This window comes from Grampus griseus (assembly GCF_964374135.1).
Source record: "Grampus griseus genome assembly, chromosome: 3".
Lineage (NCBI taxonomy): Eukaryota > Metazoa > Chordata > Mammalia > Artiodactyla > Delphinidae > Grampus > Grampus griseus.
In genome coordinates, this window is record NC_139019.1 from 150,208,402 (window position 1) to 150,352,580 (window position 144,179).

Genomic DNA, 144,179 nt, shown 5'->3' on the forward strand with positions numbered 1-144,179 from the left:
TATTTTGGGAGTTGATGCCTTAGGCCTTTCTCTAAGGTGCCTACTTTTCTCCTAATCCTCAAATTTTTCTCAATCCTAGCCCTTAAGGCTCTCTTGCTCCCTGCTTCTCTCCTTCTTCTGACTCAGCTCATTATTATGAGCTCACCTTTGGCTTCTTTAGCAATGTGGTGGTTATGAATGTACGTTTAGGAGTCTAATCCAGTTGCATCACTTAGTTGCTGTGTGATCTTGGATAAGTTACTTAACCTTTCTGTTTCTCCATCAGCAAAGTGGAATCATAATAGAATCAATCTTACTTTTGAACAGTAAGTGAGATAATGCATGTGAAGTGCCCAGCACTGTGACTGACCCCACAGTAAGCATGTATATTAGCCAAGGTAGGCTAGTTGTGTTATTGTAACAATCAACACAGGATTTAAGTATCTTTGAAACATACACATTTATTTTTCATTCACCTAATGTTGGCTGTGGGTCTGGGAGACTCTTCCAAGTGTTGGCTCAATGGTAAAGGCTGCTTCGACCTCGTGGGCCCTCCATCTCAACACATACTTCTGTGATCGATGATGTACATGGAGGCGAGTAGAGGGTCTCACTGTCAAGTGCTTTGGCCCAGAAATGACACATATCACTGCCCCTTAGAACCAGTTGGCCAGAACTAGTCACGGGACCCAAAGGTAAAAGAAGCAAGGATGTAATCTTCCCATGTGTCCAGAAGGGGATGAGCCCCACACTCGATGTCGCCATAGATGAAGAAAATGTCACAGTACACAGTGCAGACGTATACCAGGCAAATGTCCTCCGGGAAGTCGGCAGATGTTGGAGCCACAGAAGTTTGAAGTTTTACATTAGGCCTTAGGGAGACCTTATGTTTTTCATTTGTCTTCAGAATTGAGGGTTCCGTATGGCCTGGGTAGTCTCAAATAATGGCCTAAATTTAGAATAAGACTGATATTTCATAGAAAATACATGAAGGATAAAATGAGATGATTTGTAATGGTTCTGAGAGATTTGGTGCTGGTAATGAGGGTGCGGGTGTGACGATTATTTATCCAAATCCCACGTGGCATGGTTCACTAAGGACATGGATCTGGTATTTTGATCTATTAGCGTTATTTTCCCAAGGGAGGGCTTGGCACTGCTATTGATGGAGAGGTTGGAAAGACAGCCCAGTGCATCTTCGGGCCTGTGAACTGGGAGAAGTCCCTGCGCCCCGATGGTTGGATCAATCCTCTGTGACACCAGCACTGACAGTTAACAAAGTACAAACTAACCCATGGACATAGAGTCAGGTTTCCCATTCCAACAGCACTGGCCCTAGCAGTCAGCAGTTAGCCTTGCGCTACTAATGGGGGCTGGCCGGAGAACCCCATTCACTGTGTGTCACTAATAATCCTGTTCATCAGGGCTGGGTCCACTAGACTGCTTTTGGGGTGACACGAAAGGAACTGGCATTTCTTGGAAATGTTGAACCTTTTTGGTGCCGAGTGGAGAAGTCCCTTTGTCAGCGCTGATTTTGTTTGGAACAAAGGTGTCAAGAGTGTGATTATTCCTTATCAGCTCAGGGAAAGGAATCACTGAACATGGAGAACTGGAACAGAATTGCCATAGAAACCGAGATTCCTTGATTTTTAACATCAACTCCTATAATAACTTGCTGTGAGAACTTGGGCATGTCATGCAATTTTGTTGGACCTATTTCTTTTATTAAAAAAAGAATAGATGCTACACTACCTACTTTGGAAGTTTAATGGGAAAAGCAGATGAGAAAAATGCAGCCCCTTAAAAAGCATGAAGGTAGTGGAATGGATATTTTTCTTGTTACAAAGAAAAATATTTTATTATAAAATTTTGGAAAATATGAATATGGGTAAGTAAAACTTCAACATGAAAATCTTAAAACCAAACAAAATGCCACCACATAGAGATAATGGCTGTTAATGAATGGGTGTATGTCTTTCCAAGAGTTTTATAATCTACTCTTTCTATATAAAGTATATTTTCAACATCTTTTTGTTTTGTTATGTGCTTTAAATGGATGTGTGGTATTCCACTGAATGAAGATAAATGGTAAAACCAGTGTCCAGTTTACAGATATTTTAGGTTATCTTCAGTTTGCCTGGCTCTAGTGGCTATTTAGAACTTCCCCTTGTCTGCTGCCTGTCAGCTGCACGGTCAGGGTAGGATTTCCCTTCTCCCTCCCCGCCCCAAATCAGCCCTGCTTGGTGTAAACTAACCCAAGGTGGCCCCATGCCCTCTTGCCACAGGGACTGCTTGGGAGCAAGCACGGAACCACAGTTAATTCCGCTGGAATGAAGCTCAGTACTATGGTCTATGTGTTCTGTGGCTAGGAAAAGGGGAAAAAAAATTCCTCTCCTCTAACAGCTGCAGCCATTAAAAAAAAAGGCACGTGGAAGCCAAGTTAAGAACAAAGTCTGCACATGGAGGAAGGCAGAGCTGGGAGAACTGGCAGAGAAGCCCAGGTAGAACCATGGTGGAAACTCGAACTACGACTGAACCTATCAGTGGGTGAACCAGCAGACTCCCTGTTTTACTGAGCCCAGTTTGAGTTGAGGTTCCTCTTTCCTGAAACCAAAAGCATCCTAATTGACACATTCATTTAAAACAGCACTGCAACAAACATACCCAGTTAAATCTTTGTGCCCACTCATGAATTTTTCCTTTGCCTATATTTTAGTAGAATTGTGCAATTAGGGTGTGTGTGTTTGGCCAGATTCCCTTGAATTCCTTTTTACAGTTTTTATGTTCCCACTGGCTTTGATGTGCTTTCACTGCCACAGTAGGTACCTGGGACTCTTTTTGGGAAAACTGCGCTTGGGCTACTGGAGTTTGTCTGAACACCTGGAGAAACAGAAGTGCCTGAAGGTTGACTGTGGTGCCTGGAAATCACTCTGGTGTAGCCCTTAGCCAGTGATGGGTAGATGAGGGGGTAGGAAAGCCCAGCTCCTTGGCCTCAGCTCTGAGGCACCATTTGCACTTCAGAGTGGTGAAACTACCCTCTGCAGGACCTGCTGGGTGTGTGTCTTTGCGTGGCTTCATCTCGTCTCTGTTCTGCTTCCCCCCTCCGTTTGCCAGTCTCCCTGGAAACATGTGTATGAATCCTCGTCTCAGGGTCTGCTTCTGGGGAGTGCAATCAAAGCCAGCTTGTGAACGATCTTCAGGTTTCTGATGGCACAAACATTTAATGGAAATGATTAAGGGCTAGCACGACTGCTAGTCAGATGGGACGTTACGATGGTCTGGCCGGTGACATTGGATCTCAGGTACCTTGGGAGGTAGATGAAAAAGGGAAGAGGCTTCACAGCTTCTGACAGTGGTTTGCCGAACACACTTGAGTGCAATTTTGAAACTGGTTTTGGATCGCTGAATGAATGTGTCAGCTCTTCCTTTGGGAAGCTGAATATTATCCTGTCTAACAGAGTTCAATATTACGGTCTTTTTTTTTTTTTTTTTTTTTTTTTTTGCTGAAGTCTAAATCCCCTTCATTTAATGCCATCCCATTTTCCTTAGTTATAGTCTATTGCACCATCCTAAAAACTCTTTATACTTGGTCCTAACGATTCTCGTTTGATAAAAGACAGGCTGCTCTTACATTGGAAAATGCATGAGTCACCCTGCAGGAGAGAGTGATGGGGAGGAGGGTAATGGCATATAAAGCCCTGCGAGGGGCTCTTCCGGAAGGCGTCTCCAGCTCCCGTGTGCTTGGGTTGGTAACATTAGTGCTGTCTTTGAGTCCTCTCTACCCTTCACAAATAACTCCTCTTTGTCCTTCCAAAGTCCCTCTTGTCCTGCCCTTGCATTTCCATTGTGATCACATGCTTCGGTCCCAGTTCACACAGTTTATTGGGAACTGAATTGTAATCCCCCCGCCCCCGCCAATTCCTGAGTTAAAGCCCTCACCTCTAATGTGACTGTATTAGGAAATAGGGTCTTTAAGGAGGTAATTAAGGTTAAATAAAGTCATACTGGTGAAGCCCTAATCAGACTGGACTCGTGTCCTTATAAGAAGATAGAGACATCAGCTGCCTCTCTCTGTCCATGCACACACACAGGTAAGACCATGTGAGGACTCAGTGAGAAGGCAGCTGTCTGCAAGCCAGGAAGAGAGGCCTCAGAAGAAAGCAACTCTGCTGGCATCTTGATTTTAGACTGCAGAATTCCAGAACTGCGAGAAAGGAAATTTCTGTTGTTCAAGCCTCCGGTCTCTAGTATTCTATTATGGCAGCCCAAACAGACTAATGCACCATTTTATGTTGGCTTTTTTCCCCTATAACAGTAGACTAGCATCCTGGTCCCCAGGCCATTTTGGTGCAGTTAAATTCTTAAAGTAGCACTTACATCTCACCTCACACTGAAATAAATGCTTTTGTAGCACGTGAGTGGCACAGAGTGGAGCTTAAAAGATTTGGTGGGCCATCAGGCTCTCTCTAACCCACCCCTCGAACCTGCCTTATACCATCTTCTTTGCTTCAAAGGCAACATATTACCATGAATAGAAGGGAGAACATAACACAAATAATATACAATGCTAACATTATGTACATACACATATATGCAAGTTGTCTTGAAATATATTCCCAGATATTAATTGGATTAAAGTGTGGGGCAATAAAGCATTTTTTCTCATAGAGAACATTATTCTTTAAGGCACATACAGACACACATATCTGCCCTGCTGACCTCTCACAGTTTCAGTTGATTCCACTCATGCCCCCAGTTCATTTCCCCATATATTTATTCTCGGGTTAGTGATTTTTGAACAGGTGTTCCTCTCTTTAGAAATACCTGTGCCATGACCGCAGAGTACTCAGATTTCTTTTTGGCATTTGGTGGCAGATGGTGGGGAAAGTGACAAGTTGTATGACAGGAGAGGTACAAGGTGAACCTTAGAGTAACTAAGACTTTATGCGTAGTTCTTAATCCCAAAAGGAAAAGAGAACGATAGCAGCGAAAGTCATTGGAATAAAGGACCTCTCAGATGAATCAGCATTAGGATAATTCATTGGTTACTGACTGTCCAGTAGGTTTAGGTTATAAAGTATTCCTGAGTGACTGCATCACTTTATGAAAGGATCTACCTAACTATAGCTTTCTTTTGCTGGAATTACTTTAGATGGCAATAATATGCATAGAGAATGGCAATTGTGAATTCATGTCTTCCCCAAATTGAAGACACTCGTTAAGGTACAAGTTTACCCAATGATTTATCCATACTATACTAACTGAGACTGTGTCTTACCATTCTTGTTTGTTAAAGGAGATAACAAGGCTAACTTTGAGTAATAGCAGAATACTTAGAAAATACTTTCAGGTTAAGTTTTGTAAACAAAGTTCAGTGTTCACCCACCAAAAGCAAATCAGCTCATTTAGTATTGCAGGAAATGCCTTCATACTTTTTCACTGCCACTAAAGGAATTTAAAACACCTGTTGGATATATTCCCTCCTAGAATGCCATTCGTACACTTATTCCTAATAGGACCTGTTATTTTAAATGCAAACTCATAAGGCGCAGAATAGATACTCAGTATTTTTAGTGATCACATGGTTTAGGGTTCTAAGATTTGGGCTCAGACTTGGATTTCAAGCATTGCAATCTGGGCTTGTTAAATGATCTCCCTGCAACCAGGAAAAATTGTTTATCTGAATCTAAAGTCCAATTAAGTAAATGTGATAGTGGTGATAGTGGTTGATGAAGCAGACTAGCATAGCAGCTAGGGCAATTATGGACAAGTTACATTCAACCTCTCTGTGCCTCAGTGTCTTCCTCTGAAACTGAGTTTCTTCATCAATGGTGATAAATACTGGTACCAATCTGACAGAGTTATTGTAAGAAATGAAGGAGTTCACAAATTTCCTAAAGGCTTAATGTTTGGCTTGTCGTTACTAAATGCTAGTAATTATTAGTAAAACAATATCCCTCTATTATTTATTATATCAAAATAATAATGATAAGGGCCAGTTATTTTAGTAGTTCGATTTTGGGGTGATATAGTTTAGACTAACACATATTGTTTAAATGTGAAACCAAGAAGAAAAACAGTTTTGTTTTATTAACCTGGTCAAGGAACCCGAATCACCTAATTCAGAAATGTTTCTAACTTGGCATCTGCTTTGAATCTGTCACAGCCAGAGAAAGTTTATTGTCTCAGAAAGTGACAACCTTGTATTTGTGTAGCATAGAAAAGAAGATACAAGCTAGATAAGATACATACCCCTTATCATAGTCATGCCACATATAGTGCAAAACTATTTGGGCTGGGTTCAAACATTGTGATCCAGAGCCTGCCATTGCCTATTATCAGGAGGAGCAAAGCATAAGAACCATATGTGTTTGCCCTTAAGTTAGTCTACAACACAGATACTGTCAATCAGCCTCTGATAGTACCCTCCCCGTGGACAACCTTCTGTGCCCTTTTGAGCATGCTCAGATGGAGTCTACCATCAGTGCGGTGGGAGTTCACTTCGCTTCAAGTGTGTCCACATTGAAGGGTGAAATTAACAAATACTAACCAAATTGTGGCTGTCCAAACGAGGAAAATAGTTAAAGAATCAGGACAGGAAGAATCAGGCAAATACTCATTTGGTGTCAACCCAATAGAAAAGCTTCCTGGTGAGAAAAATATTGTCAAAGATGAAAGCCCAGAATAGTGCCACTTTAGCGTAACCACAGTGTCAAAGCAAATGACACACATACACACAAACGCAAAAGGAAGCCCTCTTCACACTAATGCCCCAAAGTCCTTTATGGGTCTTCAAATGGAGCAGATTAGGTAGGTTGATGGTTGTCCTTTACGGATTGGGTCCACTTAACAAGAGTGGTTACTAACAGAATATCTCTGTTTTGTCATTTAATCAACATCCCAAACTTAATATACCTTGCAATCAAATACACACATAGTCACTCATGCTTTTCCTGTAGACTTCCCAAAACAGAGAAGGGCAGCTCCATTCTTCCTGGTGCTCAGTTACAAAACGTGATTCATCTTTGACTTTTTTCTTCCCCTCTCCTTTCACATCCAGTACAGAAGCACAATGTGTCAGCCGTATCTTTGAGATAGAACCAGAATTTGACAGTTTCTCCATTTTTCCACTGTTACCACTCAGGATTAAGATTTCGTTGTCTGTCATCTTAATTATCATCCCTCTGAAATCTGTCCTTAACACAGTGGCCAGAGAACCCTTCGAGAATGTAAGTCAGAAGAATTATGTGACTTCAGTGTCTTCCCCTTCATCATAGTTGAAGCTGAAGTTCTTAAAATGCTGGAAAGTTGCTACATGATTACCCTCCACATTACATATTTGATCTCATCTCCTCCACCTCTACTCCTTGCTCACTCTTTTCCAAACACCTTATACTCTTTAGTCCTTGATGTTCAACAAGTATAGTAGGCAGACATTTTCACTTGCTGTTCCCTTTACCTGAATTGCTGTTGTCTTTACTACCTACAGTACTCATCCACTCACTTTTTTAGGTCTTTTCTCAAATATCACCATCTCCATTATGAGGCCTTGCTTGGATTCCCTGTAATAACCTGCAGCCCCACTAATAAACCCTACCTCCTTAGAAGCCTCCCTTCTGCTGTAGAATCTGTTGAATGAATGAATGGAGTGAGCTATGTCTAATCTCCAAAAAAATAAACACCAACTGTAAACACTTGTTGAGAGACAGGTTCAGGGTATAAAGAATAAAAGAAGTGTAAATTCAGCGCTTACCATTCACCATCCATTCCCTCAGGGTTCTGCTATGGTATATCTTTGAATGAAAAGCACAATTTGATAAGACTAATTAATAGCTTAAATTCATTAGAATTTACCTTGATTATACCTAGATTATACCTTGATTTTGTCACAATCAAACCTTTTATAGTAGAAATGTGATAAAAATTGTGTCAGAGATTCTCAACAAAATGTTAGCAAATTGAAGCCAAAAAAGTATAAAACAATTATATACCATGACCAGACGGGATTTGTGTCAGGTATGTAAGGCTGGTTCAACATTTGAAAATTAATTAATATAATCCAACCAAGACAAAAAAAGGGGATAAAAACATATAAATACATGCGGAAGAAGAATTTGACAAAATCCAGCGTGCACTCATGAGAAAAACTCTCAGTAAACTAGGAATAGAGAGGGACTTTCTTAACTTGATAAATACGATCTACAAGAAAACAAATAGCTATCATCATACTTACTGGAGAGAAACTCAGTGCTTTCCCACTAAGATTAAGCACAAGGCAAGGATGTCCTCCTTTATGATAACTTTTCAGTATTGCGCTGCAAGTCCTTGCTAATGCAATAAGGCAAGAAAAGGAAATAAAATGTTTACAGATTGAGAAGGAAGACATAAAGCTGTCTTTGTTCACAGGTGACATGATCATCTATGTAGAAAATCGTAAAGAGTTGACCCAAAACTCCTGTAACTAATAAGTGATTATAGCAAGGTTGCAGGATCCAAGGTTAATATACAAAAGGCAATTGCTTTCCTATATACCAATAATGAACAAGTGGAATAGGTTAAAAAAAACACCAAACACTATTGACATTAGCATTGCCAAAAATGTAATACTTAATAAACCTAATAAAATAAGTACAACCTGTATAGGAGGAAAACTACAAAACTGTGATGAATGAAGTCAAAGAATAACTAAATAAATGGAGAGATATTGTATGTTCATGAATAGGAAGACTCAGTATTATCAAAATGTCAGTTCTTTCTGACTTAATCTATAGAAATTCAGTGCGATCCCAATGAAAACCCCAGCAAGTTATTTTATGGATATTAGCAAACTGATTCTGAAGTCCATATGAAGAGGCAAGAGACCCAGAATAGCTATCACCTCACTGAAGAAGGACAAAGTTGAAGGAAATACTCTACCCAGCTTGAAGACTTATTATGAAGGTGCAGTAATCAAGACAGGGTGGTATTGGTGAAAGAACAACTAGATCAATGGAACAGAATAAAGAGCCCCAAAATAGACCCACATAAATACAATCAACTGGTCTTTGGCAAAAGAACAAAGGCAATACAATGGAGCAAAGATAGTCTTTTCATCAAATAGTGCTGAAACAACTGGATGTCCACAGTAAAAACAAACAAACAAAAAAACCCAATCTAGACACAGACTTTATATCCTTCATAAAAATTAACTCAAAATGAACCACAAATCTAAATGTAAAACACAAAACTGTAAAACTCCCAGAAGATAACATAGGAGAAAACCTAGATGACCTTGGATATGGCAATGACTTTTAAAATATAACACCAAAGGCACACTCCATGAAAGAAAGAATTGATAAGTTAGACTTCATTAAAATAGAAAATTTCTGCTCTGTGAAAATCACTATCAAGATAATGAAAAGACAAGCCACAGTGTGGGAGAAAGCATTTGTAAAAGACGCATCGTGTTAGGGTAAAGTGGCAACTTGCAAGCTTCTTACATGTGCAACTGGTGTAATTTATTTTGGTATGTAGTGTGAGTTTTCAATGGGTGTGTAGTTTTCTAGGCATCAATTTTGAAGATTATACCTTGACTTTGTCACAATCAAACTTCCCAGACATACTTAGAACTATTTGTGGATATTCTTTTCTGTTTATTTTGTATATGTGCTCATTCATGTAGTAATGCTACAGTGTTTGAATTGTAGTGGCTTTATAGTTAAGTTATATAGCTGCCTGCTAATTAACAGATACTCAACTTCTAATAAAGTTTATTACTTGTACCTGAATGTCTCCAGATTATGTTCTTCATTCAGGCTCTTTACTATTCACTCAATATAAATTCAGAGCTGATATACATTAAAAACTGAACTAAGGTGGCTAACATGTTTTAGTTTTCATCTATATTCCGAGATTTAAAATATGAGAAAGTAATAGAATGCAACATTTTTAAAAACCTCTAATGACTCACATTTTCTATCTCTAATTAAAGCAGAATACCCTGTGGAATATCTTTGCATCATTTACCCGGTTTCATTAATTCTGGCTGCTGCAGTTAATTTAAATTCACTCTGGTAAAATGAGAGCTCAGTATAAGCTTTTAGCATACTCAGTGAGACTTACAAATAGTCATCTACTAGGTGGTAAACAGTAAACAGTCTTGTTTATTGCAAATAATCTTAGCTAATAAATGTTACTTATGATCCATTTGAGAATAAAGATGTTCATCTGAGATCACAAAACGATCTTTTTCTTAAAGCTAAAAGCAATTCTGCTTTGATTAGTTGCAAATGCGAATATTACCCAACTTCTTTCTCCTTCTTTGATAGTTGTATAGAAATTAAACTAAATATAAGCCAAACCCACTACAAATGAAACTGCACTACAGGCCCAGTACCTTCAATGATTTCTAGATGATTTCTATGCTCAAACCTTCATTCTGTCCTCTCTTCCTAAACAGAATTGTTTTGTTTTGTTTTTAGTTTTGAGTAACTTTTATTACACAAGAGATTCATATTCTTTATAGAGAAATCATGTAATCAAATAATCCAGAAATAGATTAAAAAGCAGCCATAATTCCACCTCTCAGATATATTATCACTGTATCTATTTTATAGTATATCTTTCTTATATATTTTTTTTAACATCTTTATTGGAGTATAATTGCTTTACAATGTTGTGTTAGTCTCTGCTGTATAACAGTGCATCAACTATACGTATATATATATCCCCATATCCCCTCCTTTTTGGGTCTCCTTCCCACCCTCCCTATCCCAGCCCTCTAGGTGTTCACAAAGCCCTGAGCTGATCTCCCTGTGCTATGGGGCTGCTTCCCACTAGCTATCTATTTTACATTTGTTAGTGTATATATGTCCATGCCACTCTCTCACTTCGTCCCAGCTTACCCTTCCCCCTCCTCATGTCCCTAAACAGAATTTTAAGTAGTTCGCCAAGATAAAATGAGAAACTGATTTAGACTTAGGTCCCAAATTTACAGCTTCAATGATTTAGGAAAATTCCTTGACAGCTATACTGGCCTCAGTTTTCACATTTGTAAAAGGGTGAGGATGAAGAAAACTGATACTTCTGGAAATGCCTGTCATTCTGATTGGATATTTTTAAAATGTTAACTGAAATTTAAATGTATAAATTATAAAAAGAAGATGACAAAAAGGCCTATTATCACTTTATGACACAGATAAACCCTGGTGGTCCACTGATAGGAGAAGGGTCTTCTCTAAGCAGTTTTCTTCATCCTGATTTCTGGACACTCCCTTCTTTAATCTGCTTCTGGAGGCAGCAGATGACATTTTGGCAAGTTGTATTCAATTTCTTTATGCCTTGATTTTAGGAAAGAAGGATAGTAGCTGTGCTGAGCTCTGCCAGGTCAGATAGAATTTTGGAGTATTCTCTCTCTCTTGTAGACAGCCACTGTCATTTGGTAAGCCATAAGCCTTCCTTTGCTTTGACTGTGGTGAGTGTGTTTGCTGGATTTCTAAAATATATTTTTAGTGTTTACTTGTTTAGATTGAAAAGATTGGGCTATATTTTTAAAAGTTTATCTCTTCATTTTGGAAGGCCTTTGAAGTTGTGATATTGCATGTAAGAGAGCTAACGGAATTCTGGACTCCATATTTTCATTTTTACCTTTTCTTTTTTTTTTCTCAGACTTTGAACCAACAATGGCTAAGAATGAGAGGAACTCAGACCCCAATATTTTTTCCCTTGTAAAGTACAGAGAATATGGGAAAAAATGAAACTGGGAAATTGTTTTGCTCCTCTTCCTCCTCCTTTCTGGTCGGTTACCTCAGTCGTCCAGCTCACTCTGTATTTCTAGCCTGGCTTCAGAAAGACCTGAATTTGATGAATTACACACTGTTGGAGTAGTAGATTGCTAGAAGGAACCAAGATCCAGACAACGTTAAATGGCGGCTTCATGGAATTATTTTCAAGACGGATGGTCCAGCCAATTTCCCCACTTCCATTGTGAAAGGAGTTCCCTATTCCTAAGAAAACGGACCTATGTCCGACTGACACAGAAGATGGAGATTTATCCCAGTGCATTTATATATGTATATATATTAAAATTATATATATAATGCCTAATGGAAATATCTCAGATGTTCTATTTTATTTTTTCTTTAATTTTACTTATAAAATTGTGACCATTTTTTAACTCAAAAGAGGAGAACCTTAAAAATTAATTAAAAGGACGTTCTCAGTAGTCTAAGGTTCAAAGTGACTTGGCAGAGAAAATTGCTGAATGGTTAGATAACAGTGCTGGTAGGCTTGGCTATTGTAACACTTTACATTTGAGTTTCTCTTCCTTGAAATTACAAGAACTATATGACTCAAGAGAAAGATTGATAATTAGGAATATTCTGCTTGCTTTTTATATAGCCTATTCAAGAACATTTTGATTAATTATTTGGAGGTCATCGGAAGGAACCTTCATGATCTAACTGTTGAACAAGTAGTGTTGCAACACAAAGCTATGACTTAAAAAGGAAATTTGAAATGACCTATTTCTTTTGGCCTCTGAAGCCAGATATGTGTCAGTAAAATGAGTCACTTTTCAGTCAAATGGGTGGTCAGCAATATAATTTTTTATTGGGAAGCTGAAAGACACCATTGTCAAACAGAGCATCTGCAGTGTTCACATCTATATTTGAGCATCTTTCGTTTTCCCAAGGGGTGCAGATGAGAAGAAGGAAGGCAGAGAAATGCACTTGAATAAAGCTTTTCAAGATGGATAGAACAGAGAGCATTCCCAGAGGCAGGTCAAGTTCAACCCAAGAACAACTCTCTCAGTGCTTTCACAACTAGTTAAAATACAAGACCAGTAGTAACTCAGTTCTCAAATCAGTGCTGAAATCAAGCAGAAGGTTGTTAATATTGATATGGTTAACATACATCAAATAGGATTACTGAATTTTCTGAATCCAAAAGTTCTCCACAGTGTTGACATTTCCTTACTGAATTCCCAGGATCGTTTGGTTTCAAAGGCTGTTGGGCTCAAGACGCATTTGGTTTTAAATAATCCTTCATAAAAAGTTCAGCTTTCAGTCTAATATGATTGAAACCCAGCTTGAGTGTGTTTTATAATGCACTGAACTGGAAAGACTATGGGCATTGAATTATTGAAAACATGGTAGGCGAAGGAGTGATATGTGGGGAGGAGTTGATCAAAGAAATCAGTGAGACTTGATATGTCTTGTTATCTCATTTTATTTATCTTTTAGAACTCTTCCAAATATTAGAGGAAAGAAATCAATATCAATTTTCACCTGTTACTTCCACATTTCAATTATTAATGAATGTCAAATGTGACCACAGTTTTCTGTACCACCTGCTCTGCAATAATATTTCTGAGCCTTTATTAAAAATGTAAAATTGTCATTGAATTTCCAAATATGATTCTCCAGTGCCTAATTCAGCTTGTTTTATTAATAAGCAAGTTCTGATGAGTAATACTAATTTAATACGCCTGCATGTAAGGTTAAATTGTAAATTATTCCTGCCGAAGGTGATGAGATATGACTGCGATGTGGTGGTAGGGCACTCACCTTCCTGAACAAACCCTGCGAGCACACAGTTCTTGGGAGAAACCAGTACTTCATATAGTAACAAATCTGATATTATTTTGCATGTCTCCTGTAGCAGTGGAATGCACACACACACACACAAACATGATCATGGGTGAAAAAACACACATGCGCACCTTAGATGGTTACATTAATTTCTGAATATAGTTCTCTGGGAAGATAAAGCTGTACTGATGATTTGTATTTTTATAGTTTATTATTTTATCCATACTAAAACACTTCATGAAATCACTTACTGTTTTGTTGTTCATGGAATCCTTTCAATTTTTGAGATGCTAAATATAAATGGAAATAATGATTATAGTCCTTGGCCATGAAAGACTTAAGTTACAGAGAACCCGGTGACTGGAGGTCAGAGCTGCCACGGAATTATTCTCTGCTCCAGAGACCATTAGAATATCACTGTGTACCCACTTAAGGATAGAATGCTTCTATTGAGAAACTAGCTCTCTTTTATGTCTACTAAAAGGAGAGAACAGTAGGGGACCTTGGCTGCTCCAGTGTATGAGAATTTCTCTTGTACAATAAGCCAAAAACAATACATGAAATAGCCTCGGGCCTTTTGTCTTTTGTACCCAGCTCCTTCCTGTATTGCTCCTGATCAATTACACTTAAATCAACAAGAGTTGCTTGAACATTTTGACAGTTATGTTCCCCATACCCTGAAGCATTTTTAAAGGGTTACTGAGCTAAAGCTATTTCAAAAAATACTCCCTCCAAATTTTTTCAGGGTGGCATCAATGAAAGTAACTTAGAGGAAAAAAACTCCACCTTGAGTTCCTGGCCTACCACTCTAAGGCCAGGCAAGCATAAACCTTCATAGCAAAACCTAAGTTTGCTCCCAGTTGAGAATTTGGTTTCCATGGTCTTATATAGAAAGTATATGGAGACTTTAATGCCCTATAAGCCCTTTCCAAAGAGTAAATACAGTTCATCATTCGTAAGAGATGATGAAAATTACAATTTTGTTGAATAGGTGGAATATATATTATATATAATATATATATTTATTTTTAATATATATATAAAATATATAAAGTTACTATTCAGAGTCCTAAAATATGGATTTTTCTTACCAAGAATGAACAGTAACTTGATCTCTAAATACAATAAAGCACCTGGTCATAGCAGAATCATAACAAATATTTGATATCAGAATGAATTCACTGTTATTTGATATCAGAATGAATTCACTGTTCAGGTGTAAAGAGGGAGTAGCTTCAGTTTTTCTCTTTCTTGCACCCCATTATTGCATCCTGGACAGAGGGGATTTTCTTGATTTTAATCTAAAGGAGAAATGTTCACTTTTGTTAAGATGGAAATTGACAACCTCAGTAGGCAGAGGCACTGTTTTTATTTGGCTGAATTTATGTTTCTAGTGATAATTCAAGGTGTAATAGGGTTTTCTCTGCCACTCCAAAATCTGAAAATGATAAGCATCTCAGCAGAGTTTCAGGATGGCTCATTACCTATTCTGTGGAAATGATATTCAAAATACCATGCTTCATCAGTGTCTTCTTTGACTTATTAATGAATGGACAACTACTGAGTTAAGACAGTGTCTTATCCTTGCTTCAAAAAAATAAAAACAAAAAAACCCCACAAACACACAAAAAAAACTGTTAACGATGAAAACTTATTATGCCAGGCGTTAGTGTGGCCTGACTTGGAAATTTAGTTTCAGAGGCTTTTGTGAATATTCCAAGGAAAGAGGACCTAGGTGTATCTTGTTCCCACAGGCCGCCAATTAATATTTGCTTCACAGAGAAAAAATTAATATATAGTATAGGAGAGAACCTGACAGATGCTTAACATTATTGAGTGATGGCAATGCCCAAACTCACCTGTGATCAAACACTATGAAAGTATCCTCCTAAGGATAAACTTATTACAAATAAGTGAAAATTCAATTATAGAGATACTTTCAGTTCCAGCTCTGATATGCAAAAAGCTTGGAAGTTGTCACTGTATCTTGTCCTTACAAGATAATGCTGTACAAAATGAAAATCAATGACTTTTCTCAGACGTGATTAATAAAATATGTAACTATGAAAGAATTTTAAAACTGTAATTATGTATGTGTATATATGTGTCTCTGAAAAATCTGGGTCAAAGGAAACTGAGGCTATCAGTATAAACTCAATTAACTTCTATCTCTTCTTACCTTTATTTCCTCCCAAACTTACCAGTATCCATCCAACTCGAAGGATACAAGTGATTTTTATATATTGTGTAAGGTTTTTTTCTTATTCATATGTCCATGTTTCCCCAATTCTCTAAATTATTAGCTACATCTTCAGGATCTCCTTTATCAGTTCCTTCATTTCAACATATAAAATATAAGTCCTTCTCATTCTAAAAAATTTTTTGCTAATTATTTTCTCTTTTCATCCAAACTCCTTCAGAGCAGCCTATTCCCACTGTCTTCACTAGGCCCGCCTGGCCCCCAAAGGCAGCCCTATGCCCTCTATTTATTGCAGTCTGGCTTCTTGTCCACCACTTCACTGAACTGCTCTAAGGTCACTGGGGACCTAACTGCCCAAATCCAACGGACACTCACATTCTCTGAAGGATGACGCTGTCATCTATTTCCTCCTTCTTGAAACTCTATCACCTCTCTCCTTCCCAGAATTCTTTCTCTGCTTATTACTTAAACGTTGTCAGTACTCACAATTCTCTGAAATCTCATCCATGTTCATGATTTTGATGACTGCTGATATGTGCTGATGACATTCAAATTTTTATCTTTCCATGTCTTCATGTGCATCTCTAGTTATCTACCAGTTTTTCTCCTGAATTCTACAGGTGCTTTAAAATTCAACATGTCCAGAAGTAAAGTCTTTTCCCCAATTCAGTTCTTTATCCCCTATTTCCAAACTCAATGATAGCACCACCCAACCTTAGTCACACAGATGGGGGTCCAGCCTCCGCCTCCTACTTCTTCCTTACTTCCCAAGATCAAGGCTTGCTTGTAATTTCCCAAATACAATTAGAACTTATTTCCTCCTTTCATCTATACCTTATTTCAGACCCCTTTCTTCTTGCTATTACCTGGTCTAGAAGTTACCAAATTGCTGTTTGGTGGAACCAGTTGTTAGACACTTCTATTAAAGAGGACGCTAGAGTCAAATAGCTTTGAGGATGGCTGTGTACCATGCGCCTGCTGTGATGATCCAGAATGAACACTAGCCTACAGCAGCCCCGAGGAGCTGTACAGTAAAGAAACCTGATTAACTTTACTTAAGCCAGGTTCTCCCTTCTGCCGGCCTATAAAGCTTTCAGTAGGGACAGGAGAGGAGGTGGCAGCGTGAAAGTCCCTCTTGAAAATAAAAAGCGCCGCTCCTCAGAAGAGTGGGGCATAATTGTCTCCAGGCTTCTTCAGATTCCTCATCCATGCTGACGTCAGTGGTCTAAAATGCCACCTGAACTTGTCCTTTCCATTCTTAGCTGTTTTCTGAGGAAACCAGCTCCACGCACATGGGTAGTTAAGACCCGCTCTCCTCCTCCTCGCGGCCTCCTTTAGGGGCACTTGCCACTGCCTGGGGACACTGCACTGATCCTCCAGAGCCTGTGCCTGTGGCTCCATAACACACCCCTCGCACACTCACGACTCTGGACTTCCGCTGTCCACTCTGCCTTGAGTATCCTTGCCTTTCACTGCTGACTCACCAGTTTCTCAGGAGTCCTTTAAGATTTAGCTTAGGGATTGCCTCTTTAGATGACTTTTCTATGCCTCACAGCTCCCCCTCTTCTTCCACAAACACTGACCAAACGCCCTGAATATGCCCGTCACAGCATGTCACGTGCAGGATGAGACATCTGCTGTGCGTCTTCCCTCTCACTCCACTTCTAAAGGGTCAACGCTACATCTTGCTCGTTGTTTCACTCCTCTAACACCCAATCCATGACTAATGAACTAACTAGTACTGTAGTAGCCCTATTAGTAACAATCAGGCCGGACCTTTTAGAAGAAATCTGACACTCCAGCTTTTCTCTGATCTCATCTTTCAGTCTGATTGAACTAAAGACTTATCTGTGCATGTTTTACCAGGGAGACATAATTGAATCCAGAGATGTGTCATCACATACTCTGCCGTTTAGAAATTCTGCTCAGATGGGGGAAGGAGACAGGTGTGCTTTCTGACAGCCCCACTCCTTTGCATCTCTAGTGCTCACTGGCTTCTCTCTTAAACCCTTCCTTAAACCCTTCTTCTCTTAACAAGGAAACAGGATAACAAAGTAATTAAGAGCCTGGGTTCTGCCTGTCTGTGAACAGAAACATAACCAAGGACATAGAGAATAGACTGGTGGTTGCCAAGGGGGAGGGGGTGGGAGAGGGTTGGATTGGGAGTTTGGGATTAGCAGATGCAAACTGGTGTATATACAGGATGGATAAACAAAAAGGCCCTACATGGGACTTCCCTGGTGGCGCAGTGGTTAAGAATACACCTGCCAATGCAGGGGACACGGGTTCGAGCCCTGGTCCGGGAAGACCCCACATGCCAGAGAGCAACTAAGCCCGATGCCACAACTACTTAAGTCCATGCACCTAGAGCCCATGCTCTGCAACAAGAAAAGCCACCACAATGAGAAGCCCGCACACCGCAACTAGAGAAAGCCTGCGTGCAGCAACAAAGGCCCAACGCAGCCAAAAATAAAAAAATAAATAAATACATTTATTAAAAAAAAAGTGGATGTATTTAAAAAAAACCAAAAAGGTCCTACTGTAGAGCACAGGGAACTATATATCCTGTGATAAACCGTAATGGAAAAGAATATGAAAAAGAATGTATATAAATGTGTAACTGAGTCACGTTCCTGTACAGCAGTAATTAACACAACACTGTAATTCAACTCTACGTCAATAAAAAAACAAAATTTAAAAAAATTGCCATAAAAATAGTCACATAAGGGGGACTTCCCTAGTGGTCCGGTGGTTAAGACTTCGCCTTCCAATGGAGGGGGTGAGGGTTCGATCCCTGGTGGGGGAGCTAAGATCCCACATGCCTTGTGGCCAAAAATCCAAAACATAAAACAGAAGCAATACTGTAACAAATGCAATAAACACTTTAAAAATGGTCGACGTCAGAAAAAATCTTTAAAGAAAAAATTCACATAAATGAAACATAATAAAGTCCATACATTAAAAAAAAAAATAGAGCATGGGTTCGGGTCACATCGCAGCTTCCCACTTACTTACAGCTGTGTAATTCTGGGCAACTCACATAATGTCTCCTCAGACTCCTCATCTGTAACCGGAGATGGTAACAGTTCCCTACCTCAGAGCGTTGCTGTAGTCCATAAACACGGTTAAGTGCCTTGGTAAATGTTTGAGGCTCTCTGGTTATTGTGAATTAAAACACCTCAATGGCTTCTGGCCATGTGATTTATAATAGTTTGATGTTTAACCAAATGGTAAAACTATTCCATTTATCATTCCCATCTCTTTTTAACCCTTACCCTGCTTTGTTGTTTATGTTTTCTCCCAACACAGAGTGCTAGTTCCAGGAGAGTAAAGGCTTTATTTTGTTCACTGCTGAAAGCAATAGCACCCAGAAAAGTACTGTACATATGAAGCCCTCAGTAAACACTAGCTGAATGAATGGTGCAAAGTGTCACAAGGAAAAGTACACCAAAACTTTCATTATAATAAAAAAGTATAGATAAATCTTTCTCTAATGGTTTCCAGTCAAGTAACTGAAACCACCATATGCTATAATAAAAACATAAGTAATTTATTAAAATTTGAAGGCAAAAACATAATTTTAAAAGATTTAGACCTATGTTAGGTGTGATAGAGTATGGATGCTTTCTTGAAATTCACAATCAGATCCAGGAGTATCACTTTCAGAATGTTCTAGTAGATTGAGTTTACTTTTTAGTTGTCTTTGATGAAAGTCACTATTCTACTCTCTTTCTTAACAGAAATGTGTTTTTTCGAAGACTCACTTTTAATTGGTTTATTAACCAAAGAATTATTTTGCCCAATTCCTTTGCTTTTCTGCTTTACAGGTGAGTCAGAACAGGAATGCAGGTCCTTCCCAGGTTGTTTCTTAGCAGAGTAGTTTTTCGTATATTCACCTGCTTTGCTCATTTTCTCTGAAGAAGACCTGCTATTTCTAGATAATTCCTCTTCTTTTCTTTGACTTCTAGTTCCAGAAATGACATCTGCTGAAGGAGAACATGTTCTAGCAATGAAATCTTCAAAAGACTCCTGCCGCTGCTCTGTGACTGCGACCCCCAGGTTGTCTTTGGAAGTTTCTAAGGCCTTCTGAGTAGAGACTGGGACATGGAAGGAGTCGAGAGGCAAAGGAATCCCAGCATCACCTGTAATTTTCTGAAACTGGAGGGAAAGACAAAAGACAAGACAAAAATTCAGTGATGAACAAAGTCAACCATTAAAAAGTAGAGTTCAAAACTTCAGTGTTACTCTGTGATCTTATTATTAACACAGTCAATATTCAGAAGATTTCAGAGCCAGTTTTTCTCTAATTATATCTTGCCAAGTGATTCTCAGCTTAACCTAGCTATATCCAAGGCTGTGTCCGCTACATTTTCAGACTTTGGTGACTGGGGTAGTTATTACCCATTTCCTTTCCCTCACTAAAAATAAAACCCGATTCTGTAAGAAAATTAATTTCTTTGCTATCCTCCAGGCACATGTAAACAGTATATAATATAGTTTGTGACCAGACTGTGTTCTCAAGCTGTCAGTTCCCAAGACCAGTCTGAGATTGGCTGATGGGGGCTCCAAGCAAGGCTAGAGGAAAAGCTGACAGGTTTTCCCCTCCCATTCCCATAACCAGGTGATTCACTGTCATATGTTACCTATTAGCTATGTCTGGATTACTTATTTTAAAAATTATATCAGTATGTGTACCTTCATTAGTGTTCCTTCATTGTAAGCTGACTGCATACAAATAGAAACCTAGATAAAATATGAATAGAATAGACATTTATACAATTTAAAATCTGGAATATTTTCTCTAATGTTTTCTTTCTTCATTAAGGAGAGTTTGCTTTAACTCATAAATTCTCTAAAGAACTTCCAGTCTCCTTATTTACAACAATACAGTGTCATGAAATGGGCACACATTTACTAATCTCAGATTTGGAAAGGACTCCAGAATCTTCTAGCTCCTGAGCATGTGAACTACTAGAGACTGATCATTATTGTTTTCTCCCTGACTTGGTCATTTCCTTTTTGCTAATCACTCTTAGAATTATTAAGTGCTGTTCTGTCCACTTACTTGGATATTTTGCATTTGTCCTGGGGCATCCTGTTTTGATTCTGATTTTTCTTCTTCAAGTGGCTTCTTTTCTTCTTTACGTGGACTACTAACAGTAGAATTCATCTGGGGACGACCTAGTAAATGAAAATCTGACTCATCTATGCTAACCATTGTGGCCAGCTGCCCAAGCTTTGACCAGAGGAGGAAAGGAGAAAAGACAAAGGTTATTATAATCACATAAGAGCAGTTTAGATTTCCCCAGACCTACAATCATGAAGTACTTCTAAAATCTTAAAAGCCAACATCCTACTCCAGACTACAAGCCTCTCTCTCCCCCAAATTCTCAGCCCTTTCCAGATTCATCCTCTAGGACACATCCCATCTCCTTACCTATTACCGCTCCATTTTGAACACTGTCTGACTAGCAGCTTCAACATCTACCACGCACCTCGTCCATTACCTCTCACACCTCTATTCCCACACTTCTTTACCACCTTTCCTCCAGTTTCCAAGAATGTGTTTGTTCCTTCCTTCCCAACACCAACACCAACTCATTCACTGACAAAACACTACTCCATCAACTATCAATCTCCACTTCCCTCTTTCAGCAAAATCGCTCACGGCTGAGAACCACTGACCTATATCTCCCATGCAGATTAATAATAATAATCTTTTAATTTTTAAAAATAACTTTAATTCAAACTTATCAAACAAGCAAAATAAGTGAAAGAGAAGACAATTCTTATGCATTCCCGAATATTTTCAATGAAAACTGCCTTCAATTTAGTCCTTACAAAAAACTATACCTACTAATTACTCTGTCCACAGGTTACTCTTTTATACTGGGCTCCCCACTCTACCAAAGCAGGCTTCCCTATTTGCATTTCTTAAAAAATTTAATTCCTCAATTTAAAAAGTCAACTATATTACCTATAATTACACTAAATATGGCCACAGAAGTGATGAAAATTGCTCCAGTTCCTCAGCAAACTACCATTATAGTCGCAAAGAGAAGAACGCCATGAAGAGAAATGAACTAACCCAGCATCTTTAAGGAGATCCAAGAAAGCATGGAACTTGTGAAAAGAATTCCCAATGCTGCCCAAAACACCTTCATCATCCAGGATCATGCTTGTCAATGAGTGGGCATGAAGGGCTTCAGACAAACAGCAATTTATATTTCTTAACTGGGCATTTTCACGTTCCAGCTATAAAAGAAGACGGAAAATGTCTGACATGATTTTTTCTCATTGTCATCAAAAGTAGTCTTGCCTAGTTTCAAGGAACAAAACTAAAACACTCAAAATGTAATTAATCTGTAATTAACCTAACTCTCCACCAGTAAAGACAGAGACCATATCACATAGTAACCAAAACCCACAGGCACCCAATAAAGTTTCCTATATAACGCTCAGGTGGTATATAAATAAACCAAAGTTACCGTTTTATTAATGATCTTTCACAAAAGATCACATTTCTAACTGGTTCAATTCATAACGGAGCCTCATTCCACATCGGAAAATGACACCTGCTTTAAGTTTCTCTTAAATTGGAAAGTGAATTATAGAATCTGATCTGAACAAAACATATTACAACTCTGCTGAATGTTAAGAATTAACTTTAGTGAGCAAATTATCTAATGCTTACGTTTAAAAGTCCTAAATCATACCCAACCCAATTTATTAAATGTACGATCACCAATATTTTCTTTGGCTTCTTGAAAATATTCACCCCCGTGAACTCTTCCCCTTCCGCTCATCATCTATGCACTTAAAAGCCCCTGTAAGCTCAACTCTAGTATTTCTCAGAAAGGCCGTTAATGTTCATGATGCCCCTTTTGCCTTACATGAGCAGGTGCTCAACGTTTATTGAATGAGTGTCCGCCAATCCAATGGATGCACTTTCAAAAATTCCTCCCTACACTCACCCTGTGATAAATTATATTTAGATAGAACTTTTTAGATTATGCCCTGCTTTCATGCACATTACCTAATGTAATTCTCATGGTATATATATATATATATATATATATATATATATATATATATATATATATATATATACACATATATATATATGGTTTGTTTTTCTTTTTTTTTTTTTTTTCTGTACGCGGGCCTCTCACTGCTGTGGCCTCTCCCGCTGCGGAACACAGGCTCCGGACGCGCGGGCCCAGCTGCTGCACGGCACGCGGGATCCTCCCAACCGGGGCACGAACCCGCGTCCCCTTCATCGGCAGGCGGACTCCCAACTACTGCGCCACCAGGGAAGCCCCCTCATGGTATATATTTTTATCTTTCATTGCATTCTTAGAAGTTTTCCAATATCTTAAATTTATTTAAATGATTCACTTTGCTAATTCACTGCCAGGACAGTCTCATCATGTCTTTTATGTTACTGTATATACAATATATGCACAAAAAGTGCCTTCTTGAATCAAAGAATCATGAACAGGAAATATGCTAATGTCATATAAAAGCGCACACACACACACACACACACACACACACACACACACACACAAAACCAGATTTTCACATTTTTAAAAACATGCTTTCTGGAATATAGATCATATGATCACTAAATACCAGTAAATGCAAAAGTCCATATGATACAACCAATTTGCAACATATTACAGTTTTAAAGCTTACAAATTATGTGTATATGGCTTAAAATCAAATCAAAATAAAACCAAAACACTCTCAAAAGCAGAAGAAGAAACTTGTTTACCTCACTGACTCATTTATCAGCCTTCAGTCTTATTACTCTTTCCTCCTTTAACTGCTTTAGGCACTCCTCCAGGTTTTCCTAAACAAACAGAGTAAATGTTATAACTAATTCGTAGTATAATAGCCAAAAGCCTTTCCAGCTATAGGACTCATCAGGATTTAGGGGCAGAGCCAGAAGTGAACTCAGATTTTAGTCTGCTACTGGTAATATCATACCATGCTAGTGAAATGAATTATCAAAATCTATCAAATTAGCATAGTAAAAATTTATTTAAATTCCACTCTTTCCAACATAAGTTTGTGGCAGCCCACCATAAAAGGCATATGCGTATAACATAGTAAGTCAGAAATAAGAAGACCAAGAAAGAAAAATTCTATTTTTATTTGTGGGTCTCTTTATAGCAGGAAGTCCTATTAATGAACATGCTTAACATACCTGAATTGCATAATTGCAGATTCAAAAGCATGTTTTTAAAAAGTAATCACTTTTAAAGCAATTTACAGTCAAGCACTGTTCCTGGAGTTCCCTGGGTATCAAATAATCTAATCATCAAAACACTAAGAGGGGGCTTCCCTGCTGGCACAGTGGTTAAGAATCCGCCTGCCAGTGCTGGGGACACAGGTTCGAGCCCTAGGCCGGGAAGAACCCACATGCCGCGGAGCAACTAAGCCCGTGCGCCACGACTACTGAGCCTATGCTCTAGAACCCACGTGCCACAGCTACTGAAGCCTGCGCGCTAGAGCCTGTGCTCCGCAATAAGGGAAGCCATCGCGCCGCAACGAAGAGTAGCCCCCGGCTCGACGCAACTGGAGAAAGCCCCCGAGCAGCAACGAAGACCCAACGCGGCCCAAAATAAATAAATAAAATAAATTTATAAAACAAAAAACCCTACGAGGAAAGAACGATCACTAACTCCATGTTATTTTACAGAGAGGGAAACAGAGGCAGAGAAGTAGAGTAAGTAGAGCAGCACAGCCAAGGTCACACCACTAAGTAGCAGAGCCACACTGTGGACTCAGGACGCTGGGTGCCATTCCTGCTCACGGAGGTGGTAGTCTTCCCATTCACCAAGGTCACGGAAATAAAATGAACACTGATAAACTCTCTTAGGAGTTTTAGGAACTAAGACACTTCGGTCCTTGAAGTGGGGACACTGCTTGCAATAGGCAGAATTCTAACAGAGCCCCTAAGACTCCTACTTACTGAAGTACACAAACCTTCCACTTATCCAATCAAACTCTAAATCTAGCTGTAGTGAAGGGATTTTGCAGACGGAATTAAGGTTCAAAATCAGTTGATTTTTTAAGATAGGGAGATTATTCTAGGTGGATATGGCCTACTCAGGCACCCCATGAAAAGGACCTGAACTCTTCCTGAATTGAAGTACAAAAGGGACAAGAGGGAGACTCTCCATTGCTGGCTCTGAAGAAGTCCAATGCTGCGGCAGGGAAGGCAAGCGAGAGGCCTCTAGGAGCTGAGACTGTCCCCCGACTGACAGGCAGCAAGGAAATGGGGACCTCTGTCCTGCAACTGCAGAATCTGAATTATGCCAACAAGCCGAAGAAGCCTGGAGGCATTCTTTCCCAGAGCCTCTGGATGCTAACACAGCCTGACTGACATCTTGATTTCAGCTCTGTGACCCACACAAACTATGGTGAACATCCAACGTTTGGGGCTCAATGTCTTACACTTACATTTCACATGCTTTAACACTCTCAGGAGGGAACTCACATGTTCCCGTGTGTCTGAGCAGGAAACCCAGTCACGCTGTGCCTGGACTTCTGACCTGCAGAACTGTGAGCTAGTCAAATAGATACTGTTTTCAGTCAGTAAGAGTGTAGTAAAAGAATTAATATTCTACTCAACCTCCAGGTTCGTGAACAAAATAAGTGACTGTCATTGTTTTAGGCCACTGTTTCGGGGTGGTTTCTTAGGCAGCGATAAACAATCAGAATACCTATACTTATGAAAACAGTACGGTATATTTATACCTTTTAACTGCTCTGAACAATCACTTAAAGAATGAGGAACTCTATTATATGCCATCATTGGGAGAGGAACTGGTATCACTTTCTGGAGAGTAGCTCTTGGTACCTAACAACAATCCTACATCAGGAGTTTACCCTAAGGAAATCAAAGATGTGGGCAAAGATTTATCTACCAACATGATGTCATAAGATTGTTTATAACCAAACCCTAGAAGAAAGCTAAGAGCCTCCAAATTGGGGCTGGTTTAAACAAAAACAGCTCACCGTCTGAAGGAATGCGCTATGAAGCCACTAAGAAAATAACGACAACAGGTGTCAACCAGAGTTAATGAATGGGCTTCAGGAGTTCTACATTCATAATTATCTGTGCGTTTTTCCTGGGAGACGGTGCATAAGCTTAATCAAATTCTCTGATGTAGAAGAGTATTTAGTGACATGGCAAAATATTTTTGATACTTCTTTAAGACAAAAGAGCAGATTAGGTGTGTGTACATGCAGAGGTGGCTTTTATTTCCTTCAATGAGTTGTTCATTGTTTTCAAAAATTTGCTCAATGAACATATACTTTTATATTCAGATCATGTTTAAAAAACTGACAGTCTAAGAACTTCAAATTCTTTAACGTTTCATTACTAAAGCCAGCCAAGTTTTCAATGGGGAAAAGGGGAAAAAATTGCAAAATTCCTCTACTTTCAATATAATGGTTCAACAAATCTTCTAAAACCGATTTTAAGGAAATTCTAAACAAATAAACCAACAAAAAAACCCTCACCACAGTCAGAGGAAAGTAGAGTAAAACATCCTGACTGGTTCTAAATAGCACATCAAAGTGCAGTTACATGGAATAGTTTCTCCCTCTAATGGAGGGAATTAGTACACAGTATTAAATTTTTGTGAAAAACTGTGTCCTCGAGGACTTCCGGGAAGATGGCGGAAGAGTAAGACGCGGAGATCACCTTCCTCCCCACAGATACATCAGAAATACATCTATGCGTGGAACAACTCCTACGGAGCACCTACTGAACGCTGGCAGAAGACCTCAGACCTCCCAAAAGGCAAGGAACCCCCCACGTACCTGGTTAGGGCAAAAGAAAAAACTAAACAGAGACAAAAGGATAGGGACGGGTCCTGCACCAGCGGGAGAGAGCTGTGAAGGAGGAAAAGTGTCCACACACTAGGAGCCCCTTCGCGGGCGGAGACTTCGGGTGGCGGAGTGGGGGAGCTTGGGAGCCGCGGAGGAGAGCACAGCAACAGGGGTGCGGAGGGCAAAGCGGCGAGATTCCCACACAGAGGATCGGGCCGACCGGCACTCACCAGCCGAGAGGCTTGTCTGCTCACCCGCCGGGGCGGGCGGGGCCGGGAGAGGACTGAGGTTGGCGGCGTGAACACAGCCTGCAGGGCGTTAGTGCACCACGGCTAGCCGGAAAGGAGTCCGGGGAAAAGTCTGGACCTGCCGAATAGGCAAGAGACTTTTTCTTCCCTCTTTGTTTCCTGGTGCACGAGGAGAGGGGATTAGGAACGCTGCTTGGGAGAGCTCCGGAGACGGGCGCGAGCCGCGGCTGAAAGTGCGGAGCCCAGAGACAGACATGAGACGCTAGGGCCGCTGCTGCCGCCACCAAGAAGCCTGTGTGCGGGCACAGGTCACTATCCACACCCCCTTCCGGGGAGCCTGTGCAGCCCGCCACTGCCGGGGTCCCGGGATCCAGGGACAACTCCCCCGGGAGAACGCACGGCGCGCCTCAGGCTAGCAACGTCACGTTGGCCTCTGCCGCCACAGGCCCGCCCCACACTCCGTGACCCTCCCTACCCACCCACCCCCACCCCCACACACACACCCCCCACCCCCCGCCTGAGTGAGCCAGAGCCTCCGAATCAGCGGCTCCTTTAACCCCGTCCTGTCTGAGCAAAGAACAGACGCCCTCCGGCGACCTACACGCACAGGCGGGGCCAAATCCAAAGCTGAGCCCCTGGGAGTTGTGAGAACAAAGCAGAGAAAGGGAAATCTCTCCCAGCAGCCTCAGAAGCAGCGGATTAAAGCTCCACAATCAACTTGATGTACCCTGCATCTGTGAAATACCTGAATAGACAACGAATCATCCCAAATTAAGGAGCCCTGTGGATGAAAGGCTCTTGGTGCTGCAGCCAGGAGTCAGTGCTGTGCCTCTGAGGTGGGAGAGCCAACTTCAGGACACTGGTCCACAAGAGGCCTCCCAGCTGCACATAATATCAAACAGCGAAAATCTCCCAGAGATCTCCATCTCAACGCCAGCACCCAGCTTCACTCAACGACCAGCAAGCTACAGTGCTGGACATCCTATGCCAAACAACTAGCAAGACAGGAACACAACCCCACCCATTAGCAGAGAGGCTCCCCAAAATCATAATAAGTCTACAGACACCCCAAAACACACCACCAGACGTGGACCTGCCCACCAGAAAGACAAGATCCAGCCTCATCCACCAGAACACAGGAACTAGTACCCTCCACCAGGAAGCCTACACAACCCACTGAACCAACCTTAGCCACTGGGGACAGACACAAAAAACAACAGGAACTACGAACCTTCAGCCTGCAAAAAGGAGACCCCAAACACAGTAAGATAAGCAAAATGAAAAGACAGAAAAACACACAGCAGATGAAGGAGCAAGATAAAAACCCATGAGACCTAACAAATGAAGAGGAAATAGGCAGTCTACCTGAAAAAGAATTCAGAATAATGATAGTAAAGATGATCCAAAATCTTGGAAATAGAATAGACAAAATGCAAGAATCAGTTAACAAGGACCTAGAAGAACTAAAGATGAAACAAACAATGATGAACAACATAATAAATGAAATGAAAAATACTCTAGATGGGATCAATAGCAGAATAACTGAGGCAGAAGAACGGATAAGTGACCTGGAAGACAAAATAGTGGAAATAACTACTGCAGAGCAGAATAAAGAAAAAAGAATGAAAAGAACTGAGGACAGTCTCAGAGACCTCTGGGACAACATTAAACGCACCAACATTCGAATTATAGGGGTTCCAGAAGAAGAAGAGAAAAAGAAAGGGACTGAGAAAATATTTGAAGAGATTATAGTTGAAAACTTCCCTAATATGGGAAAGGAAATAGTTAATCAAGTCCAGGAAGCACAGAGAGTCCCATACAGGATAAATCCAAGGAGAAATATGCCAAGACACATATTAATCAAACTGTCAAAAATTAAATACACAGAAAACATATTAAAAGCAGCAAGGGAAAAACAACAAATAACACACAAGGGAATCCCCATAAGGTTAACAGCTGATCTTTCAGCAGAAACTCTGCAAGCCAGAAGGGAGTGGCAGGACATATTGAAAGTGTTGAAGGAGAAAAACCTGCAACCAAGATTACTCTACCCAGCAAGGATCTCATTCAGATTTGATGGAGAAATTAAAACCTTTACAGACAAGCAAAAGCTGAGAGAGTTCAGCACCACCAAACCAGCTCTACAACAACTGCTACAGGAACTTCTCTAGGCAAGAAACACAAAAGAAGGAAAAGACCTACAATAACGAACCCAAAACAATTAAGAAAATGGGAATGGGAACACACATATCGATAATTACCTTAAATGTAAATGGACTAAATGCTCCCACCAAAAGACACAGATTGGCTGAATAGATACAAAAACAAGACGCATATATTTGCTGTCTACAAGAGACCCACTTCAGACCTAGAGACACATACAGACTGAAAGTAAGGGGATGGAAAAAGGTATTTCATGCAAATGGAAACCGAAAGAAAGCTGGAGTAGCAATTCTCACATCAGACAAAATAGACTTTAAAACAAAGACTATTAGAAGAGACAAAGAAGGACACTACATAATGATCAAGGGATCGATCCAAGAAGAAGATATAACAATTGTAAATATTTATGCACCCAACATAGGAGCACCACAATACATAAGGCAAATACTGACAGCCATAAAAGGGGAAATCGACAGTAACACATTCATAGTAGGGGACTTTAACACCCCACTTTCACCAATGGACAGATCATCCAAAATGAAAATAAATAAGGAAACACAAGCTTTAAATGATACATTAAACGAGATAGAGTTAATTGATATTTATAGGACATTCCATCCAAAAACAACAGAATACACATTTTTCTCAAGTGCTCATGGAACATTCTCCAGGATAGATCATATCTTGGGTCACAAATCAAGCCTTGGTAAATTTAAGAAAATTGAAATTGTATCAAGTATCTTTTCCGACCACAACGCTATGAGACTCGATATCAATTACAGGAAGATCTGTAAAAAATACAAACACATGGAGGCTAAACAATACACTACTTAATAACGAAGTGATCACTGAAGAAATCAAAGAGGAAATCAAAAAATACCTAGAAACAAATGACAATGGAGACACGACGACTCAAAATCTATGGGATGCAGCAAAAGCAGTTCTAAGAGGGAAGTTTATAGCAATACAATCCTACCTTAAGAAGCAGGAAACATCTCGAATAAACAACCTAACCTTGCACCTAAAGCAATTAGAGAAAGAAGAACAAAAAAACCCCAAAGTTAGCAGAAGGAAAGAAATCATAAAAATCAGATCAGAAATAAATGAAAAAGAAATGAAGGAAACGATAGCAAAGATCAATAAAACTAAAAGCTGGTTCTCTGAAAGGATAAACAAAATTGATAAACCATTAGCCAGACTCATCAAGAAAAAAAGGGAGAAGACTCAAATCAATAGAATTAGAAATGAAAAAGGAGAAGTAACAACTGACACTGCAGAAATACAAAGGATCATGAGAGATTACTACAAGCAACTCTATGCCAATAAAATGGACAACCTGGAAGAAATGGACAAATTCTTAGAAAGGCACAACCTGCCAAGACTGAATCAGGAAGAAATAGAAAATATGAACAGACCAATCACAAGCACTGAAATTGAAACTGTGATTAAAAATCTTCCAACAAGCAAAAGCCCAGGACCAGATGGCTTCACAGGCGAATTCTATCAAACATTTAGAGAAGAGCTATCACCTATCCTTCTCAGACTCTTCCAAAATATAGCAGAGGGAGGAACACTCCCCAACTCATTCTACGAGGCCACCATCACCCTGATACCAAAACCAGACAAGGCTGTCACAAAGAAAGAAAACTACAGGCCAATATCACTGATGAACATAGATGCAAAAATCCTCAACAAAATACTAGCAAACAGAATCCAACAGCACATTAAAAGGATCATACACCATGATCAAGTGGGGTTTATTCCAGCAAGGAAGGATTCTTCAATATACGCAAATCAATCAACGTGATACACCATATTAACAAATTGAAGGAGAAAAACCATATGATCATCTCAATAGATGCAGAGAAAGCTTTTGACAAAATTCAACACCCATTTATGATAAAAACCCTGCAGAAAGTAGGCATAGAGGGAACTTTCCTCAACATAATAAAGGCCATATATGACAAACCCACAGCCAACATCTTCCTCAATGGTGAAAAACTGAAAGCATTTCCACTAAGATCAGGAACAAGACAAGGTTGCCCACTCTCACCACTCTTATTCAACATAGTTTTGGAAGTTTTAGCCACAGCAATCAGAGAAGAAAAGGAAATAAAAGGAATCCAAATCGGAAAAGAAGAAGTAAAGCTGTCACTGTTTGCAGATGACATGATACTATACATAGAGAATCCTAAAGATGCTACCAGAAAACTACTAGAGCTGATCAATGAATTTGGTAAAGTAGCAGGATACAAAATTAATGCACAGAAATCTCTGGCATTCCTATACACTAAGGATGAAAAGTCTGAAAGTGAAATCAAGAAAACACTCCCATTTACCATTGCAACAAAAAGAATAAAATATCTAGGAATAAACCTACCTAAGGAGACAAAAGACCTGTATGCAGAAAATTATAAGACACTGATGAAAGAAATTAAAGATGATACAAATAGATGGAAAGATATACCATGTTCTTGGATTGGAAGAATCAACATTGTGAAAATGACTCTACTACCCAAAGCAATCTACAGATTCAATGCAATCCCTATCAAACTACCACTGGCATTTTTCACAGAACTAGAACCAAAAATTTCACAATTTGTATGGAAACACAAAAGACCCCGAATAGCCAAAGCAATCTTGAGAACGAAAAACGGAGCTGGAGGAATCAGGCTTCCTGACTTCAGACTATACTACAAAGCTACAGTAATCAAGACAGTATGGTACTGGCACAAAAACAGAAATATAGATCAATGGAACAGGATAGAAAGCCTAGAGATAAACCCACGCACATATGGTCACCTTATCTTTGACAAAGGAGGCAGGAATGTACAGTGGAGAAAGGACAGCCTCTTCAATAAGTGGTGCTGGGAAAACTGGACAGCTACATGTAAAAGTATGAGATTAGATCACTCCCTAACACCATACACAAAAATAAGCTCAAAATGGATTAAAGACCTAAATGTAAGGCCAGAAACTATCAAACTCTTAGAGGAAAACATAGGCAGGACACTCTATGACATAAATCACAGCAAGGTCCTTTTTGACCCACCTCCTAGAGAAATGGAAATAAAAACAAAAGTAAACAAATGGGACCTAATGAAACTTCAAAGCTTTTGTGCAGCAAAGGAAACCATAAAGAAGACCAAAAGACAACCCTCAGAATGGGAGAAAATATTTGCAAATGAAGCAACTGACAAAGGATTAATCTCCAAAATTTATAAGCAGCTCATGCAGCTCAATAACAAAAAAACAAACAACCCAATCCAAAAATGGGCAGAAGACCTAAACAGACATTTCTCCAAAGAAGATATACAGAGTGCCAACAAACACACGAAAGAATGCTCAACATCACTAATCATTAGAGAAATGCAAATCAAAACTACAATGAGATATCATCTCACACCAGTCAGAATGGCCATCATCAAAAAATCTAGAAACAATAAATGCTGGAGAGGGTGTGGAGAAAAGGGAACCCTCTTACACTGTTGGTGGGAATGTAAATTGATACAGCCACTGTGGAGAACAGTATGGATGTTCCTTAAAAAACTACAAATAGAACTACCATATGACCCAGCAATCCCACTACTGGGCATATACCCTGAGAAAACCATAATTCAAAAAGGGTCATGTACCAAAATGTTCATTGCAGCTCTATTTACAATAGCCCAGAGATGGAAACAACCTAAGTGTCCATCATCAGATGAATGGATAAAGAAGATGTGGCACATATATACAATGGAATATTACTCAGCCATAAAAAGAAACGAAATTGAGCTATTTGTAATGAGGTGGATAGACCTAGAGTCTGTCATACAGAGTGAAGTAAGTCAGAAAGAGAGAGACAAATACCGTATGCTAACACATATATATGGAATTTAAGAAAAAAAAATGTCATGAAAAACCTAGAGGTGAAACAGGAATAAAGACACAGACTTACTAGAGGATGGACTTGAGGCTATGGGGAGGGGGAAGGGTAAACGGTGACAAAGCGAGAAAGAGGCATGGACATATATACACTACCAAACGTAAGGTAGATAGCTAGTGGGAAGCAGCCGCATAGCACAGGGAGATCAGCTCGGTGCTTTGTGACCGCCTGGAGGGGTGGGAGGGAGGGAGACGCAAGCGGGAAGAGATATGGGAACATATGTATATATATAACTGATTCATTTTGTTGTGAAGCTGAAACTAACATACCATTGTATAGCAATTATACTCCAATAAAGATGTTAAAATGAAAAAAAAAAGAAAAACTGTGTCCTCTTACTACAAAGTATTCATAATTCATGTCCCTTACATGGAAATATGGAACCAAAAAAGTTAGAAAGTAAAATTGCTTGATATTCTATTACTTAAGTAAGACTAATGATAAGGCTTTGGAATAATTTTCCTTCCTGTCATCTGCTCTCCTTCCTCCCTTCTGTACACCGGCTAGGGTGATTTTTCTGGGACAAAGCTCCCATCGTATTGGATATCAAATTTTATATTCAGCTTTTCTCCATTTAACATTGAAATCAATCATTTCTCATATAATCAGGGGATTCATAACCTTGATTTTTTTGTGTGGGCTACAAAATATTCCACTGAGTGGTTTTACTGGTTAACCATTTTACACATTTAAATTCTTTCCAACTTTTCAATATTATCAGACAAAATAACCGTTTTTATGCATGAAGGCTTTTTTCCATATTGAGAATAACGTTCTTGCAATAAATCCATAAAAATGAGTTTCACGTCAAAGCAAATGAACATTTTTAAGGCTCTGAGATACCTATCTCCAAACTTCTTTCCAAAAGATGTCTGAGATTTTATACTGCCATCCATCAGCGATGTATCACTTGGTATATAACCTCTACTATAACTGTTGGCTTATTTCCTCACTTAGAGTGCAAGTTATCTGAAGATAGGGGGTGTATTTTATTAAGTGTTTATTCCCAGCACCTGTGCCTAGCACAACGTAGACGGTCAATAAATAATTGCTTAATAAGGAAAATCCCTGCCAATACAAGATGTACGTGTGTGAAAGACAGACTGTGTGCTTTTCTCTAACTGGATAGATGAAAACTTGTCATCTTCTTTAATGTGCAATTTTTTTGCTTATAATTAGTAATTAAATTTCTCTTTTAGATTGTATTGTAAAAATTCAGACTCTGAGGCAAATGGGCCTGGCACTACCCATTAGCTATATAACCTTGGACAAGTTCTATAACTCTAGGCCTCAACTTCCTCATCTATAAAATGGAGATAAGCTCCCACATCACAGAGCTCTTGTGAGGATTACATGCGTTAAAACACATATAAAATTAGAAGAGTGCTTGGTACACAGCATATGTTCAGTTAAGGCTGAATGAATGAACATGTGAACGCAAGCAGCAGTGAAGGGCTTAAAATGAAATAGTCTCATCCCACTCCCACATCCAGCAGTCAAGAAGCGACCGATTCTTTACTCAGGCTTTTAATTGTAAAATACGATAATGTGTACTGAGAAGTGCTCAGGACAAAATTGTCAATGTGACAAATAAAAAAAGAATACTTACATAACCACTACTCGAATCTGAAAGTATTGATACTTGTCAGCATCTCAAAACCGCCCCCCCATATCCTTTTCTCATCACAATCTCCTTTCCTCTTTCAGGTTAAACACCATCCTCACTTCTTGACAATCATTTCCTTTAACCTGCATGCATCCCTAACAAAAGAGTTTAGTTTTGTCAACATCTACCTTTATGTAGAGGATCATAGTATATGAAGTCTTTTCTATCTTATTTCTTTCTCTCAACATTGGTTTAAAAAATTCATCCACATTGCAGCCTGTAGCTCTAGTTCATTCAATTTTATTGCTGGATAGTTTTCCCACTGTACGAATACACAAAATTTATTTAATTTTTGACTCTTAATAGACATTTGGTTTGTTTTCAGTTTGTGCTAATGCAAATCATGGACAGGAATCCTGCTGTACCGGTTATTCCGGTGCATTTACACAGGGCGGGGGTGAGGGCTGCTGGCTCACAGGCTATTTATATACCTTCAGTTGATGGAGAGTGCTAAATGCTTTCCAAAGTAGTTGTGTCGATTTATACTCCAGTATAAACAGGGTAGAAGATTCCCATAGTACTCCAGGTCTACAATACCTGATACTACCACACTTTATTTATGTATTTGTCAAACTGATTGGCATGTAGTTTCATTGGTTTTGACTCACTTTTCTCATATTACTTAATGAAGTCGTACACTTTTCTCTGTTTATTGGCTGTTTGGATTTCCTTTTGTATGACGTTTACGTCAACTATTGTTATTTTTTATTATTTTTAAATTATTACTTATTTATTTTTGGCTGTGTTGGGTCTTTGTTGCTGCGTGCAGGTTTTCTCTAGTTGCGGCGAGCAGAGGCTACTCTTCATTGCAGTGGCTTCTCTTGTCGTGGAGCACAGGATCTAGGCACGCAGGCTTCAGTAGTTGTGGCACATGGGCTCGGTAGTTGTGGCTTGCAGGCTCTAGAGCACAGGCTCTGTAGTTGTGGCGCACTGGCTTCGTTGCTCCGCGGCACGTGGCATCTTCCCGGACCAGGGCTCGAACCCGTGTCCCCTGCCTTGGCAGGCAGATTCTTAACCACTGCGCCACCAGCGAGGTCCAACTATTGTTATTTTGAATTCTTCTCCATTTCCAAGTAACACTCTTACATGACTATTTTCTCACTAAATTGGAGGCATTATCTGTTCATTTTCTATTTTACTAAGTAAGGGTTTAGTTCCTTTACACTGTTTCCACACTGCTTAGTAAAGTTATGTCATCATTAGTTTTCTGCTCAGGATCTCTTTGACTTGTAGTGATATACTTAAAAACCTAAATTGTTGATCAACTATAAATTCTCTCAACGTCACGCTTTGTAAAATGAGGACATTCATACCATCTTTCCTTCTTTCTACCTCCTGTCTACCTTCCAGACCTAGCTTTTACATTGTCAAAGTTGAAACTTATATTCTGTTCTATGTGCAGTTAAGTCTTCTGTTATTTGAGAGTTAGTAGGGAGTAAGGTTTAAGAGAACAGGCAGAGAGCCTAAACTCAAAGCCTCGCTCCAACCCTAAATTAGGTACAGCCTGGGCAAGTTCCTTCCCTGTTTTAGCTTCCTTTTCACAAAAGGGAATGCAGCTTCCCTGGTGGCGCGGTGGTTGAGAGTCCGCCTGCCGATGCAGGGGACACGGGTTCGTGCCCCGGTCCGGGAAGATGCTACCTCCCGTGGAGCGGCTGGGCCCGTGAGCCATGGCCGCTGAGCCTGCGCGTCCGGAGCCTGTGCTCCACAACGGGAGAGGCCACAACAGTGAGAGGCCCGCGTACAGAAAAAAAAAAAAAAGTGGGAATGATATTAGCACCAACCTCATAAGGCTATTCAGAGGATTAAATGAGTTAATATATGCAAAAACACTTAGAGCCTAATATATACTAAGTACATACTAGTACACAATACATTTCAGTACATACCAAGTTAATACAAATACATACTAAGTATAGGTTAGTTATTTGTTATTACATGCAAGTTGACAATAAAACCGGCAAACCGAGACAGTATTGCCATTATTACAATTACGTTAATACTGCCCACTGCAGATGTACTGTCTCTGTGTATAGACTACACCTCGTTCCATACTGTGTCAGTGTCACTGCCCTTGTGCAGGGTGACCACATACCCCAAGCCGCCTTGGGCTGTTCCAGTTTATACCTGTTGTCCTGATGTTACAGCATTAGAGCACCTCCTCACACTATTGAAGTGTTCTGGTGTGGACAACAAATTAGATAGGTGGTCATTACCCCTGTGTGTCACTGAAAAGGGGGACATCTATAGTGTCAAGTTTAAGTGGATTCATCCATAGTGTCAAGTTTAAGTGGTTAAAAATCAACCATAGCTTAGTTTGCTTCAGGTTTATGTCCGTTTAGCCTTTTCTCCTCTGGAGTTCAAGTTCCTTCTCCTCTTCCTCTCCCTCCTCCCTTCCAACAGTGCCTAATAGCTAGTAAGTACAATATGCCTCAAGGTGTTTCTAAGCTCTCAATCACACAATCAATAGAAGCCTCTCCAATCTAGACTATCTGCTCTCTGCACTGAATCCCCTATTACCCTACTTCTTGGTTTATTGCCTCATATTGCTGGATTATTTCTATAAATAGCTTAAGGTGTAGCACAGGAGGTCAATTTTTCAAATATCTTTGTGTACAAAATATCTTCTTCAGCCTCCACTTATGACTGATAGTTTGGCTGGATACAAACCCCTAGGGTGAAAATTATGTGCCTGAAAAACTTTGGAGGTATCTTTCTAATGCCTTCCAGGATCCATGGTGCTGATGACAAGTATGATAAAGTCAGATTTTAACATTTTTTTTTTAGGTGACCAGTACTTTTCTCTCTGGAATGGATGTATCCTCTCAGTATTTTATTGTATGTTAATTTATTTTTTCAGTATTTTAATGTTTCACAGTGAAGGATGCCTAGGTATGAGTCTATTCCTGTTTATCTTGCTCAAAAATTGAGTAACTATTTTCAGTCTGAGGCCTGATGTCTACTTTCAGCTGTGGGGAATTTTGTTGCCCTTTGATAGCTTCCCTCCATTTTTTTTCTGGGTCTGGAGTTTCTAATAGTAACATGTGGGATCTCCCAGATGCAACCTCTCTAACATATTGCTATCACATTTTCCACTGTGTCTTTCTTTTTCATATACTGAGAAATTTTTAAAATTCCTCCTGAATTTATTTCAGCAACCTTATTTTCATTTTCAAGAGACCTCTCTTGCTTTCTGACCATTCTCTTTTTAATTAACACCCTAGTCTTATTTTATAGTTGCTAGCTCGTTTTAAACCTCTCTCAGGATACTAATTAGGGATTTTTCTTAAATTATTTTGTTCCCTAAATTGTCCCTGGTCCTACCAGGATATGTTTTCACTCTTTTTTCCCCCTCTCTCATGTTGTAAGCTTTACTCAACTATCAGGCAAATGACAGTTATTTTCTATTTAAGAATGAGTGCAGAAAGCTCCCTGAAGTCAATGACTGATTGGTTTCTTATGCAGGAAAAAGCGGGGAGTAACTGCAATAGCATCTCCCCCAAACACAATTTTCTAGGGTGTAAAAACTCACACTAGCTGCCCTAGTTCTCGCCAGTTTCACTGTTTTCAAAATGAAATCATCTCATTTCAGGAGTGTGAGGGTGGGGCTGGGAGTCCACTCCTCCAAACACAACCCTTCAATGAGCTCCCCTATTTCAGTCACACTTTTAACTAACTCCACCCTCTCTCCTACATGCCCATCTGAGCATGGGGCTACTTTTGCAGGTGGGGTCAGAATCCTCCTCAGTTGCAGGTGGTCGCTGTGCATATTCTAGGTGATGCTTTTCCTCTGTTCTACTGCTTCAGTTTCACACTCTTCCACTTGTCTTTCGTCTTTCAAAACTATGTTGAAATCTCTTGATTGTTGTGGGCTTATATACTTAAACACTTTGATACCATCATTGTGGTGTCTCGTCAAAGGGAGAAGAGCTAAAAGGGTTCTCAGTGCCTTCTGAATCTGCTATTCTGTGGTCCCAGTGTTTAAACTTCTTGGTCTTCCCCAGTGTCTATCATTGCTTTTAGAAATACAATCTCCTGGTCTACTCGTGGAGGAAATGAATACAACACATCTAAAATGACAAGCAATGCGGGTAGATGCTCTAGGGTCTTCTCATACTCTGCCATTTACTAATAAACCACTACATGCTACAAATTGTAGGTGCTCATTTATAAAACGAAAGGGGGTAACTCTACATGAACTATAGATTTCTCCTACTCTAACATTTCATAATTTTCTAAGTTCTTTTCTTAAAATTTCTCTATATTATCATTAATTTTAATTAAAAAAGTAAAAATCTAACTTTCTCTTTTGAAAATCAAAGAGTTAATTCCCATAGTCCTACAATAATGGGATAATTAGTTCTGAAACCGGTCAAGTTTCATACGAAAAGAAAATCATATTAAATAATTTTTAAAAATTAAACATGGACTTTGTAGCACAAAGACAAGGTCCCCCCCAAATGGTGTTCCTTTATTTACTAGAAATGTTCAGCTCTGCATTAAAGTTGAAATAAAATAAATATATTATTTTTGAGGTGCAAAAATTTCTTATGAAAATCAATTTTTCTTTTCTGTCCATACAAACAAAAGTATGGAATGACATTAGAGGTCAGGTTTGTTTGGTAATATAATGTAGCTTCTTGATATTTTTTATTTGAGGAAAGGAGAATATCAAAATCAAAACTTTTTTCAACTTTACTTTTATTTAAAATGAGGCCATATTTTCCTCTTATTAAAACAGAGTTCAACTAGAACTGTCAATTTTCTCATCTGTAAAACAAGAACCCTGAATCAGCTGACTAGATTCATTCAGAACTCAATTTCTTTATCTTATGATCACTGCGGTTCTCCCTAAATCTAATATACTAAGGTTCTAAGGAAAGGAAAATATATTACTAACGACGTGTTTTGATTTTTATTTCTTAGAGTTCAAATGTCCACCATTCACCTTGGTCTAAGCTTAAGGAACCATTCAAGGGGATACAATGAAGATGGGAGGAGAAAACAGAACCCTCACATAAGCTGTGGCGTGTTGCAATCAGGCTGCTGTTTGAAAAATAATCTTCTCTATAGCTTTAAAGTGATAACTTTGTACCTGCAATGCTTCTTGTTTCAAACTGATTTTCTCTGGCTCTTCCTGAACACTTTCTGAGGAATCATCAACCTCTTCGATTTCTGAGGAGGAAGGACTCTCTACTGTCACAGTCACAGGAAATTCTGATGGACCTGAGTGTCACAAGAAGAAGACAGGAAACCACAGAGTTGTTAAACTAAAGTGCAAAGAAAGAAGACAAGATTGTATAAAAGACAACACAAGCCAGATACCAAATATCCAAATATTAGAGGATATTTAACAAAAGTGATCTGAGGTATCATTATTTATAAACGTCTCTCACTGCTCCATGGTCTAAAAGAGGCAATGACTAAGTAAAATTACAGGAACTTATCTTTGCTATGTTACTGTACAGACCTCTGTTGTACATGGTTAGGATTAGTAATGGGAATTGCCCATATTATTTTATTAAGTTTCTTTCACAGAAGCCAAGTGAAGATCCAAGGTAGACATTTTTTCTCAGATCAACTTTATACTGCAAATGAAAAATTTATTCTTCACCATCAGACACAAACAGTCTGGAAGAAAATGTAGTTTTACAGAGGAAAATACATCAGTAAAGGGACTGATAAAGAATCAGAAGAATAATCAGAAAGTCAACATATCTAAGCTGGGAATAATAGATGTTAGAATTTATAAAAGTAAATCACATACACATACATAACTAAAACTAACCCATCAGAAATTTCATCTTCTCATCACCCTTAAGCCAAAACTAGGGTAACAGTAATACAATTCTCCCATCAAGATTCACTGCCACTGCAATGCTGTTCAACTGGACATTTCCAATCATTTAAAACCTGACCTGGCCACAACCCCATAAAAGTCTACAGATCATAAAGAAGTGTGCTGGGATTATATAACCACGCAGAAGACAAGTCACTAGGACATCATTTTGACAACAAGCAGCAAACCCTGCAGCATAGGAAAACCCTAACAGGAGAACGCGGTACACACCCCTCTCTCTGGGCATGCAAGGGCAGGACTGACACCCAAGATGCTCTTCTCTCAACCTCAGCAGTGGTGCCTTTCACAGAGCAACTATGCAGTCTCCCAGAACCACTGGGAAGGAGAATCTGATACTCACAGTATTAGCTTGCCATGAGGCCATAATCTAGGGAATGTGTGTGGCCTTGGTGAGAGAGCAGAGGTTTGGGAGATGTTGCTTTATATTGGCTTTCAGATCAGGAGTTTGTACACATAGCCTGCAAACAACGTTTCTTGCAAACATATGAATGTTCTTGAGTATGAGAGCTCCATGTGAGGGGTCAGAAATGGCAGTCAAGTTCGTTTCACGGGTAACAGCTGATTTGCCGACTGGACAACAGGCTTCCTTGTTTACAGACAACCACAAGGCTGCCAGTTGTGTGCCAAATCCACACAACTACACCGTTGCATTGGGAGAGCGACCAAACATGTCTTACATGATTTATTTCAGAGAGGGAAATGCTTCTTGTAAGACTCTGTCCGTTTAAAAAGCAAGAATGACCATCTACCTTTCCCAGTTCAAGCCCTATATATCATAATATGATCGCTAAACACCAGCAACTGATTACATACATCACGAGCTTTGATGAATGGAAAGCCCCTAAAAAGATATCAACAAAACAAAGTTAGATCTTGATGTAAATACATCACCAGTTAAACCCAGTTAATACAACTATTTAGTATTATGTACAGTATCCATATAGAATTGTGTATGAAAATAAATAAGCTCAAAACAAGGACCTGGAGGGCTCTGCTATGGAGAAAACTGAACAGAATTCAGCCGACTGGCTTGGTAATAACTCTCTGAACTGCTGAGAGGCCCCTTCAGTTCCTATGTTCAGGATGCTTGAGATTTCAGTCTCACTTCTTTAAATGGTGATATTAATCATTCTCTAATTTACCACCCTGTATGAGGAGGATGGACCTCAGATTAAGTGTCTCAGGAAGAAGATAGGAAACCACAGAGTTGTTAAAGTGCAAAGACTGGGGATTCAACACTATAGTTTATGCAACAGCAATTCACATCCCCATTTGGTCATATTCTTTCTACAAAACAAAAGATGCACTCACATGTATTAAAAGACAAAAATTAACTGCCATCTGTATCAATATGTTAATGTGCTTCAATCACATATGTTTTCATGAAAGTTTAAACATAAAATCACCTTTAAGATCTTGGCCATGTAATCTGCTCCCTGCCATGTCAAATTATACCCCGTGAAGTTTACTGTCTTAAGAGTGATAGAGTTCTTTATACCTTGACAAGTAACTAAAAGGAAAAAAAAAAAACCACACACACAATAAGATGAAGAGCCTATACATTTGTCAATCTTGCCTTATTTGCTTTTCTTGAGTCAATTGGAGGTTTACAGCCACATTCTTAAAATCATTAACTACAATCTTCCCAAACAGGTAACTGATGAACTGATGCATTCTAAAACTTGTCAGTAACAAAGTGTTATTCCAGTTTACAGCAACAGTTTAATTCTATTCAGTACTAAAACTGAATACACTGGATACTGCAAACTTTCTTCCCAACCACTCAGTAAAGTACTACATACTTTTGAGACAAAGGAAAAAAAAGAAAAACCTAAAGAGCGTAAGACTTCCGATTTTCATTTCCAATGATACATGCCAATCTTGATGATCAATCAGCGATGTAAATGTCAACTATAAACCCAGTATTTTATTAGCTGCTATGCAGTACACTAGAGCAATAGAAGAGGGAGGACCTCAAACCCTCTGTTCCCTCAAATTGAAAGGCAGGCTTCCTTACCCCTTCAGACCACTACTGGACACAGGGAAGGCACACTAATGTTTCAGGACCCTAATCAAGAGTCACCTGCTTTGTGATTACTTCCATGACACACCCTCACCGACACCACTAAATTTGCTGCTCCTATGGGACGTTACATGTATTTCCTATTTAAACACATACCACAGTGCATTATAATTATGATTGCAGATAGATGACTTTTTTGCTTTTTTTTTTTTTTTTTTTTGGCAGTACACGGGCCTCTCACCGTTGTGTCCCCTCCCGTTGCGGAGCACAGGCTCCGGACGCACAGGCCCAGCAGCCACGGCTCACGGGCCCAGCCACCCTGCGGCATGCGGGATCCTCCCGGACCAGGGCACGAACCCACGTCCCCTGCATCGGAAGGCAGACTCCCAACCACTGCGCCACCAGGGAAGCTCAACTTTTTTGCTCTTTACATCTTGCTATTTCCCTTCCCATAATATTTCTTGAAGAGAAACCATAAAAATATAAACAAACACAAAAAACAGAAAATATATAAAACATGTGGTTTGTGGCTTAACACAAACTTAAATAAGATTAATTCTGACAGTATCCAGCATGACAAACTTCCATGGTACAAATGAGAATGGACCAAGGTTTGAGCAGGTACAGGAGACAATCCAGGCATGAACAACACCAAGAAAAGGTAGACGGAAAAAGGTAGACAGACATGGTGTGTAGGAAATCACGAGACCAGTCCGATGGGAAGAGACTTAAACAAGACTGAAACTCACTTTCTAAACCTCCATCTCCAACTGGAGAATTCACAGGACACAGGTGCACCAAAGAAGCCAATTATTCAATCCCTTTAATGGGGAGGAACAGTTTAAACTTTTTTTGGTTTCGTTTGCCCCAAAAGCACCCTAAAAGCAACTATCAAATGTTGGGAGGACACAATGAAGGCTTACCTTTGTTAACATAGTTAAGTCTCTCTCTCTCACAACTAGCCCACTTAGCTCCACATTCCTTAGCACACCCGACGCACTTACACAGCATTTATGAGCTTTACACAACTGGAAGGTCACATCTTTATTCCATATCGCAGGAACACGACTTCTGTAAACTTTATTTCTGTCACAACCTAAAGCAAAATTATTGTAAAATGAGTGATTTAAACCATACATTTTATCATCATTAAAAAGCATCTAAATAAAAACAAAAGCATCTGCTCTGTGCTAAGGATTAGAAACGACTCCTGCCCTTAAAGCCTTCATTAAAGAGGGACGTGTATAAAAACTCAAAATTTCAATCACGTGAGATAAATAAACGTAACCTTTATACGCAGAGGTTCCTATGGAGGCAAAAAGTTATGTCTAAGTGATGGCTTCATGGTAACCCTGAAGTACAATCTAGAAAGATGAGGCTATGCAGAGTTGGAGTAGGAGGTGCATTAACTGCAGAGGGAACATCTGTGAAAACATACTCAAGCCTGACTCCTGCTGGGCACTGTAAATGCTGCAGGTAGGGATGACTACGGGCCAGGGGTCCAAGTACAAGTAGAGACAGAAATGAAAATAGAGATGTTGGCCGAAGCAAGCCTGGGAGAGAGCATGGCTTGTACCCCACAGGTGATGAGGCCTGGGGCTACCACTGGCTGAGTAAGGGTGCCTCCGCTGATTAGAAAAAGGCACCCCGCTGCTGAAGGACCAATTAGATTAAGGGAGTGATCACAAAAAGCTCCCCTTCTTCAGGGCAAAGAGCCCTATGAGGCTTGGCCAAACACAGTTCAGACTACACGCCTCTGTGCAGAGCACACGCTGGGCGGCTAGTATGCACTAACTCTGTGTGGGCAAGCCAATAGCAGCATTATTTTAAGCACATCTTTTTATGGTAGAAGATCACTCAACACGAGTAGGCAGATGAACTTAGAGGAACTGAACCAGGGGCCGCAAAACCACCCAGGAGTTTCTGCCACAGTCTGGGCAAAATGTAATATGGATGAAGAAGCAAATTTAGGAGAAGGCCAAAATCTACAAGCTGGGCCCATTGGATGGAAGACATAAAGAAAGTTCAGTGAAGGAACTCTGAAGAGAATGGGCTCTACAATAATTTTTTCTTACATTCAATGTAAAATATTAGGCAAAATTAAGTACCGTGGCCTTTCAGGTCCCTTCCAGCTCTAATTTCTTTTGATTTCTAACTTACTACTCTGGTTAAGTAAAGTCCCTTCAGAGGTACAGAACACTTCTTATACCTGAATGGGATGCAAAGAATAATCTGACTTCTCTTCACCAGGGGATGAGCTGAACTGTCGTTGCAGAAGAGATAACAGATGGTGTGAACCCCAGGTCCTAGAAAAGGGCCAGGCACATGATAAGTATTCAGCTTTTCGAAAACAAATGAACAATCATTTCCTCTCCTAGATCTTCACACCCTTCCTCTGCTGGCTACTTTCTCTCAGCTTATAAACATCCTCAAATATACCCACTTAAAAAACTCTCAGACCTATGATTCTTTGGATATTCTTGTGGATAACCTAAGTCTCTACCATGCCTTCAAACACCTGTCCTCCCAAAATCCCAGATCTGTACCTTGGGCCCAGACCTGTCTACCAGGCCCCTCTAAAGCACTGAAGATGAAGTAAGATCCTCTCGCCACCCCCAATGCCTTTCTACTGTGCTCTGTATCTCTCAAAAAGATGCAGCTGTAAACTGTCACCCACGCTTGCTGCCCTCCCTTTTCTAACTGGTCACCAGGCCTCACCCATTCTCTCTCAGATCTGCAAAACCCGGTCCCACCTTTTATAACTTAAGTGGGACCCTTAGATTACAATTCACCCTGCACCCAATCAACTGCCTTCCACATGGAGGTCCAAGTGAGTCTCTAAACCAGAAATCCATTTCACTGTTCTTTGGTGTTTCCCGCAGCCTTCAGGATAAACATCCAAACTTCTGACAGGACAAACAAGGCGCCTTTCTGTTGGGCCCCACTAAGTTTTCAGTATCAACTCTCATTTCTCTCCCAAACCCTGAGTTCCAGTCCTGTACATTAGTTTTGCCATATTTTCTTACATTTCTCAAACTTCAACACACACTGCTTTCTCCTGCCACTCCAGGAGCTTCTACATATCCTTAGAGAGGATGGCACTTCCTCCAAGAATCCTACCCTAAACTTTCCCTTCCAAGTTTCTGTGCTCTGCAAAGGGGAAAGATGGCGGGGAGGGATACATTAGGAGTTTGGCATTAACATATACACACGACTATATATAAAATCATCAACAAGGACCTACTGCATAGCACAGGGACCTCTACTCCATATCCTGTAACAAACTGTACGGGGAAAGAATCTGAAAAGGAATGGATATATGTATATCTGAATCACTTTACTGTACACCTGAAACTAACACAATATTGTAAATCAACTATCCTCCAATATAGAATAAAAATTAAATTAAAGAAAAAGAGAGATTCTGTGCTCTGTAGCAGCAGAACTCACTTCTTCCAGAGCACTGACTCCTGTGCTTGTGTTTACTTGCTGCCCAGTAGAAGGGAAGATTACCTAGGGCAGAAGCATGGTCTCCAGCAGCCCTTGGTTCTGACAACTCATTCAAGTGCCAGGATACTTTACACACATAACCTGCTTAATTAATTCTAAGAACCCACAGAAAGAGTGATTTTTAATGTCATTTTACAAGTGTGGGGATTGTAGTGCAAAAGAAACCTGTCCAGGCCACAGAGAGCATCAGCCCTGGAATTCAAACCCTAAGCTGCCTTGACACCGGTGCTCTTTCCACTATATATGATACACCTATTGAAAAAAAATTTTTTTTTCCTGAGCCCTGTTTGAATGGAAAGGAAATGAAGCTGGGATATATCCATTTCCTAATCGCTTTGGTGCGTACCAGGCAAAGTCATTCAACAGACCAGGTAACATCTGTGCAACAATTAACGATGCTCCAAACTGTGCTAAGTGTTCTACTTTGTAGAGTCTAGAAGCATTAACAAAGTGCATCCTTGTAACCGCCACAGAGGCTGGGTCCTGTGAAGCCCATGCTACAGATGAGAACACTGAGACCTTGAAGCCTTAAGGCACTCGGCCGGGGTCACCGAGCTGGCAGGAGTCCTAGGCCGCACGCCCCGTCCAGTGCACGCACACCCGGGCACTGGGCACCGGTTCTAGTGCCCACCCTCCACCTTTAACCATTTAAAACCCCGCTTCTCACCGCCCACACGAGGGCCCCTGGAAGCGGGAAGTACAATCCTGTCTCGACAAGCCGTGGCTGGAAGAAGCTCTGGATACAGATCAGGGGCAGAGGGTGCTCAGGAGCGGCGTCCAGTCTACCCGCGGCGGCAGTCGGCGTTAAGTCCAGCAGGCCCTCCCTCAGGGAAGCCCGCACGGAGGGCAGAGGCACCGAGTCCTGCAGCGCGCACAGGTCCTCAGAGCGCGAGAAGGAGTCGGCCGCGCTGTCCGGGCGCAGCTTCACCGAGTGATCATGGCCTGAGCGCGGCCTCGGGGACGCTGGCTGCAGACAGGATGCCCACATCCTCCTGTGGGTCCCGGCTCGCCTCCCGGCCCCTCGGGCGCCCACCGCCCGGCGGCTGCGGCCCGAAGACATAGGGCCACGGGCCCAAGCTAGGCCGAGCCCTCCTTGCCGTGCTCCAGAGCCCACGCGCGGCCTGGTGTTGCGCGGGCATCAACGCCCTCCCGAGCCGCGGGGTTGCGGTTTAAGCCTCCGGGCGGGCCCGTGGGGGCGGGGCTCGAGGACTTCCGCGCGCTCGCCGTGCGTCCGCACGCAGACCCGCCTCCCTTGACGACGCGGCTTGAGGAGCAGCACGCAGACCCGCCTCCCCGGACGACGCGGCCTGAGGAGCGGTGTCGGCAGCTTCGAGACTACGGCAGCGCGAAAGGTAGGCGGTGTGGAGGGTTTGGGGTACGTTTGCTGACTGATCCAAACAAAAGTGAGACATGGTTGTATCAGCGCATTTTAAAAGTAGTTAAACTCCCGCAAAGTGTCTGTGCTTGCCCCGCCCAGGAGAGAGCGTGAACTCCGTGAGGGACACAGGAAAGGCTGAGTGAACGTCTGCCTGTGGTCCCTTACCTGGTGCACAGGTGTGTGAATTTCTGCGGAGAGCTCTTAATTTCTGTCGTTTCTGCTGACTTGACACGGTGGTTGGCAAACGGTGACGTGTTCCGTGCATTCAGGACATGATCGTGGTTCCTAATAATCACTTTGTTTTGTACTGACACCTCCACAGAGAATTTACTACTGAATATCCACTTTAGAGAAGAGAAAGTGAGGCGTAGGAAGTGAAGTGACTGAGTGAGAGGAAGGACTCAGACAATTGGTGTTAGTAAATTAACCCTGCAAGGAGGCCGTTAGCCTGCGGTGTCTCTAGCGATGCGGCCGCCTACTTAAACCAACCAAAATCTAAGCCTGTCGGCGCCTCAGGGTGACGAACACCGCTGAGGACACCCAGTCACAAACCACCAACTAGGCGTTAAAGCCATAGCAAATCACTCGTTTCCTTGCTTTGCTTCTGCCCTTTTAAAATAAACATCTCTGCAGCTCCTGTGGCTGGAGTGCTCCTCACCTCTTACGCTTTGTGGTGCGTGAATTGAATCTACTTTTGCGCACATAAAGTGTTAAAATTTTAAATATGCCTCAGTTTGTCTTCTAAGATTGGCCGTAGAAGTTGGATTTGTGTCCAGTTTCTAGAGCAGTGGTCGTCCTCTGGTCAGGCCTTAGGCGTTACGTGTACAACGTTCCTCTTCTACCACCACCTTCTGGATGCCTCCACCCACTACCAGCTCCCGCGCATCAGATCCCCTAGATGTGGTCAGCAATGGCTTTTACATGCAGCGTGCTCACATTATAACATCGCAGACACTCCTCCGTCCTCCAGCCAGCGTGTGAAGTGAAACATTACCATTCCTGTTGAAGAGTCTCTGGTGTGACCACTTTCCCAAACACAGCCACTCCCCAGCTGACCCTGGGTAACCACTCTTCTGAACTTGGTCTCCATCACTGGCATGGATGTCTTTCTATGTAGGCTACATTTTTAAGTATTTTTAAGCTGCATATCATATTCTATTTTGTTTTCTCTTGTTACTTGCTTTATTTAGTGTTATCTTTGCTAGGTTCATCCATGCTGACACGTAAAGTTCTGTCTAGTTCATGTACTTTCCTCGCTACGTAGGATTCCCATGTAGGGAAATACAATAATTTATATGTGCATTTTCCTGTGGATGGACATTTAAATTGTTTCGAATTTTAAGTATGATTTCTTTTTAAAAAAATTTTTATATACTTTTTAAAGGTTACTCTACATTTACAGTTATTACAAAATATTGGCTATATTCCCTGTGTTGTACAATACATCCTTGAGCCTGTCGTACACCCAGTAGTTTACATCTCTCACTTCCCCACCCCTGTATTGCCCCCTCCTCCCCCTCCGCACTGGTAACCATTAGTTTGTTCTCTATATCGGTGACTCTCCTTCTTTTTTGTTATATTCGGTCGAATGTTGTATGTTTTAGATTCCATATATAGGTGATATTCTGCAGTGTTTCAGAGTTCAAAAGACTCTCACAACAGAAGCCAAAAGGTAAGAGCCATTTTACATTGATAAAAAGCATTTTAACTATGTAGAAGCAGAAAATGAAAAGAATGAACTTTGCATTAAATTTAATTAAAGCTTAGGGAGATCTTTGTGGTATATTAGTGAAATTATTTGTGGAAATTTAGCCATGTACATTGTGTTGGAGAGGCACCAAGAGTTCAAGAATTCTCACAATTTGAGTACACAATTGCCTTACTTGTAGGCGTGGTGGCAGCCATTTACATAACAATGATTTGGAGGATGTTGTGTTAGTCAGCTCTTGCTGTGATAATGCTTTGGAACAAATCGACCCAAAACTCAGTTCCATAAACAAGAATTTATTTTTCTTGGACCTATTGGCTAGCTGCAGTGGCTCTCTTTTAGACCTCTAGATGGCTGGTTTTGCTCCGTGTTTTGGGTCAGTTTGAGGTCTGTAACACACATCTTCCTCTGGAGCCCAGCTGTGAGGCCGCAGCTCCCAGGCCCTGTCTTCTCACAAAGTTCACTGAAACATAAGAGGTGAGCCCAAGTGCACAAGCCCATTTAAGGCCTCTGCTGCTCATTGAAGGCCATCATGTCTGCTCACACTTCATTGGCCAAAACATGTCACAGATCTAAGCTGTATTTAGAATATGTGTATTTGTTTAAAGTTGGGTGCCCTCACAGAAGAATATTGCATTTTGGACAGTGTTAACTTAGCATTTTCATTGGCATTTGCAAACGTGATAAACGCCGTGTGCACTTTTTCACCTTTGAGAACTTTCTGAAATTGTGGGACCATTTCTATTGGAAAAGAGGAAGGTACACTTTAGAACTCAACTCTAGTTATGGCATTGTTGGGAGAAGAATTAATGAGATAAGGTCAATACAAGTGAAAGATTTGGGATCACATATTCATCATTAACATTAGCATTCTACAGAACATTCCTGGAGAATTGTGATGCTTGCTTTATGTGATTTCTATCATAAATCATTACAATTTGACCAAGACACTTCAGTGAAGCATACATCATACAGCACATCACATTTTAGTTTTTCCTACCACTCCACAACTTATCATCAATACTTCACCATAACTCAGAAACAGAAACAGAAACTGAGTGAGTTCATTGTTAGCAGACGGGCTTCAGAAGTAATACTAGTGGAAGTTCTTCAAATGATAGCAGACAGTAACTCAAGCCATAAAAACAAAACAAAGAATGCTGACTAGAGCAGTTGTGTAGGGAATTATAAAAGATACTGTAATTTCAAATTTCTTCTCCTTTTTTCTCTTAACTAATTTAAAAAGTAAGTGCCTAAACAATATGACTATATTTGGATTGTTCTCTATATAACATAAAGAAATATCATATATTTGATGATATGGCACAACGAAGGCAGTGAGAACAAAGCTGTGTTAGAATAAAAATGACAGTAGATCATAAGCTGATTCCGCAGGAAGAAAGGAAGAGAACCAGAAATGGTAAATAGATTAACCTGACAAACTCAAAAATATTTATTTGCTCAACTTTCTTCTCTAAGCTCCTTGAAAAAATAAGCTTGTGAGAAGTAATAATTATAATAATATGTTGTTAAGTATGTAACATATATAAATGTAATAAAAACAAAAAAGAGGGGAAGGCATACAGCTCTATAAAAGTACAGTTTCTGTTTCTATCTGGAATGAACCTAGTAAAAATTTGAAGAGATTCTGAGATGTATTACATAAGCACTAGTGCAGCCATTAGTCAAACAATGTGGTTAAAAATCATTAAAGGAATTGCATGTTACAGTAGAAAATATCTACTTACTATAAAAGGAAACTGGAGGAACAACAACAATAACAAAAAAACAAAATCATGAGACATGTAGAAAACCAAAGGTAAAATGATAGACATAAATAAATCCTACCATATCAATAATAAAAACTAAATGTAAATGAATTAAACAATACAATCAAAAGGCAGATATTGTCGAACTGGGTATTAAAAAATGTTTTCTATAGGAGACACTCCTTGGATTCAAAAGTCTAATGTGTACAAAGTAAAAGGATGAAAAGCTATACATCATGCAAATAGCGACCGTAAGCATTGCTGAAGTGGCTATACTAATACCAGAAATAATAGACTTTAAAACAAACAAAAAAGTTACTAGATATGAAAAGGGACATTTTATGATAAAGAGAGGGAAGATACAAAAATTTTTAACATATTTGCCCTGAATAAGGTAAAACCAAAATACATGAAGAAGAAAATACCAAAATCCATGAAGAACTGAAGGAAGAAATAGGTAATTACACAACATTAGGTAGAGGCTTCAGTACTCCACAGTCAATAATGGATAGAACAGTTAGGCAGAAGATCAACAACGATATAGAAGACTTGGACAAGACTATGAATTAACAAGACCTAATAAATGTTTACAGAACACTCAACCAAACAGTAAAATACTCATCCTGCTCAACTACATGTGAAACGTTTTCCAGCATAGATGACATGCTAGGCTGTAAGAGAAGAGATTGAAACCCATATACATTGCTGGTGGGAATGTAAAATGGTGCGGCCATTTTACAAAACAGCTTGAGAGTTCCTGCAAGTGTTAAACATAGAGTTACCCTATGACCCAGCAGTTCCAGTACTAAATATATACCTAAGAGAAATAAAAACTTATGTCTGCACAAAAGCTTGTACGTGAATGTTCATAGAAGCATATTTCTAAAAACAAAAGGTGGAAATAATTCAAATGACAACCGGATAAATGAATAACCAAAATGTGGAATATCCATACAATAGAATAGCATTCAGCTATAGAAAGGAATGATCTACTGATCCATGTTACAACATGGATGAACCATGAAAGCATTATGTAAAGTAAAAGCAGCCACTCACAAAAGATCACATATTGTACGGTCCCATTTATATGAAATGCCCAGAATAGCAAATCTGTAGAGACAGGAAGTAGATGAGTGGTTGCCTAGGGCTGAGAGGGCTGAGGAGATTGAAAAAAGCTTGTTAATGTGTAATGGGTTTTTTGTGGGGGGACAGAAATCTACAATTGGATTGTTGTGATGCTTACCCAAGTCTTTTAGTGGTTACACTGAGAACCACTGAATTGTATACATTAAAGTGTTGAAATTATGGTATGTAAATTTCATCCCAATAAAGCTGTTAAACTTATGATAATTTTATATTTATAAATTTGAAAATTCATCGAAAATGACAAATTCTTTAAAAATGCAAGCTAACAAGACTAACCCAAGAAAGAAAAAATATCTCAAAAACCTATATCTACTGCAAAAGTTGTTTGTATAATTAAGTACCTTTACAGAAAATGATTTCCAGGGATAAATGGCTTTCCAAGTAAATTCTTCCAAATATTTAGGGAAGAAATATTGGTAATCTTACATAAAAATCTTCCAGGAGACAGAAAAGTATATATTGCTCAAAATATTTATAAGGCCAACATAAGCTTCAGATCAAAACTAAAAAGAATATTACAAGAATAGAATCACAGGCCAGTTTCTCTTTTGAACATGCATGCAAAATGTGTAAACGGAAGCACAAACCGTATCTATGGTATGTAAAACAATCATATATCACAATCAAAGTAGCTTTATTCTAGTAATGCAAGGTTGGTTTAATGTTCAAACATGAAACTGATCCCAGGAATGAATTAGAGTGGGAAAAAAGTCATTTAAAACAGAAGTCTTGGGACTTCCCTGGTGGTCCAGTGGTTAGAACTTGGCGCTTTCACTGCTGGGGCCCTGGGGTCCAATTCCCGGTCAGGGAACTAAGATCCTGCAAGCCATGAGGCAGGGCCCCCCCCCAAAAAAAAGGAAAAAAAGAAGACAACCAGGAGAAGCACAAGATCGAATAAAGATAACAGATAACACCTTATGAAAAGTAGGTGAAGATTATGGAATATTCTAAAATTTTAAAACAAAAAGAAACATTTAAAGGTTCAAGAGGATGTGGCAAATATTGTACATAGGCAAAAAATAAAATAAAATAAAATACATGGATGATGGGAGCCCAAAAATCCAGATGCCCATGTCCTGTCTCTGAAGATTCTCATTCAATGGGTTATGGATTTCCTCTATGTTTAAAAAGCTACAGGTGTTATAAAGCAGAAACTAACACACCATTGTAAAGCAATTATACTCCAATAAAGATGTTAAAACACAACCAAACAAACCTACAGGTGATTCTGATATGATGCACAGACAATGTAAAGCTTCTGCTTTACAGGAAATAATACCAGATTATTTTGTTATTTTATAGTTATAGTAACAGGTTGTACTATTGACCGGTAAGTCTGATGTCAAAATGCACTCCCCGCTAGGGATATAAAAGGAACTAATAGTCTGTACGGCTGCTTGGTGGCAGCAAGCATATATTGCAAGGGCAATTATTGTAGGAATCCAAATGAGTGGAACATTTTAGAATTGGAAGACTACATACAGATCATCTAGTCAAGCTTCCAACTGTTATAGTTGTGAAAACTAAGGCCCATATAAAAGGAATGATTTATCTCCAAAGAGCGTTAGTGAAAGAGTATGAAATTAAAAATATCTCTGAACTTTTAATTTAGTGCTGTTTTTATTAATCTCAAGTATTAGCTTAAACTTCAGTGTGACAGATTTGGGATTGAATTCTTGCTCAGCTTTACTAATTATGTGCCTTTTAGTACGTTACTAAAACCCTTTTTTTTTTAAAAGTAGATTTATTTGTTTATTTTTGGCTGCATTGGCTCTTCCTTGCTATGCGCAGGCTTTCTCTAGTTGTAGTGAGCGGGTGCTACTCTTTGTTACGGTGCGTGGGCTTCTCATTGTGGTGGCTTCTCTTTGTTGCTGAGTGCGGGGTCTAGGTGTGTGGTCTTCAGTAGTTGTGGTTCACGGGCTCTAGAGTGCAGGCTCAGTAGTTGTGGCGCATGATCTTAGTTGCTCCGTGGCATGTGGGAGCTTCCCGGACCAGGGCTCAAACCCGCGTCCCCTGCACTAGCAGGCAGATTCTTAACCCCTGCGCCACCAGGGAAGCCCTACTAAAACACTTTTAACTTCGCTTTTCACATATGTAAAATGGAGAGCCTTGACTGATGTAGAATATGAGATAACCTAGCACTGTTCTTAACACATACACGTAGTTAACATTTTTTGGCTCTCATCCCTCTTAAACAACCTCTATCCTCTTGACAATGAAAATGTGTTTCAGCTAGCAAAGCACCCTAGAGCTGAACACATTCTGGCAAGAGATATAGGATTCTTTTTCTTACTGGTGGTTCTTTATACCTGATATTTGAACTGCACTGAAACATGAACATCTCTTGTTTATACTATATTAATGGATTTGATAGATGAATTTTAAAAAGTAATATGCAGGAAAAAAAGTAATATGCAGGAATTGAGCTGCCTTACTCTCAAGAAATATAATTCGATAGTGGTGGCTAAAACGATAAACGGTGTTTGCACAGGGAGTCCATATTGGATGTGAACTACCTGTACTCCCATTCGTCTATTAAGAATAAATAGAATCCTTTCAAAATCTGATTTAAAGCGCAGTTATTTCCTTCTGACTCATTTAAGTTACCTGCAAGAAAAAGACAATCTCCTGAATCCTTGCTTAAAAGGCTTTTAATATAAAGCAGATAATTTTTTGCAACATTTCCCAAACTTTTCATTATCAAATTGGCTGAGGCTTCTCAACGATTATCATTTCACAACAATATCTCCCTTTTCACCTTTTTTAAAAGAATTGGCCTCGTAGATGTGCCCTTAAAACAGAGCTTCACTCTCAACTTATTTTAAGTTTTGTATTCAAACAGTATGAAGAAAACAGGATCAGGGAATTCAGCCATAAAAGTGAATGGATTACTGATACATGCTACATCATGGATGCAACTAAGTGAAAGAAGTCGGGCACGAAAGGCTCTATATTGTATGGTTCCATTTATATGAAATGTCCAGCAGTGGCAAATCCATACACACGGAAACTATTATACATTAGTGGTTTCCAGGGGTTTGGAAGAGAGGGAAATAGGGAATGACTCCTCAAAATGGGTGTATGTTTCCTCTTGGGGTGATGAAAATGTTTTGTAGTTGGACAGTGGTGATAGTTGCACAACATTGTGACAGTAGTAAATTCCACTGAATGGTACAGTGAATTGTAAAATGATCAAAATGGTGGATTTTGTGTTATGTTCATTTTACTACAATAAAAAGGAGAAAGAATTAGGGAAAGACTTAGAGTATGGGAAACTAAGGTGAACTGGTCAAGAAAAAGACAGCTCTACTGTTCAGTGTTCTCTCAGCTCTCCCAGTGCATTGATCCTCAGCAAAAAGTAGCCTGAACTTGTCGATGATAGTCATTCAGCACAGTTCAGGGAAAAGTAAATAAAATAAAACCCAACTCTTCTTCTTTAGCACATCTATGAAAGGTTAACTTGCTGCTCAGCCACGTGGACATTCATGAAGACGTTTTACTTTAGGTGTCCTCTACTTCAGTACTTTACTCACAGCTCATTCACACCTGTAGGCAACAGCATTCCTTAATTCGATGGAATCTGCAGTGCTGGTTGTGATCAGTCTCATGAAAAGAAAAGGAAGGAGGAAAAAGCCTCCACATTGACTTGGTGGCCTTGACGAAATGGATGCAGAAGACAGCTTGAGTGTCAAACTGGAAACTGTTATTTTCCTTTTCCTTTTCTTTTTATCTTTCCTATCAGGTCTCCTGCCCACTTCCCACCCCCTTCTTTCAAACAGGAAAGACACTAATTAGCTGCTTTTTTGTGTTTTTGGTAAAACAACTACTGTTTTGCGTTTCTTGTTGTTCGGTGAACATTATTGTTTTTACTGCCAAATGAGCTTCAGTGGTTGATGTAGGGGGTCTCTTGGGAACTTAACTTTTTCCAGTTTAAGTGGAAAAGCTTTTTTGTTTGAATTGGCTTTTACTGGGTGCTTCAAGGTTTGCTCTTGGCTCTTTGAAGGGGGACTGAATAGCACTGTGTTTCCTTTGAGGTTCCGTTCCAATGAAGAAAGGATCCTATGTCCTGGGTACTTTTTGTTGATTTTGCTGTGTGTCCTCTCTAATAGCCAGAGGCAGATTCCAGGAAAATGACCTATAAATGAATATAAGTAATCTAATATTTTTACCATTTGCTTTGGCCATACTCCTGGTCTTATCCTACTTGTAGAAGATGGCTTTAAAGAGCATTAGCTATGTATATATTAAAAATAATATAAATATACCAATATTAAATATTATATTGACGTATAAATGTAATATACTATTATTTATATTAATGTATAACAATTATGTATTATATTAATATATATTTTTGCCTAGCATATATTATATACAACATACATGAGTAATGAAATGTATTTATATGGTTAATATGTTCGTAATATTAATATGATATATCCTGTAATATTGATTATAAAACAGCTATATCATAATATATAAATATATAATTATTATTATCTGATATAATACACTATAGTTAATATATTCTATAGAACACAATGTATAATGTATTAGTATAAGATAATTGTATTATATAATATAAATATAATACATATATAAAACTATATATCTTTTAGTTATACATTACAGATACGAGTATGTATAGCTATTTATAATTTTATTTACATAGGAATCTGGTCATCATAACAATTGATGTAAAAATATGCAATATTTTCAATCCAGTGGGCCTTAACCTCACTACCTACACACGACTACTTTTAAAATCTTGAACCCTGTCTAACTCATGCTTCCATATCTCTCAACCTGCTTTTCTACACATGCACGTAGACACACATTTCTACACGATATATATGTATACTACCAGTTTTCAGTTCAATGTATATAAATATATAATATATAATGATATTCCTGTGTATGTATACAAATATAAATCAAAGGTATGTGTATAGGTATGTATTTCATATGTTTATATAAATATATCATACAAATAATGTATGTGTATATAAATACATGACTGTATACATACATACACAGAAATATACTTATTTAAACAAAAGGGACCTAAATAAACATAGTTCTCTAAGAATAAAAATGTGTGTCTCACTGTTTCAGTAACAGTTTATAGTTTTCTACTATATGTGCTTCTACAATTGTTATGAACAATTCCCATTTTTGTTGAATGTTTTAATTTTTTGCCTTTTTTTCTTTTATGGTATGCGGGCCTCTCACTGTTGTGGCCTCTTCCATTGCGGAGCGCAGGCTCAGCGGCCATGGCTCACGGGCCCAGCCGCTCCGCAGCATGTGGGATCTTCCCGGACCGGGGCACAAACCCGTGTCCCCTGCATCGGCAGGTGGACTCTCAACCACTGCACCACCAGGTAAGCCCAATTTTTTGCCATTATTAATGAAGTTCTGAAGAATACGGTGGGCAAGATTACTTGAAAAACTCTCCTAAAAGCAAGGGTTAGGTATGCTAGGTTAAATGTACACAACTTATTTTTAAGTGAGTGGTTGATTTTGGAAGTGTGCAGTCGAAATGTCCAGGACCCATGAAGGAAGGGTGGTCCATGTGTGAGAGTTATAGCTCTATTAAGAGTGGATTGAAGATCTTGATAGCTTAGAACAGAAGCTGGAAATCCTGTTTTTATGGAGCCAAATGGCAAATATTTTAGGCTTTGTAGACCAAAGAGGCAAAATTGAGGATATTATTTAGGTACTTAGGTAACCATTAAAATGCTACCAGTTAAAATGTGAAAATTATTCATAGCTCATAGGCCATAAAAAATAGGCAGCTGTCTGGATTTGGAATACAGGCCGTAGTTGAATGACACACCTGGTATAGAGACTTGTTTTTAAATGGCCATGACCACATGGGAGGCAGGAGGTAAGACTCCATCCCTACTAGATGGGAAGTTAGAACTAAAGCTATCTATCCCTGGCTTCACCTTTAATGAAAGGGTGTGCCAGGAGAAAAACATATCTGCTGGCAAAGGGAGACTAAGAGCAAATTCTCTTGGCCTCTGCTCTGGGTAGGAAACAGGTAGGAAATCTTGAGAATTCTGAACCGCAGATCTGTGTTCACAGTGTTTGGGTTGCAAATTTATTTGCGGTCTTGCAAAGAGAAGCTAAGAAATGAACTTAAAATGCTCCCAAATCGGTGGTATTCCAAACACAAAACTAAACCCTTTCTGGAGAGGTAGACCTTCAACACAGGCCTACAGCGTTCCCACAGATAAAGTTTAGCTAAAGGTGAGCTCATGATCTAAATTTACACAACAATGAAGAAATCAGCTACAAGTGGATAGAATCAGCAAAAACAATCAATAGCAGAATTAGATTCCCAAGGCCAATCATCAGATGTTGGAATAATCAGGTGCCAGGCAGAAAATATACATAAAACTAGAACTGAAACAAGGAGCAAGGATGTTTTAAAAGACTGGGTAGGATCTTTCAAACATTTTTAAAGTACATGTCATTGATAAAGCTAAAAACTCGAAGGTCGTGTAATACAGCAGATTAATCGTGGAGAAGAGTGAAATTATGCTGTTTTTTAAAATACGGCAGATCAGATTTCCTGCCTAATTACATAAGTTGATTTATCTTAAAAAATACACAGTATTTTAAAGACTTATTGGCTGTAAAATAAGTTAAGGGTATTTCAGAGGGCTTCTCTGCAAAGAAAAGTGAGAAGTAGCAAAACACAGAAAGTCGAGGGGAAAAAATGTCAATATATACATTGCTATAGGGTGAACTAAGCCTTAGGCCAGCAACTATGAGGAGGAGCTGACCCTTAGATAAGTACAACTAAGCTGGAATCTTCAAAAAGTTCAACTATTTATAACTAAAAAGATTTATTAAAATTAATAACCAAGTGTTTTAATTGACATCAGAAGAGTAAAACAATAAACCCTGAGAACATAGAAAAAATAGACAATAAAGATATGAGCAGAACTTAATAAAACAGAAAAAAGTATAAAATTGAGGTGATTTAGTAAGTCAAAAGAATATTCTTTGAAAAGATTTAGAAAAACACAATTTGATTAAGCAAAACAAAAACGTAAGTAAATACTATACAGAAAGAATCAGGACAATGTTATAGCATAGAGTACAAACAGAGAATATATGAAATGCCAGTAAATTTGAACATTTCTGTAAAGTGGACAATTTCCTAGCTCCTAAAGTTTACCAAAACTGACACAAGAGGAAATTTGTAGCTGGAGTTCTTGCACCAGTAAAGGAATTAAGTCAATAGTTTACAATCGTTCACCAAGAAAATACCAGACCCGGCCAGATCATTTGGGAGGTGAATTCTATCCAACTTCTATTAAACAGATAACGTCAATATTAACAAAGAAAAACTTCTAGAGAGTAGCAAAGGAAGAATGCTCCTTTATTCATCGTACGAAGTCTATATAATCCTAATACTGAAAATAGATTAAAACTGTAAGGAAAAAGAAAATTACAGGTCAAATTTACTTGTACATATAAAAGGAAAAATTTTAAACTATGCTATTAGCTACCCAAGTTCACTAGAGTAAGAAAAAGCATGAGCAAGTTAGGTCATCCAATGAATGAAAAGGTAGTTTAATGTCAAGAATATATATCAATAGATTGAAATCACCGCATTTTATTTCTTTCATGTGTCTCTTTAAAAAATTGGTAAGTACTTATATTGATCTCTCTTGTACTAGGCACTGTGCTAAGTCACTTACATATTTACTCCTTTAAACCTTCTATCATCCCTGGGGGAAAGTTCTATTTTGCTTCCATTTCTTAGCTAAGACTCTAACCCCCAGGAAAGTAAAGCAACATTTGTAAGTTTTTGTGGATGGTCAGTGACGGGACCAGTACAGGAACATCCAAAGTCTGTGCTTGGAAGCAGTGCCCCATGTTGACACTCACATTACAGATGAAAGGAAAGGAACCATGCACTTACCATATAGATTAAATCTCACATTACAGGTTAAAGGAAAGGAACCATGCACTTACATTATAGATTAATACCCACATAACAGGTTAAAGGAAAAAGAAACATGTGCTTCTCTCAAAAGTTGTAAAGAAGCATATCCATTTCTAAATATATTTCCCAATTTCTTTTGCTTGTTTTCTGACCTTTGTAGTGCATTTTGCCATGAGGAAACTTTTAATTCTTATATAATTAAATGTATCCTTTTTTTTTGTATCTTAGAAAGGTATTCCTCATGAATAATTTATTTCAAGTCTCCCGGGTTTCTGATACTTTTACATTTTCATTATTTTTTAACTCTTAACTAGTTGCTCTATCTAGAATTTAGTAATGATAGCCATATTTTCCCACTTTTGTTGAATAATTTTTGCTACTGATCCAAAACATGAATTTTATTTTAATCTCAATTCCCTTATGCTCTCGCATCTAATTTTAAGACGCTTCCTATTCCGTTGTTTTGTCTATCTAAAATGAAATGCTACCTTAAAAATAATGTAATTATAATATAATAAATATAATTAGTAAACATAATACAATATATAATAAATAACATAATATAAAATAACAAAATATAATTTACCATATAACAAGGTCAAAGGAGAGCAAAAGTATACAATCACTTGAAATATCCTCCAAAAGATATTTTATAAAATTCAATATTCATTTGTAATTTAAAAGAAAGGGTAAAATAGGGATTGATGAATGCTTCCAAAATAAGAAGAAATTATATATCTAAAAGAGAAAGAGGTAAGTGATAGACTTTAGTAACACTGGCAATAAATGCAGGACCAGATGAGGATGCCTGATGTAATGTTAAAGAAAAAGTATTATGTAACATTGTTTTTGCAGCACTGATGAATTCAGTGAAAAGAGAATCTCATAGAAAAGAGTATCTCGTTCTTCTTAATGTATGTACACTCGTCCATTGCATGAACATAACAGCTTATTTAACCAATATGTTACTGATCTGCATCGGAATTTCTAGGTTTTCATGGAATTTTATTATGCACAGTTGTTTCAAACACTAGGACTTGCTCTTATGTTTATATCTTTTGAAAGAAACAATATCTCCACCGATGATTTATCTGTGCTGGCTGCTAGCTGACTTTGGGTACTTCTCAGTTCTTCCCTTTACCTTCCTAGTCAATATGAAAAGGGAAGGCAAGAAGGTCTCCCGTTTAGAGACTGTAAAGATAGATCTTGGTGATAAAGTCTTGGTGGTAAAGGCTAAAAGTGTTAACCCAGAACAAATGTTTTTCCAGCTGTAACTGTGTGTGATTCCCTTGGCTTGATTCCGTAGAGGATGTAAGACAAGACTGTAGAATCTGCCCTCAAAGTGCTTCCAGTAGGATGAGCTAAGTCAAGTATGGTGGCATATCCAATTCAAGACAAAATATCACGTCTCCTTTTCTCTCCTGGCAAAACTTGGTGGAGTGAATGTAGAAGTCACTGTATGCTTTAAATTAAAGGAACACAATAAATCTTGTATTGGAAGGTGATTATTCTGGTCTCTTTGTGGAGATGAATTGGAAATTGTCTAGAAGAAGGAAAATTAGGTTAACCAAAGTTAAACTCATAAATAATTGAGCATTAATTAAATATCTGTGGTCTGTGTTTCTCTTTGATCATAATTTCTCCCAATTTATAGACCTCTTTGATACCTGATTAATCCTTGTCAAAGATGCAGTTAACAATGACTATTACTGTGTATTAGGTTTTGCCTGGGCCCTGAAGAAACTATCCTAAGTTACCTGCTATGATTGTCACTTGATTTCCTCACAGAGAACAATCAGAACTCCTTAAGTGACTTGGAATGTGAAACTAGTTAGTCTCTTAGATACTGTTAGAGGACCCTACAGAGCCCATTGGTGAAAGTTTGGAAAACATTGGGCTTCTTAAAATTGATTCTTGTAGTGCTTCTGGAAAGATCACTGAACCAAAAGGATAACAGTGTTTCTGGTTCTGTGGTTAGTGTTCTCCATGGAAACATTGCTGAAGCTTCTGCACTCAATTTCCTTCCCCATGTGTGAATGTCACTGAAAATATCCAACTCCATTCTATCCCCATATAACTTCAGAAACTAAGCAAAATGAAGACTCAAAATTCATTTCAAATAATGAAATGAATATATAACGTAGAATGGAACTGGGAAAATACCTGGTTTAAATTCTGGAAAGTACCAACTATACAATTCTGGATAAGTTGCTTCATCTTGCTTAGTCTAATTTAATGCCCATCTCACAGGATGTTATGGTGATTAATTTAATATCTTTGTATAACGTACAGTGTTATGTAATTTCTTCTTGTTTTTCTTGAGTAAATTCATATCCTTAAGCAACTCACTGTAAACAATAGTTACTTGCTTAAATTACTCTTATCTTCTGTTATCAGCTGAATTGTGTCCTGCTCACGTTAATATGTAGAAGTCTTAACCCCCAATACCTCGTAATATGACTGTATTTGGAGATAAGGCCCTAAATAGGTAATTGAGGTCAAATGGGTGGGCTCTAATCCAATATGACTGGCGTGCTTATAAAAAGAAAATATTAGGACACAGACATGCACAGAGGAAGACCATGTGAAGACAAAAGGAAAACATGGCATCTACAAACCCAGAAGAGATACTTGAGAAGAAATCAATCCTGCTGACACCTTATGTCAGATTTCTAGCCTCTAGACCTGTGAGTGAGTAAATTTCTGTTGTTTAACCTCCTCAGTCTCTGGTACTTTGTCATGGCAGCTCTAGGAAACTAATACAACTTTTTATGGCCTCCTTGTCTCAAGTTGAAAGTTCAATATTTGGCATCATAGCTAGGAAACAAAAATATCATCTACATTCCTTGTTGTAGTCTTTCTTCCCCATTCTCATTGCTAGTAATTTCCATATTTGGGTCTGTTTTCTGTGCCTTGTAAACAGAGCGTTACGCTCATTTCTGGTCTTACTGCTAATATACAATAAATGTGCAGATACCGGATAGATTTTGGAGAAGTGCAGCATATAGTTGGCACATGTGTGTATGTGTGTGTATTCATATAATTTATACTTTTTCTCTATTCTCTTCCTTTGTTGTGAGCTAAGATTCTCTGCTTTTGTGACTAGTACTCCTGAATACTAATCCCTGAATTTAATTCACCAAAAATTGCCAAAAATAATAATAATATGGGGAAAGAGAGAGTGATAGAGGGAGAAGAACAAACAATCAGGCAAGGGCACTACTGTGAATTATTAGGGTCTTATTAATAAGCTTATGTTAGTCTAGAGGAAATGACCGTAAATATCATAAGTGAGCCCAGTTGGTCTTTACTGACTGCTAGACACATCCCTGAGTTCTGTTCTTAGTCTCCAACTGTGTGATTACTACTGTCTGGAAGTATTATTTGAACAACTAAAGGCACTTAATGGAAAAGGAATATGTCTTTAGAGAATCAACAGTAATTTTTCTATCTGATTACAAAGGAATGTTGACTGTCTGGAAACCTCAGTCATATTTGTAAGCAGGAAAGCATTGGCTATTAAAAGTGGATGATGTAAAGAGATGAGCAGAAACTTTGGCGATAGGTATACCTGGATTTAATTCTCACTCCTACCGCTTGGCAGCTGGATAGCCTTAGGCAAGTTTCATACCTCCCTGAAATTCACTTAATTCAGTGTGTAAAATGGCATAATAACTTATTATAGCATCCTTTTAGGAATTTTAAATCAGTTATTGAAATAAAAGTACACAATATATAGACAAGTATGGATTCCTCAATAGGTGTTTGACCTTTCATTTCTCCAGTATCCCACCCGCATCAAATAAAGAAAAATACTTTTTTTTTTTCTTTTTTTTGTGGTACGTGGGCCTCCCACTGCTGTGGCCTCTCCCGTTGCGGAGCACAGGCTCCGGACGCGCAGGCTCAGCGGCCATGGCTCACGGGCCCAGCCGCTCCGCGGCACGTGGGATCCTCCTGGACCAGGGCACGAACCCGTGCCCCCTGCATCGGCAGGCGGCCTCTCAACCACCGCGCCACCAGGGAAGCCCCAGAAAAATACTTTTTAAAATTTACGAATATTTCATTGTTCTAAAGTTAAAGCCATAAAAATAGAAATAATCAAATGGCCTACTGTCATACCATTAAAAGAAAAAAAAATAGGTGTTCATAAGGAGTTCCATATTAGAATACACGTTTTCCTTAGGCACCTGTTTATGTATGCTATTCTGCTCTTTACAATAAATAATAAAATTCAAAAGACTTAATTCCTCACTTTTAAGACTTTATTAGTTTAGAAATTACATATTGACCTATGCTAAATTTTATACCAACCCATGCTAATGAATTCAGTACAGAAAACAAAAAACACTGCACTCAAGCAAACTACATATATATATCTATATATCTATATCTACCTATCTATCTATCTATCTATCTATCTATATATATATATATTGCTTAAATGCATTTATATCCTACCATGTCTCATAAAGCATTGTGGTAACTCAGCAAAATACAGACAATCGAATATAATGGCAAAAGCACTTAATATAAACAGGGCCAAGGAAACATAGACAGAAGATGAAGAAAAGATGAGGGAAATTTGAACAGGAGGAAGTGTAGTTAATCGAGTTGTATGTTTTGACCTTAAGGGTCTCTGTGTGGGGACTTCCCTGGTGGCACAGTGGTTGGGAATCCGCCTGCCAGTGCAGGGGACATGGGTTCGAGCCCTGGTCTGGGAAGATCCCACATGCCGCAGAGCAACTAAGCCCGTGCGCCACAACTACTGAGCCTGTGCTCTAGGGCCAATGAGCCACAACTACTGAAGCCCACGTGCCACAACTACTGAAACCCCAGCGCCTAGAGCCCGTGCTCTGCAACGAGAGAAGCCACAGCAATGAGGAGCCCACACACCACAATGTAGAGTAGCCCCTGCTTGCGCCAACTAGAGAAAGCCCATGTGCAGCAACAAAGACCCAACACAGCCAAAAATAAATAGTAAATAAATTTATTTTTTAAAAAAAGATTCTCTGTGGATAAAACAACATGTAAATAATTGGTTACAAAGCCACATTATTTGAAGGTGCCAGACTGCACATTAACAGTCTGACACAAAGGGACAGCACAGGAAAACTATTCAGAGATAAAGATTTTTAAATCTTTGCAGTTTGAAACCTTTTAGAGCAAGTATAATGAGCTCGACACACATTTCAACACTCAACATGTTAATCTCATGTTCAAAGTATGTCTCAAAGTCATTGGAAATAGTTGCTGTCTCTGTCTCTGATATGTAAAACAGATCTGTGATGTGTAAAACTCAGGAGGTATTGATACCCACTTTTTGGCATCTGAACAGGAAACAAAGTTGTTTTGCAGTGATAATAAAGAATGAAGTAAATGCAACAGTCAAATAAAAGACAAAGTACTGAGGGAATGTATTAACAAAACGAATCCAACTAAATTCTGGTGACCTGGGGCCTACGACTGTACACACTCCATGGAAATACCCCAGCCTAAATACTGGCATAGGAGGAAGGGTACTGCTAAGGCCATCACAGTATAATCCTTTTAAATATCCCTTTCAAGGTTGTCTCCACTCAACACTGAGTATAGGAAATCTTCCCATCAGGCAGAAACACTGGCTGCGCAATGATTGACCAAGAAATTAACACACTAATGAATAAATGATGGTAATTTATTTCTATCCCTGACAACGGGAAACAGCACACACTCTGTGTCAATGGTATGTCCTCTTTCCCACTTTTCTAAATGGTCAAGTATGTTTTCCCTTCGTTGCTTTATATCATGTGTGGCAGGCATGATGGGAAGTGGCTACCAATCGTTCTGTTATTGATTTCTACCTTCATTTCACTGTGGCTAAAGAAGATACTTTGTATGATTTCAATTTCTTAAAAATGTATTGGTACTTGTATTGTGGCGTAACATATGGTCTTTCCTGGAGAATGTTCCATGTGTACTTGAGAAAAATGTGTATTCTGCTGTTGTTGAGTGGAGTGATCTATATATGGCTGTTAGGTTTAGTTGGTTAAATGTGTTATTCAGTCCCCCTACCTCTGTACTGATCCTCTGTCTAGATGTGTTATCCATTATTGAAAGCAAGGTATTGATCTCCAACTATTATTTTAGAACTATTTCTTCCTTCAATTCTGTCAATGACTACTTCACATATTTGGGGGTTGTTTGGTACATATATGTTTATAGTTGTTATATCTTCTTGATAGATTGAACTTGTTATCAACATATAGTGGCCTCCTTTTCCTCTTGTGATAGTTTTTGATTTAAAGTTTATTTTGTGTGATATTAACGTAGCCATCCCAGATCTATCTTCCTTCCTTGCTTCCTTCCTTGCTTCCTTCCTTCCTTTCTTTTTTTCTCTCTCTCTTTCTTTCTTTTTGTTACTATTTGCATGGGATATTTTATTCTGTGCTTTAACTTTCAACCAACTTGTGTCTCTTGAAATCAAGTGAGTTTTGTGCGGACAGCATAAACTTGGATTATGGTTGTTTTTAAAGTCCATTCCGCCAATATTTATCTGTTTATTGGAGAGCTTAATCCACTTACTTTTTCAAAAATTACTTATGAGGAAGAACTTAATTCTGTCTGTTTCCTGGTTGTTTTCTATATGTCTTATGCATTTTTTGCCCCTCATTTACTCCATTACTGACTTCTTCTGTGCTTAGCCGATTTTCTTGTAGTGAACTCTTGATTCCTTTTTCATTTCTTTTTGCGTATAGTCTATTGATATTTTCTTTGTGGTTATCAAGAAGATTACATTTACCCTTCTAAGGTTCAGCCAATATCATTTGAATTGAAACCAACTTCAATAGCACACAGAAACTCTGTTCCTCTACAGTTCCATTCCTCCTCTTTACATTATTGTTGTCAAAAATTACACCTTTATACTTTGTGAGCTCAATAACATGAATTTATTATTATTTTATGCATTTGTTTTTTCAATCATGTAAGAAATACAAAGTAGAGTTACAAGCCAGTAGCACAATACTGGCTTTAGTATCTGCCCATGTATTTCTCTTTACTGGAGATTTCCATTTCTTTATACAGCTTCGAGTTGCTGTCTAGTGTCCTTCATTTCAACCTGAAGGTTCAATTTAGCATTTGTCATAGGGCAGTGTTAGGAAGTTGTAAAACAAATGCCCTCAGCCTTTGTTCATCTGGGAATGTGTTAATTTCTCCCTAAGTTTTGAAACCAGTTTGGCCAAATATAGAATTCTTGGTGGACAATTTTTTTCTTTCAGCACTTTAAATATGTCTGGCCTCTTGCCTCCATGGTTTCAGGTAGGAAATTAGCTATGAATCTTTTTGAGGATCCCTGCTTTGTAACAAATTTGTTTTTTCTTTCTCCTTTGGGAGAAAAGATTCTTTCTCTGTCTTTTGGCATCTGAGAGTTTGATTATACTGTTTCTTGTTGTGGGGTTCCTTGAGTTTCTCTTAGTCCTGAAATCAGGCAAAGATTTACAGCAACCAAACACATACTGAACCAGGGAAGAGGCAATTTGAAAATGGCAGGAAAGTTTTGAGGCATTTTTACTTGCCCTTGCCCCATCCACTGTTAGTGTAGTGATGGTCTTAAAGTGGTGGAGTCTTGATGCAGTGATAGTCTTAAAGTAGCAGCAGATCATTCCTAGTATGGGACCCTCAATCCTGCTTCAGGAGGGAGCAGAAGAGACCGTACTCTCAGATTATTATGTGTATCTGTTCTAACCTGTCTGGGAGCTACCTGAAGGACTGACACAAGATGCTTAACTGTGTCTTAGCTAACTTGGAACACAGTCTGGAAAAGCAGCGGTCATTGCTCAAGAAAAGTGCAAGGTGAACTAACAAAGCACAGATGGCTGGGGCAGAAGACTGTGCATTGAAATACAATAGACCACATAAGATGCAGGAGCAAAAGTTGGGGGAGATTCTTTGGGAACTTAGAACATACAAAAAGTACACATGTGTCCAGAGAAATTAAGAAAGCCACATGCATACTCAAGATCAGATGCATGTTCTGAAAACGCCAGAGGAGTCTCTAAGCTTTTACCATGGGCTGAGCCCTGACCTCAGTGCAGGTCAGCTAAATGTTGAAGGAGTGATCCAGCAATCTGCACAATGGGGAGAGGTGTGTGGTTTTGAGTGTGCATGTGGATGTGCTTGTGTATATTTGTTTTTGTTTGTCTTAGGTGCAGGAATTCAAGGACATCTCTGTCAAAACATTAGCTAAACATGAACTAAAGGAACAAGACTTCAATGCCTACATACAATAAGGAATACGGTTATTGCTAAAATAGTTTGGAAAGGTCCCTAAACAAACAGACTACTACAGCCTTCAACAATCAAAAGCCCAGAAGACCCTGGGAAAGTGGGAGAATCTGATTTCCATAGACACCACATTATAATATGTGAAAGCCAAATGTTCAACCAAAAAAATCACAAGGTATACGAAGACATGGAAAAGTATGGTCCATTTAGGAAAACAAATTGATGAAACCATCCCTAAGGAAGCCCTGACTTTTCTCCATTGCATATTCTTGCCTCCTTTGTCATAGATTCATTGATCATAAGTGCATGGGTTTCTTTCTGGGCTCTCTATTCTGTTCCAGTGATCGATGTTTTTGTGCCGGTACCATACTGTTTTGATTTCTGTAGGTTTGTAGCACAGTCTGAAGCCAGGGAGCATGATTCCTCCAGTTGTGTTCTTCTTTCTCAAGACTGTTTTAGCTATTCAGAATCTTTTGTGTTTCCATACAAACTTTAAAATTATTTGTTCTAGGTCTGTGGAAAATGCCCTTGATATGTTGATACAGACTGCACTGAATCCGTAGATTTCCTTGGGTATGATGGCCATTTTAACAATATTAATTCTTCCAATCCGTGACCATGGTATACCTTTCCAGCTGTTTGTGTCATCTTTCATTTCTTTTATGAGTGTCATATAGTTTCCTGGGTACAGGTCTTTTACCTCCTTAGGCAGGTTTATTCTTATGTATTTTATTCTTTTTTATGCGATTGTAAATGGGATTGTTTCCTTAATTTCTCTTTCTGATAGTTCACTGTGAGTGTATAGAAATACAAAATTTATATATAGAAATCTATTGTATCCTGCAAATTTACCAAGTTCATGTTTGAGCTCGAATAGGTTTTCGATGGTGTCTTTCATATTTTCTATGTATCATGCCATCTGCAAACAGTGACAGTTTTACTTTTTCCTTTCCATTTTGGAGTCCTTTTATTTATTTATTTTTTCTTGTCTGATTGCTGTGGCTAGGACTTCCAAAACTCTGTTCAATAAAAGTGGTGAGAGTGGGCATCCTTGTCTTGTTCCTGATCTTAGGGGAAAGGCTTTCAGCTTTTCACCATTGAGTATGTTAGCTATGGGCTTGTCATATATGGCCTTTATTATGTTGAGGTATGTTCCCTGTATGCCCACTTTCTGGAGAGTTTTTACCATGAATGGATATTGCATTTTTTCAAAAGCTTTTTCTGCACCTATTGAGATGATCGTATGGTTTTTAGTCTTCAATTTGTTACTGTGATGATAAGAGACCTAAGACAGCTACAGAGGCTAAGTGACCTTTCCTTCCCTGAATGGGTAGGTATCCTTGTTCTGCCTTCTAATTGAGTTAGTATCTGAGTAAAGAACTGCCAGGTGTCATTTAGTTCACAATACACTGCTGTGGCAGTACAGAAATGAATTTGCCTAAGTCATTTGGCTTTTCTCAATTATAGTAAATGAATATACTGAATGAATACTTCAACTTAAGGAAATGTTCTTAAAAATATATTAATGTAGGCAACTTCAGTGGAGAACTGGAAACAAAACAAAACATTCAGGTAAAGGGCTGAAATAAAAGTACACTCTGTTGTATCCAGTTTCCTCTTGTAAATCTCTCTTTTTAATTTGAGTGGACAGTCACTTGAGAATATCTGACTTGGGGCTAAGGAAATCTAAGCCTTCTTGGCCACACTGTATTCTCTTATGTCATTTACTAAAGACAAAAGTTGGGCTGCTGAAAAAAGAGTGGGAAAAATCAATCCCTCACATCCAAAGGGCGGCTCTTGAAAATATGTGGGTTGTTGTAGTTATTTTGCTCTTCTGGCCTCAGAAGTTCTAATCTTAACCTTAGCCCCTCATGGAGAGAGACTTTGTAAACCAATTCCCACATTACTCGTTATGTGACTGTTGAAAAAGGGCAACCCAGCTCTTTTCCTGTGCTTTCAACCAGTTATCTTCTTCAAAAATCTGTTTGGATTGTTATACCTTAATCTTGCCTGGCAAGGGACTTATGGGAAGGTTCTTACTGTTTGAAAGTTTGGTGCCAGTATCTGCAAAGAAAGAAGAAAGTGAAGAAGGAAAGATGTGTTTATCAAACATCCCAATAGTGAAGGTGTGTGAAAGCAACTTTAGAAAAAGTTAATCTGTCAGAGTTTAGCCATATTATTACGTTTTATTTTATTCATTGAAAATAAATAATTATCAATGAATCCTTTCTAGATTTTCTAGTTTCCCAAAGTTCCCTGTATTCACATTCTAAGAGGAAAAATGGTATTTTAAGTCACTGCTCTCCACCTTATATTATTTATAATCACTCCTCGTGACCTCTTCCTTCCAAGAAACGTGATCCTGAGAAGTGTCCTTTGTTTGTCTTTGTGCAATAAGTGATGAGGATGCGTCCTGGAGACCTGTGAGATGTTTAACTTGTGGCATAATGAAACTAGGATGGAGAGTTCTGGAAAGATCTGAAAAGGTGGCTTGTAGAGTGTGGCCAGATGTGGGAGAAGAGAGACGTACAGAGAGAGGGAGAGTAAATGTTCAGAGGGAGAAAATGAAACATAATTAAATAAGTTTTGTTGTGTGGTGTGGGATGCAAGCCTTTCTCTCCCCCTTTCCTTCACAATGTCTTTGTTAAAGACTGTGTTTTTCATTAGTTTTACTAAGATAGGATTTGCCATTTTGTTTGGATACTGAGAATGGACCCATGGGAACAGTTACATTTGGGTTATCTCTGACTATCTTTAAGGAAGAACATAAATATTGGCCACACTATCTATGCACATGCTATCACCATGCCTTTTTTGTTCTCTGTTCATATATCTAAGTCCTCTTCTTTCTTTAAGGTCAATCTCAAATCTCATCTGAAATGTACATTTATTGATAGATTCAACCCATAATGAACTGTCCCTTCTTTGTCCTCCTTAGGCTCTGATTATTTATAAAAACTCATTTTTGAACTTAGAGACTGTCCAATATGATATATTAGTTATTTCACCAGCATATGTTATATCCTCAACACAATTATACGCTTTTGTGGGGCTGGGATCATACATTCTGTAATTTTTCTCAGTACTTACACTTACTTTGATAAAAAGCGCATTCATTCATCTAAACATCATTTATTGGGTGTTAATTAAATATCTCAACTCAGTAAATATCGTTTGAATGAATGCATGCATGAATGAGGGAGTATGCAATAGGTAGCCTAATGTACCGCCCAATGTGAGAAAACCAAAAACATAAACACAAAAGCAAGCCAAAAAGTGACCAGGACTTTCTGTAAAATATCCTGCTTTTTGTTGGATGATGCCATGAAAATCAAGATGCTCCTGAACGGTCTTAATAGCTGACCAAGAATAGTAAACAATTGAAATTCTCTCAGGCTTCTTCAACCCTATCACTGGACACATTTATACCTCTCCGGAATGGTATTAAAAGAAGAGATTAATAAAGCTTTTATAGATGAGTTGATAAATCTCTAAATATTTAAGTCTTCATTGCCTCCTAGGTTTTCTCTATTTTGGGTTTCCAAAAGATTTCAATAAACCACAGGATAATTAAAAATTAGACATTATCTTTCTTACCTTGACGTTTTTTGATGGTAAACACCTTTTTATTGTCTCCATAGTGCTGCTCAGTTTCCACCAGTACAGTACTTAAGTGAATTTTGCTCTGGATGGTGGGATATGTAAGATGTAAATGAATTGTTTGTATATGTTTTAGAATTCTTCAAAAGGGCCTGGCCATGGAAATGCATTGAATATTACTTAAATAACTAAGATAACTTCCTCAGAATTATTATTCTGTTCTGGTTAGGATACTGTCTGCTCTGGTTTGTTAAAATTTCCCTTTAGAGTGGTTTTAATTTTGTTTCTGATAGGGTCCTAGGATTTATTGCCACACCCATCCTGCATCTGTTTTTCTTTGAATTACTCTCCTTGCAGTTTCTGATTCATACAGGGCCTTACAGGTTAGTGACAACCTGGCCATCACAATGCTGGGAAGGACAGGCCTACTTTTCAGAGGTGTTGATGTTTTCTGTACCTGAAGGTTTTCAAGAGATATCAATCTTCCTCACCACCTCCCTTGGCCCTCTTAATGGACTAAGCAGTTCCTCGTGAAATTTCTGTAGGATATCTGTACCAACTTCTCAATATTGTTCCATCCTGAGTCTAAATTCCTGGCCTCAAGGTAATGTTAGATTTCTAGCTCCAGCCCCTATTTACATAAGGCCTATACTAAGGAACGGAACCCACAGACATCAGTCCAATCTTCTTTCTCTGGATTTAATTTCTCTGTTACTTTCTGAAACATGCAGGTGTTTCTTTCTTTTAATCTCTGCTATGTGCTTTTAACTTTTTCAAAATTGACCCAGAATTTACGTGTGTCTCCAGTAAGAGTACATTAAATTGAGCTTAGTCTGCTATTCTACTGGCATATTTGAGATCCAGATAATTTGCTACTTAACTGGATTCAATGACCTGTATATTTCAGGCATCTAAAACTCACCATGTTCCAACTTTCCCTCCTTATAGTTAGTAATTTTCTTGGGAATCTGGATGACATTAAATGGAATAAAGTTAGCGAGTGGCCTAGGAATGCCTGAAAGTTTGTTTGTCAGAGTGGCCAGGGAAAGTTAAGCAAGGAAGAAAAGCAAATGAAAAACAGAATCCCATTATTATGGCTGAGTTTACTCCCAGTATTCCATGCAGAGCTCTCTGTAGAGCTGGGTTGGGTTATAACTTATGCCAGAGCTCTACGTGGGGCTGACACCATCTCATGCCAAGCTCTCGGTTCTGGGCTCACATCATCTCTGGTCCACTCTGTGGAGTGGAAACTTTGGAGGAATGGCCAATGTGTTCCGCAGCGTAGGAAGAGGGAACTTGTGAATGTGACTTTCTAAATTGTGGAGGAACTAACCACTGTAAATGTGCCTTGAACTATGTTGTTTAATTTGACCAGTCAGATCAATGACTTTCCCCTTGAATGAAATGCTGCTACGTATATGAGCAGAAAAACAAAACTGGTAGAAGGAATAGATAGCTAGTGGGAAGCAGCCGCATAGCACAGGGAGATGCGCTCGGTGCTTTGTGACCACCTAGAGGGGTGGGATAGGGAGGGTGGGAGGGAGGGAGATGCAAGAGGGAGGAGATATGGGGACATATGTATAACTGACTTACTTTGTTATAAAGCAGAAACTAACACACCATTGTAAAGCAAATATACTCCAATAAAGATGTTAAAAAAAAAACTGGTATAAGGAGATGGAGAGACTGGGAGTCTTATTTTCCCACCAATTAACTTTGCCTCTGACCATGACCTTCCCTTTGAGTCTCCTAGACCTTGGGGATGATCGCAGCCCCTTGGGTTGGGTGACGGCAACCCCATCTTCACTAGAACCTCTATAGTTAACTTTGATTTTTCCCACTCCATCTATCCATCCCATGTGTGCAGTCAGACATTTGATCTTGGACTTTTACTGACAAAATGTGCTTGAATATAACCATTTCTTTTCACTCCCACTGCTACTGCTCTTGTCACTGCCTTAACTAGGGCTTTATCGTTAAGTTCTTTATATAAATATATAAATATCTATATATAAATATAATATACAAATAAATAAAATATAATATTAATTCTGAAGATTTTAAAGTTTTTTCTTGATAAAGACTTTTCCTGATAAAGATACACAATATCTTATATAAATATTTTTGTATTATCTGTTCTTTTCTTAGAATTTTAGTCATATGATTCTATCTCTTGGTTTGTCTAGAACTTTTTGATTGAATGCTGGCTATTTTATTTGGCTTTTTTTGTTTTTCTCAGCGGAAACATTGTTTTGCTTCAAAATATTTTATTCTACCTGGAAGTAGCAAATCTTCAAATTACAATTTTTTAAATGCTTTCAAATATCAATACTATAGGTGTCACAAAATCCACGAAAATGACATTTAAAAATTAACTACTGCCAGATGTGTCTCTATAAAACTTTTCCCCCACTTTTTTAGCTATATATTCTTTAACTGCCTCCTCATACGACAGTTTATATATTTTCGAAATCAAATTTTAAGAAATAAACTTTGTAGTTTTTAGACATAGATTTCTTGTAACATGGTTGATTACAATTTGCTTCTAGTTATTAATAGTTTAGAAAAGCTTATTTCAGCTTCACAATTTATTATTGATAATGTCACATTAATTTTCATTGTTAACTTTGAGAAAACCTCTTTGAGAAAATCTATGGATTACTTCCTCATAAGTATTTACTATTATAAATGCATTACTGATTTCAGTACTGCTATAGGCTTGTGCATTACAGGAATTCTGATAAAATACTCATTCACACCATTCCATTACACACATTGTTAATGGAGTATATTCTTTTATTTATTTATTTATTTATTTATTTATTTTTGGCTGTGTTGGGTCTTCGTTGCTGTGCGCAGGCTTTCTCTACTTGCAGAGAGTGAGGGCTACTCTTTGTTGCGGTGCACAGGCTTCTCATTGCGGTGGCTTCTCTTGTTGCAGAGCACAGGCGCTAGACACGCAGGATTCAGTAGTTGTGGCTCGCAGGCTCAGTAGTTGCGGCTCACGGGCTCTAGAGCGCAGGCAGTGTAGTTGTGGCACCACGGCTTAGTTGCTCCGTGGCATGTGGGATCTTCCCAGACCAGGGCTCGAACCCTTGTCCCCTGCATTGGCTTAACCACTGCACCATCAGGGAAGCCTCTGGAGTATATTCTTGACAGAAGAAAATTTCCGTTTTGACTAAGCATTGATGAAAACTGAATCTTTGACTTATCTTTCACATGCCTGATGATTGAAGTAATTTTCCACAGAATAGCTTCTGGTTTTGTACTTTTCAGTTGGTTTTTTTTTTCTTCAAACGCACATGCTTTGAGAGCTGTGAAGTGCAAGACATGGCTATATTGTAAGGTGGTTTTTGTCCTTATGCTTCTGTGTCTTGTGCTAGTTAAGTCAGTAGAGTAGTCAGTATGAGTACTGGAAGTTATTCCTGTAATGGGATAGTATATAGTCAATTACATATGGTGGTGTCTGAAAATCACATAATAGTCTCACTTAAAACATCTCCTTAGGGCTTCCCTGGTGGCGCAGTGGTTGAGAGTCCACCTGCCGATGCAGGGGACACGGGTTTGTTTCCCGGTCCGGGAATATCCCACATGCCGCGGAGCGGCTAGGCCCGTGAGCCATGGCCGCTGAGCCTGTGCGTCCAGAGCCTGTGCTCCACAACAGAAGAAGCCACAACAGTGAGAGGTCCGCGTACCACAGAACAAAAGAAAATCTCCTTAGCCAGATTTCAAAAAAGCCTGTGGCCATTCCAATATGATCCAACATAGCGGAATATGATAGAAGGAAAATTGGCAAAGAAAGAGACGCTGGTCTTACCTGATGGAAGTGAAAATATCTCACTTTTGACAATTTTGCAAAAACCTATAATTACGTGAATTAATTTCTAGGGTTCTTCATAGGACCTAAAAAGGAACCCATAGAGTTGTGGAACAACAATAGAAGCTGCTGTGATGAGAAGCCGGGGCACCGCAACAAAAAGTAGCCCCTGCTCGCCGCAACTGGAGAAAGTCTGAACGCAGCATTGGAGACCCAAAGCAGCCAAAATAAAAATAAATAAATAAAAATAAATAAATTTATTTTTAAAAAAGTAATACTCAGGTTTGAGGCATGAGAGGTATGATGAGGAAAAATTAGCTAATCCTTTCAGAACTTTTAAAATATCAAACTCAGTCTCTAAGATTTTAGCATTATATACAACATCGGTTACTTATTAGTGGTTTGGGAAGGCCAATTTAAAATTTTCTGATCTTACTGTATTGAAATTCACAGCCCTAATGTTTTCCACATTGACTATATGAATGATGAAGTAAAGTCAATCATGTATTTCCTTTCCAACTGGGCAGAAAACAAAATTTTGAAAAGTGTTTGGACTACTGACTTTTGATTTCTTCTAAGGCAAGTGTATAGGTAATTTTTATTCCCTGATTAGGAGAAAAATGGTGGAAGAGGGCAGGGTTAAGAATTAAGATTTCAAGAGCGTGAGAGGTAGACAACCAACCAGAGTTCCTAAGGTTCGGTGCCTGTAACTGTCGCCGCCGCTTAAGCCTGCCAAAGCAGTGGTACGGCTGCTGCCCTCGTATTTGCTACCTCTAGAAACATTCTTGCCAGTAGTGGCGGCAGCGGGACTCAATTACCCCCTTTTCTCACTCTCTCCAGAAGCTCCAGATGGCGTCTTCTGTGGGCAACGTGGCCGACAGCACAGAACCAACGAAACGTATGCTTTCCTTCCAAGGGTTAGCTGAGTTGGCTCATCGAGAATATCAATCAAGTGATTTTGAGGCAGCTGAGAGACACTGTGTGCAGCTGTGGAGACAAGAGCCAGACAATACTGGAGTACTTTTATTACTTTCATCTCTACACTTCCAGTGTCGAAGGCTGGACAGATCTGCCCACTTTAGTACTCTGGCAATTAAACAGAACCCTCTTCTGGCAGAAGCCTATTCGAATTTGGGGAATGTGTACAAGGAAAGAGGGCAGTTGCAGGAAGCAATTGAGCATTACCGGCATGCATTGCATCTCAAACCAGATTTCATCGATGGTTATATTAACCTGGCAGCCGCTTTGGTAGCAGCAGGCGACATGGAAGGGGCAGTACAAGCTTACGTCTCTGCTCTTCAGTGCAATCCTGATTTGTACTGTGTTCGCAGTGACCTGGGGAACCTGCTCAAGGCCCTGGGTCGCTTGGAAGGAGCCAAGGCATGTTATTTGAAAGCAATGGAGACGCAACCGAACTTTGCAGTAGCTTGGAGTAATCTTGGCTGTGTTTTCAATGCACAAGGAGAGATTTGGCTTGCAATTCATCACTTTGAAAAGACTGTCACCCTTGACCCCAATTTTCTGGATGCTTGTATCAATTTAGGAAATGTCTTGAAAGAGGCACGGATTTTTGACAGAGCTGTGGCAGCTTACCTTTGTGCCCTAAGCTTGAGCCCAAATCATGCAGTGGTACATGCCAACCTGGCTTGTGTATACTATGAGCAAGGCCTGATAGATCTGGCAATAGACACCTACAGGCGAGCTATTGAATTGCAACCACATTTCCCTGATGCTTACTGCAACCTAGCCAACGCTCTGGAAGAGAAGGGCAGTGTTGCTGAAGCAGAAGATTGTTATAATACAGCTCTGCGGCTGTGTCCCACCCATGCAGACTCTCTGAATAACCTAGCCAATATCAAAGGAGACCAGGGGAACATTGAAGAGGCAGTTTGCTTGTATTTTAAAGCATTAGAAGTCTTCCCAGACTTTGCTGTTGCCCATTCAAATTTAGCAAGTGTATTGCAGCAGCAGGGAAAACTGCAGGAAGCTCTGATGCATTATAAGGAGGCTGTTCGAATCAGTCCTACCTTTGCTGATGCCTACTGTAACATGGGAAACACTCTAAAGGAGATGCAGGATGTTCAGGGAGCCTTGCAGTGTTATACTCGTGCCATTCAGATTAACCCTGCACTTGCGGATGCCCACAGCAATCTGGCTTCCATTCACAAGTATTCAGGGAATATTCCAGAAGCAATTGCTTCTTATCGCACTGCTCTGAAGCTTGAACCTGATTTTCCTGACGCTTATTGTGATTTGGCTCATTGCCTGCAGATTGTCTGTGATTGGACAGACTATGATGAGCGAATGAAGAAGTTGGTCAGCATTGTGGCTGACCAGCTGGAGAGGAATAGGTTGCCTTCTGTGCAGCCTCATCATAGTATGCTCTATCCTCTTTCTCATGGCTTCAGGAAGGCTATTGCTGAGAGCCATGGGAACCTCTGCTTGGATGAGATCAGTGTCCTTCACAAACCACCGTACGAACATCCAAAAGACTTGAAGCTCAGTGATGGTCAACTGCGTGTAGGATACGTGAGTTCTGACTTTGGGAATCATCCTACTTCTCATCTTATGCAGTCTATTCCAGGCATGCACAATCCTGATAAATTTGAGGTATTCTGTTATGCCCTGAGCCCAGATGATGGCACAAACTTCCGAGCGAAGGTGATGGCAGAAGCCCATCATTTCATTGATCTTTCTCAGATTCCATGCAATGGGAAAGCAGCTGATCGCATCCATCAAGATGGTATACACATCCTTGTAAATATGAATGGTTATACCAGGGGTGCTCGAAGTGAACTCTTTGCTCTCAGGCCAGCTCCTATTCAGGCAATGTGGCTGGGCTACCCTGGGACCAGTGGCGTGCTTTTCATGGATTATATCATCACAGATCAGGAAACTTCACCTGCTGAAGTTGCTGAGCAGTATTCTGAGAAACTGGCTTATATGCCCCATACTTTCTTTATTGGTGATCATGCTAACATGTTCCCTCACCTGAAAAAGAAAGCAGTCATCGATTTTAAGTCCAATGGGCACATTTATGACAATCGGATTGTGCTGAATGGCATCGACCTCAAAGCATTTCTTGATAGTCTCCCAGATGTGCAGATTGTCAAGATGAAATGTCCTGATGGAGGAGACAACGCAGACAGCAGTAATATGCCTGTCATTCCTATGAATACTATTGCAGAGGCAGTTATTGAAATGATTAACAGAGGACACATTCAGATAACAATTAATGGATTCAGTCTTAGCAATGGACTGGCAACTACCCAGATCAACATTAAGGCTGCCACTGGAGAGGAGGTTCCTCGTACCATTATTGTAACCACACGTTCTCAGTACGGGTTACCGGAAGATGGCATTGTGTACTGTAACTTTAATCAGTTATATAAAATTGACCCATCTACTTTGCAGATGTGGGCAAATATTCTGAAGCGTGTTCCCAATAGTGTACTGTGGCTGTTGCATTTTCCAGCAGTAGGAGAACCTAATATTCAACAGTACGCACAAAATATGGGCCTTCCCCAGAACCGTATCATTTTTTCACCTGTTACTCCTAAAGAGGAACACGTTCAGAGAGACCAGCTGGCTGATGTCTGCTTGGACACTCCACTCTGTAATGGACACACCACAGGGATGGATGTCCTTTGGTCAGGGACACCCATGGTGACTATGCCAGGAGAGACTCTTGCTTCCCGAGTTGCAGCTTCCCAGCTCACTTGTTTAGGCTGTCGTGAGCTTATTGCTAAAAATAGACAAGAATATGAAGACATAGCTGTGAAACTGGGAACTGATCTAGAATACCTGAAGAAACTTCGTGGCAAAGTCTGGAAGCAGAGAACATCTAGCCCTCTGTTCAACACCAAACAATACACAATGGACCTAGAGCGGCTCTATCTACAGATGTGGGAGCATTACGCAGCTGGCAACAAACCTGATCACATGATTAAGCCTGTTGAAGTCACTGAGTCGGCCTAAATAAGGACTGTGTGCACAGGAGAATTACCCCTGTACCTGAGCCTCAACCTTCTGGGGGAAAGGGAACTACTTTTTCCTTATCTGTACAATACCATGCTGCAGATGGGTGACAGACAATGATAAGAAATAGCACAGCCAGACTTGCTTCCTGCATGATCACGATAGAGAGAGACTCAAGAGATGGGAAACTGCTGTTCCACAAGGAGTCTCCATAGAATTTTGCAGCAGCCAGGTGTCTGGAAGGTCTGGAAGGTAAGTCTGGAAGGTCTGATCTCCCTTGGTCTTCCATGGGATGGATGGTTAGTGTGGAAGGGAGATAGAGATTGCCCAGCCGTTTTGTGATTATCATGGATTGATTGAGTCTTCTGGATTAATATTTTTCTTTATATTTTGGGTATTGGAGCTTTTAAAAATGTTTGGTTTCAGGTATTTTTATTCATGTGAAGTGTATATGATTCTCTTGAGATAAGGTTTTAAGCTAAAATATTCCTTGTTTTAGTTTCTGAACTCTACAGATAAATGGGGATTTTGCTGGTGTAGTCTTTTTATAGGTTTTATAAACCACTTGAGCCTATATGAGTCATTTTAGTGTCTGACATAATGTTTGGAACTATCAGTGCTTTGTTGGTTTATAGATGATGGCTTAAATTCTTTTCCTGGTCCGTTTCCTTCTTCCCTTCCCCCCACTTTAAAAATTCTCCTGTAACTTGGCTAACAAAAAACCAAGTCTGATTCAAAACCTCCCAGAGCGTTTCTCTTAAACGCATCATCTGGTGCCAAATGAAGATCCTTAGGAGTGATTATTAATTCTGAAGGGCACAGTTGTGGTACTGTCACTGATGATAATAATAATGGATTTTTGGCCTAGAGTGTTGACCTATTTCACCAGTGTTTTACCGTTGACTGCCCCTCTATGCTGCTTCCAAAAGTGATAGTGTGTGTTAAGATTTTTACTTTCATTTCTAAAGTTTTTTTTTTTTTTAGTGAGTCCTGTTCTTCCTTTTTCTTTCAGCAGAAATGAAATCCCAGATAAGTATAAGTATTCAAATATTTGATCAGTAAGTCACAGTTATCTCCAGTACATTAAATAACTTTCATCAAAGAAACATGTTATAGGTAAAAAGCTCTGAAGGACCAGCTATGTATATGATAATTATGTTTCAGACCTTCTAGGGTATTATATATAATAACTTGTCTTCTGGACGTGGTCTTGAAGTCTTTATGGATTCAGCCTCGGTAGTAGCGAACTGCACTGCTACTTGGTTTGGAGTACGAATTAGACTTTAGCCCTCCTGGAGGTTGAGTTTTTGGTATTGAAAACCATAGGAATGAAATTATTGTATTTCAGCAAAGGATCGAGGGCTTGAGGCTTAAAAAAGGCAACATATGTGTGGGAAGCAGTCAGCCTTGAAAGCAGGTAAGGACATGCCAGGCATGCCGCCGCTGCTTGAAGGGACTGTCCCTACTTGTTCCCCTCCTTATTCCATTCCATGGGAGATAAATCACCAGGGCCCAGAGATCAGAAAGAATGTAAAATTTGACAAGCAAAGCTGTCTCCCCTCTGCACGTGCAGGTTATTTTTGATGCTTCTGGGTTTATGGGTTTCCTCCCAGGGAAGTTAACCTTGAGCCGAGACAGTCTGTAGATAATGTAAACCACCATCTGGCAAGCTTCCTTTCTCTAGTCTATTTAATCTGCAACTGTAGCATAATGACTTTGGAATTACTGTTGCTGTATTACCAAAATCTTAAACTAGGATATTTTTGACAAATGCGGTCCTTAGTTAATTTTTAGAGCTACAAACTGTCAGATGGCTCTGAAATAACAATTGTCTGGCTATTCTTCAGGGTGATCACAATATGGTAATGACCTTGAGGTATCACTAAAAAGCAGGAAGGTGTGAGTCTTCCTTTGGTGCCAGAGTGAAATGCGAGTTGGAGTTGGAGTTGGAAAAGAGGCCCACAACCAAGTGATAGAGAAGGAAATGTGAGGTCATTAGTGAAAAACCAGGTTGAAGTTAAGATGAAGAGGCATGAGGAAATGGTCAACTGTTACAGTATTACAAAGATCATCAAGAAGCATATCCATGAATGTGGTTTGTATTGCAATAGCTGAAAAAGAGACAAATAACCTGGCCTGGCCTTCATGGAGATTATATTTTATTGATTCTGATAATAGATTATTGTTGATAAGGGCCTCCTATAAATTATAACCATGCAAAGGCAGCAAGATAATTTTTTTTCCTTTATGTATGTGTTTCTCATTCCTACTCACTTCTCTCTTAGGGGAAGAGAAAATCACGAAAAACAAAATTGTCAAGTCTCAACTATTCCTTTTCAAAATATTTTTTTTTGCAAATTCCAGTGCAGACAATAGTTTAACTGTTAAGATTTGTAAGGCTCAAAAAGCTAGATTTTTTACAAAGTGTAGCCAAATTTTATTCCATACATAATAGCTTTGGAAAGAATATGTGATGATGCAAAGTTGGAAAAAGGTGGTTTTTCTTCTGTGAATGGCTCACTGTGTTGGGAGAACAGGCACAGAAGAAATCAAAGTAATTAAACATGGGGTGAGTTTTCCTGATAGGGGACTCTAGTGCTTTAAAATAGACTAGATAATCCTAGGGATAATCTGAGGGTAGAACAGACCAATGCCTCATTTCCAATCTGGTACCCTGGAAGAAAACAGTGTATTTCCTTTGAGGTCTTGAGAGGTTTCTCTTCTGCTTTGTTTTATTTTTGGTTCATTTTGTAATCAACCTTATTAAGGTATCATTTACATACAATAAAATGCAGACATTTTTAGTCAAGGGTTCAGTGACTTTTAATTAATGTATACATTTGTATAACTAGCACCCCCATAAAGATAGATAACAATTCTAAAACCCTAGAAAGTTTCCTCCTAGGCTTTTGCAAAAGTATCCCCATCTCCCACCCCAAGGCCACCACGGATCTGTTTTTTATCTTTAGAGATGACTTTTGCCCAGTTTAGAATTTCATGTAAGTTGAATAATACAGTAGGTGCCCTTCTGATCTGGCTTCACTTGCTCAGCATATGGTTTTTGAGATTCATTCACGTTGGGATGTTTTAAACCAGGACTTTAGCCTGGGTGGCTGATGTTGTCTGCAGGCACCTATAGGTACATCTGAGTCTCTGGCATTGTCACTGTCTGTTCTTGGCTCAGTATTTTCAACTTTACTAAGAAGCACGAGGTTGAAGTAAGGAAGATCACTGTCAGTATAATGGAGGTGAAGTGGGTTCTGTTATATAACATTCTCAGCAAAAATTGACCTGCTTGGAATCATTGTGTTGATAATCGACAAGGATACGCTTCCTCCAAAAACCTTGATACTATAAAACTTCTAAAGGACGCTGTCCTAGGACTCTTTTAGTTTTCATTTTTTGGAAACATTTCTGGAAAATTCAAATGCTCTCAACCTGAGAGAAGCAATTATTCACCTGAAGGCTAACTCTGCTAAAGTTGAGTTGTCCGTCCTTTACATGCTGATAGAAGCCAAATAGTCTTGCAAAACAATGCTCTCTTATTGGATATAAGCATATAGATTGTTTAAGATGGATGTGTATATGCAGTAAAGTGAAAAAACAAAGAATCTTTGAGTTTCCCTTGCTGGTTTTTTTATTTTTTCATTTAAGTTTCTATAGCATATGCTAATAATTCACAGTAACCTCAGGTTAGTTTTAGGTCCACTCTTTACATAAATGTTGAAGTACTCCATACCCACCTTTTTTCTACCTTCCTTCTTTTCTTCCATCTTTCCTTTCTAACTTCTTATAATCCATTATACTTAATCCTGCATTTGCTGAGGTGGCAATTAGTGTAGGAAAATACTGTGAAATTTTGCTGTTCAGAATGCATGTTGACCAAATTCTATATTGAGAAAAGGTCTGAATTTACCCAGAGTAACCCTTTCTCAGCGTCTTTGAATAAAGGCCATAGAAAGTGGGCTATATATAGTATCCTGACAGGTATGTAGAATTCATAGCAATTGCCCTAAAGAGCTTACCTAGCGTAGATGCATATGAATGCATTTAATAACTGCTTTATTGGCAGCAGTGCCAACATACACAGTCTATTTTGTTTTATATCATTCTCATTACCTGCTCTTTACCACTGTATACATTGCTAATGGCGTGGTTTCTATGGCTTGTGAATTTCACGGCCAAATAATACGTAATTTATTGCACACTTCAGTGTAGAAGATGGAGACTTCATAAATTTTCGTGTGCTCGTTGCCCCTTTGGAATGTATTACACTGAGATCAGTCAAAGTAATAAATTTATTTCAAATGTGCATGATAGGTAGACATCAATTAGGACTGATGGGCAATATTTCTTCTTCCAGCAACATAACAGTTTTTAAAGACTAAGCCATTGAACGTGGAGTTACTGAACATGGGACTCAGTTCACTGGGATCCTTCTTAGAAAAATAAAGGACAACTTGAATTGGATTTGTGTGGCTTATTCAAGTAGTAACTAATCAGCTACATCTTGGTGAACTTAATTTGTCACAATCTTTTGGTATTTTATAAACTCTCTTCCCCCGACTCTCACGAGAATGGATCATGAGTATCTTAAAACATACTAAGTCGTCTTCCATCCCTGTTAATCTAACTACAAGAGCACACTTTCCTTATCCAATGCAACTTACTGTCTTTTAGAGTGGCTGGGGTTTTAATTCTCTACAGAATTAAAACCAGCAAAGAGAAACATTTTCAAGGAGCCACCACATTGTAGAGCCTTAGAAAGAAGACTTTAGAATTAAGGACAAATATATCATTTTATAGCTAAAGCACCTGAGGCCTAAAGAGGGAAGGTAACCATCGAGGTCAGGGAAAGGGGTGGAAGATCAGGTTTCAAGCTGAGAAAGAGTCTACAGGGACTCAATCTGAGCAGGTCAAAAACTGAAAGGAGACCACGAATGTTCTGGGAAGGCTGGCATCTGGCCTCCATTGTGGGATTCAGATGGGGAGTGGTTCCTGGGGGAACTGAGCTTCTGCAGTAGGCAGAGAAGTCCACCTCATCTCCGGAAAGTGCCACTGACATCAGGGAGTTGAGGGGAAAGAGCAATGAGTTCCAGTCCACCTGAGAAAGCAGGCCAGTCTGATTAACTCTGAATTTAGGCTTATTTCAGATACTTCTTGAGAAAGAACTTGGACAAGAGCAAGTCCCACGCAGCCTCTTTTAAATCCATGCCCAGTATTTTCTGGTGGAGCTGCTTCTACCCTCCAAGTGACTCCAGTATTTTAATTTCACTCTGTATTTAATTCCGACAGTTCTATGATTGATTATTTAATGGGAAAATAAGTAGGGTCACAAAAGAGTGTGAATGTATTTTACAGGATGAGGATGGGCGGAGTGGAGCAGTCTGGAATAGGACACCAATAAAAAGGGATCTTGATAAAGTAGAACGTCTATTAGAAATGGAGAGGAATTCGCAAGGAAATTAGTGCCTGACACCACGCCCTTCTCTCTGCATGTTTAGAAGCTAGTTTCTAATTCTATTTTCATAGGAGATGTGCCTGTGATGAATTGTCTTTTACCTCCACAATATTTATCACATGGACATATTGTGAAGTTTGTGTGAGAGAAAGCAAGTATGAGAAATTGTCTTGCAAGCAGCTATAAGCACTGCCTGGAACAATCTAGGATAGAAGGAAAAGGAAAGGAAGGTGGAAACAAAGGAGAAAGACAGCTAATGATGCTGGAGTCTCTCGCTGGGATTTGTGGTATCTCTTTTTGAAACTAAGTACAGAGAGTCAGAACTTGACTGATTGTTTCTTGATCACGGTTTGTTTTCATTTTTGCTTTTTTCTTGCTCTCTCATCAGTTACTCCAGCCAGTGCCATGTCATTTTCAGTTTCAGTAAGCATGCCTGTCTTGTTTCCATTTGCATTATTCATGCAAACCTTGATTGAACTGATGACCCCGAGTTATCACGGAAACATTAGATACACCAGTGGATACATTTCTTAATTTTAGAAAAAAATTACCGAGTGAAGGTTAAAATAACTCTTCAATTTGTCATTTAAAAAAACTTCTCCTAACATACAATACCTCATTGCCTAACAATGCCAGATAAATGAAGAATTTCTATGTATTCATGAATGCAGGCTAGTCTGTATATCTTTTGGCAGGTATGACCATTACCGAGGGTAATGGCCTTGTTTGCTGGCCATGTCCTGTCTCCTAGAAAGTTGTACTTTCTGTTGTCTTTCAGTTGGTCCATTGGATATCAGAGGTGAATTTATAAAACGATACTTCCCTTTACGGTTACTTTGTTTTGTTTTGTTTTGTTTGTTTTACTTGAAGTATAGTTGATTGACAATGTTGTGTTTCAGGTGTACAGCCAAGAGATTCAGATATATATATTCCTTTTTCAGATCCGTTTCCTTTATAGGTTATTACAAGGTATTGAATATAGTTGCCTGTGCTATACAGCAGGACCTCGTAGTTATCTACTTTATACATAGTATACGCTTACTTTGTGTGATCCACGCTGGTCAGACCACATAATTATTTTCACTTCTGATATAATTTTTTCAGGTCCAACCTCAAATCTTTGATGAGAAGATATTTTAAAATAAGTTTAGCATGTGTGTGCTCTAAATCCAACAGTAGTTATTAGAGATATGATTTTGCACTAGGTATTCCTCTCTTTCTTGTTCTTGGCCAACCAATTGAAAATTAGTTTTTATTTTCTGGTTGGTTTGCTAGATGTTTATGACTATAATAAAAGTCTTAAATTTTGTCTCATATCTTAAAACACAATCTGAAATGGATATTGTGCTATACATAGGGGCTGTGATATAAATATAGTTTCTAACTTCAAAAACATATAGCCTAGAAGGGAACACAGACACATATGCAGCAATTATGGCAAGTGCATCTGTTTACTAAGTGAAATAGCACTGAGATGGATAAAGTGCTAGCAAGCCTTGAACAGCCAAATTAGCTTCAAAAACAGATGCGCAGTTCTTTAAAAATCTTTTTAACATTTTTCCAGGTACATGTAGAATATAACTTAGCATAAAAACGGTATGGGTTTGAGGATATGGGGAGGGAGAAGGTTAAGCTGTGACAAAGTGAGAGAGTGGCATGGACATATATACACTACCAAACATGAAATAGATAGCTAGTGGGAAGCAGCCGCTTAGCACAGGGAGATCAGCTCGGTGCTTTGTGACCACCTGGATGGGTGGGATAGGGAGGGTGGGAGGGAGACAAAAGAGGGAGGGGTTATGGGGATGTATGTATATGTATAGCTGATTCACTTTGTTATATAGCAGAAACTAACACACCATTGTAAAGCAATTATACTCCAATAAGGACGTTAAAAATAAATAAATAAGTAAAAGAAGACTGACTCATCCAATTAAAAAAAAAAAGAAATTATCTTGTCCTGGATTCAAGAGAAGGGATGAAGTAAAAGGATGAGGAAGAACAAGAGGAGGAAATGTGAGCGTGGAGAGGGTAGGAGGAAGAGCAGAAGGCAAATAAGTGTATGTGCTTCCCTTGCCATCCCTGACTTTTTTTTTTTTTTTTTTTTTTTTTTTTTGCGCTTCAGGAAAACCCAAAAGCCAGAGAAGAGCACGGAGGTGGTCACCACTGCATGTGAACAAAAAGGTGGAGAGAAGAGAATGGTGGTAATCTGCGCAGGCAACTGGAGGATGACCTGAGTGCATCTCGCCAGGGAACGGTCCCCATTCCATAGAATCCCTGAAGATGCCAGGCTCTTATGTTTAGATGGGGGGCGGAAGGCGTCTGTGGGGTCACCACATACATCACTCCTGGAGGTGTTGTTCACATTGTGTTCTTTGTAAAGAGTGTCCCTGGTGAGGTTCCACATCTCCCTCTGCAGGACCCAGCCTTGCCCTCCCAACCCGCCGAGGTCAGCAGGCAACATCCCCAGTAAATCACCAGGTGTGGTGAGATATCTGGAGTGGCCCTGGTACCCCCCAGTTCAGGCGTCCTGGGGAAAGGGTGAGGAGGACAGAGGCACCGGGGCTTCTTCTCACGCAAGCAGACAGCTCACCTGGCCCAGCGCTGCTGCATCCCTGTGGGCACGCGGTAGCCCTGGCATCCGGTAGGGGACACTACAGGATCCACACCTGGCTGGGATTTGCCCACCCCCTGGGGACCCCGCAGCCTCTGTGGAGCCCCACTGAAGGGCCTGGGTCACCTCATGGCACCGTTTCTCAACCTGAGGTTCTATAGATTTTTCATAGATGTGTAAAAATTGAATACAACACACACACACAAAATGAAGGCAATTCAAAGCAATGCTAATTTAGGATGAGTTAAAGGGCCAGCATTCCAAGTTAATTATGACCTTAAAATTAGATAACAAATACATCTGGTTTTATTACACGCTGAAAAGCAGTGTCTTCTACAAACTTTTCATGTTGGGATACAGCAAAGCTATAGAATTTATGATTCTATGACCACAGCATCAGGATATTTTTAAATTAAAAAGCACAGGCAAGTTTGACTGGGGTGTTAAAGAAAGAAAAATGATTATTAGGGGAAAAGGGAACATTGCGGTTCTCTGCCCACTTCCACTGTGCTGGTCTCATGATGGGCCGTGTTGCGTGTGGGCTGGAGGGACAGGGTCACTACTCCCACCTGTGTCATCAGACCTCCCACTCCTCACAGCGCCCACATGGGAGGGACCCACACTTTTCACCCTGGAGCCCCAGAGCCTCCCCTTTCCTCTGCATCACTTTCACTGTTCAGGGGACCAATCACTTGAACGCCGCCCGGCCAAATGCCCAGGTTAAATCGCCCCTGTAGGACAGGTCTCTCTACTACCAGAACACACTTGGCAAAGAGCAGCAAACAGGCCCCAGTGCCCTGGGGATGTGAGCCCTGGGGGATGTCAGGGCCCAAAGTCACTTGCAGGGTCTGAGTAGCCCCCTGGGTCCCACACAGCGACCCCAGGGAGCCCACCTCCCCACTGACTCCAGTCCCTGCCTTTGTGTGGCAGGTTCTGGTCTGACACCTGTGAGGACTGTGACCTGGAGGCCTCAGCCTGAGACTCAGAGGGGATGGAGCCTGTGCAGCGTCTGGCAGCTTAAATGAGACACGAAGCCAAGGAAGGAGGGCTGCCTCTCTGCTCCCCCTCCGCTCCTGAGTCAGCTAGTGAGTGCCGGTTACTTCCTGTCGGAGCTGTACAGATTTAGCATAAATTTTAGATATAGGTCTTACTTTTAACAGTGAAAGGCTGTTACATCAAGCAAAATTGCTCTCTTTTTTTTGTAAACATTTCTATGTAAGATAACACACAAGTATAGAAAAGCACCCTCCGCAAAGGGAGGGCTCAGTGAATTACAATGGGCGCTCCACTCTGGGGAGCAGTAGTTTTTCCCTCTGTGAAAGCCCAGATGCTTCTGAGAAGCTCCTCTCAGCTTCCTTACTCTGGCCCGACCTCCACAGCGGAAATCCCAAAGGGACTGGATTCTCCCAGCCCTCCAGCACCCTCCACTACTTTCTGATTGTGCTGCCACACTCATTTTGAGTTATTTGTGTGTAAATCACTGCACTTGGAATATACGTGGAGTAACTGATTTCATTCTTATAACCGAATAAGTTAGCACTTATTCTTCTCCCCTTCTACAGGGGGCAGCCAGGGTGCTGGGGACGTCCTGTATATTGAACTGGGTGTTGGTAACAGATGTGTTTATATTTACAAGAAACCATAAAGCTCTATGCTTAAGATCTGTGCCCTGTACAATACACCAAGTAAACTTCAATTAGAAAGAGATGCCAAAAAAATTTCCCCACAAAACAAACTTCAGGGCCCTGTGGCTTCCTCTGATTTCTACCAAACATTTAAGACAGAAACGATGCCCGTCTCCTACACACTCTTCCAGAGAACAGATACAGAGGGAACACACCCACACTGCTTTCATCGGACCAGGAGAATACGGATGTCGTACCCGCAGCAGATATTACAGGACAGGAGAAATTACAGACTAAACACTTCTGAATGTCGATGTCAAAATCCAAAAGCAAATATTAGCAGTCTAAATCTAGAGGTTTTCAGAAAGGAAGGAAACTGGGATTTCGTGGTGGTTATTTCCAGTGGTTGATGTGAACAGGATCACTGGGTGTTTGGGCGCTGCCTGGGAACGAGAGACGGGACAATGCCATCGGGTTAGTGGAATGAACATTTGGTGACAGAGATTAGGAGGGCCTGGGTCATCCTCAGAGACAGTCCTGGGATGGGGTCTCTAGGCTGTGGCTATGGAGGGGTCCCTCTAGAAGGGCATGGGCCTCTCTCCTGTGCCACTGCAGGGTCTAGGGATGGATGAGGAGTTTGTAGGGGCTGGATTTTGATGAGGAAGGATGAGCAGGGAAGGTGTGCCCTCAGAGCCAGTGCAGCCACGGCCCCTCCCCAGCCAGGCCGTAGCCCAGGCTACTCAGACAGTTGCTCACATCAATAGTCAGGCAACAGTGGGGCACGCCAGCTTCACCCACTAAACCACCAAGCACAGCCCAGCAGGCCACTGTCATTAATCAGCACTACCTGTGCATCCAGGGCTGGTTGTTGAAGACCAAGCTAATTTGTTAGAGACGTGCCATGTGGGCAACTGGCTTGGAGAGACCAGGGCTCTGAGCCACGTGGAGACAAGCCGACCACTGGTCAGACCACCAGGAGGCTCACCCAGTGTGTGAAGACGCTGAGGGAGGAGGGACGTAGATGGGACCCCCTGATCCTTCAAGGGACCTTCTTTCAGGGATATTTAAGAGCTGTGGGGTCAGGGATCAACATGTAAGGGGGGCAGCAGGTCAGGCATGGGCCCTCCTGTTGGCTCAGACCCCTCCTGTCCTTGGAGCAACCATGGGGCAGGCAGGAGGATTGGGGGGATGGAGGGAGGGGAGCCCTGGGCTCAGGGGTCCAGAGCACCATCTAGAGGATTCAGGGGTTCAGGGATTTCTGTCCCAGGGAACCAACTACATTCCTGTCCCACATCCATCTGTCATCAGCTTTGCGACTCCGGGAAAGTCACTTACAATCTCAACATTTTAGTGCCATGTACCATAAAATATGGTTCACAGCACCTGCCATGAGTTCCCCACGGGGCTGATGTGGGGATCACAGGAGGTGATGACAGATATTCTTCACAAGCTCTAAAGCATCACACCCATAACCTTCCCCACTCCCCTGCCCTGTGGCATCCAGGTCCCCTCTCTGGAGGCAGCACTACCACATTTCTTGCTTATTCTTCCAGACATTTAATATTTGAACACTTAGGTAGCACTTATGAAGTAACCATCATTTTTCATCAGGGTCTACCTGATTTGCTGTATTAAGCTTCATCATGTAATACTAATAAGTGGGCCCTCTTAACATTTCCATTATCACAGAACAAGGAACTGAGGACAGAGGGTCTGCATAACTTTCCCAGGTTCATGTGGCTTCTGGTATGATTTGAATCCAGACCATCAGGCACCAGCCCCCACTCTGTCGGTCACTGTGCTGTGCTCCCTTTCTGTATTATCTCACTAAATAAAGTCATGTCCCCGTGCAGTCAGCCTGCTGGCTATTCTAAGTGCACACCACATTGCAACACCCTCTTCTCAGCCCAGCTTCGATTCACTTGACTCCCCTAGACTCCCCTAGGAGGCTGGTGAACAAAGAGAACAGACGTGTGACCTGGGAATGAATTAACACCTCTGCATGGTCTTCTCCCAGCAACATATCAATAGTTCTCTCAGTTTTTGTTGTGTTTTCCTGGATCATGACTCGGGTACCAAGAAGAAAAGGAAGATTATAAAGGAGTCAAACATAGGATGCACAAGAATATCATCTGCGATCAAGATAATCTGCTGGCCATCCGCAGCGGTGGTTCAGGCACATCAGAATCAGCATCTGGCCAAACAACAGGGTAGGGACACAAATAGCACCCCCACTAACCACTCCATTGAAGGTACTGTGGAAATAATACCAGCAAGTAGATTCAGGAGCAATGGCTGTAGTTTGTACAGCAGAGCCTGGATCTGGCTGAGGGAGGATTGGGCAGGGAAGGTGCCCACTCAGAGCCCGTGCAGCCACTGCCCGCTCTTAGCCAGGCCTTAGTCCAAGCTGCTCAGACGATTGGTCAGTTTCTAGTCAGTGAGACCCTGGGGGCCTGTAAACTTCATCTGTTAAGCCACCAAAACACCAGCCCAGTAGACCCTGTTCCCAGCTAATGAATATTAACTGCTCATCATCCAGGTTTGATCAGTTGAAGATGATGCTAATTCTCTGTGCAACTGTCATGTGGGCAGTTGGTTTGGAATGTCCTGGGTTTTGAGTCAGTTAGGGAGTCAAGTAGACTACTGGTCATTCAGGGTGGTCACCTGACCACCAGGAAGTCTCACTGCAAATCAGCTGCTAGAATCAAGTGCTGAGGGGGAAGGGAGGGGAGATGCACACATATTTGGATACCCCGGTCCATCAGGGGGTCTGCATTTGGGGGAAAGACATTGTATTTGGGGTCTGGGATTGAAACGTAGAGCCAGGAGGTGGGTCCAGATTTGAGCCATTCTCTTGGGCCAGGCACCTCCTCCGAGTACCAGCTGTCTCCCTGCAGCATCCTTGGGGCAGGAGGATGTGGGAAAGGGAGTGAGGAGAGCTCTTGGTTTGTGTATCCAGGGCATGATCTCATGTCCATGTGTTCAGGAATCTCTATCCCTCCCCTGCCTCAGACCCATCACTCATCAGTGTTGTGACTCTGGGCAAGTTACTCAATCTGTCTAAATTTCAGTGCCCTGAACCATAAAATATGGGTCACAGCCCCTACTCTGCCCACCCCACAGTGCATCACAAGAAATAATATTCTTGCCATGAGCTCTAAAACTTCTTACTCATGTCATCAATGTGAAAAAGTAGGCTCTATCCTCCTGTTTGTAGCCTCCTAGGTGCCCTTTCTGGAGACGACCTACTTATTCTTCCAGGCATTTAATACTTGAACATTTATGTAGGTAGCACTTATGAAGTACCCATCATTTTTCTTCAGGCTTTGTATTTACTAATTTTTAGCCTCAGAACATAATACGAATAAGCAGGTCCTACTAATATTTCCATATCCCTGGCCAGGGAACTGAGAAACAGAAGGGCTAAGTAACTAACCTTCCCAGGTACACGTGGCATTCAAATAGGATTTGATTTCAGGCCATCAGGCACCAGCACCCATACTCTCCCTCTTTGTGTTGTGCTGACTTTGTACTTGTCTCATGTAAATAAAGTTATTTTCCCCATGTGATCAGCCTGTTGGGTATTTTAAGTGCACGCTAAAATGCAAGATCCATCTTCATAAGCCCTACTTTGATTCAGGGGACTCCCTGGGCAGCTAGTAATAAGGAGCTCTGAAGTTTGACCTGTGAATAAGTTAAGACTTTTGCCAGGAAGATGTCAACACCTCTCACTATTGTGAATGTATTTCCTAGGAACTTGTTTCAGGAATATGAAGAGAAAAAGACAAGGATTCAAACCAAGGATACATATGGGGATTGATCCTCCGTGAAGAAAATATACTGGCTGGCCCTCACCGTCATTCAACAGCTCAAAATGAACATCTAGTCCCAAAGGGTTGAGCCTCAAATATCATCCCATACAAGCCACTCCATTGAAGTCACTGTGGGAATTCCATCCTGAAACTGATCAAGAGTAATGACTATAAAAATGTTGTCATATTATCCTTTGATTGAGATATAATTCACATTCCATCAATTCACATTTTTTTTTAACTGTGTGATTCAGCTGCTTTTAGTGTACTCAGGTTTTGCAATCAACATCTCTAATTCCAGTACATTTTCATCATCCCCAAGAGAAACCTCATACCTAGTATCAGTCATTCTCATTCTGTCCTCCCCTTTCACCCCAGCCCTGGGTCTTTCTGTCTCTATTGATTTTCCTATGCTGGACCTTTCATATGAATAGAACCACACAATGTGCGGACTTCTGTGTCTGACTTTTGCAGTAAGCAAAATGTATTCACGGTGCATCCAGGTTGTAGCATGTATCTGTCCTTCACCCTTTTAATGGCTGAATAATATTCATTGTATGGATATAACACATTTTATTTTTCCATTCCTCAGTTGGCGAATAGTTGGGTTGTTTCCACTTTTTGGCTATTATGAATAATGATATGACAGTATAACACTCATGTACAAGTTTTCGTGTGAACATATGTTTTTCATTTCTCCTGGACGTATACTGGGAGTGGAGTTCCTGGGCCATACTGTATCTCTGTGTTGAACTTTTTGAGGAACGGCCAAACTATTTTCTTTTTCATATTTGCACCAGCGATGCTTGAAAGTGCCAATTTCCCCACATCATTGCCAACCCTTGTTTTTAAAAAAATTATATGGCACAATAGTGGGTATGAAGTGGTATCTCACTGTGGTTTCAGTTTGCATAATTTTGACTAATAATTTTGGACATGTTTTCATGTGCTTATTGGCAATTTGTGTCTTCTTTGGAGCAGTATCTATGCAGATTCTTTTTCTCATTTTTAAAATTTGGTTATTTGACATTTTATTGTGGAGTTGCCAGTGTTCTTTACATATTCTGAATACTAGGCTTTATCAGATATATGACTTGCAAACATTTTCCTTCATTCTGAAGGTTGTATTATGTCTTTCTTGATGGTGTTCTTTGAAACACAAAGGATTTTAATTTTGATTAACGTCCAATTTCTTTTTCCTTTTGTTGCCTGTGCTTTTGCTATCATATTTAAGAGTTCATTGCCAAATCCAAGACTATGAAGATTTATCCCTTTTTTTCTTCAGAAATTTGTATAGTTTATCTCTTATATTTAACTCTTTGATCCATTTTAAATTCAAAGTCTATTTTGTCTGATATTGGTATAGACACTCCTGCTCTCTTGGTTACTATTTGAGTTTTCTCACTGAGTTTGGAATTCCCTTTTCTATCCTTTAACTTTCAACCTGCTTGATTCTTTTGATCTCAAGTAAGTCTCTTGTAGACAGCATATAGTTGGGTCATATGTTTTTACCTATTCCGCCAATCTCTGTATTTTGATTGGAGAGTTTAATGCATTTACATTTAAAGTAATTGCTGACAAAAAAAGACTTATTTCTGCTATTGTGCTGTTTCTTTTCCATCTGCCCAAAGCTTTTTTGCCCCTCATTTCCTGCATTCCTATCTTTCGTTGTGTGTGTTTAGCTGATTTCTTACAATAAAATATTTAAATTACTTTCTCACTTCCTTTTGGGACTATTCTATAGCTATTTTCTTTGTGTTTACCATGGGGATTACCTTTAACATCCTAAAATTAAAACACTCTAATTTGAACTTATACCATGTTAAACTCAACAACATCCAAGTTCTTGAAGCTAAAAGAGCATCCTACTATCTCAATGCAAAAGACCTTCTCCAAGACACATTGCAGTTTCTGCCTGGCTGGGACATTGCCCCAGAGTGGGGTTAAGTTTAAGGAGTCGAAGGAGGCATACATTTCCATCCTCTGGATCACTGCTCACCAAAAAATACATAATGCCAGGCACATATGTAATTTTGAATTTTCTACTGAACACACCAGGAAAATGAAAATGGTGACGTCAATGTAAATAATAGATTTTTAATTCAGTATCTGCAAAATGTTAGAATGTTTACATGTGGCACGAGAAATGTGGTCATATTACGAGGGCTTGAGAGCCGCATGGGGCAAGATAGAGGACAAACAGCATGCACTTGAAACTCTAAGAAGTGAACGCTAACAGGCAGATGGGGCCTGGAAGTCCAAAGTTGAATAACAGCCCATAACAGGGTGATTATGGTGGGTTTTTTTCCTGCCTCTGTCTCCCAGCTTACGCAAGGCACGCAAAGTCCAGCAACAGCTGAAAGTTAAAATCATGGGATCAACCTTTTATTTCTAGCCAGACAAGTGAGAAAGTGGGGGGCTTGGATGTTGAGTGAGGGGGTCATCCCCATTGGTCTTCTTCTCCCCAGTTACCACATCTCCCCTGCAACCTCAGTGATGGCAGAGGCCTTCACTGAGAAATGGCCTGTGTCTCTGGACAAAGGAACAGGTTAAGAGGCTCCTATTGTCTGAAGAGTGTGGCGGCATGCCCGTTATTTTCCTTTCTTTTCTCTTGCTATTTAAATTGACAAGAAGAGATACTACACTTGATCTTAGCCAAAAGGCTGAGATGAAATAGACAAAATAAACTTTAAGCTAAAATTACTGTCAAGTATAAATTTTACTAATCTAGTAATTCCAAAGGACCAAAGAGCAGGGCAGTGGCTTTATTGAGAACCCAGGATTTCCGAGTGTCCACCGTGCTCAGTCACTTTTAAATCATCAGCACAGCCCTATAATTCAGAGATTTAGGTGAAGTGACTTGCCCAGGGTCACACAGCTAAGTGAGAGTCTTCTGGGACCAACAGTAACTTTTGCAAAGGCGTCTCTTGCTATACTTAATCACTGCCACCATCTGACACTCACATTCTTTCTTTTTATACTATTCTGTTTCCTTGGGTCAAAGAATCCGACCGCTGAATTAAAGTTAAATAGGAATTAGTGGCAGATCAAAAGACAAAATCGCTTCAAGATATTCTTTTAATTCCCCCAAGTAATGCCTTTAGTCACAAAAATATAGAACAATATAGAAAATTACAAGTCAACTGACCTTAGTGTTCACAGGCAAGCACTAATACATTTTAATGTACCATGATCATATTAAAATAGAAATAACTATAAAACATTTTCTGCGGAGAAGCAGCCCCTGCGGCAGGCAGCAGAAAGGGACAGGAAGGCTGCATGGCGCCCAGGCCCCCAATGGCCTAGGTCTCACCCCGCAGCGCACTGTTGATGCGCCGGAACGCTGCTTCCTTCTCGGAGTCTAGGTCTTCAGCGGCGACAGGGAAACCCAGCTCAGGGCCTGGAGGCAGCCTCAGAGGCTCCCCTTGCCGGTGCGGCAGCAGAGGAATCCTGCGTTTTCGGGGCCTGGGACTGTCAGATGTGCGGGAGCCTTTCCTCCAGGGCCCTTTCTGCCCTCTTGTTGCCTCTGCATCTTTGTCGGGCTGGCTTTTCCTCTGGGAAACCACCGGAGCTGCAGAGGGCGACGGAGAGCCATCCTTGCTCCCTTTTTTTGCAGACTTTTGGAGCAGCCCTTCCGGTATCGCGGGACTCCTCCTTCTTTTCACTGCCGGGAAACCTAGGGTGGAGCTATATGAGCTCGTGATGGCGTTTCTTTGGGGGCAGGAGCTCATACAAGTGGTCTACAGTTTCCTGGTGGATCTGTCTTCTGCCCTCTTGGCGTGGAGGTCTCTCTGCAGAGGTCCAGGCCTGTGCACGAAGAAAGAGCCCCCCAGGGGCCTAAATGCAGATCGTGCGCCCCCGGTGTCATCGGCGCCGCTTCTCTGGTCTTCGATCTTCCCTGTGACTGTGGGGACTTCCTCCTGCTTGGCCATCCCTTGCCCGCTCTCTCCCAGGGCCCTCGACACCGTCTTCTCTGTGTTGTAGTTCGGGACACAGCTGGGTGTCGTGGCCGGCACTGGCTGCCCCCGTGCCACACTGAGAGTGACTGTGTCCACTGCGGACACTGAGCTGCGGGACGTCGTGGAGGTGCGAGCACCCATCACTGCCTTCTTCCGATGGCCTCGCCTGCAGATGGAGATAAGGATCCCCAGAAAGGAGCGCAGGGTCTGCGGAACGGTAGAATGGGGTCTCAGAGACTCTGTGGCAAAGCGCAGATGCAGAGTCACTGGACACTTGTGGGCTGGCCTGCGAGTGGATAGCCGGCCATAGACAGCTGGGTTACCCGGGCCAGCCATGGGAAGTCGGTGGGTGCGGGGAGCGGGCTGGGGGCAGCCGAAACCTCCTGGCAGGTGCTGGTCCCCCAGTGCCCGGGGCGGGGGTGAGGGGCAGGGCCTACCTAAGTAACTGACCCTAGAGAACTTGGGTGAGGTCGGTCCTTGGTTAGAGAGCTGGGCTCCGAGCACTCTCCTTCAGCTGCCAACTCGGCCAAAAGCGGAGTGCCCTCTCTTTGGCCTGTTGCTGGGATGCAGCTCTGAAACCTGTGAGCGAACAATGGGCGTGCATTGGTGGGGCGCAAAAGTTTAGGGAGGGGTGGCGCATGCGCAGAGTACACGTCAGGCCCTGGGGCGCACAGGAGAGGATGCGCGCCCCTGGACCGTCTAGCGCTTCTGAATCTCCCCGGGGGTCTGAGGGCTGGAGGTGTTTGCCTTGAGGGTGATGAGCTTCTTGGCAGGGCAGCTGCCCCTTCTCCCCCGGCCGGCTCTAACTGTACAGGATGGGTCCCCGGCCACCAGAGCAGGAAAGCTGGAGAGCAGGGTACCTGGCTCAGCAGCCGCCGCCCGAGGTGGCAGATTTGGCATCAGCGCCTGTGCGTCCGCCTGCCCTCCCACCTGGTAACATTGGAGGAGAGAGCCGCTAAGAACAGAAGTGCAAAAAAAAAAACCAAAACCAAACAAACAAAAAACCCCAGAAGTGCCCAAGCCAATCAGATCCTGCTGGGGTGACAACTGAAGGGGCAGGCAGGGCGAGCTGGGAGGGACATATATACCAGGTCCAAACCCAGAAAGATCTGAAATGCACGAGTCAGAATGAAAGTCCAGAATCATCCTTGGGCTTTGGGCTGAGCTGGAAGTATAGCCAAACTCTTCAAGGTCTCCAGCTCCACCTGCAGTTTCTGCCTGGCTGGGACATTGCCCCAGAGTGGGGTTAAGTTTAAGGAGTCTTAGTTCCCCTACCAGGGACTGAACCCGGGGCCCCAGCAGTGAAAGTGCTGAGTCCTAACCACTGGACCGCCAGGGAATTCCCTGTATATGTATGAAAAAAGGATACCACAGTCTCAGAGGGTGGCGTTGACGTCATACAAAGGTGACACGTATGACAGCTATAACAAAGAGTGGAAGGTAAAAGAATCTATATGGATGTAAGCCTTCTGAATTTTATTTAATTGGTAAAATATTAACTCTAGACTGTGAAACAATACGTATACATAGTGTTATTCCAAGAACAATTAAAAAATGACAAATCAAGAAAATTGGATAACCTCAATAGTCCTATATTTAGGAATTGTGGACAAGATAGCTAAAACATTCACATATGTGTTTTGTGAAAAGTTTTTCTCTTGGTTAATTGCCTAGGAGTGGGTTTTTGGGTCATATGGTAAGTATGGCCCTCTCAGCCAGCCCTGGCCACCACTTCAGGTGTCACCCCAGCAGGATCTGGATGGTGTGGGCACTTCCGTTCTTAGCGACTCCCCTCCAGTGCCGCCAGGGGAAAGGGCAGGAGGACGCAGAGGCGCTGCTGCCAAAGCTGCCGCCTCTTGTGGGAGCTGCACAGCCAGCAACCTTGCTCCACTTTGTTGGGCGGGGATCCCGTCCAGTACAGTTACTTACCCCGACAGCACTGGGGCGCGGCCAGGGGAGAAGGGCCAGCTGTCCTGCCAAGAAGCTCATCACCCTCAAGGCAAACACCTCCAGCCCTCAGACCCCCGGGAGATTCAGAAGCGCTAGACGGTCCAGGGGCGCGCATCCTCACCTGTGCGCCCCAGGGCCTGACGTGTACTCTGCGCATGCGCCACCCCTCCCTAAACTTTTGCGCCCCGCCAACGCACGCCCATTGTTCGCTCACAGGTTTCAGAGTATAAAAAGGCAACAGGCCAAAGAGAGCGCACTCCGCTTTTGGCCGAGTTGGCAGCTGAAGGAGAGTGCTCGGAGCCCAGCTCTGTATTCACGGACCGACCTCACCCAAGTTCTCTAGGAGCAGTTACTTAGGTAGGCCCTGCCCCTCACCCTCACACCGGGCACTGGGGGACCAGCACCTGCCAGGAGGGCTCGGCTGCCCCCAGCCCGGTCCCCGCGCCCACCGACTTCCCGTGGCCGGCCCGGGTCACCCAGCTGTCTATGGCCGGCTATCCACTCGCAGGCCGGCCCACAAGTGTCCAGTGACTCTGCCATCTGCGCTTTGCCACAGAGTCTCTGAGACCCCATTCTACCATCCCACAGACGCTGCACTCCTTATGGGGATCCTTATCTCCATCTTCAGGCGAGGCCATCGGAAGAAGGCAGTGATGGGTGCTCGCACCTCCACGACGTCCCGCAGCTCAGTGTCCGCAGTGGACACAGTCACTCTCAGTGTGGCGCGGGGGCAGCCAGTGCCGGCCAGGACACCCAGCTGTGTCCCGAACTACAGCACAGAGAAGACGGTGTTGAGGGCCCTGGGAGAGAGCGGGCAAGGGATGGCCAAGCAGGAGGAAGTCCCCACAGTCACAGGGAAGAACGATGACCAGAGAAGCCCCAATGACACCGGGGGCGCACGATCTGCATTTAGGCCCCTGGGGGGCTCTTTCTTCGTGCACAGGCCTGGACCTCTACAGAGAGACCTCCACGCCAAGTGGGCAGAGGACAGATCTGCCAGGAAACAACAGACCTCTTGTATGAGCTCCTGCCCCCAAAGAAACGCCATCACGAGCTCATATAGCTCCACCCGAGGTTTCCTGCCAGTGGAAAGAAGGAGGGGTCCCGCCATACCGCAAGGGCTGCCCCAGAAGTCTGCAAAGACAGGGGGCGAGGAGGGCCCTCCATCGCCCTCTACAGCTCTGGTGGTTTACCAGAGGAAAAGCCACCCTGACAAAAATGCAGAGGCAGCAAGGGGGCAGAAAGGGCCCTGGAGGAAGGGCTCCTGCACATCTGACAGTCCCAGGCCCCGAAAACGCAGGATTCCTCTGCTGCCGCACAGGCGAGGGGAGCCTCTGAGGCTGCCTCCAGCCCCTGAGCCGGGTTTCCGGGTCACCGCCGAAGACTTAGACTCCGAGAAGGAAGCAGTGTTCCGGCGCATCAACAGAGCGCTGCGGGGTGAGACCTATGCCATCGGGGACCTCGGCAGCTCTCCCCAGCATAGGCAACGGAAAGCCCCAGCCTTTGCCTCTGCTCCAGGCCCCCCAGCTTCGAGCGACCCCGCACAAGCATCTTCTGGGTGTTCATCATCCAGAAATTCCACCGTGGGCACCCATGCCAGCACACAGCTGGGTTTTGGGAGCAGAGCGGCTGCCCTAGATCTGAGCTGCATGTTTGCAGCTCTCAGCGTGACATCAAGAAAGAGGGGGCCCCCGAGCACCACACACAGCAATGGGGGCAGCGTGGGCCTGAACTCCTGGGACCCTCCTCACCAGAGCCACCCCATGGTGACCACGGGACCCAGACCTAAGAAGAAGCCTGGGTTTGGAGGCACTACTGCCCCCATCTTAATGCACATCCCTGGGGGCCCTGATTGGCAGCAGCGAGGAACCACCGCCTGTGGCAGCTCTCCCCAGCAGAGGAAACGGAAAGCCCCAGCCTTTGCCTCTGCCCCAGGCCCCCCAGCTTCGGGCGGCCCCGCACAAACATCTTCTGGGTGTTCATCATCCAGAAATTCCACCGTGGGCACCCATGCCAGCACACAGCTGGGTTTTGGGAGCAGAGCGGCTGCCCTAGATGATCTGAGCTGCATGTTTGCAGCTCTCAGAGTGACATCAAGAAAGAGGGGGCCCCCGAGCACCACACACAGCAATGAGGGCAGCGTGGGCCTGAACTCCTGGGGCCCTCCTCACCAGAGCCACCCCATGGTGACCACGGGACCCAGCCCTAAGAAGAAGCCTAGGTTTGGAGGCACTACTGCCCCCATCTTACATCACATCCCTGGGGGCGCACCCAGGCAGGGCCCCCCTACTTCCAGCAGAGGGCGCAGCCCATGCCCAGCCAAGGCTGACTTTAGGGGTGTGTCGGTTCCGGCCTCTACTCCTATCAGCCTCAGCTCCGCAGTGGGCACAGCAAGGTGCAGCCTTGCCCTTAGGGCCCCCTCATCACCTGCCCAGGGCGTGGCTGGACAAAAAACCACTGGGCCATCGACCAAGTCATTCTCCTCCAGGTCTCGATTCATTACCTTGGGGTTTAAGAGGAGGAAGTTGGCCTGAGCCAATAACTTTGGGGCGAGGCCATCAGTGTCCACCTCCTCCCAGGCTGGGCCTCGTGTGGACCCTGTTTCGATGTGAAACTTATAATAAAACTTTGTTCTTGTTCTTTTGCATAATCCTCACGTGTCTGTGATCTGTAGATCAAGTGTGGAAAAGCACTGGCTTGTATGAGTGGTAACATGGAAAGCCAGACCTGTTTACAGTTTCCTGTGACCCTGCTCATGGGTTGTGAAGAGTAGCACAACAAGATGGCTACAAGGGCCCTATATTAAAAGTGTGTTTTGAGTTTAAACGATGCAGCCCGGAATAAAATGGGCCCAGAGGGAGGGGTAAACAGGGAGGGTCATCCTTGTCTGTTGTAATTGCTGCTTCCCACCCACCTCTCTGGCCTGGAGGGGGCTGGGTCATCCCGAGCACACACCAGCCGCCCATACTCTACACGTTTAGTATTTTCTAATGTAGCAGTTTCTTTGACTTTTTTTGTTTTGCTTTAATAGGTCTTAGGCAAATCATTTACATGCACATCTCACTCGGAGAGTATATGTCCATACAACCTAAAGCAATCTACAGATCCAGTGCAATCCCTATCAAAATTCCAATGACATTTTTTACATAAATAGGAAAAACAATCCTAAAATTCGTATGGAACTGCAATAGACTTCAAAAGCCACAGCAATCCTGAGAAAGAAGAACAAAGCTGGAGGCAACACTTTTCCTGATTTCAAATTATACTACAAAGCTAGAGTAATCAAAATAGTATGGTACTGGCATGAAAACAGACACATACACCAATGCAACAGAATCAAGAGCCGAGAAATAAATCCACACACATACAGGCAACTAATGGACAGGGATCCAAGAATACTCAACAGGGAAAAGATAGTCTCTTCAGTAAATGGTGTTGGCAAAACTGGATACCCACATGCAAAACAAAGAAAGTGGACCCCTATCTTACACCATTTGTAAAAATTAACTTGAAATGGATTAAAGACTTAAATGTAAGACCTGAAACTGTAAAACTCTTAGAAGAGAACATGAAGAGAAAGCTCCTTAACATTGGTCTTGGTGATGATTTTTTGGGTATGACAACAAAACCACAAGCAACAAAAACAAAAAGCAACCAATGGGACTACATCAAACTAAAAAGCTCCTGGAGAGCAAAAGAAACAATAAACAAAATGAAAAGGCAACCTAGGAATGGGAAAAAATATTTGCAAACCACATGTATGATAAGAGGTTAATATCCAAAATCTATAAGGAATTCAAACAACTCCATAGCAAAAAACAAACAAACAAAAACAAATAATCTGATTCTAAAATAGGCAAAGCAGGGGACTTCCCTGGTGGTCCAGTGGTTAAGACTCCACACTTCCACTGCAGGGGGCATGGGTTTGATCCCTGGTCAGGGAATTAAGGCCCGCATGTCATGCAGTGTGTGTAAAAAAATAAAATAAAATAGGCAAAGCAAGACTAGGAAACAACTAAGTGTCCAACAGGTGAATGGATAAAGAAAATGTGACATATAGATATAGATAGATAGATAGATAGATAGATAGATAGATAGATAGATAGATATAGATAGATATAGCTAGATAGATAGCTAGATAGATAGATAGATAGATAGATAGATATAGATAGATAGATAGATAGATAGATAGATAGATAGATAGATAGATAGAGAATGGAATTTTATTCAGCCACATGAAAAGAAGGAAATCTGCCATTTGTGACAACACAGATAGACCTTGAGGGCATTATGCTAAGTGCATTAAGTCAGAGGGCGAAACATAAATACTGTATGAGATCACTTATATGTGGAATCTTTAAAAAAAAAAGAAGAAACAACTCACAGATACATAGAATAGACTGGTTGCCAGAGGTGGGAGGTGGGTGAAATAGCTGAAAGTGGTCCAAAGGTACAAACTTCAAGTTATAAGATAAATAAGTCCTGGGGATGTCATGTATAGTGTAGTGACTATAGCTAACAATATTGTTGTGTATTTGAAAGTTGCTAAGAGAGTAGATCTTAAAAGCTCTCATCACAAGAAGAAAATAATTTGTTACTGTGAGTGGTGATGTATGAAAAGCCATGGAAGAAGCTTAAATGCATATTGCTAGTTGAAAGAAACTGGTCTGAAAAGACTACACACTGGATGATTCCAACCATATGACATTCTGGGAATGGCAAAACTATGAAAACAAGAGGACATGTGGCCCCAGTGGACACCACTGTCTCTCCTTTCAGGAGCCTCCAGGTGCTGGAGACCTTCCCTCCTGAGATCCAGGTCTTCATGAAGGACTCCAGTGGCCAGGGCAAGCCTTACACATTGACCCTGATGACTCCATCCACGACTTGAAAGAGAAGGTTGAAGAGTCTGGAGGACCTTACATGGAGGGTCCCGGGGCCAGAAACTGTGGAATCAATAGCTTCTCAGACTGCACATCAAGGATTGTGACACCATCATGCTCGTTAAGAGAGGCCCCACATCCCCACGAGTGCCAAGATCAGGCTGTTCATTTTGTAGACTTCTATGGTCATGTCCCCCTAGCTCACCCCTTTCTACCCAGACCACTGTGCTCTTTCTGAAGCATAAATAGAAACAGAATCCTCCCCTGCTTAAAATTCTCCAATGGCTCCTATTACCTACAGAATCAAGTTCAAGTTCCTTTGCTTGGCATTCAGGGTTCTTGACCATTTAGCTCTTGCTGACCTCTCAGTCTCTCCTCGTCACTCTCAAAACATACCAGACGTGGCCAAACACTTGCAATTCCAGAACACTGAATGCTGGCTCACAACTCCATGACTTTGAGTCAACTTTCCTTCTCCCCCATGTTGTCACCATTCAAAGTTCAAACCTCTAAGTTATTGATTCTCAAAAGTACGGACCCCAGACCAGCAGAATCAACATCATCTGGGAACCTCTTTGAAATAAAAATTCTCAGCAGCTAGCCCAGAATTACCTGAGTTAGGTTCTCTGGAAGTGGGACTCAGCAATCTGTGTCTTAACAAGCCTTCCAAGTAATTCTGAGCAAATATGGAAGTTCCAGGGAGTTAACACCCCAGGGGGTAAGCCTTGGTCCATTGAAAGACAGGAACCAGCGAGTGCAGTGAGTGCATACTCCCCTCCTCCACCTCTCAGGTGGATAATTTTGAGGCACGTTCTGCATTGCTCCTTAGAGGGTCCCCAGTGGGATCAAAGCTCAGCTGCCCACAGTAGTGATCAATTTCATGATATTTCTTGGACTGTTTTTTCCTCCTCCTCAATCTCCCACACCTGTCCTTTGGGATCATTTCCCAAAACAAGTCTCATGCAAATCCTTGTCTCAGGCTCTGCATTTGGAGGAACACAAGCTAAGAGAAAACCCATCTTTATGCATCATCCTCCTTCCTAAAACACAGCCCACACCCTTCCTAACTACTAGCTCTTCCCCCACCGCCATAGAAATGTGCCCAACTGCGTGGCATTAAAACCGTGGCATTAAAACCAAACCATAAAACCAATACACAGTCGACTGCATGTTCCCCTTTTTTTTTTTTTTTGTGGTACACGGGCCTCTCACTGTTGTGGCCTCTCCTGTTGCAGAGCACAGGCTCCGGATGCGCAGTCTCATCAGCCATGGCTCATGGGCCTAGCCGCTCCGCGGTGTGTGGGATCTTCCTGGACTGGGGCATGAACCCATGTCGCCTGCATCGGCAGGCGGACTCCCAACCACTGCGCCACCAGGGAAGCCCCATGTTCCCTTTTTAAATCGTTTTTTTTTTTTCTTTTTTGGCCACACTGCGAGGCCTGCAGGTTCCTAAATACCAGACCAGGGGTTGAACCCTGGTCCCTGGCAGTGAAAGCCCAGAGTCCCAACGGCTGGACTGCCAGGGAATTCCCCCTTTTGAAATCTTGAAAGCTGCTGAACTCCCAGATATCTCATGAAAATGAATAATGAAATGAATCAAAACTAATATGTAAGGTCTATTGAGCAAAGTGGTGGCTACCAGTGGGGAGAAGGAAGTGGGGAGAGGCAAAATAGGAGGACGGGATTAAGAGGTACAAACTACTGTGTATAAAATAGATAAGCTACAAGGACATATTATACAGCACAGGGAATAGAGCCAATATATTATAATAACTTTAGTTTTTCAAAGGTTTTTTATTTATTTAATTTATTTTTGGCTGCATTGGGTCTTAGTTGCAAGACGCAGGATCTTCATTGAGGCGTGCGGGATCTTTCATTGCAGCACGTGGGCTCTTCGTTGTGGTGTGGAGGTTTCTCTCTAGTTGTGGCCTGCATGCTCCAGGACACATGGGCTCAGCAGTTGTGGCGTGCGGGCTTAGTTGCCCTGCCGCCTGTAGGATCTTAGTTCCCCGACCAGGGATCAGACCTGTGTCCCCTGAATTGGAAGGCAGATTGTTTACCATTGGATCACCAGGGAAGTGCCTATAATAACTTTAAATGGAGTATAACCTGTAAAAATATTGAATAACAATGTTGTACACCTGAAACTGATATAGTGTTGTAAATCAATTATACTTCAAAAAAATGTTTTAAACTAAGATGTAAGGTCTGAATGTTTGAATAACTTTTGTTTGAATAACTTTTATATTGCCTTGAAGCTCATTATCTGTCATTATAAACATAGGACAAATGTTTGGAATCTCACTTTATTGTTGACTTTGGTTTGAGAAACTGCCACTGCTCTTTAAACCGTTATAATATAGGACTGTTTAAGGACCAGGCACTACCAAACTTTGAAAATATGGAGACTTTTAGAATTTATGTAAGTAAAAATGTGATTCTTTCCGTTTGGGGTTAGCCAGTTGGAGAGTTTAAATTGAAACGTGTCATGATTGAGGGTTTTTTTTCCCCCCAAATGGTATTTAAGACAACAAACACCCTCCACCCCACCACTTCCTCCAGCTAACACCTGGTCTTTCTCCTCCCTTTCACGACAAAGTTCTTGAAAGTGTTATCTACACTCCTGGTCTCCATCCTCCTCACCCAACTTACTCTTCAACCCCGCACCTAAGATCTGGCTTCTGCTCCCAGCTCTCCCTTACATTTCACCCACAATGGTCACCAGTAGCCTCTTGGGTGCTTCTCAGACCTATATTCCTGAACTTATCGGAAGCATTAGGCAATGTGGACAACTATTTTAAGCTCTCTGGCTTAAACAGCCACCCTTGTAGACCTCCCCACTTCCCACTCCTCCTTGTATCTTCCTCCCTTTGTTAATAGTACCCTCCATCCATTACCCAGGTACCCAAGCCAGAGAGCTGATAGCCATCCTGTCTTTTCCCTCACCTCCTACCTGTAGTCACCAAGTCCTGTTCACCCTTCCCCCAAGGTAGACCTAGAATCCCATCCCTTCTCCAGCCAAGTCCGGGTCACCTTCCCTCTCACCTGGATCACTGTACAGTGTCCTGACACCTCTCCCCACATATCTACCCCTGCCCCCTGCAATCCATCCTCCCCACAGAAGCAGCCAGACCAATCTTTCCAGAATGGTCATTTCACCTCTGGTCGCTCCTCTGATTTGCCACTGCCCTCAGGACAAAGTCAGCGCAGATTCACCTGATATGTGACCCAGTGGATCACTTTCTCTTTCCTAGAACAATGTTTCCACTTGGCTATCAAAACACACTCCGGATTTTTCTTCCACCTCCCTGGCTACTCCTTCGCATTCTTGTTTGCCGGATGCTTGCCTCTCTCCAATCACTTAATACTATTAAGTGTTTCAGGGCCCAGTCACTGGTCCTTTTCTTGCCTTGCTCTATACTCACTCCCTTGGTGAACCCATCCAGCCTCATGGCTTTAAATATATCTATGCTGGTCATTTGTATCCCAACCCCAGACTTCGTCCCTGAAATCCAGACTCAAATATGCAACTCCCTAGCCAACTCGGATCTCACTAGACACTCAAGTTTGCTTCCAAAGCCGAGCTCCCGACCTTCATGCCTACACTGTGCCCTGGCCCAGTCTTTCTCTTCTCAGTTAAGGACAATTCTATCCTTCCAGTGCTAAGGCCAAAAGCCTTAGAGTGGTCCTTGACTCTAATTTTTCTCTCACATCACACTCTATCCTTTAGCAAGATCTGTTTATACTCAAAATATAGCCAGTGAAATGATATGAGGTCTGGGATTCACTTCCGAATAATACAGGAGGGGAGATGTGGATGGAGATATCATTGAAACAAGATTGTCTGTAGGTTGGGACTTCCCTGGTGGTCCAGTGGTTAGGACTCTGTGCTTCTACTGCAGGGGGCATGGGTTCAATCCCTGGTTGGGGAACTAAGATCCCGCATGCCGGGTGGCCAATAAAAATTAAAATGGGCAGAAGACCTGAATAAACATTTAAAAAACTGTCTACAGGTTGATAATGGTTGAAGATGGGGGATGGTACGTGGAGGTTCATTGTATTATTCTACTTTTGTTCATGTTTGAAATTTTCCATAATAAGAAAATTGAATCATACCACTTCTCCCTACCTTTCACTGCTACCATTCTGATCCAAGGCGCCACATCTCTTGCCTGGACTGTTGTAGTAGCTTCTTAACTGAATTCCTGCTTCTGCTCTCACCTCCACTCCCCACCCTCTGCTTTTAATCCAGTCTTCCCACGAACAGCCAGTGTGATACCGTTAAAATGAAAGTCCATCCATGTCCCTCTTCTGCTTGGAACTCCCCAGTGGCTCCCCATTTCAATCAGAGTAAAAGCCAAAGTCTTAGTAGTCTTCAAGATCCTACACAATTTGCCCCCTACCCTTGTACTCAAACCTCATCCCCTCCCACTCTCCCCCTTTGATCATTCCATTCCAGTCACACTGCTATTCCTCAATCCCACCAGGCATACTGCCGCCACAGGGCCTTTGCACTTGCTGTTCCTTCTCCCATTCTTCTTTAATTTTTTTTAATTTTTTTAAAATTTTTGGCTGAGCCGGGTCTCAGTCACGGCACACGGGATCTTTCGTTGGGGCGTGTGGACTTCTTAGTTGCCGCATACAGACTCTTAGCTGCGGCATGCATGTGGAATTTAGTTCCCCGATCGGGGATCGAACCTGGGCCCCCTGCATTGGGAGAGTGGAGTCTTACCCACTGGACCACCAGGGAAGTCCCACTTTCTCTCATTCTTCCCTCTGACATACATACCGCTCACTCTTCGCCTCCTTCATGTCTTTGCTCAAATGTCTCCTTTTCAGACCTTCCCTAGGCGCCTTTCTTGAGACTGAACCCCTGAACATTGCCAATTCTCACCCCACCCCCACACACGTAGTCAGTACCTTTTAACCTCTTTCCCTGCTTTATTTTCCTGATTAGCGCTTATCACCGTCTTAATTATTATAATGTTACTTATTTATCCTGTTTATTATCTGTCTCCACCATTAGAGTGTTAGCTCTCTGCAGTCCGAGAATTTTGCCTATTCACTGCTGTATCCCCAGGACACCTGCCTGGCACATAGCGGGCACTCAACAAATGTTTGTTGAATGAATGAATGAATGGCATTCCGAGTTTCAATCCCTGCCCACCTGTCCAGGCACAGCTCTCCCCTCTCCCCTCCCTGCCCTCCATGCCAACGTGGATCTGACAGCCGAGTCCTGGCACATGGCAGGATGATTCACACTTCTCAGCCTTATCCTGTCTTGTGCCCTCTGTCTCGTGGCCGCATTCCCAGTCTTTTAAGACTCATCTCAAGCAGGTGTTCACTGACACCACAGGTGACCCCAAAGAAACTCTTCTGCCTGAATTTCCACCAAGTTTCTGTGCCCTCTTTTCTCCTAGTACACAGGACACTGGACTCTCTGTGTCTCCTCTGTCTCCCCCACTGCTCTGGGAGCCCCTGGGGCAGGAACCACGTCTTACATTGTCTTCTTCGCACAATGTCTGGCACCCAGCCAGCACTCAATAGATGTACAGTGAACGAATAACAATACTTGCATTTACTTAATGTTTTCTCTGCTAAATGTTCTCTTGCTTAATCCACACAACCTATGGGGTAGGTATTATTCTTAAACCCATTTTAAGGATTATTTCTGTGAGAGTCAGAGAGGTTAAGAGTCTGGCAAAGGGCAGACTGGAATTCCAGAGTTTGTTCTGCGGAACCCTAGAATTCCCACTGTTCAGTCCAACCTCCAGCGAGTGCCTGCTCTTACTGAGCCTGTTTTGGGTGACAAGCTTGTGGGGATGGGATTGGTGGATACCATCCAACTCCCATCTCCTGGGGGAGTTGCCTTTCCCAGGGCCATCCTCAAGCCAGTTTCAGTTTCCAAGTTGTAAAAGGGAAACTAAGAGGTGAGAAACGAAACCTACAGCAGAATGGGTGACTAAAAGCCCCACCTGTTAAGGTGGTTTCACCCAGTGTCCCTCGGTACCCCAGCTGCAGTGAATGGCCTCCAGGAAGAGGATCCCCTGGTCAGCCAGACACCCCTTGTTTCCTCTCCACTCTGGTCCTTTGTTCCACAGGGTGCTGGAGGTCAGCTGAGGAGGAGTCCCCTTAAAGAAGAGTGTGTGTGCCAGGAGCTGGGTAGGTGTGTGGGTATAGATCTAGCCACCAGTGGTACTCTCAAGACAGAGATGGCAGTGCCCCCAGAGCTCTTTGTCACTCCAGCTTCCAGGCTGAACTCCTTGGTGGCTCACTGCCTGCATCCCAGCCAGAAGTGGAAGAAAGAGGTGTTGGAGACTGTGCAGACCGTGGAGCAGTTCCTGAGGGAGCAGAGCTTCCAGGGGGAGCAAGGGCTGGACCAGGAATCGGGGGTGCTGAAGGTGGTCAAGGTGAGACTTGTTCCCTCCATCCCCAGGCCAGGGCTGGGCAAAATGCAGCTTGTGGGTCTACATCCCTGAGGATGCTGGGACCTGTTGCCTCATTATCTCTAGCCCATGCTACTGACATCTCAAGACACTCCATCCCAATGCACTGCTGCCTTGAGCAGAGCAAGTCCAGTAAGGAAGCTAATAATAATAGTGTACTTTTTAGGATGCACTAGCCTAACCCCTTAACATGTATTATGTCTAATTTGTGTACCCTGTGAGGTATGTACTATTCTTTTCCCATTTTACAGATGAGCAGAATGGAAACTCAGTGATTTAAGATCCATAATGACCAAATGCAATGCAAGGTCTCTGATTGGATCTTGGTGTGAATGGACCATCTGTAAAATATAATTTGGGAACAATTGGGGAAATTTCAATATGGCCAGAATATTAAATAATATATATATATAAGGGAATTGTTTTTTTAATATTTATTTATTTTCTTGGCTGCGTCAGGTCTTAGTTGTGGCAATGCGGGATCTTTTGTTGCAGCGTGCGGGCTCGGGCTTCTCTCTAGCTGTGGCGTGCGGGTTTTCTCTCCCTAGTTGTGGCGCGTGGGTTCCAGGGTGTGTGGGCTTTGTAGTTTGTGGCACACGGGCTCTCTAGTTGAGGCGTGGGAGCTCAGTAGTTGTGGCACGTGGGCTTAGTTGCCCTGCAGCATGAGGGATCTTCGTTCCCTGACCAGGGATCGAACCCAAGTTCCCTGCATTGGAAGGTGGATTCTTTACCACCGGACCACCAGGGAAGTCCCAGGGAACTGTCTTTTTGAGGCATAATAGTTTTGTGGTTATGGGGGAAAATGTTCTCTTTTGTTGGACACAAATGCTAAAGTATTTAGAGACGATGGTACTTAGCGTTTGTAATTTACTTTAAAGTGGCTTAGTTGAAGCAAATATGGCAGAGTTTAGACTTGTTGAATCTGGGCGGATGTATAAGTGTTCATTGTATTCTCTTTCTATTTTTCTGTTTAAAATTTTTGATAATGGAAATTTTTTTTTAATGGAAGCTCAGAGAGGTGAGGTCACTTGCCCAAGGTCACACAGCTATTGGTGAAGCTGGGATTTCACCCAGGATCTATCTTACTCCACTCCAGGCTGCCCTCACTGAGCTTTTTTCCCCCAAACCCTTCTTGCAGCTGCATCATGTCACCTCCTGTCCTAGCTAGGATAATAATGCAAGAGGGTCAAAACTAGAAAGGTGTGATGAGAAAAACAACTTTGAGGAAAAAAATTTGTTTTTCTGAGTGGTTGCCTAGGCATTTTACAGTATGGTGACCCTACTAACACCAAAAGTTCAGAGTCTGGACTTTTAGATAGGTTTAGGGTATCCCCACAGGTTCCTGCTTTGCCTTCCCCGGTGGAACCTTTTAATATAACCACTGAGTGGGCTTCCCTGGTGGTCCAGTGGTTAAGACTCTGAGCTTCCACTGCAGCGGGCATGGGTTCGACCCCTGGTCAGGGAAGTGCTGCATGCCACACTGTGTGGCCAAAAAACATAAATAAATAAAATTTTTTAAAAATTTAGAGCTAAGCGGGTTTTAAATAAAATTTTTTAATGTAAATTGATACAGCCACTATGGAGAACAGTATGGAGGTTCCTTAAAAAACTACAGATAGAACTACCATACGACCCAGCAATCCCACTACTGGGCATATACCCTGAGAAAACCATAATTCAAAAAGAGTCATGTACCAAAATGTTCATTGCAGCTCTATTTACAATAGCCAAGACATGGAAGCAACCTAAGTGTCCATCAACAGATGAATGGATAAAGAAGATGTGGCACATATATACAATGGAATATTACTCAGCCATAAAAAGAAACGAAATTGAGTTATTTGTAGTGAGGTGGATGGACCTAGAGTCTGTCATACAGAGTGAAGTAAGTCAGAAAGAGAAAAACAAATACCGTATGCTAACACATATATATGGAATCTAAGGGAAAAAAAAAAGAAGGTCATGAAGAACGTAGGGGTAAGACAGGAATAAAGACACAAACCTACTAGAGAATGGACTTGAGGATATGGGGAGGGGGAAGGGTAAGCTGTGACAAAGTGAGAGAGTGGCATGGACGTATATACACTACCAAACGTAAAATAGCTAGTGGGAAGCAGCCGCATAGCACAGGGAGATCAGCTCGGGGCTTTGTGACCATCTAGAGGGGTGGGATAGGGAGGGTGGGAGGGAGACGCAAAAGAGAAGAGATATGGGAACATATGTATATGTGTAACTGATTCACTTTGTTATTAAGCAGAAACTAACACACCATTGTAAAGCAATTATACTCCAATAAAGATGTTTAAAAAAAAAATAACCACTTAGAGTTAAGCCTGTGAAAAGTTAGTAGCCTCTGCCCCAATCACCTTGTAAGGACTAGGTGCTTGCTACCCCGCTCTAGCTCCTGCTGGCTTGTGACCTGGGGTGGAAGACTGCCCTTCCCCCGGCTCACTGTGTCCCCTTGCTTTTGGGATCTGTAAGTAATAAATCATTTATTTTATTTTTTAAATTAATTTTTGTTGGAGCATAGCTGCTTTACAATGTTGTGTTGGTCTCTGCTGTACAGCAAAGTGAATCAGTTACACGTATACATATACCCCTCCTTTTTAGATTTCTTTCTCACTTAGGTCACCACAGAGCACTGAGTAGAGTTCCCTGTGCTATACAGTAGGTTCTCATTAGTTATCTATTTCTGAAAGTAATGAATCTTATGACGCTGCTCCCTTTGTGTGGGTGTATTGAAACTGCACCTTTCCTCCAAATGACCCTGGGGGTTTCATTTCCCCACAGAGGGAGTTTGGATGCTGAGGGAGCTACCTGCCCACCCTGTGTGGGCGGCTTGTGCCCCCGGCCAACGAGAAATGAACACTTTATTTGGGCTTTAAACTCTCCCCCAACCCCTGAAAATCTGGTAAGCTGTGCTGGTCCACAAGAGTGAATGCTTGTCCTTGGGTTTGAATAGGTTTGAACTGAAGCAAGTCATGAAGCCTGTTCTAGAACGCTCTTCCCTCTCTGCCTATATCTTACCACTGGAAAAGGTGGGAAGGGCAGCACAGGCACAGCCTTCAGCGGGATGTGCTCTGTGCCATTCCCAGCCCTCTCACATAGGGCAGAAACGCCCCGCCCCTGCCAATTCCTGAGTTAAAGCCCTCACCTCTAATGTGACTGTATGAGGAAATAGGGTCTGTAAGGAGGTAATTAAGGTTAAATAAAGTCATAATGGTGAAGCCCTAATCAGACTGGACTCGTGTCCTTATAAGAAGATAGAGACATCAGCGGCCTCTCTCTGTCCATGCACACACACAGGTAAGACCATGTGAGGACTCAGTGAGAAGGCAGCTGTCTGCAAGCCAGGAAGAGAGGCCTCAGAAGAAAGCAACTCTGCTGGCATCTTGATTTTAGACTGCAGAATTCCAGAACTGCGAGAAAGGAAATTTCTGTTGTTTAAGCCTCCAGTCTCTAGTATTCTATTATGGCAGCCCAAACAGACTAATGCACCATTTTATGTTGGCTTTTTTCCCCTATAACAGTAGACTAGCATCCTGGTCCCCAGGCCATTTTGGTGCAGTTAAATTCTTAAAGTAGCACTTACATCTCACCTCACACTGAAATAAATGCTTTTGTAGCACGTGAGTGGCACAGAGTGGAGCTTAAAAGATTTGGTGGGCCATCAGGCTCTCTCTAACCCACCCCTCGAACCTGCCTTATACCATCTTCTTTGCTTCCCAGTCCAAACCCTGTGTTCCAGTCTTTTCCCTGTCCCCCATTTATAGTGCCCACTCCTTCCTTGCCCAGTTGGAATTTTCTCTAGCTTCCATACCGACTGCCCAAACCCCATCTCTTCTTCAGGGTCATGCTAAGCCCTACATCTTTGGGGCCTCTTCTCAACCTTCCAGCCAACCTCTGCATCACTCTGGTACTTCCTGCCTTTGCAGAAATTTAACAGAAAGAGAGGAGGGGATTGGAGGCACTGTGCCTAAGATCTCAGGTGGATGAGATTCTTCCCTGCAAGCCAAGTGTCCGGCTGTAAACAATACCTTCAGGGCCTAAACAGTGAATAGAGGGATAGAAAGTGACTTGACTTTGGTGTATGTATGTGTTTATACCCATATATGTGAAGTCTGTGCTCTTGGAGTAGAGCCCCATTCATTTAGAGAAAAAAGAGCCTGCTCCAAATTCCCCATCTGGAACTAGCAATTTGTCCTTAATGAGGCACATGTATAACACAGGTTATAGATTAAGACTGACCTGAAGAGAGCACACTGACTTTCGTCTAAGCACGTCACACGTCAAAGACAGCTAGACGTGGAAGAAACCAAGAAATCAAATGTAGTATTTCCCAAACTGCAGTCAGTTACTAGCCACATTAATAACTGTTTTAAACCTTATTCACATTGCATCAAAGGGATGCTTTGATGCACTGCTGAGGTCTTCTCAGCAAAGCTCACGGGAATTTGGTATATGAGGATCCACAATAGCGATCCATTTCATGGGTGTCAATCTTTCTGGACAGTTTGGGTGGAAAGGACAATTCCTGAAGGTGCGATACCTTCACCACATGTACTAGCATTGGGCCTTGCTTGTGTGTGTGTCACCGACTTCAGCCTTGCTGTAGCAATAATAGCTAAGATACTGTAGAGCTGAGAGGCTACTTAAGTATTTATAGATATATACATAAGATAAAAACACCTAACTTTTTTCTACCTATTGCTTACTTTCCACAGCGGTGTACACACCACACTTTAGGAAACAGTGATGTTGTCCAATTTGTCTTCTCATTTGAAGATGAGAAATGAAGGTCTGGAGACCTTTCATTGCTCAAGGTCATTCGAGTGTTTAAGGGCAGGATGTTGGAGTTCCTGACTTCCAGGGAACCTAAATTTTCTCTGAAATTATACTGTCCCTTAATCTCTTAGCAGTACATAAAACAAATATTGGTGACCTCGTGACACGCCAGCCCTCAGGTGAAATGGAGATCTGTGACTGCCTCTCCTCTTAAACGTTTAAGAAATGGGAGTCTAGGGAAAAAACCCCAAAACAGACATGCAAACACTCACTCATGGAAGGGGAGCCCATGGTCGTCTAGCTCAGTGCTGGGCTGAGCCCTGGATCGTCCAAGGAGGGTCTTGGAGGTCTCTCTGCAGGCCAAGAAGTCAAGGCATAAGGGGGAATCAGGCAGGTTTGCTTCTCTTTCTTCATGTTATTTTCATGTAAGACAGCACTGAAAAGTTCAAAAGTAACATTGGAAATGTGCTGTGCTTGTCCATTTTCATCGTATAGATAATGACATGAAGGCTCAAAGGGGGATCGTGTTTTGCTAGTTAATAACAGACAACATTCCTCATCCAGCATTCCTGTAGCTTAAAAAAGCAATAGAGGCAAGTGGGTCCATGAACGTGGGTTTTGTGGTCATGCAGATTTGAACTTGCATCCCAGCAGGGCTTGAATGGAGTTTTTCTCTCCAAATTAGGCAAATTGTTTTCCAAGGCTCATGGAGTGGTCAGTGTTGTTATAGGGGAGTGAGGTAAAAGCATTTTCCTCACCATATCCTGCCCCAGACATGTTATCTGAAAGGAAGGAAAGAAGGGAAAATGGGAGGGATATATGGAGAAAGAGGGAGGAAACTAAGGTGGCAGAGAACATTCCTAAAAGTCCTCCATGATACTTCTGCTGTGCTTCCACACGCTCCTTGGGACCTTGCTTGCCAACAGAAATGTTGATTAAGCACTCTGGTTCTTATGTACGTTCTGCATTGGGAACACTTATAGTTAGGTTTCAGGGCTCTGAACTCCCCAAACTGGGGAACTTGTCATTAAAAGGTCCTTTTAAAAAGCACAAGTGCCCCCAAGTTTAATGGCATTAGATTTTGGCAATGATTTCTTGAATATGACACCGAAGGCACAGGCAACAAAAGGAAAATAGAGAAATTGACTTCATGAAAATGTTTAAAACTCTGTGCATCCAGACCCTATCAACAGAGGAAAAGGGCAATCGCAGAATGAGAGGAGATGTTTGGAAATCACATATCTGATAAGGGATTAATATCTAGAGTGTACAGAGAACTCCTAAAACTCAACCACAAAGCAAACAACCTGGCTAAAAAATGGGCAAAGGACTTGATTAGACATTTCTGCTAAGAAGATACATAAATGGCCCATAAACACCTCAAAAGACGCTCAGCATCAGCGATCATTAGGAAAATGCAAGTCAAGACTACAGTGAGACACCACCTTACACACATTAGGGTGGCTACTGTGAAAACAAAAAATAACAAGGTTTGATGAGGATGTAGGAAATTGGAGCCCTGTGCACTACTGGTGAGAATGTAAAATGGTACAGCCATTGTGCAAAATATCATGGTGGTTCCTCAAAATTAAAAGTAGGATTACCATATGGTCCAATTCCACTTCTGGGTATATACCCAACATAACTGAAAGCAGGTTTTGCAAGATACTTTGTATACCTATGTTCATAGCAGCATTGTTCACAATAACTAAACTGTGGAAGAAACCCAACTGCCCACTGACAGATGAATAGATAAGCAAAATGGGATGTATACACAACAGAATATTATTCAGCCTTAAAGAGGAAGTTCTGACACACGCTACAACATGGATGAATCTTGAGGACATGATGCTAACCTACCAGTCACAGAAAGACAAATGCTGTCAATTCCACTTGTATGAGGCACCTAGAGTGGTCAAGTTCATACAGACAGAATGTCGAATGGTGGGTGCCAGGGGCTGGGGGTAGCGGTTGCTGGAGGGCAGAGAGTTTCAGTTTTTCCAGAAGAAAAGAGTTCTGGAGATTGGCTGCCGTACAACGTGAATGTCCTGAACGTTTCTAAACTCTACACTCATAAGTGATACGATGATACAATTTTATGTGCATTTCACTACAAATAAAAACAAAACATGGACTTCCCTGGTGGCGCAGTGGTTAAGAACCCGCCTGCCAATGCAGGGGACACGGGTTCAAGCCCTGGTCCGGGAAGATCCCACATGTCGCGGAACAACTAAGCCCGTGCACCACAACTACTGAGCCTGCACTCTAGAGCCTGCGAGCCACAGCTACTGAAGCCCGTGTGCCACAACTACTGAAGTGCATGCACCTAGAGCCCGTGCTCCTCAACAAGAGAAGCCACCACTGTGAGAACCCCGCACACCGCAACGAGGAGTAGCCCCCGCTCGCCGCAACTAGAGAAAGCCTGCGCACAGCAACAAAGACCCAACGCAGTCAAAAATAAATAAATAAATAAATTTAAAAATTAATTTTAAAAATTATTTAAAAAATAAAATACCAAACACAAGTGCCCCTCGGAGACACAGTAAATATTTTTGTCGTTCACAGTTTAGAGCTGCCTCATTGTCAGGGTGCTAGTCTTCAGTCAACTAGCTGAGAACTGGTACGGAGGGGATGGGAACTTCCATGAAAGAGCTTCTGAAGCTAAGTAGCCTGGTCCATTTCCTAATTTCTTTAGCGAATATCTGAGTGCTTGCTGGAGCCGGGCACTGTACTTGGTCCTCGAGATAGACAGCTGTGAAAAAGTTATACAGAGATCCTTGCAATCTGGGAGTGAGAGGTGGGGTAGGGAAGGACCCGCAAATGAAAGCATGGAAGTTTTTAGCATGTTACCAGATGATGTAGGTTACGGGAACAATAAAGCATCAAAGGGAAAGAGGGCTACCCTAATTTGAAGGGGACATGTGGACAGACCGGAGAGAGCAGCCCCTGTAGTTATGGAGAGAAAGAAAATTCTAGGCAGAGAGAATAGTAAGTGCAGGAGGCTATGGGGAGGGAGCTGCTAGGAACAGCCAGGGACAGCTCACCAGTGTGTCTGGAAGGGCTTGAGGGAAGGGGAGGGACGGTGTGTGTGTGTGTGTGTGTGTGTGTGTGTGTGTGTGTGTGTGTGTGAGAGAGAGAGAGAGAGAGAGAGAGAGAGAGAGAGAGACAGAGAGAGAGAGAGAGACAGAGAGACAGAGACAGAGAGACAGAGAGACAGAGTGGGGGTATGGGGAGGGGGAGAGAGGGAGATGACTGCTTTTGTTCGAATCCAGATGGGAGCCTCTGAAGGGTTTTGAGCTCCGAGCAACACGATCTGACTTGGGACTTACCAGGATCACCGTGACTGCTGTACCTAGAACGGATTGAATGAGAGGAGGCAAAGCAGAAAAACGCATTTGAAAGGGGTGCACAGAAGGGGAGAGCAGGGCTGGTGGGACCTGAGGGGAGAGGTTTTCTGTCTCTTGCAGGGTGCCGGGTAGGGTTTAGTCTGGGTGTGGCCGCCCCGCTCCCCGTCTGCAGCACTCTGCCCTCCTCACCTCTTGTAAACGGAGGCTAAGTACATCCTTGAGGCTCTCCCAGAGAATTGATGGCCTGCCTGGGACAGTCCTGAGTCACAGTCTCTTGGCTGTCACCAGCTCCAGGGATGCTCCTGTCCTGAGCATTAACCTCCCTCAGGGGGAGTCCTCATTCTCCAGGGAGGAAATGGATATCTCACTGCTGCGGGCTCTTAACTCCTGTAAAGCTGCAGGACAAATGACTTCCCTGAACATGCTTCATGCAGGGATGAGTGGGTAATCTCAGAGAAGGGAATAAAACTTCTCAAAACTCCGAACCAGGGGATTGCAGAGAAGCTCGCTGTCTTCTCTCTTGGGTGCCTGTGTGTGAATCGGGGAAGGAGAGGGCGGGCACCGACTTGGGTCTCGGTTCGCCGCCGCAGACCATCCTTCCAGGGCAAGTTTTTCTTAGTGTCACTCGATTTCCTGAAGTGGGAGAATGAATACCCAGTGTAGAAAAGTGGGAAGAAAAGCCTGTTAGCATGAAATATGGTCATCTGATGACTTGTCCATTATGTATTTGAGGAAGCGGAGATTCTGAAGACCTTCACCTACTCAAGGAGAGGAAATTGCCTCTGTCTAGACCAGGACCTCTTACTTTTGCCACTGGTGACATTTTGTGTCCGATAATTCTTTGCTGTGGGCTGTCCTGGGCATTGTGGGATACTCCTACAGTATCCCTGGCCTCTGCCCAGTGGACACCGGCAGTCCTTCCCCAGCTGTGACAGCAGAAATGCCTCCTGAACTTGTCAATTGTCCGGGGGCAGGGAGCTGGGGGGAGGGGGGCAGAGTTGCTCTGGGTTGAGAGCCCCTGACCCAGGCTCAGCAGGCACATGGGTGAAGTTAGGATTGTGTATGTCATGTCCTCTCTGGGTAACAATAATTGATGGAGTTAAAACTAATAGTGGCTTCTGCTTGGTCACTGGGACAGCAAAGCATTCACTGTTCTGCCTTGAGAGAACAATCTTCCTGTGTTTTAACTAATAAGGCCCTTGTGATGGCTGGATTCTGGGCACCCCAACTAATAAGCGTGCCGATAAGGCAAAGAAACCAAAACCAATGTCCTCCCTGATTGCCAGGGAGGGGGCATGTTTTCTTTCCTCTCCCTCTCCTGGATCCATGCAGTAATTAGCCAAAATAAAACGAATTTTAGCTCATGCTTAATTGCCTTTACAGTGTACTCACCAGCACTGATGCAGTAGTGCTAAACTATTTTTTAAAATAAATTTTAAAAAATTTATTTATTTTTGGCTGCCTTAGGTCTTTGTTACTGCGCGCGGGCTTTCTCTAGTTGCGGTGAGCGGGGGCTACTCTTCGTTGCGGTTCGCGGGCTTCTCATTGGGTGGCTCCTCTTGTTGCAGAGCACGGGCTTTAGGCGCGTGGGCTTCAGTAGTTGTGGCACTTGGGCTCAGTAGTTGTAGCTCGCGGGCTCTAGAGTGCAGGCTCTGTAGTTGTGGCACACGGGCTTAGTTGCTCCGTGGCATGTGGGATCTTCCCGGACCAGGGCTCGAACCCATGTCCCCTGCACTGGCAGGTGGATTCTTAACCACTGCACCACAAGGGGAGTCCCTAAACCAATTATTTTTTTAACTTTAAGGCTTTAAATAATCCTTGGCTCTGAAATTCCCTGTACCCCTCAGCTACGTAACCACAGGCCCCTCTGCCCTAAATCCTTTTCGTATACTTTGTAGCTTTGTAAGCAAGGCCCCTCTTTAGGAAGACATAATCCCTTCTCTGTAGAAAACATGAAAGACCTGAACAAATCAAGATTTCTCCATGGAGAATTCAGCTAGTCCTGTGCTTAGCTCCAAACAAGGAAATCCATCTCTCTAGCAAGCATGCCATTACCCGGACTAATGTCTGACTTGAATAACAAGCAAATTGTTGTGCTTTTAATTGTACCCTGCTGGGTCACAAAGCTTGTGAGAGAGGAATGTGCCCAGCTTCTGCAGGAGAAACAGGTCAGGCCTCTAATCCTCCTTTTCTGTCACCTTCCCCTCCCCCTTTCCAATCCTTTCTCTTCCCAGCAGAGCAGAGGGACAAAAAAGAGACAGCTAAATTATGTTTAAAATGGAAGAGTCTAAAAGAAGAAAAACGGTGGTCAGTACTGACTTGGGAGAGGATGCATTATCTATCCACAGCCTCTGCAGTGTGGCCCATTTGAGGACAATCAGTGTTCTCACCGGCTTGCTGGAGGGCGATATCTGAGAGCGTAAACCAGGCTTTCTCAGCCTCGGCACGACTGCTGGGTGGGGTTGGATGCTTCTTTGCTGTGGGCCTGTCCTGTGATGGAAGGACATTTAGCCTCGCGTAAGCTGTGACCATCCAAAGTGTCCCAAGACACTTTCAAATGTCTCCTGGGTGCAAAATTGCCCCTGGTGGAGAACCACGGCCCCAAGCCCTTCCATATTGGGATGTACTTGCTCTCTCTCTCAATCTCCCCCCACCCCCCAGTACACAAAACCCAAGAAAATCATGGTTCCTGTGTTAAAACTGGGGAGATCAACGTGCTCTTCATGTAGGTAGAATGAGTGGAAAGGAAAAAGACGCTGACTTGTGTGTAGGCAGGGGACAGAGTGGGAACCCCCTCAACACCAAGACTGAAAAGAGTCTTAGGATGTGGGTGTGTTTGTGGCTCCCGCTGGGAAGTGGCAATGCCCCTGGTTGAACAAGCCAACTTTCGAACGCCTCTACCCTGTGCACTTTGGAATAGGGCTTGCTGTGGGCGAGATGAGCAGTGATGGCGAGTCTGCAGAGATGAAGGCGCCTCTGAAGGTGCTGACTGTCTCCTCCCACACTACTTGGGACAGGGGAGAACTACCCAGCTTCACAGAGATACCCATTGCTCAGACAATGACAATCCTGTCTTGGACCTAAACATCGGGATGAAAGAGGGCTACTGACAAGACAGACGTTGTGCAAGCATGGGGTTGCACTTTCATTACAGACATTGAGGCAAACATTTCACTCCTGGTGATATAATGAGACCTCCCTATTTTTAGGAATTTACAAGAAGCATTATTGCTTGTCCTTACCGGCCAGAAGGAAAGGCGGGAGAGCGAGCACACTGCAGTGAGCCCCCATATCCACTAGATGGCGGTGTACATCTTCCTCAGAAGCCAGGCGGGCAGCACTCCGGGCAGCTCGTTGGCCTAAGCAAGACAAGGGCCACTCTTCTTTTGGGAGACAGGCGTCTCCTCTCATCGTCGGCACAAACAGCCCCAAACAATTGCACTGACCACACAGCTCTAAGCCATGTTCCAGGGCACTGCCGTCTGTTCAGGAGTGAATGCTGGGGAAATGAACCACGCTGCTAATTTGCTTGATTGGGGGCAAAAATAAGATCTCAAGTGACAGTGGGTGTGATTTATTTTTCCAACAAGAATAGGGGCAAAGCCATTTCATCCCACCCCACCCCCGACCCAACTGCTACCATAAATGAAAGCAATCACCTAATTAGTCCTGAATTACTAACTGGCAGGGTAAAAATCTGCTGGAATTCAAGCTGAAGTGGGGAGTCTGGAGAAAGGGATGTGATTTCTGCAGGGGAGGAGGGGAGGGGTAGGGCAGGGTGGGAGGGGCGGAAGGGGAGGGGAAGGCCTGAAGCCCATTGTGAGGTCCTGCGCCCCTGTGGTCTGGGGGCCGTGCTGGCCCTGACCCTGGGAGAAAAAGAGGCTCAGTGATGTCTTCAGGCCGTTCATTTTGTGCAGGAGAATGACTTTATAAACTGAAGGAAAAAGAACCTGTTGGAGAAAACCTATCCGAGAGTTTCTCTGAAAATGCTACAGATGGAGATGAACTGGCTTGGGAAGGAGAGCACAGCCCTGTGGCGCCTGGCCACCCCGCTGCTGGTGGACCCCCCAGGAAGATTCTGTCATGGAAACGACAGGCAGATCTGAAACCAAGTTGGGCTTTACGTCATTAAGAAATCCCCCAAAGGAATGGCATAAAGGCCTCCTTTCACACTTTGGGTTTTGCATGTGTCCTGAGGGAGCGCCTCTTCCCCAGCTGAGACAGCGCGCTGTCCCCGCGACCCAGTGAGCGGCCCTCGTCCTGCGGGGAAAGCAAAACAGCAGCGGGGTGGGTGCGCGCCCAGAGCTGCCCCTCTCGCAATTGATTTGTTCAGGGGTGACTTCTTGCGTTCTATTTAGATGTGACTTAATCGAAGTGCTTTCCTAAGGCGATTTATCACAACTGTGAACGGTCAGTTTGCACAGCTGCTGCTCTTTTAGGGAAACGCACAGGCTCGGGAGACGGAGGGGCCGGCGCGGGTTCCCCTCTTTCCCACGGACCGACCCGCGTGCCCCTCCCCCACCAGAAATATGTGCACCGCGTCTTCAGAGGCCGCCGCTTCGGTGCTCGGGCTCCTCTGCTGTTTCTGGCTGCTGAACAGCCATCTCCTCTCTCCTGGGAGGGGCAGCTGGTTTTCTTTTGGGGCGCTCCCCTTCTCCCCGTCTCAGCTCCTGCAGCGGAGACGAGGCTGCCCCTCTCTCCCTGCACGCTGTGGGCTGGGTGTGCAACCCGGCTCGGGCCACAGTCCCAACACTCCCACCCCCCCCCAAACCCCCCCCCCCCCCCCCGTCCCCGCCGACCCAGCTCGGCGCCCACCACAGCCGGCAAAGCCCACACGGGGCGCTCAGTTAAAGCTGAACCTTAGGTGAAAACCGCGACTTTTTAGGGTGTCTTCAACATTGCATGCAACATACTTCTACTAAAAAAACTACTGTTTATCTGAAGTTCAGCTTTAACGAGGCGGGCATCCTGTATTTTGTCTGGCAGCCTTCTAGGTTCTAAAGAAAATGTTTGTCCAGAGCAGATCAAATTGGAATCAGCCTAGGACTTTTAACTGGAGCTTTGGGGAAAAAATACTTAAAAGGTATCTGTTGGGACTGCTAGGCTGGTAGGATTCATGCTTGCAACCGCTGGGAACCAGCTTTGCTATCATGTGGGGAGAGCTCCTTGAACTAGAAGCCAACACCACAGAGAGCAGACCTGTTTCATTTGAACAGGTGGATCCAGCTGTTCTTGAAGCTGGCCCGGTGGGTGGTAGAGGTCAGGGTGCTGATGGCCAGGAGGGATAATAATTTCCTACCCCTCAAATCTGGGAAGTGAAAACAGCAGGGCTGAATGTGCCCACGGGGCATGGCTTCTGTTCAACTGGAAGAGTGGTGAATGGCTATTGGGTGACCAAAACAGTCGGTCTACTATATTCTTACTTTGTTTGCTAATTGTTTTGCTGCATGTAAACTCTTTGTTGCATTAGCTCTTGTTCATGACATCATGTCTGGAGACAGGGTCTGATAGACTTACATGTGGAATTGGAGACTTAAATTTCAAATCTGCCTCTGCCTGGTTGAGTGGCTTTAGGGTCCTCGTAACCTCTACAAAGTTGAGTTTCTGGGTCTGAAACCTAAGGACAGAGGTTATCGTAATCCATTTGGACTGCTATAACAAAATACCAGAGTCTGGGTAGCTTATGAACAACAGAAATTTATTTCTCATAGTTCTGGAGGTTGGAAGTCTAAGATCAGGGTGCGAGCAGATTCACAGTCCGGTGAGTCTCCTCTTCCTGGGTCACAGTTGGCATGTTTTCTCTGTAACCTGCCATGGCAGAAAGGTCGAGGGACCTCTGCGGGGTCTCTTTTATGAGGGCACTAATTTTGTTCATGAGGGCTCTACCCTCATGACCTTATCACCTCCCAAATGCCACACCTCCTGATACCATCACTTTGGGGGTTAGGATTTCAACATATGAATTTTGGGGGAGGCAAATGTTAAATCTATAGCAGAGGTACTTTCCCCATAGGATGGGGGAGAGGGAAAGTATGTAAGCACCTGTCATAGGGCCTGGTGTGGAGCAGGTGCCCCATACAGATGTTATTACAAAATATTGAGTATAGTTCCCTGTGCCATAGAGGAGATCCTTCTATCTATTCTATGCCTTCTTTGAATGACCGTAGCACTTGTTGTATCATTTTTATGTCTGTTGTTGCTTTGTGACTGAAAACGAAAAATTTCTATTTGTCCATGTCCTGGCCCTTACATAAAAATGTGTTCATTTATCTATTTCATATTTATTGACTACATCTTAGACACCCTGTTAACTGCTGGTTCTAGATGTTAGTAAAATATAGACCTTCCTGCTCAAAGGGTCACAGTATTTGTGGGAAAACAAAAAAATGAACAACCTATGTCTCAAAGAGCTTTGTACTTCCCAAAGAGAACACACCTCGTAGGTACAATAAATACATATATCATATGTAAATGTATAAATAGTTAATGGGATTATACACCTGAGATAACTGCTTTCCGATTCTGAGGAAATGATGATTATATTTCACCAGGAGCTCAATACCACTCTGAGAATGAGGGCTTAACCCCCGACTTGACTCACTGCATCGCTTTCCTATATAAAAATACACAAGTCTGTACATACGCTCTAGAAAAAGGCTTATCTGGCATGAATTTCAGATAGCAAGAAGAAAACTTCAAGAGGTTCAGAGAAGCATCCAGAAGCTCAGCTGACTCTCTGGCACTAATACAACTTGCTTGACAGGAAAATAGAGCTGTAAATCTCACAAAATTAGATGATCGTTTAAGAATTTCAAAACCTCCTGCTATTAATTGGAAATCCTAGAAGAATAGCTTCTTTTAAAATGTACTGATAATATGCTTTACAGCTTAATATTCAGAAGCCTATGTTTTGGCTAAGTGAGCATCAGGAAGGAAGGAAATTTGTGGTTTACCTCCCCTTACTTTGGAACCGCTGGTTCCAAACGTCTACTTCTATGCACAGTCATCTTATCATCTGTAAAATGGAGGCAACTCTAAGACAACAGAGTTACAGAGATGTTGCACAGCTCCATGTGTCATTGTCTTCATTTGTTTCAGAATACCAATAACATCTAAGCTACTACTGAAAGAGTGCTATGTTATTTGGGGTCATCTAGTGCAGCTCTGTCAAAGTAAAGAAAAGGGACCTAGAATGACTATAATTTTCCCAAGAGGACACAATTATTTTATGGTAAATCTGGGACAAGAACCCTGATCTCTTGGATCCCATTCCATTGTTCTTTCATTGGGTTCTGAACAACCCAGAGAAATAAAACTCCTGTGTGCTGTGTCACTGGTACAGGACATGGCAAGATTGGAATTGGAGCACTACATATTAAGAGGTATCTGAGAAATTCTTCAAACTAATTGAGATATATACCAGGTACATAGAAAACACTATGTTTTATGAAGATGATTCTGTGCAATGAACAGAACTGGTAACACACACTGGAAGGTGAATTCTCATTTTCTGGCACCTTGAAAACGCCCCCTCAACATACACGTTAAAATAAACATTTGAACTGGGTCATATTTAATTCTGCATGCTCTTGTAAGTCAGCAAAATATTCCATATATCATTTAAGTTGTCACTCACTTTTTAACTTGACTTTCAATTTCTAAAAGTCTTTCCAAACATAAAACAGAGGTGGGAAAATGGTATATGGGAAGCTGCAGAGATGAAATGAGCTTATTTCATTAGGCATAAGGATGAATATCCAAACAACTTCTTCATGGCTGAAAGTGTCCAAATCGACTGTCTTCATTTTGTAGTCAAGGCTTCCGGAAAAATATGCTAATGGATTCTTTATTACCCAAATGCCCCATATCAGTTTCAGTAGGTATCATTATATATTATGGAAATTTTTCTCAGTGACAGTGAAAGACACCCTGACTGAACATCCCCCTGCCCATGACACAGAGATGATGGTCTCAAGCTATCTTGAAGCCATTGGAGCCCACACTATCCGTTACTAATATTAATGGAGGATAAAACTTCATATTCTCTTTGCTCTATATTTGTTCAATCACTTCTTCCCTTCATTAAACTGGATGGCCCATAATTGAGTCTGTAGTGTGTCTATCATTGGAAACTGAACAAAGTTTTGTTGGTTTTATTAATGTCATACGTTTCTAGGGAGGGTTTATTCAATAACTAAGTCTAGTTTCACAGTTACAAATAAATTATGATGTAACTTTGAATAAATTAAGCTCATCATAAAGGAAGGATACTGAGAGTTGCTACTACTCCTTCCTTGAGGGGCTGTCATAAGGCACTAATTAAAGTAACAGAGGTGTATATGTATGCATATATTTTCAATGATATTTGTACAGACTTAAAAAGAACTCTACAGAATGCATTATAAAAACCTTAATGCTGTGTGTCCCTAGTTCCTAGCTCTCTCATTACATCCAATTTAAATGAACACAATCTTATCTGTTAGGATAGCTATCAGAGTACTCCAAATATTACTTCTTGTAGTACCCTGTCCCAACCTTTTGCCATCTCTTCCCATTAGTCCTCAAGTCAGAAGCCCCAAAGATCTGTTCATTAATTTATGAACACATTTCTTCATCCAGCCAAGAAAATTGATTGATCCCTTACCAAATTTCAGGCACCATTCTTCAGTATGATTTATAGGCATGTTCAGGAAACACAGCAGTGATTAACACAGATGAATATAGTCTCTCTTGAGCTGAGTGGGGAGACAAAAGTAAATAAGCAAATATAAAATCATAAGTATAGGGCTTCCCTGGTGGCGCAGTGGTTGAAAGACCCCTGCCGATGCAGGGGACACCGGTTCGTGCCCCAGTCCGGGTAGGTCCCACATGCCGCAGAGCGGCTAGCCCCGTGAGCCATGGCCGCTTAGCCTGTGCGTCCGGAGCCTGTGCTCCACAATGGGAGAGGCCACAACAGTGAGAGGCCTGCGTACCACAAAAAAAAAAAAAAAAAAAAATCATAAGTATAAATATGTAAATAAAAATTAAATAAATGGATAGAATAGTATATCAGGTAAGTGTTGGAGAGAAACAGCAAGCAGGGAAGGGAGATGGAGATTGTTAGCTGGTAGGAGGAGACTGCGATCTGAAACTAAGTGATCGATGAGGGCTTTCTGGGGAAGATAAAATATAAGAGGGAACTTAAGGTTGTGAGAGGGAGCAAGGTGCATATCTGGGAAGTGAAGAGTACAAGCAGAGGGAACAGTCAGATGGAAAGCCTATGAGGCAAGAGTGGGCTTGGAGTATCCAAGGAGCAGAAAGGATGTCAGTGTGTGGAAAACAGAGGGAGCAAAGTGGAGAGGAGAAGGAAACAGTCAGACAGGAAACAGAGGCCCACATTTCTAGGGCTGTGGACTCACTTTGAGGACTTTGCTTTTCCTGTGAAGGAGCCATTGAAGAGACTTAAGTGACAGGATCTCACTTATGTTTTAACAAGATCTCTCTGGATGCCATGTTGATTCGAGACTGTAGGAGAGTAAGGACAAGCCCCAGAAGACCAATAGTTGATTCAAAGAAGTGATTACTCAAACATGGTCCCCCTCCTCAGTAAGGACGCAGAGCAGGAATCGGCAAATAATGGCCACAAATCAAATCAGGCTCTCAGCCTGGATCTGTGGGACTGTGAGCTAATAATGTCTCACGTTTAGAAAGGTTGTTGAAGAAAAAAGGGTAGGAGAAGTTACAGAAACTGTATATGGCCCACAAAGCCTAACTGCTTAATTCTTTTTTTTTTTTTTTTTAAGGGCAACTCATTCATTTATTGTTTAAAGATTGCAAGACAACTTCTGAATTTCTGTAGCACAATTTAAATGTTTTACTTTTTTGATAAAGCAGAGTATAATAGAAAAAACAATTAGTTTCCAGTAATATCTGTATCTCTATTCAGAATTAAGTCTTCCACAGACATGTAACCTGGAAACAAAAGCCTGTTACAATAAGCAAAGCTTCAAAAGAGCTGCCACTTTTCAGGCCAGGGAAAGGTTCATCCCTATAGGAGGAGGATGTGCTATGTAAAATGGCTGCAAGGTCACAGCCTTGAGGGCGCTGGAAGTCTATTATCCTATCCCACATTAAGTAGTTTGGTGAACTTCCAACGTCCGTTCATCTGCAACCAAGCTGGCAAACTTTAACTGATATTTCAAGCAGGTAAAAAATAAATTAAAAGAAATCCTTACACTGATATTCCTTGATTCACACTGTTAAATGGTTCATTAACATGTAATTCTGGCTAAGAATTACATTTGAGACTCCTTGCTCAGATTTTGGTTAACAGTACAAATCTTTCAGAAATTCAAGTTCTTATTAATCAATAATTTGTCAGCTAGGATACATTCAGGCATCAGCTGCAACTACAGAATAGGTGCACTGCCTCAGCGCTTTGGAAAGACATAATCTAGAACACTACTAGCAGACAAAATATCTGTTACTAGACAGCACAGGTGCAGTACAGCAAGACAAAAACATATATTCATGTGTGCCGCGGACCAGCCGGAGAAAGATCTCACCGCCCAGGGTCACAAGGGAAGGGGTAAGGAACTGAAGTGGCACCGACGGATGGGGTCAGAAGGACCAAGACAACTGATGGTTGCAAGGCAAATTTTATTGCGCTACAGTTGCAGATTATCTAGACTAGAAAAAGGAAGGTTGCCAGATGGTGGTTTACATTATCTACAGACTGTCTCGGCTCAAGGTTAACTTCCCTGGGAGGAAACCCATAAACCCAGAAGCATCAAAAATAACCTGCATGTGCAGGGGGAAGACAGCTTTGCTTGTCTCATTTTACATTCTTTCTGATCTCTGGGCCCTGGTGATTCATCTCCCATGGAATGGAATAAGGAGGGGAACAAGTAGGGACAGTCCCTTTGAGCAGCGGCGGCATGCCTGGCATGTCTGTAGCCTGCTCTCAAGGCTGACTGCTTCCCACAGGTCTCCCTTTTTTATTTTTTAACTTTTGCTGCAAAATAATTCCATGAAGTTTAGTGCCGAGAGTAGTATACTGTTGCATGAGGATACGAAACAGACATGAGAAGATTAATATCAATAATAGGCAAATTATGGCCAGGGTAATAAATTCTGACAACCTTCCAGTAATCCAAGACTGAGGATTTAACCACTTTAAATGGTCCAGTAAAGTCTGAATTACATCTTCTGGCGAAATATCATCAAGATGTGCATTTTGTATATCCTGAATTTCAGCATTTAATTTCTTAAGATCAAGACTAATATTATCTGACCACTCAGCAGATGCATTTTTACTTTTTCCCATTCCCAAATACAGTCACTGTACTTTTAAGGAGTAACACACATCCATGTATACTTTGCATGACAAGCTAAACGCATCCTCAATTTTAATGCTGCCATCTGATCTCCAATCCCCAAAATTGCGTTTTTAAATTCATCTAACTTGTTATTAATCTGTTAATCTATGTGACTTTGTAAAGATAAAGCAAGACTGGTATGTTGAGATAACTGATTAGCAAAGTGAGCATGATGAATACTCTGTGAAAGAGCAAGACCGGCAGTAGCCGCGGTAGCAGACAGAGCAGCTGAGGCAAGTAAACTTACTATTAGCCACCCAAGAAAGCGTCTCCTTCTCTGCAAAGCTTTAGAGAGTTCCTCCCATGCCTGTACTCCAGTATCTTCATACCAAGGTCCTCTCAGATGTACAGGCACCATAACATATATGGGTTGCTTTAGTATAAACACAGATTGTGTTCCTGCAGAAGGGAACATACAACTGCTAAAAGTACAATTAACACAGCTAATATTATATCCTCCTTTGGAAGAATTACCAATGTTAATAGAACCACACAAACGTGTATATGGAGGAGTAACACAAGTTCTAACAGGTGTATTGGAATAAGTTAGAGCTAGTTTCCATATATCCCAGTTCTTTTGAAATGTGATAAACCTATCTATGATGGGAATAGAAGAGATAAGAATTGACACCTTGGTATATTTGTTTATTATTCCAAGATGCATTGCAATGTTCAAAATTGGATCCAGGAAAGTTAACGGTCATAAGGGGAGGAAATTGATTTTTTGATTTTCTGTTAAGCATAGTAACCTTATGTCCAGCTATAAATATCCCTTGTCCTCCAAGTAAATGCTTCATACAGAAATAATTTCCTGAATCTTCACCTGTAACCTTGGCTATAGTAATAGCGGAATCCCTAAGTGGTGAGGCGTATGAGATTCGACCTCTAATATTAAGAGGTTGCCCATTTTATACGAAATGATGGTATCCTTAAGATCCTCTCGTCGGCTGGTAGCCGGGCATGTAAGAGTAATGTTGGTTCCTGTAAAACGAAGGATGCCTGGAGAGCCTGACAAACTAATTGATTGATCCGTTCCCTCATAAACATCTGTATGCTCATAACTAATAGCCTTTACACATCCAGTTTCCAGATTCAATGGGCTAAGACAGACAGGATGGGTACTAAACCACTTAGTATAATTTACAGACATATTGGTTTGTTTTATATTCCCAATAAGAGGCCCATAAACACTTATCATTGTAAAATACAGGAAACTCTGCTTCAGACCACGATATGGGTTGTAATAGTGGAGGATCAGGTACATAGGCCCAGTAAGTTGCTGCATTAACAGAGGGAACACGTGAAATGGTTGCCAACATAGCCAAAAATAAAGTTACAGGTGTAACAGGATTATTCTGTTGTTTCACTGACTCTTGAGCTCATGAAACCAGTTGTTTAATTTGTCCCCAAGTTGGAACATCACTCCTTTGAGTCGTCCTGGCAAGTGGTCTTCTCTTCCTCTTCTCTTTCTGAATCAACACTGTCAAATTTTCGAGAGAGGTGCAGAGCTTCTTCATCTTCTGAACTAGTTGTGAGCTGTGGCGAGCCATCTGTTTGCTTGACTAAGCGCTCAGGAAACCAGCAAGGTCCAGGCGCTGATCTGGGAAAGATACACACGTGACCACGTCCCCAAATCAACACAGGATCAGGACCATGCCAAGTGCTGGTTAACGGATCTTTCCAGAGGACCTCCGGAGATTGAGAGGCCAATCCTGGCTCAGCCACCAACCTTCCCCCTGCAGAGCAGCCAAATTTGTCAACAGTGAGAACATTTAAAATAAACAGAGCATGATTTATAAGGTTATGTGGCATTGTTCTATACAATTCCCCCCTTTTTATTTTTTCAATAGTTAGCTTTAAAGATCTATTTGCACGTTCTACAATACCTTGTCCTTGAGGGTTATATGGAATGCCTGTAATATGGGTAATTCTGTAATGAATTACAAAATGTTGCAAAAGCAGCACTAGAGTAAGCGGTCCCATTATCTGTTTTAATAATTTTGGGAAGGTTCATGAAAGCAAAACAGTGTAATAAATGAGTGATAACATGTTTAGTAGCTTCTCCGGTCTGTGCTGTAGCACAGAGGAAACCAGAGTAAGTATCGATAGTGACACGAACAAACTGTAATTTCCCAAAAGACGGGATATGAGTAACATCCATTTGCCATAAATGTCTAGGTAATAATCCACGAGGATTAACAACATAATGTGGAACAGGAAGGTGAGGTAAGCATTGTGGGCATTGCTTAACAATTTGTCGGGCGGCTTCACGAGTAAGGGAAAATTGTGTGTGTAATGTAGCCGCCGACTGACGGTGTAAAGCGTGCAACGGCTGTGCTGCTTGTGAAGCAGTTTGATCATAACTTACCATAATATGAGGGTGTCCAGGACATGGACCATGAGTATCAACAGTATGAAGATAATGAATGCAGTACATTAGCCATTCTTGACAGCATGACGAACGGAAAGGAGGAGTATGGTAAATTGGGACATGTCCTGCTTTAGGGAAAAGAGATTGAGGAGGAGGAGTAACTTCAACTCTATTCTTGGGAGGAAAATGTACAGGATAAAGATCACGTTTAGATCGAGTTAAAACATCTGCAGTCGCATTAAGTTTAGTCAATGGACCAGGCAAGTTAGAATGAGCACGGATATACAGACCTGCAACAGGACCATCATGGGAACGAATAAGCTGTTGAAGCAAACGAAAAGAGGATGATAATTCAGGGTTATTAGTATGTCCTATGGTCACAGTCTCCAGAAGAAATCACAAGCTAATAAGATATTTACTATCAGAAAACAAATTAAAGACATAGAAGGCAAATGTTTAAAAGACATAATGACAGCATACAGTTCAACTTCCTTCCTGAAGTCAAGGAAGTTTCTTTAATGAGGTTTGTTCCGTCGTCAATGACTACAGTAGCCACTCCTGAAGAAGAACCGTCCGTAAAAACCAAAGGTACATGAGGAACAGGCTGTTGCCTAATTATAGAAGGAAAGATATGAGTTAAGTTTGCTGAACTGGATCAATTTATCAGCAGGGTAATGGCATTCCAAGGTACCTGAAAATCCTGCAAGAGCAAGACCCCATTCATTACTATGTTGAAAAAGCCAATTTTGTTGACTAACTGAATAAGGGATAATAATTTGAGAAGGTTCTATACTTATAGGTTGTAAGCATCTAGTTCTACCTTGCATTACTAAATTATTAATAAGTTCATAATAAGGGTTAATAACTTTAGAGGGTGTAGTTTTCATATGGATCTATTCAATAATTCCAACAGTTTGCCATAAGATGGCAGTAGGCACATGAGGAGTTGGACAAATTATTAAGAAAATTGGAAGGTGAGTATGAATTCTAGTTAATTGTGTAGAACTGATAGATCTATTGACTATTTGTAAAGCTTGAAATCCTTCTGGAGTCATAGAGCGTGAAGAAGAAGGATCTGAGTCACCTTTAAGAATATCAAACAAAGGCTGTAATTGAGCAGTAGTAAGTTTTAAGGAAGGCCTTAGCCAATTAGTATCTCCAAGTAATTTTTGTAAAGCATTTAATGTTTTTAAATTATCAACTCGAATTTGCAGTTTTTGAGGCCTAATAGTAGTGTTATCAATATATTTTCCCAAATATAAAAATGGAGATTGTCTTTGAATTTTTTTTGAGGCAATGACCAAGCCAAATGATTGTAAGGACTGTTGTAAAAATTGAAAAGCAGTCTCTAATAAAGAAATATTATCAGTGGCTAAAAGTATATCATCCATATAATGTATGAGATATAACGATGGAAACCTTTTTCTCACAGGAGTCAAGGCCTGAGCCACATATTTTTGGCATAATGTAGGACTATTTGCCATGCCCTGAGGCAATACTTTCCATTGAAATCTCCTCATGGCTTCCTTAAAATTTAAGGCAGGCAAGCTAAAAGCAAAATGTTTTCTATCTTCAGGAAACAAAGGAATAGTGAAAAAACAATCTTTTAACTCTATAACTAAAAGATGATAATTATGTGGTATGGCTGTTGGAGAGGGTAGGCCTGGTTGAAGAGCTCCCATTATTAGCATAGTTTTATTAACAGCTCTTAGATCCTGTAATAACCTATATTTTCCAGATTTTTTCTTGATAATAAAAATAGGAGTATTCCAAGGACTACTGGAAATTTCTAAATGCCCTAATTGTTCCAGTACTGATTGTTCTGCAGCTTCTAATTTCTCCTTTGTGAGGGGCCATTGGTCCACCCATACAGGGTCATCAGTCAGCCAAGTAATTGGATCAGCAGTGAGTGGAGGAGAATCCAAGGCTCCTAAGAAAAACCCAAACCTTGTCTATCATTTTTTATTTTCACATCAATAGGATGGACAGTTCCTTGTTGATTTGTTCCCAGCCCTTTTGTGGGAAGAAATCCTTGATCCAACATCATATTAGAGACTTGAGAATTTGGACTATAAAGTAATACTCCCATTTCTTTTAATATATCTCGGCCCCAGAGGTTTAAAGGCAGCCCAGGCAAAACATAAGGCTGGAAGTATCCTGAATGGCCCTCACTATCTTGCCATAATAATAACTGACTACTTTGCATAGGAGAAGAACTTTGTCCTATTCCGTGAAGTTCTGTAATAGTAGGACTAATGGGCCAACGTTTAGGCCAGTGTATCTGCGTCATAACAGAGACATCAGCTCCAGTGTCTAACAAACCTGAAAAAACCTTTCCATCAATGGTTCATTTCATTTCTGGACGTTCTTTCCCTATCTTCTGAATCCAGTAGGCAGCATTAGACGATCCAAAAGCCTTTGTTTCTCTCTTTTGATGTTGTAAAATTTGTCCATGAAGTACAAAGGGCAAAAGTAGCAATTGTGCAATTTTATCACCAGGAGAAATAATTGTTGTATTTTTAATAGTTTGTGCCATGACTTTTATTTCTCCTTCATAGTCAGAATCTGTGACTCCTGGCATAATAGTTAAACCTTTCATGGTGACACTACTTCTTCCCAATAATAGTCCCATCAAACCCTTGGGTAAAGGTCCACAGATGCCCGTAGAGAGGGCCTGAGGACCCATTTCAGGAGTTAATACATATCGGGCGGAGGTACTGAGCTCCAGTCCTGCGCTTCCTGGTGTTGCTCTGGAGAGCGAGGATATTGTATGTTTCTGTTTTTGGTTAATGTCTGATTGATAATTTGAGGAGGATACACAGACATTGCCCTTATTATTTGTTGGGGCCAGGGAAGGCCCCGGGAGGAGTTTCCCGACAGTGGTGGCCCATCCTTGTGGGCCACTGAGCAACAGTCTTGTGCCCAATGTTTTCCCCTATTGCATTTAGGGCATAAACCAGGGATTTTCTGACCATCTGGAGGTTTCTGAGTAGGGAAGGAAGGACTAGGGTTAGAATTAAAAGATCTACATTCGCTAGCAAAATGACCTGCCTTTCCGCATTTAAAACAAGTCTTCGTTTTCTTTTGATTGTTTTTAAACCCCACTTTAGTTAATGCTGCAGCCACAGCAGCACCCTGTATATAAGTAGGCCCAATGTCTGCACAAAGGCGAATATAATCCTCCAATGTTCCCCGTTTTCTCCAAGGTCGAATCGCAGCCTGAGACGCATTATTAGCATTCTCAAAAGCAAGTTGCTTAACTACAATTGTACCAGTGAGTCCGTCCACAATGAGTCTCCCCACTGCCTGTGACAACCTATCTACAAAATCAGCATATGGTTCATCAGGTCCCTGTCTAATTGTTGAAAGATCCTCAGTTTTGTGTGTAGAAGGTCATTTCCTCCAGGCTTGTAATGCCAAATGATTTATTTGAGGATAAGCAACAAAGGGATAAGTTAATTGATCTTGCAAAGAAAGATACTGTCCTTCCCCAATCAGCATATGATAATCAACTGGAATATTATGGGCAGCATTCTTTTCTGCTTGTTCAGCAGCCCGTTCATAAAAATCAAACTTCCATATTAAATAATCTCCACCATTTAAACAAGCTCGTGCAATAGACTTCCAATCAGCGGGGGGAAGAGCTTCTCCTGTCAACCATAGCAGCAGTAAAAGGAGCAGTGGGCCCATATTGAGCACAGGCAGATTTTCAATCTTTCAAAACTTTCAAAGGGAGAGCCTGATGCTCCCTAGTAGCTTGTTGAGGATTATTAGGACCAGGTCTTTCTATGACGGGACAACAGAAAATAGGATCTTCTCCTCGTTTTATGGCTCCTTGTACAGCGCGCTGCAAGGGACTGAGCATTTTTACAGATGTAGATTTTTGAGCAAGACAGTCCTTATTAACCTGCAGCTTTCTCACTGACTTATCTATCACAGCCATTAGAAAATCATCCTCAGGATAGTTCTCTCTTTTATGTTTACAAGCCTCATCTGTTAAGTCAAAATGTTCCTCTTCATCTAAACTATTTAAATTAATTAGCTCTTTCGGTTTAGGAAGTGGCGACACAGTAGCTGATAATACAGTCTCTCCTTCTGTCAGAGGCTTATGTTTTTCTGACTTTACATTCAAATCAACACTATCATGAGAAGCAGCTAAACATATTTTTATCAGATTCCACAAACTATATGTAACAACAGGAGTATGAGTAGGCCCTCGAGACTCATAATAATTTTTTAAATCTTCTCCAACTTTCTGCCAGATTTCTATGTCAACAGAGCCGCCATCAGGAAACCAGGGAGATACACCATGGATATGCTGTAAAAATTCAGTCAACTGTGAGGTAGAAACTTTATTACCCCGAGCTTTAAGCATCGAAAGTAAAACCTGAGCAAATAATTCACACTCCTTTGAGCCCTTTGGCCCCATCTTATTTTACTTCTGACTATTGCCTTATGCCTCTATTAGTTTCACTTTTACTGGTGGCCACACATATTTTGCATAAGGGTTCTCTTACCTGCACTTTCTTTTTCTTTTAATTGCCTTCACGCTTCAGGTCCCTGTTCGAGTGCCACTTGCCGCGGACCAGCCGGAGAAAGAGGATCTCAGCGCCCAGGGTCACAAGGGAAGGGGTAAGGAACTGAAGTAGCACCGACGGATGGGGTCAGAAGGACCAAGACAACTGATGGTTGCAAGGCAAATTTTATTATGCTACAGTTGCAGATTATATAGACTAGAAATCGGAAGGCTGCCAGATGGTGGTTTACATTACCTACAGACTGTCTCGGCTCAAGGTTAACTTCCCTGGGAGGAAACCCATAAACCCAGAAGCATCAAAAATAACCTGCATGTGCAGGGGGGAGACAGCTTTGCTTGTCTCATTTTACATTCTTTCTGATCTCTGGGCCCTGGTGATTTATCTCCCATGGAATGGAATAAGGAGGGGAACAAGTAGGGACAGTCCCTTCGAGCAGCGGCCTCATGCCTGGCATGTCCTTACCTGCTCTCAAGGCTGACTGCTTCCCACACATATGTTGCCTTGTTTAAGCCTCAAGCCCTCGATCCTTTGTTGAAATACAATAATTTCACTCCTATGGTTTTCAATACCAAAAACTCAACCTCCAGGAGGGCTAAAGTCTAATTTGTACTCCAAACCAAGTAGCAGTGCAGTTCACTACTACTGAGGCTGGATCCATAAAGACTTCAAGAACACGTCCAGAAGACAAGTTATTATATATAATACCCTAGAAGGTCTGAAACATAATTATCATATACATAGCTGGTCCTTCAGAGCTTTTGACCTATAACATGTTTTTTGATGAAAGTTATTTAATGTACTGGAGATAACTGTGACTTACTGATCAAATATTTGAATACTTATACTTACCTGGGATTTCATTTCTGCTGAAAGAAAAAGGAAGAACAGGACTCACTAAAAAAAAAAACAAACTTTAGAAATGAAAGTAAAAATCTTAACACACACTATCACTTTTGGAAGCAGCACAGAGGGGCAGTCAACGGTAAAACACTGGTGAAATAGGTCAAAACTCTGGGCCAAAAATCCATTGTCGTTATCATCAGTGACAGTACCACAACTGTGCCCTTCAGAATTAATAATCACTCCTAAGGATCTTCATTTGGCACCAGATGATGCGTTTAAGAGAAACGCTCTGGGAGGTTTTGAATCAGACTTGGTTTTTTGTTAGCCAAGTTACAGGAGAATTTTTAAAGTGGGGGGAGGGGAAGAAGGAAACGGACCAGGAAAAGAATTTAAGCCATCATCTATAAACCAACAAGGCACTGATAGTTCCAAACATTATGTCAGAAACTAAAATGACTGATACAGGCTCAAGTGGTTTATAAAACCTATAAAAAGACTACACCAGCAAAGTCCCCATTTATCTGTAGAGTTCAGAAACTAAAACAAGGAATATTTTAGCTTAAAACCTTATCTCAAGAGAATCATATACACTTCACATGAATAAAAATACCTGAAACCAAACATTTTTAAAAGCTCCAATACCCCAAATATAAAGAAAAATATTAATCCAGAAGACTCAATCAATCCATGATAATCACAGAACGGCTGGGCAATCTCTATCTCCCTTCCACACTAACCATCCATCCCATGGAAGACCAAGGGAGATCAGACCTTCCAGACTTACCTTCCAGACCTTCCAGACACCTGGCTGCTGCAAAATTCTATGGAGACTCCTTGTGGAACAGCAGTTTCCCATCTCTTGTGTCTCTCCCTATCATGATCATGATCATGCAGGAAGCAAGTCTGGCTGTGCTATTTCTTATCATTGTCTGTCACCCATCTGCAGCATGGTATTGTACAGATAAGGAAAAAGTAGTTCCCTTTCCCCCAGAAGGTTGAGGCTCAGGTACAGGGTAATTCTCCTGTGCACACAGTCATTATTTAGGCCGACTCAGTGACTTCAACAGGCTTAATCATGTGATCAGGTTTGTTGCCAGCTGCGTAATGCTCCCACATCTGTAGATAGAGCCGCTCTAGGTCCACTGTGTATTGTTTGGTGTTGAACAGAGGGCTAGATGTTCTCTGCTTCCAGACTTTGCCACGAAGTTTCTTCAGGTATTCTAGATCAGTTCCCAGTTTCACAGCTATGTCTTCATATTCTTGTCTATTTTGAGCAATAAGCTCAAGACAGCCTAAACAAGTGAGCTGGGAAGCTGCAACTCGGGAAGCAAGAGTCTCTCCTGGCATAGTCACCACGGGTGTCCCTGACCAAAGGACATCCATCCCTGTGGTGTGTCCATTACAGAGTGGAGTGTCCAAGCAGACATCAGCCAGCTGGCCTCTCCGAACATGTTCCTCTTTAGGAGCAACAGGTGAAAAAATGATACGGTTCTGGGGAAGGCCCATGTTTTGTGCATACTGTTGAATATTAGGTTCTCCTACTGCTGGAAAACGCAACAGCCACAGTACACTATTGGGAACACGCTTCAGAATATTTGCCCACATCTGCAAAGTAGATGGGTCAATTTTATACAACTGATTAAAGTTACAGTACACAATGGCATCTTCCGGTAACCCGTACTGAGAACGTGTGGTTACAATAATGGTACGGGGAACCTCCTCTCCAGTGGCAGCCTTAATGTTGATCTGGGTAGTTGCCAGTCCATTGCTAAGACTGAATCCATTAATTGTTATCTGAATTTGTCCTCTGTTAATCATTTCAATAACTGCCTCTGCAATAGTATTCATAGGAATGACAGGCATATTAAGAGCTGTATTACTGCTGTCTGCATTGTCTCCTCCATCAGGACATTTCATCTTGACAATCTGCACATCTGGGAGACTATCAAGAAATGCTTTGAGGTCGATGCCATTCAGCACAATCCGATTGTCATAAATGTGCCCATTGGACTGAAAATCGATGACTGCTTTCTTCTTCAGGTGAGGGAACATATTAGCATGATCACCAATAAAGAAAGTATGGGGCATATAAGCCAGTTTCTCAGAATACTGCTCAGCAACTTCAGCAGGTGAAGTTTCCTGATCTGTGATGATATAATCCATGAAAAGCACGCCACTGGTCCCAGGGTAGCCCAGCCACATTGCCTGAATAGGAGCTGGCCTGAGAGCAAAGAGTTCATTTCGAGCACCCCTGGTATAACCATTCATATTTACAAGGATGTGTATACCATCTTGATGGATGCGATCAGCTGCTTTCCCATTGCATGGAATCTGAGAAAGATCAATGAAATGATGGGCTTCTGCCATCACCTTCGCTCGGAAGTTTGTGCCATCATCTGGGCTCAGGGCATAACAGAATACCTCAAATTTATCAGGATTGTGCATGCCTGGAATAGACTGCATAAGATGAGAAGTAGGATGATTCCCAAAGTCAGAACTCACGTATCCTACACGCAGTCGACCATCACTGAGCTTCAAGTCTTTTGGATGTTCGTACGGTGGTTTGTGAAGGACACTGATCTCATCCAAGCAGAGGTTCCCATGGCTCTCAGCAATAGCCTTCCTGAAGCCATGAGAAAGAGGATAGAGCATACTATGATGAGGCTGCACAGAAGGCAACCTATTCTTCTCCAGCTGGTCAGCCACAATGCTGACCAACTTCTTCATTCGCTCATCATAGTCTGTCCAATCACAGACAATCTGCAGGCAATGAGCCAAATCACAATAAGCGTCAGGAAAATCAGGTTCAAGCTTCAGAGCAGTGCGATAAGAAGCAATTGCTTCTGGAATATTCCCTGAATGCTTGTGAATGGAAGCCAGATTGCTGTGGGCATCCGCAAGTGCAGGGTTAATCTGAATGGCACGAGTATAACACTGCAAGGCTCCCTGAACATCCTGCATCTCCTTTAGAGTGTTTCCCATGTTACAGTAGGCATCAGCAAAGGTAGGACTGATTCGAACAGCCTCCTTATAATGCATCAGAGCTTCCTGCAGTTTTCCCTGCTGCTGCAATACACTTGCTAAATTTGAATGGGCAACAGCAAAGTCTGGGAAGACTTCTAATGCTTTACAATACAAGCGAACTGCCTCTTCAATGTTCCCCTGGTCTCCTTTGATATTGGCTAGGTTATTCAGAGAGTCTGCATGGGTGGGACACAGCCGCAGAGCTGTATTATAACAATCTTCTGCTTCGGCAACACTGCCCTTCTCTTCCAGAGCGTTGGCTAGGTTGCAGTAAGCATCAGGGAAATGTGGTTGCAATTCAATAGCTCGCCTGTAGGTGTCTATTGCCAGATCTATCAGGCCTTGCTCATAGTATACACAAGCCAGGTTGGCATGTACCACTGCATGATTTGGGCTCAAGCTTAGGGCACAAAGGTAAGCTGCCACAGCTCTGTCAAAAATCCGTGCCTCTTGCAAGACATTTCCTAAATTGATATAAGCATCCAGAAAACTGGGGTCAAGGGTGACAGCCTTTTCAAAGTGATGAATTGCAAGCCAAATCTCCCCTTGTGCATTGAAAACACAGCCAAGATTACTCCAAGCTACTGCAAAGTTCGGTTGCGTCTCCATTGCTTTCAAATAACATGCCTTGGCTCCTTCCAAGCGACCCAGGGCTTTGAGCAGGTTCCCCAGGTCACTGCGAACACAGTACAAATCAGGATTGCACTGAAGAGCAGAGACGTAAGCTTGTACTGCCCCTTCCATGTCGCCTGCTGCTACCAAAGCGGCTGCCAGGTTAATATAACCATCGATGAAATCTGGCTTGAGATGCAATGCATGCCGGTAATGCTCAATTGCTTCCTGCAACTGCCCTCTTTCCTTGTACACATTCCCCAAATTCGAATAGGCTTCTGCCAGAAGAGGGTTCTGTTTAATTGCCAGAGTACTAAAGTGGGCAGATCTGTCCAGCCTTCGACACTGGAAGTGTAGAGATGAAAGTAATAAAAGTACTCCAGTATTGTCTGGCTCTTGTCTCCACAGCTGCATGCAGTGTTTCTCAGCTGCCTCAAAATCTCCTGCCTGATATTCTCGATGTGCCAACTCAGCTAACCCTTGGAAGGAAAGCATACGTTTCGTTGGTTCTGTGCTGTCGGCCACGTTGCCCACAGAAGACGCCATCTGGAGCTTCTGGAGAGAGTGAGAAAAGGGGGTAATTGAGTCCCGCTGCCGCCACTACTGGCAAGAATGTTTCTAGAGGTAGCAAATATGAGGGCAGCAGCCGTACCACTGCTTTGGCAGGCTTAAGTGGCGGCGACAGTTACAGGCACCGAACCTTAGGAACTCTGGTTGGTCGTCTAACTGTCACGCTCTTGAAATCTTAATTCTTAACCCTGCCCTCTTCCACCATTTTTCTCCTAATCAGGGAATAAAAATTACCTATACACTTGCCTTAGAAGAAATCAAAAGTCAGTAGTCCAAACACTTTTCAAAATTTTGTTTTCTGCCCAGTTGGAAAGGAAATACATGATTGACTTTACTTCATCATTCATATAGTCAATGTGGAAAACATTAGGGCCGTGAATTTCAATACAGTAAGATCAGAAAATTTTAAATTGGCCTTCCCAAACCACTAATAAGTAACCGATGTTGTATATAATGCTAAAATCTTAGAGACTGAGTTTGATATTTTAAAAGTTCTGAAAGGATTAGCTAATTTCTCCTCATCATATTTCTCATGCCTCAAACCTGAGTATTACTTTTTTAAAAATAAATTTATTTATTTTTATTTATTTATTTTTATTTTGGCTGCGTTGGGTCTTCAATGCTGCGTGCAGACTTTCTCCAGTTGCGGCGAGCGGGGGCTACTCTTTGTTGCGGTGCCAGGGCTTCTCATCACAGAAGCTTCTATTGTTCTTCCACAACTCTATGGGTTCCTTTTTAGGTCCTATGAAGAACCCTAGAAATTAATTCATGGAATTATAGGTTTTTGCAAAATTGTCAAAAGTGAGATATTTTCACTTCCATCAGGTAAGACCAGCGTCTTTTTCTTTGCCAATTTTCCTTCTATCATATTCCACTATGTTGGATCATATTGGAATGGCCACAGGCTTTTTTGAAATCTGGCTAAGGAGATTTTCTTTTGTTCTGTGGTACGCGGACCTCTCACTGTTGTGGCCTCTCCCGTTGTGGAGCACAGGCTCTGGATGCACAGGCTCAGCGGCCATGGCTCACGGGCCTAGCCGCTCCGCGGCATGTGGGATCTTCCCGGACCGGGGCACGAACCCGTGTCCCCTGCATCGGCAGGTGGACTCTCAACCACTGCGCCACCAGGGAAGCCCTAAGGAGATGTTTTAAGTGAGGCTATTATGTGATTTTCAGACACCACCATATGTAATTGACTATATACTATCCCATTACAGGAATAACTTCCAGTACTCATACTGACTACTCTACTGACTTAACTAGCACAAGACACAGAAGCATAAGGACAAAAACCACCTTACCATATAGCCATGTCTTGCACTTCACAGCTCTCAAAGCATGTGCGTTTGAAGAAGAAAAAACCAACTGAAAAGTACAAAACCAGAAGCTATTCTGTGGAAAATTATTTCAATCATCAGGCATGTGAAAGATAAGTCAAAGATTCAGTTTTCATCAATGCTTAGTCAAAACGGGAAATTTTCTTCTGTCAAGAATATACTCCAGGGGCTTCCCTGATGGCGCCGTCGTTAAGAAGCCACCTGCCAATGCAGGGGACAAGGGTTCGAGCCCTGGTCCGGGAAGATCCCACATTCCACGGAGCAACTAAGCCGGTGTGCCACAACTATGGAGCCTGCGCTCTAGAGCCCGTGAGCCACGACTACTGAGCCTGCGAGCCACAACTACTGAAGCCTGCGTGCCTAGCGCTCGTGCTCTGCAACGAGAAGCCACGGCAATGAGAAGCCTGTGTACCGCAACAAAGAGTAGCCCCCACTCCCTGCAAGTAGAGAAAGCCTGCGCACAGCAACGAAGACCCAACACAGCCAAAAATAAATAAATAAATAAATAAATAAAAGAATATACCCCATCAACAATGTGTGTAATGGAATGGTGTGAATGAGTATTTTATCAGAATTCCTGTAATGCACAAACCTATAGCAGTACTGAAATCAGTAATGCATTTATAATAGTAAATATTTATGAGGAAGTAATCCATAGAGGTTTTCTCAAAGTTAACAATGAAAATTAATGTGACATTATCAATAATAAATTGTGAAGCTGAAATAAACCTTTCTAAACTATTAATAACTAGAAGCAAATTCTAATCAACCATGTTACAAGAAATCTATGTCTATAAACTACAAAGTTTATTTCTTAAAATTTTATTTCGAAAATACATAAACTGTCGTATGAGGAGGCAGTTAAAGAATATATAGCTAAAAGAGTGGGGGAAAAGTTTTATAGAGACACATCTGGCAGTAGTTAATTTTTAAATGTCATTTTTCTAGATTTTGTGACACCTATAGTATTGATATTTGAAAGCATTTAAAAAATTGTAATTTGAAGATTTGCTACTTCCAGGTAGAATAAAATA

The 144,179-nt window shown here is 41.7% G+C and overlaps 2 protein-coding genes and 1 pseudogene across 3 annotated transcripts; 1 reads left to right on the top strand and 2 right to left on the bottom strand.

Annotated features, from left to right (window-relative positions):
- Window positions 1-19,342: 19,342 nt before the first annotated feature.
- LOC309819908 (centrosomal protein of 78 kDa-like) lies at window positions 19,343-47,050 on the bottom strand (annotated as a pseudogene). Its single transcript has 11 exons — window positions 46,692-47,050; window positions 43,404-43,566; window positions 43,230-43,301; window positions 41,864-41,967; window positions 41,600-41,603; window positions 39,693-39,823; window positions 23,525-23,602; window positions 21,835-22,002; window positions 20,813-20,983; window positions 20,443-20,490; window positions 19,343-19,905 (listed from the first exon to the last, which is right to left on the bottom strand). The product of its transcript is annotated as a centrosomal protein of 78 kDa-like (transcript).
- A 29,432-nt stretch (window positions 47,051-76,482) lies between these two features.
- LOC309820410 (UDP-N-acetylglucosamine--peptide N-acetylglucosaminyltransferase 110 kDa subunit-like) lies at window positions 76,483-79,640 on the top strand (the record flags this gene model as incomplete). The annotated part of the gene is made up of 1 exon (XM_082651141.1): window positions 76,483-79,640. The coding sequence occupies one exon, from the start codon at window positions 76,483-76,485 to the stop codon at window positions 79,609-79,611; it is 3,129 nt and encodes a 1,042-aa protein (XP_082507267.1). The 3' UTR covers window positions 79,612-79,640.
- Window positions 79,641-138,643: 59,003 nt separating this feature from the next.
- Window positions 138,644-141,784, bottom strand: LOC309820407 (UDP-N-acetylglucosamine--peptide N-acetylglucosaminyltransferase 110 kDa subunit-like; the record flags this gene model as incomplete). Its single annotated transcript, XM_082651138.1, has 1 exon — window positions 138,644-141,784. The coding sequence occupies one exon, from the start codon at window positions 141,782-141,784 to the stop codon at window positions 138,644-138,646; it is 3,141 nt and encodes a 1,046-aa protein (XP_082507264.1).
- Between the last annotated feature and the right edge of the window lie 2,395 nt (window positions 141,785-144,179).